The 121,896-nt window shown below is 43.1% G+C and overlaps 2 protein-coding genes across 2 annotated transcripts in view; both read right to left on the bottom strand.

The window, feature by feature from the left end:
- Positions 1 to 11,550: 11,550 nt before the first annotated feature.
- On the bottom strand, positions 11,551 to 57,261 carry LMNB1 (lamin B1). Its single transcript, XM_016217694.2, has 11 exons — positions 56,513 to 57,261; positions 37,431 to 37,587; positions 36,746 to 36,871; positions 33,931 to 34,101; positions 32,181 to 32,306; positions 26,756 to 26,976; positions 25,710 to 25,935; positions 23,470 to 23,574; positions 20,202 to 20,321; positions 15,163 to 15,270; positions 11,551 to 12,364 (listed from the first exon to the last, which is right to left on the bottom strand). Exons 1-11 carry the CDS (start codon positions 56,869 to 56,871, stop codon positions 12,323 to 12,325), a joined length of 1,761 nt encoding a protein of 586 aa, XP_016073180.2. The 5' UTR covers positions 56,872 to 57,261; the 3' UTR covers positions 11,551 to 12,322.
- Positions 57,262 to 119,168: 61,907 nt separating this feature from the next.
- SPMIP10 (sperm microtubule inner protein 10) overlaps positions 119,169 to 121,896 on the bottom strand; it is a 3,847-nt gene continuing 1,119 nt past the window's right edge. The window contains exon 3 of the mRNA XM_016217759.2: positions 119,169 to 119,378. Within this exon, the coding sequence (XP_016073245.1) occupies positions 119,169 to 119,378 (210 nt within the window). The remainder of the gene's footprint in view (positions 119,379 to 121,896) is intronic.

Raw genomic sequence — 121,896 nt, 5'->3', positions numbered from 1 at the left:
AACGGTTAGTAAACCTGCTTGGTCCCAGGTGAGAACAAGAAGTCAGACTCAAGCAAGGTCTGTGAAGACAAAGGGATTTTCAGACATGCACCCTCTTTGAGGGGTTCTGAGTGGGGTTTATTTTGTTTAATGCACTTGGTGAGGTTGCAGTGCCGTTGGCCACGCCCATGTGCAAGCCCTGGGTCCCCTCTGTGCACATCTCTTGCAGGCTCATCGCTGTCATGCGAAGTCTTCAGAAACTGGGCACACCTGGATGTGGTCTCTAAATCCCGGTTTCCTGCTCAAAAAGAACCAGGTCCCTTGGAGAAGGGTCCGACTCTAGGTCAGGAACAGGAAATGGATAAGATGAATCTGGAGCACCTTGTCACACCAGAAAGCGAGGGAAGCCACTGCGGCGGTGCCCAGAGGACACAGGATACAACGCTCATAGGCTCCCACCAGCCTAAGTGGAACTATACGGGCACCAAAAAGAACAATGACTGCACTGGGTTGTTATACATCATCTATGTTAAAATTCATGAGTTTCTAATGATCCTTAAGAAAACACACAACAACTCACCAGCCGCCTTGGGGGTTTGCTAAAGAACCAAATCATTATTCTGATAACTGCTTTAAAAAGAGTATCTTGTGTGCACTGTACCTTGAGGTATAATTGATGAAGAGAAGTTCTTCAGAGAGGAAGTGCGCATGTAGAAATAATGTAGAATCTAAATGAAATAATCCACCTGCCAAATGATCATTTAAAGATGCTGAAACCTCCCTGGCTGCTGTGGCTAAGTCGGTCGCGAGTCGTCCGGTGCTTTGGTTCTGGGTCAGGGCACGTGCCCGGGTTGCAGGCTCGATCCCCAGTAGGGGCCTCCCGGGAAGCACCCGGTCAATGTTTCTTTATCACATTAATATTTCTCTCTCTCTCTCCCCCTCTCCTTTCCTCTGTCTCTCAAATCAATAAAAATATATTTAAGATGCTAAAACCATGAGTTGATGGGGAACTTTGTAATGGAGGAATAAGACCCTCCACACCTAAGCCCACAGAGCAACCTTAACTCAACAAAAAAGGACACTACTGACGCCGCGTCCCTCTTGACACGATGCCACAGGAAGCACAGAGACACCCACGAGATGTTCTCGCCACAAAACAGAACCGAACCTGAACCTGAACCTGACCAAGCACCGCTGTCGAATTGTCAGTTTAGAGGCACCAGTGGGATAAAGAAACTGTTCAGTGACACCAACAGCAGGCTCCTCTGACCCTCTCTGCCGGATACTCCACTTAGAGGACCTAAAACCCTATGACCTGCCCTAGCTGGCCGCTCAGTGGTTAGAGCACCAGCCCTCGGATCCCAGGCCGGGCATGTGCAGGAGGCAGCCGACCAATGTGTCTCTCACACGGATGTTTCTCTCTGGCTCTGTCTCCCTTACACTCTCTCTGAAAAGCAAGGGAAAAACTGTCCTCGGGTAAGGGTTAAAAAGAAAAAAAACAAAAAAACCTATGAACTAATGTAACATGTGGGCGTTGTTTGGATCCTGACTCAGAAAAAACAAATGTAAAAAAAAAAAAATCATGAGACTATCAGAGAAGTTTGAACACTGGCCAACTGGCCTCAGAGCATCCAATTAAAAACCCAGGGCCTGCTGAGGCTGGAGGGCGCCTGTGAGGCTGCCACCAAGCAGACAGTCCCACTCCCGAGGGGAGGCAACCAGCCCACTGCCCTGGGAACAGGAGAAACGGCCACACCCTCCCCAGGCCCTGGCTTCTTCTCTACCGCGAGGGAGGGGGCACTGGCACGCGCTTGGCTTTGATCTGGAGGTGCTGGCCTGCGGTTCAGCGGTGACAGGAATGGTTTTCATCAGCTTGTAATCAGTGTTCTCTGCACGAGTCACGAGGTCAAGTCCAGGAGGCTCTCAGACGGCCGGGGTAGCTGCACGTGGGCGGCAGGTTTGCCCTCAGCAAGGAGACGTCCCCAGCCCCGGACCATGGCCGCCGAGCGCCCCTGGCAGGCAGGCACAGGGGCCAGCGTGCGGGCGCATCCTGCGTGACCCATCCCAAGATGGGACAAGGAGGGTGGGCCCCACAGCATAACAGAGACGTGCCACCCCAAGGACGCAAAAAGGAGAAAGCTTTGTGAATCACACCCCGTGTGGTCCAAAATGAACTAAAGCATCCAGGCAGGGGACCAAATCTAGGGTCATCCCAATTTAAGAAGTTATTCTGAACCGGAAAATACACCCCCACATCCACATCCACACGCACGTGTGCAGGCGTGCACACTACAGAACTCCACACGTGCATGCACACACACACACACACACACACACACACACACACGGCCTGAGAACCTGCCACAAGCCAACGCTTTTTGTGGCCAATATCAGTGTGTCTCAAGGTGGAGTCCCCGAGACCCCTCTGCCCCTTCCTTCCCCTCCACACCCCTGCCGACAGCTCCGCTCAGGGCGGGTGCCTGGAACAGGGTTGCTGGCGGAGGGAAAACAAGCAGCAGGTGCGAGAAGCAGCCGCAGACCCGGGGCGGATTCAGCGAAGACGCGGCCGCCCGCCCCGCCGGGGTCGGGGGACTGGAGAGCAGAGGACACATCTGTCTCCGCGCCTTCCCCGTGGCTCTTCTGAATATAGCAGAGGTCACGAGCCCCCAGATGGGGACGATTTGCCATATGATACAAATCAATTAATGGGTAGCACATATGTTCGCTTTCCTGCGTCTCTCGTCTCTCCTCGGAGCTGAACGAGCCCCTTCAAACGGCAACCTTCTGGAATCCTGTCAGTCTCCTGGTTCCCCCAGAGACAGCATCAGTGAGCATTAACTTGTTTCCTCATGATAACCATCCAAGGTCGCTCACGTCAGGCCAGCCTTTGAGTCTGCTGAAGAGAACACACTGAAACACCAGCCGCTTGAGGATGCAAGGTGCCCTGCGGCACCCACCGAAGGCCTGGTCGCGCCGCTATAGCTTAGGGTATGTGTGCCAAGGATGACAAAAGCACCCCAACCGCCTTCCTTTACTTCATAATCCAGTGTTTGCCAACCTTCTATCGCTCGCTTTGGGAAAGAGCTGCCAAACCCACAGTTACTTCTTCCAGCAGCCTGGGGGGAAGAAGGGGAGTCTCCCCAGTTGGGTTGCATGTTGCTTTGGTATGCTAGAGACCTTCAATCCCCTTTCCCAGCTGAAGGCTTGAATCATTACTTATTTCAATGAAAACCTGAAACCAACCTACAACATCATCGCAGTTCCAGGATCAAGCACAGAGCATTCAGAGTTTGTGCAGAGCCCAAGGGTGGGAGGACAGCGCCGACCCAGCTGCGTGCAGGCCCCGCGCACCGAGAAGCTGTGGGAAGAGAAGGGTGGCCAACTGGCACGGGAAGAAAGATTTTCTCAGTGTATGGGTGTCAGCGGAAAACTCAGAAGCGATTGCCAAACCTGTTCCAGAAATCCTCTGTTTCCTGTTCGCACCCTGAGCACATGGGGCTCCTCAACGGTTCCTGTCATCTTTTTTGCTTTTAAACAACAGGGGGGGTGAAGGAAGCAACGTGGCCAACCTGCCACAAGTATTGACAGAGTTCACAAATGCCTCCTTCCTGCCAGAAAAAGAGAGAGATCCAGCAGGGACATTGCACCTCCACATGGTGGAGACAAGCCGCTGGCTAAAGCATTTAGATGACTTGGAACAAATCAGTACATTAGAGACTACTGAGGCTCGGAGAGCCAACATTTGTCAAACTGGAAAAGTCCCAGGGCACGTTCCAAAGCATCTGACTGGGAAATAGTCAGCCTCACTCCTAGAATATTCAATTTGCAAAGGAAAAAATGCAGATCTTGCTGTTCATCAAACTGAGTATTGCTTCGACATGTCTCTAGCCGGATGTAGGGTGGGAATGGGGGTGCATTATGAGCCCCTTTTAGGTCTGGGTTTCTCTTTGGGCAGCTTTAGACCCAGAAACTCCAAATTTCCAGGCGCTTCCAGGTTCCAGCCCAAGTCCCATCAGGTACAGCAGGCAGAGGCGTGTCTCAGAGAACCAAGGGAGGACCCTGAATTCCACTAGCTGGCTGGTTGAAGAACTTGGAGACCTAACTATGCTCCCCTTCCACAGAAGCACTTTGACTGACCTGCACCCTTGAGTTGAGTGCCTTTAAACTTCAGGTGCAGGACCCCTGGAGAGACCAGGAAACAGCCCAGGCTGCAGGTCCTGCCGTCACCCACCTAGACCCCTCCTGGAATCTGATCGCTCTGGGCCCTCTTCCCCACCACCTGTCTCCACCTGCCCAAGGACCCCTGGCTGGAGTTTGGATGACTGATCCAGGGCTAGCGCAAAGCGGCCTTAGCACCACCTGCTGTATCCCTTCCTAATACAGGGCAAGGTATGGTCACGGTTTTCAATAAACTCGGGTAATCCTCATAGGAAGTCAAAGAATTTGAAGACAGTGACGCACTTGTGATTGTGGGAGTTGGTGTAGCTGAGTTCTTCCCGGGAGAGAAGAGTCACCTTTGAAACAGCCTCCGACCAGGCAAGTCTTCCCTAAGGGCCGTTTCCCGTGAGAGCAGCTACCCCGAGGCCCAGGCTGCTGTGCGTGGAGCCTCCTTCCAGCAGCGCCCTGTATTCGTGTGGTTGACTGATGCCCACCCTGAGCTGTGAGCTCCATCAGGGCAGGACAAGATTCCCTTTTAGTCTTTTTATGTTTTATTGCCAGTGCCTAGTACACAGCATGGCGCTTAGCGAGCGCTTAAAAACGTCTGTTGAGTTGATATTTATTTACGACATGAGTAAATGTGGTACATCCAGTATCCTCAGTAGCTTCCCTTGTTTAGCCACTTAATTGACCAGGAGAAATATTAACTCTGAGCAACACCGATTTCACTTGCAGACTCACATACACTGATGGCAACGGACACCCCTTATGTTTCGTCATGAGTCTCACCCTACCTCCCAATTCCCCGAATCAAAAGCTGCGAAGTGATCATCAGTTTTAAATTCCTATTGACTCAGACCTACTGTGCTGGTATAATCCCTCCCCATGGCTCAGTTCATCCTCCCATCGTCTCTCTGTAATGGGACTCTTAGTCTCAAGGTACAGAGAAGGAAGCTGAAGCAGGAATGTTCGCTTTGTCAGGGTCACACCTCTAAGTGACAGCATCTCAGTGTCACTACCTGCTGCTCGTACCAGGGCCTCCGTTCACAGAGCAAGTTCAGAGCAAAATCAATACTGCTCCTCACCTGGTTGCCTCCTGCCTGTGGGGGAGGCCCGTCCACGTGGGGAAGTACACGTTTGGGACATGACCCCTGACTACATGGAGCGTGCTTTGAAGAATGCTTAATTCCCCATCATTAAAAAAAAAATTTTTTTTTACCTCCTTTCTGATCGGAGCTGAATCACCAGTTCCAGCGCCTGTGATTCACAGCCCTCCCTCCTGCCCACCGGGATAACCGGGGGGACTTGCACAACCTCTGGGTCATTTCAACAATTCCCAGGTTTGTTGCGAACACGCTGCTTCCCTGAGGCCCAACCTGCTTTCAACTACTTGCCAGGTCCTCCGCCGCCTCAGTTTAGCTTACCTAATGGTGACTGTCCCCCACAGGAGACTTAAATCAGGCTTCGCTTCCTCCCCAGGTCGGGGAAAGTGCGTCGGAGCCGCAGCCAGCTCGGGAAGGGCCCGGGGCTGCTGCCCCCGCAGGCTGAGCTCGCAGAGCGCGGTGCGGGGGAGGGAGGCCGAGCCAGAGCCCAAGATCCCTGTCCGCTCCCGACCCGGCCTCCTCTGTAAGGGCCGAGAGGTACAAACCGGCTAAACCTCCGAAAGCATTCTCTAAACTGCACCAGGCAAACGAAACTGTACATTTGCCATTAATTTGAAGAACATTAGAAAGAACCGGGATTTAAAATAGGGATTTGGGGATTATCTGACAGTTAGAATTGTTCCCGTTCATCTTGACAATGAATGAACACCGTTCTCGCTTGTAAAGGACATAAATTATTTTCCGAGAGCTGCCTGGGATGGTAGAGTAGGCGTAGCTGTCCAGGATACAGACCTGTGTGATCAGACTGAGTTCCCAGAAACACGGCTGGGCCTCTGACCCTAGTATTTATTCCTGGTGCCTTGCTAGGCAGTGCCTGGCAAAACCAAAACCTCTGTGAATGGTTGAAGGAACGACTGGGTGAATAAACGGCGTAACCTCTGGGCAAGTGGTCCCATCTGGGCACACGGTGTGGCTCTGAGGTAAGGTGACCATCCCCGAGCACAGGGCCCGGCTTTGTGAACAGTCGGCGCACAATCCTTTCCCTCTCTCCCTCCTTCCTCTTTCTGGATCTTACGTTGCTTTTCTTTCTTCCTCCATGAGAACGAAGCTGTTCCACGGGTAAGAAAGAGCCCAGCACGTGACCCATGTGCTCCCCGCCGAGCGCCAGAGCAGCGCTGCCTTCCAGCCCCTGCCCGCCAGCCCCCTGGCCGGTTCCCAGAAGCCCCCGGGGACACGGCACAACTTCAGGCTCCTAGAGGGATGTCTGGTGTGCGGTCACCCTGAGTCACCCAGAGTATCCCCGTCAGGTGCCCAAACCCTTCCTTCTGCACAAGAGGACCCTCCCAGACTTGCAGGCAGAAGCCCTGCTTTTCCTGGGGACCCTGTGTCTGCACCTCAGAGTCCAGTCTGAGGTTATGGTTATGACACAGAATGACGAGAACTGTGCGCCAGGCACTCAGTGAATGTTCTCAGCTCTTGTTTTCTCCAAGGTTCAGATTTCCTAACAATTGTTCTCTTATCAGGACAAAAACTTCAGAAAAATGACCTAACCAGGCAACTGGGAAAATGGATCATGGAAAACTTTGGCCCCAGAAAGAGTCTGGGTTCAGTCCCTTGTTGACACCCTTTGGAAGGCAGCATAACAAGAGCGGGGAGCTGGCAGCAGAGAGGGAGGCTGGGTCTCGATCCCAGGCTTCGGAACAGAATGCACCAGCGCCGGGCTCGCAGGCAAAGAGCAGTGCCTGTAGGGGGCGGTGGGAGCTGGGAGGCGCCCTGGCGCGGAGGTAACGTGGAGGGAGAGCCTCATCCAAGTGACTCAGCGGGTGAGCGTCGACCTAGGATCCAGGAGATCGGGGTTCGATTCCCGGTCAGGGCACATGCCTGGGTTTCGGGCTTGATCCCCAGTCGGGGGGGGGGGAGGGGGGGAGGAGGAGCGTGCGGGAGGCAGCCGATCAATGACTCTCTCATTATTGATGTTTCTATCTCTCGCCCTCTCCCTTCCTGAACTCTGTGAAATCAATAAAAACATACAAAAAAGATTTTTAAAAAAGAATGGAGAAGGAGAAGGAAAAAAGGGGAACAAGTGACTGGGGCTCACAGTTGGGGACACTAGGTAATATGAACCACGAGGCTGGAAAGACGGTGTCTGCCAGAGGTGAGACCTACTCAGCACGCTGAGAGACGTTCCTCTGGTGTGGTCACACGGTGGACACTTGAGCACCTGTGGCTAAACTCAAGTCACGGGGCCCCGGACTACGTGGAAGGGATCGTGGAAATACCCGAGTGTATTCAACAGACCAAACTGGACAGTTTGAAAAGAATTATCCAGATTGAGTCAGCAAACACTGAAACTAAGTACTATGAAGGTACCTGCATGCGATTACAATTGTATGGGAGGTCTGTCCCCAAAGCTGGATCCAAGGAGGAATTTAGAAGGCTGGCAGATGCCACTGTGGCAGCGGATTCGGGTGCACAAGCGGGTCATGAAAGAAGGCTTGAGGCAAGTGAGGACTCTTTTTTTTTTTTTAGTATGTCTTTACTGATTTCAGAGAGAAGAAGGGAGAGGGAGAGAGACAAACATCAATGATGAGAGAGACTGATCGGCTGTGTCCTGCACACCCCCGACTGGGGATCAAGCCTGCAACCGGGCATGTGCCCTGACCATGTGATCCGTGATCTCCTGGATCATAGGTCGATGCTCAACCGCTGAGCCATGCCGGCCGGCCAGGACTGTCTTGTTTTAAATTAAAGAAATCAACACCAATATTTAAGAAAATGGCATACAAAATACAGAGAAATCTTCAGGATCCACAGACTGGGGCCCTTTGGAAGTAATACCCAGCCGAAGGAAGTCTAAAACCCACCAGGATGGAGCAAGAGCTGCATTGCTCTGAGAGCACACTGGGCTGGCATGTAAACGGAGAATTCCAGTTCAGACTGGTGGAGGAAGCACTCACTAATAAATCTGGGTGAATATGTTTTATTGTTATAAAGTAATTAAGGTCCTGAACAGGCTGTCTCCTTAAATTGAAAGGTGCATTTTGTCTCTGGAGAAATGTCAGCAGAAAACAGGATTTACTGTGCTGTTAGAAGTGAGGGGAAAACGCATCCCTGGGGAAGTGAGGGGCAGGAGGTAGGAAGCGATTTCACACGCTGCGTCCGATGCAGGTCTGCAGGACAGACGGGCGAGTCCCCTCCTGTTACTCTCTGCCCTCACTGACCCTCCAGAACGGCCAAGGAGCATCCGCTCCCAGCATTGTTCCCATTGGTTCTTCCTCCCACTCAACACTGTTCATGGGAAGCTTCCTCTCCAACAACCTGAAATATGACTTCTGTGAGTTTTGTATGTATTTTGCCTAAATATTTTTTCTCATTCCCATCAATTTGGCTCTGAATGTCCCTTTAATAAGTCAGGCACAGGCAGAAACACAGAATCCTAAAAACTGCCTCCTTGGCTGCCTGTTTTATTTGGGGGAAGTAGGGGAGAGAAAAAGTCACTCCCTATTTCAGAATTCGGGGTCCTGCCAAGTAAATGTCTTGGAAATACTAGAACCTTATTTCAGGGGTTCTCACATTCTCCCCTGGTGGTACCTCCCCAAATTCCTACCCATGCTGCTGCTACTTCATGTATGTGCTAGAACTAAAGAGAAGAGAGCTGCGTTTTGTCTAGAAGCCAATGACCTGGAAGCGTAGGTTACTTAAGGTTCTTTCCAGTGTCTCATTTTGTTTTTAACATGTATGTGGGCCAGGAAAAGAAGAGGCATTGAAATAAGTTCCTTTGTAGATTTAGGATTTGAAGAAAGGGATGGTGGGTAAGAGATTGAAACACAAGGAACATGACTCAGAATAATCACATCTCTTTACAAATACGTACAGCGGCACCTCGGTTTTCTAATGTGACCCGTTCCGGAAGCCCGTTCGAGTTCTGAAACGTTCAAAAACAAAAACCGAGGGATCCACAGCCCACAGCTGGGCCTCAGGGTCTTGCCCTCAGCAGAAGCCACGTGGCCTGTTCGACTTCTGAGGCGTGTTCAAAAACCAAAGCATTTCCTTCCAGGTTTACGGCGTTCATAAACCGAAATGTTCGTCAACGGAGATGTTCGGAAACCGAGGTGCCACTGTATTTATATATGCTGGTGGACTCGATCGACACGGAGAACCCTTCCCTCCTTCCACTATAGAACTGGTAAAATATAACTAAATTTTTGCTGTAAGATAGAGCCAAGCTTAAGAGCAAGAGAAGTGTCCATAAAGGAACACAAGAAACCAAACTCAAAGTCTGAAATGTAAGTGCCAGGGCCTGGGAAGCGGGGCATAGGAATGTGGTGTTGAGTCCAGGTGAAGGACAGGACCTGGACCAGGGGCTGCTGCATAAATAAAGCACAGACCTTGACATGCTCCCTGCACCCCGCACCACCAACTTGCACCCCGCACCCCCAGCACGCAGCCAGCCTGCCCAGGGCCACAGCGAACATCAGCTGGGACTTAGGGTCTCATGGACCTTTCACGGGAAAAACAGAGAATATCCATGCACAGTGTACAGTGTCATAGTGGATTTTACTATCACAAGGTGAGAAAACGACAGAAAAGGCCCGAACCACTACAGTCACTGGGAGCTGCCTGGAAACCCTCAAATTCCTCCGTAGCAACACCAGGAACCCTGGGACATGGTGCACTCCCAAAATAAACCACCCTTGGGGGGGGGGGAGTACAGTCAGTAGACACAGTGAACAGAAAAATGAGCATCCCTAAGTCCTCAAGAAAAAAGCTAATTAGACTATAAAATAAATACAGTGATTCTTAACAGATAGAAACTATAATGAAAAAATGAGTAGAAAAAGGAGCAGGCAAGTGTGAAGAATGAAAGGCAACTTCAGAAGTGAACAGAATAGCCCATGAAATCCGAGACCCGAGGGGCGCGGCAGGCTGGTTACAGGGCCCAGGGCAGAACCGGGAGATAAAGCCAAAGCGGTTACTGGAGTCCAGCACAGAGGAATCTAAAGCACGAAGGAGGGCGGATTCAACAGTCCTCTCAGAAATCCCAGAGGGAGGAACAGCGAAAGGAGATAGGTGATAGTGAACAAAATAAGAACGTCCAGGATTATTTTAGTGGAAAAAACGGAGCGCTAAACAAGGGGAATAAAATTAAATCTGAGTAAAAGTAGTGGTGAAACAATAATAATTGAAGACGAAATGCAAATTGGGGGGGAAGGCGGCTCATGCTTGTTATAAAATAGTTCAATAATCCAGAAGTGCAGTTTTATACGCTGTGTGCTTAACCTCCACTGACAAGGAGGCACATGTAATTCGCGGAGGCAGCGCGAGCTCCGACCCTCCCTCTGCTCTGTGGGAGACCGCGGGTGAGCTTTTTTCCAGACACATCCATTTAGTCTCAAGTCCGTCCGTCTGAATTGACTCAACAATCCACTGCCCACACATCCAGGGGCACGGAACAGTCCTGGATCTTCACTTGAAACGTCACTGTTGTATTTACTACTCTCTGGTATCACAACGGCCAATTTTTCTTAATTCTGAGCTAATTAAAGTGTTGATTTCTATAACCTAACTTATCCAGCAACCAAGTACCTAGAGAGTGAATTTTGATGGCAAGAACCCCATCTTGTGGCAAAATTTTTCATGACCAAGTCTGGCCACACATGGCATTGGCATTCCCACTCTGAAGATAAATCTGTGTTGAGAAGTTATCGTTTTATCTGCTTCACAGACGGAATTTCTAACCCAGCATTTATCTTGTGTCTGTGGCAGCACCCGAGGATGCAGTAAATCTGCAGAGCACAGTGACTCTGGGAGCCGGTGAGTTATTTTCAAGTGAAAGCTGGTGGTCTGTGTGCAGCTTACCGCAGGAGTATTTTAAGAGAAAAGCAAACACTGACTCTGGGGTAGTTCCTGAAATGTTATCATCTGTTAGGTAGGGTTCAGGTATTCCACTCTCTACAAGATGAACTCCCTTAGCTAAAGCAATCAAAGGACAAAAATTCCCCAAACCCAGACCAAATGACACCCCAATTACCACCACACCTAACAAAGGTACCCCCGCAACACATGCCAACCTGTATTTCATATCATTCATACCTTGCCCCTCTAAAAGGTGGCTTTTAATCAGTATCTTTCCCCTATTTTAAAAGAGAGTAAAACCAGGTTCTAGAAATATAATATTCTCTATTTCCCTTTAAAAGGAATGTCTTCCTTAATGACTTCTCCCAATGCCCAACCCACATTTCCATTTTGAAAAGTCTTATTGTTAATAAGCTAAAAAGCACAAAGCACTGAGCACAAGTTAAAAAAGACAGTGGGTTAATATTAAAACAGCTTTTTATTTGTTAATGTCACATAAGAAATTTAAGCAAGTTACACTATCTTAAAAAAAACACGACTAACGCATTTTAAGAGAAACCCTTCCCTCCCCCCGTCCCCCCCTCCCCGCCCCCGAGAATTAAGAATCTACGTGAAGTAACCATAAAACAAAGTTTTGTGGAATCCTTCATCCAGAGTGCTTACATGATTCGGTTAATATTGCCATCTTACAAAATTTCTCTTTTCTATTAAAAAAAACTGTAGCCATGATTGTTTATTACAAAAAAATTCAGTACAAAATTTCGACATATTGAAAAACACTTCCCCCCCTCACAGCACCGTCATATGTAGCAGAGCATGATCAAGAGCAGATTGCTGATCTGGATGGAGCAATCTTCAGATTACGCCCAGACACAGTGGTTTACTGACCCCCCCTCCTCTCCTCATAAGAACTTAAAAAAATAAAACCACCAAAAAAAAAAAAACCCACACATACAAAAAATGTCAAAAAATTTGAGGGAACCTTTCCAAACAGTACAGTTAGTTCAGTGTCAATAATTCACATCTTGCAACAAAGTGTATGGATATGATTTCTTTTACAAAACTTTCAGTGTCAAAAAAGGAAATTAAGGCCATCATTTCGCAGCTTAAAAATTCACATAAAGGAAATATAAAAATATTCTGTGCTTCTGAGAAGGCTCTGCACTGCATGTAGGTAAGGATTACCATACTTCTTTATTTCGAGGAAGACAGTCGGCTTGAAAAGTTCACATAATTGCACAGCTTCTATTGGATGCTCTCGGTGCTCCCTGATGAGGAAAACAGAAGGAGATACTAGTACTAAGAAAGTGGATCATGGTATTTTAAATGAGAGGAACTACAAACCTGTATTGTCTACTTCAGATGGATCCTCATGATTTCTCAGTTACCCTTTTTATCCAGCTCTCAGGACTTCGTCCCCAGAAAACTCCAACAAATCCCAGGACAGTGATTCTCAACTCCAGCTACACTAAGGAGCTTTAAAACAAAATAATTCTGATCTAGGTCCCTATATCAATTAAATGAGAATCTATTTATATAAAATTTTAAAGCTCCTACATTAATTCTAATACGCAACCCAAGTTGAAAACCACTGTTCACTAATCTCCTTTTATAACTTAGGAAAGATTGGTGGACTCCATTCTGAACAACCACATCAGAGACTAGAATATGCTGGCTGGATCCTCAGTGGGTTCATCGTCAAATGTGAGGGTCACCAAAAAACTTTTACTTTTCATCAACTCGAAAGGCCACTGGATTCGCTCTCCACTGTGAAGTCAAACTAGCTGATCTTCCCTTCCATATTCTCTTTTTTAACCTTCCTATCTTTATGTTCTCTGATCACAAAAGCTAAAAACCTCACACATCTTTGTTGTTCTTCTCTCACCCTCAAGTTCATCCACTAAGCCTTAATAGGTCTGCATTTAAATAGTCTCTTGGTGCCCTGGCCAGGTAGCTCAGTTGGTTAGAGCATCCTCATAATACACCAAGGTTGTGGGTTTGATGCCCTGTCGGGGCACATACAGGAATCAACCAATGAGTGCATGAATACGTGGGAAAACAAATGATGACTCTCATCCCTTCTTTCCCTCTCTCTAAAATCAACAAATTTTTTTTAAAAAGTCCCTTGGTGCCCGGCCGGGCGTGGCTCAGCGGTTGAGCATCGACCTAGGATCCAGGCGATCGGGGTTCGATTCCCGGTCAGAGCACATGCCCGGGTTGCAGGCTGCAGCTGGTCAATGACTCTCTCATCATTGATGTTTCTATCTCTCTCTCTCCCTCTCTCTTCCTCTCTCTGAAATCAATAAAGATATATTTAAAAAAATAAAAAATAAATAAAAAGTCCCTTGGTGTGTCTGCAATCCCCCTTCTAGAGTCAATCCCTCTGATATTGTTTCAGTTTCTCTTCTGCTCCAAAGTGTGCACCAGCTACTTGCCTGGGCATTCCATACTATGTCGATTTAACACCCACCCTCCAGCTCGACTCTCTCTCACACACGCCCCACAGTACAACTGGATGCACACATGTGCTTAAGTCCTGACATACCCCCTATGATCAACTAAAGATCATCACAAATTCTTTGCCACCCCTCCCGTAAGTAGAGTGGAGACTATTTCCCGTCACCTGGAGCTGGCCTTACAACTACTCTCACTGGGAGAAGGTGGCAGAGGGACACCATGCCGGTTCTGGGCCGAGCCTTTAAGAGGTCTAGTGCTCTCTGTTTTCACCCTCCTGGAAGCCAGCTGTCACACTGTAGATCTTGAGATGAACTACCGAACGATGAGAAGCCACATAGAAAGAGACGTGGAGGACATTCCAGCCCTGCCAAGCTCCCAGCTGAATGCAACTGCATGATTAACTTCAGTCTCCATCATGCAGAGCAAAATAATCACCCTGCTGAGCCCAGCCAACCCCAGAATCATAGGAAGTAAGAAATCATTGTTCTATGCCACTGAGTTTTGGGGTGGTTTGTTAGTGTAACAACAAATAATTCAAACGCCCTCATAACACCATGGGCTGCTCCTCGTACCCAAACAATTGCCCATCCTTTAAAATAATGGACGAGCATATTTCCCAGAGATTTCCACTACTCCAGCGGCCCAGAGAGCGCTCTCCAGTGTCTGACCTACTATGGCTCACACTCTGAGCCACTGGCCTGGCACCTTCAGATATCTGACATTGTTACTTTACTTCAGTCATTAGAACACTTCTCATTAAGGGCAGGAAATGGATCCTGTGCTTGTTTCTTAGTGAAGTCAAGTCTAAAGTATCTGTTCTTACATATTCCCTGAAATGTATGAAGTATCCAAGCCAAAAATTCATTCTACCTTGCATGGTTCTCAACCATGGGTACTAAACACATAAGACAATGTTCATTTAGAGTAGGATTGGGACTGATAAAGCAAAACGAACAGACTTATAAACCTGGAGACAAAGTCTTATAAGGATAGCAGTTTTGATAAATGATTAGACTTAAACAGCTTACGAATATAAACTGAAGGCTTGTTAGTTATTAATAATTCCAACTTAATTAATTAAAATAAAATTTGGAGTTTCTTTACTTTAAGGGCTCTCAAAAGCCCAAGCATCAGCTAAAACCTATCTTGCAATTAGATGATTAGGAACTTAACAGAGTAACAATTTTGTTTCCTACCAAAGTTGAATGTTGCTCTTTGTTATTTTTTTAAGTTTACATGCAGATGCTTACTCTAATTTAGTGATGTAAACTTCTCAATCTCAGGACCCTTAAGTAAGTAATTTTGAGCATGTTTTCTAATTACATATACTCACTTATATGTGTTATACCATGTCCTACAATAACATATTCAGTACATTAAAAAACAAAACAAAACTGAAATTGGAAATGAGAAAATGCTTTAAAAAGGCGTGCCAATGTTTTCTTGCAGCACCTTACCATACTACCTTAAATATCTCCTTGGGAAAAACACACCCCACTCACAGAACCCCAGGCTGGCTGATCAGTCAAGGCAAAACCCAAACTCGACCTGGGTTTGGTTTTCATGTAATTCTTGATGATGAAATTTAACACAAATATACTGAACGTACCTGCTGGTGGAAAAGCTCCTCCTCGACAGCAACTTCAGCTGCTTCTTCCTCCTCCTCTTCCACTTCGGGGAGGGTTGTTTTAAAGACCGTGCTTCTCTGAGCAACCTCCTAAGAACAGGAGCAGTTTGATTTTAAGTTAAAACCACACTTAGGGGAGGGGAGTCTTTTCTTTGCTTAAGTTTAAGAAACAGAATTCCTACATTAGGGACTTTCTTTTAAGTAGTTCATCCTGAACAGGAATTTTTGCATAATTAACAGCGGTTCTTAGATCTTCAGTCCTTCCTGCAGGGGAGTAGGTGTCCAATTTGAAATGCCTGCTGAGAGGTTTCCACTGCTTTTTATCCCGTTCTGTTACTAAGAATTTTGCAAATGATTTGGCACACTAAATTCTTCTAGCACTCCATGTGACCGAAAGTAAAGCTCTCGCTTGGCTCCCAGCAAAGAGAAGGTGCTATACAAATGCTGAATAAAATGAAGATGGAGCCATGGCTGGTGTGGCTCAGTTGGCTGGGTGTCATCCCACACACCCAAAAGTTGCCAGTTCGATTCCTGGGGAGGGTACGGCCCAGGTTGCAGGCTCAATCCCCAGTAGGGGGCACGCAGGAGGCAGCCAACAGATGTTTCGCTCTCATATCAATATTTCTCTCTCCCTCTCTAAAAACCAATTTTAAAAATCCTTTCTTAAAAAAAAGAAGTTGGAGGCCAGCCGTTGTGATCTCACGGACCATGGTAGCAACAGGCCCTCTTACGAGTGAGAAGGACAAGTTCCTTTCATTCCTTCAGCAACTGGCTCCTTTCAAATGAAATGGAATCAAGACCAAAGAGCAATGTTTACTAATAACACACTAGTGAAGTTCCAACATATTCCACACATAAAACAGACCTCCTGTCACTCACTAGTGGTAGGACGGGAAATAACCATTATTTCCATTTTCTACCGAGAGGCTCTCAAATATGGACAACTTTCCCAAATGCAGCAGTGTTTTTGTTTAAGCTCAAGGCCAACCTGATGAACAGCAGCAGGTGAGTGAGTGTCCTAGAGTGCTACAGAGCATCTAATTTCACTCTGTACATGTCCTAAGGTCAGTCAAGAAAGAAAACTCCTTTATAGGAAGAGGAAGGCGCTAACGTAATGTCAGTGAATGCTTATCTGAAATTTCACACAGACCAGCTAGTTTAAAATGGCAGTGGAAGAAAACCAAAAGTGTCATAGGAATGAGACAACTTTAAATATGTCCAAGGATACACTGTGAGTGAAGTAAGGCAGGACAGTAGTATTTTGTGGGAATTTTGCAATGCCAGGTAAGATGGACCATTTTGAGTCTCCCCATTAGTCGGAAACTTCAATTCTGTGAGATCGGTCTATGTCTACACATACAAATAGCCATTACACAAGTACCTGCCTGCTTTAGCAAAATTAGCACTAATAAAGCAGCACGTGAGTCATTAGATTACAATTCTTTGAACTAAGATACTGATTGGGAGACGGTGGCATACAAAACAGAAAAGATTCTCAAAAAGCTTTCAAAGTGCCTAGCTTTCCTCAATTCATCTTAAAGTAAAAGGAAAAACTTCAAAATCTGTTACAGATTCCTCACATTCTAGCTTCAGGCAGCCTGTGCCAGTTTAGACGTCCCATATGGAAACATTGGCTCTTAAAGCTCATGATGTAACAGGACTACTGGCTTCAAACTAGAGGCCAAATGGGAAACTTAGAAAACAGCAACTTGCCCCAACTCCATTAATAATGAATTCAACATAACTACTTTTCATGTAAACCTGCAGTTAAGCACTTTTCATTTGACAACATTTAAAAGCCAATTACTCTAATACAGAAAGCCTGTATGGAAAATGAATGAGCTAACTACTGTCTAAAAATTTAGACAGAAAAATAATAGAAGAAATTTAGAACAAAACGTTGTTAGGTTTAGGCCCAGGAAATTGTTATTACCCAAGGTGCTAATAGATAAATGTCTTTACCACTCAGCAAGATACCCAAACCTGTAAGTGTCCTGAAAGGCACACACAAATGGTCTCTATATAAGATGCATTGTGAGTCTACCCGGTAAGGCCTTGGGCACATCAAGGCAACCCATCCGTTCAGCGGCGCACCAGGCCACCTAGAACCTGCTAACGTGCTCACCTATTCACACCTCTGTGATCCATAAGGGCATGTTGGTGGCCTGAAATCACCACGGTGGGAGTAGATATACCACAGAAATCAGCAAATGCTACAACTCAGGGCATTTTTTTGTTCATGGAGGAGCCAATTGTTAAACTATGATATCTCTGTATATCTAAATAATCATTTGCATATACAAGTTTCAGTTATGCCTATACTCTGCAAGGTATAGAGAGACTGCTTTACTTTATATTTCCCTCATAAAAAACACACTTTCATTTATCATGTCTTTATTTTTTAATTAGGTCTACAATTTTTCTTTTTTTAATGTTTTTATTTATTTGAGAGAGAGAAAGAGGAAGAGGGAGAGAGAGAAGGCAACATCAATGATGAGAGAGAGTCATTGACCAGCTGCCTCCTGCACACCCCCTGCTGAGGGTCAAGTCCACAACCCGGGCATGTGCTCTGACAGGGAATCAAACCAGTGACCTCTTGGTTCATGGGTCAGTGCTTAACCACTGAACCACACCAGCCAGGCTTTATCATGTTTTTAATCATCTAACATCCCCTCCCTCATTTCTCAGTAAGAGCCCCAGCTCTACGTGGATACCCATCTCTCCCATGGAGAGGTGACGCATGTGTCACAAGGAGCTGAGTGTGACTTAGCTGTGCAACAGGGAAGCAGGCTCGAGTTTTAACTGTCCTCCTGACTCCAGAGCTGGTTTAGAGGTGGGCATGTGACCCAAGCGGGCACATTAAGACTGAAGCCCAGGACAGAGACCTCACAGGGCAGACACTCCCACACAAAGCCAGCCTGATAGCCAGCAGTGATCCTTACTCCACCAGGGAGACAACTGAGGAAGCAGACAACAGAAGGATCCTTGGGAACACTGAGTGAGCCAATGGGTCAAGTCTACTATTTCTAGAGTTTTGGTTTTGTGAACCCACATATTCCCATTATTTTAAAGCTAGATTAATTGGGTTTTCTGACATTTTCAATGACCGGACAAGATGAAAATATACATAGAAAATGAAACTGACTTGAGCCAATTACCTTCAACCTTACAGAAAAGTGATCTTTATGGTGCTAATTACAGATTGTTGCAAATATGGTCTGGAACCTACTAATAAACATAGTTTTATAGATTTAATAAATAGGTGCCCAAAGTACTCGTCTGATGACCACAGAAATCACTTAATAGAGCCCAGCAAGCAGGAAGCAAGAGTTTGTTCACAGAACAGATAAGCCAACCATCTGAGAATCAGTGTTCTAATTATGAAGGGAAACCGGAGCTTCAGTTAGCTTTATGGAAATGTCACCGATGATACTACCCTGAGATACATCCCATGTTATGGTATCTACTTTGTTCATGTCATTGCATCTATTGTGTGGGTTTCTGAACCTGCTGCATCCTGAATATCCTCCTATTAAGATGACGTCTAACCTGGAACACATTTTCAGAGAATGCTATGGATGGCGACCAGATTCCACAGCTCACAAAAGCCTATTTCATCTGCCTTATAACAGCGCTTTCAATCTGAGCCAATCACCGCTTATATGATATTCTGAAAGAGATGTGTGCTCTGCCAATTTCAGTTATTGGGGAAACTACCAGCACAGGAGCTACAATAATTCTAGCACGTACATGGCAGCACCTGCGACAGCTGGGAAGGATTCCAAAGTGCTGAAAGGCAGCGAGCAGGGGTTTCCGTGCAGAGGACGGGAGGAAGACCTGGCACCTTGAAGCCTGTGAATTACTGAGGGCACTTGTAAACTCTTCTGCCCTGAGGACTCAGCAAGTATTCAGAGGTGAATTCTCCAGATGCACCCAAAAATCTCACATAACTATACTGAGGTGTACAGAGAAAAAGAGACACTGCTTCACTCACAGCCTCAGCCTGAAACAAGGGGCCTCCTCAGTTCTCAGTGGATTCCTGGCATAGAGCTGTCTGATCATCAGCACGTTTACAGTGAGAGAGGATGCGAGGAGGGCCAGGCACAGGGCTTCTCATGCAAATCTCCCAGGCGCCATAATGAGTGCTGTTAATTACTTTATTTCTCTGAACTTAAGTGAAGGTCCACATTTGATTTATATAAAAACTTACCCAATAAGTTCTTGCCGAATGCCTATCATGTGCCAGGCACACAGCCAGGAAAAGTCAGAATAGGTCCTTGCCCTCAATGTATCCACTACTCTAGTAAGAGGGGCTCACCTGGCCAGGACTGCGCAGGTACAAGGCCTGCACCTGGCCTCCAGGGGAGAGGAGCCCCTCAGGGAACACTGCGATTTGACCTGAGACCTCCTTCCTCCAGACACTTTCATCTCTCAGTGTGTGTGTAAGGCAGGGTACCAGGCAACTTTACTTGACAGCTCTGGATGGGGAAGGTGCTTTGACAAGAATTCTAGGACTGACATGTTGAAAACATACACATCAAGCAGATCTCCAAACTCCACAGTCTTCAAGTTCAGTTTCACACACACTCTGAGAGCCAGTGACGAGGTTAATAACATAAGCATTCACTAGAGGCCAGATGTTGTTTCCAGCACCTCCCAAGGATAGTCTCATTTGTATTACTCTCATTAAATTAATGTCGTCTCATTTATAGTGTCTTATCTCCATTTTACAGAAAACTAAGAGAGGTGAAGGAAGCTGCCCAAAGGCACAAAACCAGTGTGCCATGGAGACAGACCCTCGACCCAGACTGACTCTGGAGCCTGTGCTATCACCAGTGCTCTATGACACTCACATTTCATCCCCAAATCTGAAGTTAGCTTCTCCTTGAATTACGCAGCAGTCTTAGTCTGATTTAAGCAATCAGTCACTTTTCAATTTGATTTTTGCAAAGAAATCACACTTGTATGATCAACATTCAGCTGAAACTGACATCACTGTGGTACTGATAAAAGGGCCATACCTCTCCCTGAGAATTTTTCAGTATAACCTTCACGTCTTCGCCAGTGCCCCAGGAGTTCTGGTTCTTCCAGATGAGGTCAGTGGGAGGACTGGCTGTGACACCAGCATTTGCAGCCCATATCTGGAAATAAAAAAGGACATTGTTCTACTCAGAACCCAGCTATCCACGTCCCGATGACAGCAACATGATGAGCACTGAATACCCTGTGGGGCTGATTCTACATCTCCGAGCTGTGCCTGAGCTTCAGACCTGCTACACTAACTCGCTGTGTTAAGGAGGACCCACAGAGCTTATCTAGGCTGCAGCTTCCTCATCTGATAAGTGAAAATGATGACATAGGACTCTGAAGTAAAGCTCCTTACATTCACACCCTAGTTCCTCTACATGTCAGGCAACCTTGAGAAAGTTACCTTACTTTTGTCATCCATAAAATGGAACAGAAACGGTACCTCTAATATGTGAGGTTTTCATCAAGAACAAGTGATTGCCCACACAGAGTGGCTGGCTCTCTCAGTGAGCATGAGCTCTCATTGTTAGCATTCTATCAGTCCTATGGGTTTTATGGGACATCCTTCACATTAAGGGATGACCCCCTCCAACAGTACCTATTCTCCAGCTGCTTAGACCAGGAACTGAGGAGATAACTTCTCTCAAAGCTTCTGAGCTCTCATTGTTAGCATTCTATCAGTCCTATGGGTTTTATGGGCCATCCTTCATGTTAAGGGATGACCCCCTCCCACAGTACCTATTCTCCAGCTGCCTAGAGCAGGAACTGAGGAGATAACTTCTCTCAAACCTTCTGCAGCAGACGGCCCATCAAGAATACTCATGGAAATTTATATGTCTCCAACCAGGAACAGTGTCACAATACCACAGAGTACATGACACTGAACTTGGAAAAGAATACATGAGATAAATCACTCATTATTTGATGGATAATATGACTGCTATTGAAATAGGAAAAATAAAGAAAATAATTATATTTTCCTTCTCATCAGCATGGAAATTCTGCCATATTTTTAATGTATTTATTGGCAGAAGAGTATGGGTAAAGTGCAGAAAACTTTTAGAGTAGAAAAGGTAGGTTTGAATCCTGGACAACTCACTACACCTCTGTGAACCTCAATGTCCTCAACTGTAGGGATACGACTGCCAGTCCTGATCTTTCTGAAAGATCACATGAAAACAGAGAAGTTCTCTGCTGCAAAAATTGTTTTACAATATAAACAGCTATCTGATGGCAAAAGGAGACTGGAGATGGCACAGGCAGGTATACTTTTAAATGGGGGAAAAAAAATCTATGAATTACTGACTAGGAGAGCCCTTCCTCTTTAGATGCTCACTTGAAGCTTCCAGATGTCCCATCAGCATTATCAATGGAAAGGGCCAGGGGACACTTATTGGAAGAAAACTTAAAAAAGGACCTGGATCTGGGCCGACTCTGAGATTATGTGGAACAACAGTGTTTTCCTAATTGCAAGCAATACTTTTCACTAGTCCACGTGGGATCACATAGTTGGTTTAGTGTTAATAAGTAATCTTACTGGGTAATTTAACCTCAAATTCATGTCCTAGAGCCGAGCTATTCAACATGGCAGCCATATGTGGCTGTGAACACTTGAAATGTGGCTGGTCCAGACTGAGATATGCCATAAGGACATTGGTAAGTTGAAAGACTCAGTTAAAAAAAAAGTAAAATATCTGACATAATTTTTATATTGACCACATGTTGAAATGATAATATTTTGGATATAGTGGGTTAATTAAAATGTAGTGCTAAAGTTAATTTCAATCTTTCTTTACTTTTTTTAATGTGGCTACAAGAAAATTCAAAATTACCTATGTAGTTCTCTTATTTCTAGAGTTTAAATCTCAACTTTGTTTTTGCCTTGTACAATTTTATAGAACAACCACTTATCACTACCACGTTCCAAAGAACTTCTTCACACATTTAATGCTACCAACTAGAGAAAAAACGTACTAAGTATTTTATATGGCAACTGAGCTCTTCACTAGCCCTATAGAATATATATCTATTTAGTCCCTGTGAAACTAAATGCAATTGGAAAAATGTGATGATTGGCATAATGGATTCACATTACTTTAAAGAGATACATAGCACTCAAATCTGAATCTTCTGCATTAAAATGTTAGATACTTTCCACTACATTATGCAGCTTCCACAAGATATATAATAAGACTGAGCAATTTCCTCTCACTATAGTAATTACTAAGGAGAAGAAAGGATATTTGTTCCCATTTTCACCCATTATTATAAAATTAGCATCTGATATTTTCACAATGTGGCATCAAACTCTACAAATACACTTTTTAAAAGAGAAGTTCTAACCTCTTGAACCTTTGACCATAGACACTAAATAAGGTTTATGTTAAAATTTAAAACATGTTCAATATTTTTTTAAAAGAATTGATCAAAAGGGTCATCTCTACATTCTTTAGGGATGAAATAGTGACTTCCTAAAGATCTCTATCAAAGTTAGCATGTGTTAATGCTTGCCAAATCTACCTACTAAGAAAGAGCAAAGGAGCCTTGTGGTTGATCAGTGGACCATACTTCTCCAAAAAGTGAGCAAATGATATTTAGTAACTAGTGAAGATGCCATGTTTCAGAACACAGCAACAGAGAACCACTTAGAACTCTGAATCAGAATGGCACAGGGCCCATCTTTCTAAATCTAGAACAGTCGATACTATGTAAAAACCACATGTAACTCTTGCTAAAATACTATGTTTAAAGGAAAGACACTTTCCAATAGTGCCTATCACCTAATGACTTCTATTGAGAATGTAAGCAGGTCCCTATCCCAACACTAGAGATGATGACTAAGGGTGAGTAGGGCCCGGACACCAAAACACTATCCAGATTCTGATGCTCATCCGAGACTAACAGCTGTGACTTTAAGGCAGACTCTAGCATTAGTAGATTATCTTCCTAAGTGTTCTTTATGCCAAGCAGTATCTTCTGAATTACCTTGGGCTACAATTATCAGTCAAGAGACAGCTGTTTTATATCTACTAGTATAGACAAAATAAAAAGATTTCATAGGTCAATTCTTTTACTTTTAATAGACAATTGCCACTCTCAATAACACAGAACTTTTTAAATCTTTAATAGAATGTATGATTTGCTACTAATGTCAAAGACGTTTTAATGCCCATTTCTAAAATGCTTCTCTAAGCCAAAATTTTCCTTGAATTATTTTAACTGTTAAGACAATGAAGTTAAATGATGACTAAATGCACTTACTGTAACAGTCTGACCCGCCTTCAGCACATATCTTGAGGTATATTTGTAACTGACTGATGTGTCTCCAATTTTCCTGATCATCTCCCAGCCTCCCATTGGTTGATCCTAATCACAGAACAAAAAAAATAAGGTCACTTCAAATACACAGAGTTACGGAGTAATCAAACAAATTAGTCCATAGGCAGTTAATCTAGCTTTATGGCCGACTTCCCATGATTCATATTTTCCTATTATATAAAGAAAATATAGCACCCTGGTTGATGTGGCTCAGTTGGTCAGGGCATTGTCTCGTACATGGAAAGGTGACAGGTTCGATTACTGGTCAGGGCGCATTACCCAGGTTGTGGGTTGGATCCCTGGTCGGGGCACGTTCAGGAGGCAACCGATCAATGTTTCTCTCACATCAATGTCTGTCTGTCTGTCTGTCTGTCTCTCTCCTGCCACTCCCCCGCCCCTTCTACTCTCTAAAATTAAAAAAGAAAAAAGAAAATATGGCTTCATCATTCAGCAAAACAGTGACTTTGACAATGCTGCAGTTTGAGTTATTAAGGTACTTAATTTTAAAAAGGACTACACTGGAAGGAAGGGGGTACGAACCAAATTAAATGGTCATATTCACTGCTACATCAGGTGGGTCTTTTAAATGTACAATAGATCTGCCGTAATTATAATTAGAAACATCTAATACTGATTAATTTAAGCTTTTAAAATATAGACACATAGCTTAGAAAGAGAAGGAAGAAAACCTGTCTCTCTTCTGCACCTGTACCACTTCTGCCCACATTTAACTCTCTTACCTAAAGCTTAAGGGGCTTGCCAGGCTGGTGTGGCTCCACGGTTGAGCATCAACCTAGGATCCAGGAGATCTCGGTTTGATTCCTGGTCAGGACACATGCCCGGATTGCAGGCTTGATCCCCAGTCCGCCGTGCAGGAGGCAGCCGATCAATGACTCTCTCATCATTGATGTTTCTCTCTCTCTCCCTCTCCCTTCCTCTCTCTGAAATCAATAAAGACAATTTAAAAAAAATTTTTTTTTTTAAAAAGCATAAGGGGCTCAAAAAGGGTCAGTGATGCAAGGAGCCAACTGCTAGCTATCAACTCCAGGCCCCAAGCCGCCCAGACCTGCCTGACACCCGAGGGCAGGTATAGGACGTGCCTTAGCAGCTAGCTGCACCAATTTACAGCCATCTCTAATTCAAAGACAAGACTAAGCCAGGCTGACAGCCGGCCTCAGATCAGCTCCAAAAGGGGCTGCTATGCCTTTTGAAAAATAGCCAAACTGCAGCCGCGGAGCAGTAGAGGCTGCTGCTCCTGAGCATTTAAATCGTGACGACGAGGAAGGCTGAGGACCTCTTCCCTTTAGTACCGGCACTGCTAGTCTCCTCTGCCCACCCAAATGACTTCTCCATACACACGCGGGACAGCCGTAAGGGCGCTGGCGAGAAGCGCAGTGTTTTCACAAACTCTGCCTCAGGGAGGCCGGTGCCCCGCGCCCGAGGCCTGCCTTCCCCCAGCATCACCGCGCACTCGCCGCCGGCTCACGGGGCCCAGTCAGGAGGGGCCTTCGCTACTCGAAACCCAGCTGAAACTCCGGAATCCCCCAGGAATATTTTATGTTTACTTCTTTTTATATATATATCTTTACTGATTTCAGAGAGAGAGAGAGAAACATCAGTGATGAGAGTCGTGGATGGCCGCCTCCTGCACGCATGCGCCCTGACCGGGACTCGAACCCCCAGCGCCTGGATCCTAGGCGGGCGCTCAACCGCGGAGCCCGCGGGCCGGGCTGTCTGCTTGTCAACAATCATTTCAAGGCCGGGCTTCATACCACTCTCGATGCGAATTAAATCACTAGCCTTCGGGGAGAAGAGCGCTCCCCGCGAGTCTGGCTCCTGTTTCCTTCCCTCCGTGAACTGAGCGGCTGTGGAAGCTTCCCCACTTACACCCCACGGCACGTTCCTCAGAAATCCCGCCAGGGCGGGAGGAACAGTAACTCATCCTCAGGAAGCCACTGCCACCCACGACCCGGGGGGGGGGGGGGCTGGCTGTGTGTAAAGCCGGGCTAAGGAGGGCGCCCTGCCGCCACTGAAGGCACCGGCTCCTCTCCCCTCGGTCCCCACGCTCCTCCCGCCGCCTTTGAGCCATCCCCGCCCCCAGCCCAGCGCGGGTCAATGCCCGAGCAGTCCTGACACTCGCCAGGCGCCCGCCCCAGCGCCCCGCGGGGAGCGCGCTGCCCTGCCTGCTCCGAGGAGTTCCTCAAGCGGATGAACTTCCCGTCCACGTCGATCTCCTCGATGCAGACGCTGCCGGTGGCCGAGGCCGAGTGGGAGATGCTCACGCTGCTGCTCGCCTCCGACTCCTCCACGTCCACTCTCTTCCGCTTCCCTCGCGCGGTGCGCACACTGCGGCTTGAGGAGGCCCGGGAGACGGTGACACGGGAAGACGGGCTGGGGGACAGCTTCAGCCTGCGGGGGGCAGGGCGCGGGTGAGCCGGCGGGGAGGCGGACGCGCCCTGCCCACCAGGGACAGACGCACGCCGTGGACAGCGAGCCTGTGCCGGCGACGACGCGCCTGCGCGGCCACGCGACCGCAGGCGCCGGTGCACTGAGGCGGCTCCCCTGCGCTAGCCCCGCCCCCCCCAGTCCTCTTAAAGGTGCGCGGGGCGATTCGAAGGTTTCCCCGGAAGAGACTGTTGCCCTCTAACCTCACGTGGGAGGTTTGCGAAACCGGAGGGCGTCGCCCATGGGCCGCCCCCTCCGCGGACGCGGTTGTATTTCCGCGCCTTTCTTAGTCTTGTCATGCCCGGATTTTCTTTTGGACAGAATTACAGCCACAATGTACGTAAACACTGAAACTGAATGGCTTTTTATTCTCAATCCCATTACTTTTCCTTTGGAACTTTCTTTTGAGAAATAAATAGGTGTTAAAAGGATTTATACACTAACCGGGTTTGAAAATATAAGTATAAAGTCTCAGCAAATCTGGTATTTTACAACTTGTATTATCAAACTATCTCAAAGACTCCGTCCTGACAGAGTTCAGCATTTATTGTAACAACCACAGCAATAATAATAATAATAAATAATAATAATAATAATAATAATAAAAGGCTGCGGGAGCGAGTTCTTGTCGCTGAGGTAGAAATATGGTCGATTACTACCTACACCTCAGCCTGGGCCTTAACGGAAATGGCAGGAAGACTGTTTAACGTCGCCCTCCTTGTTTGAAGTGTCAGCCAATCCTGTCAGTTTCCTTTAAGCGGAAGCGGCGGCCACGCCCACTCACCGCTCCTCCTCGCCCTCCAGCAGCTTCCGGTAGGCGCTGATCTCCATGTCCAGCGCCAGCTTCACGTCCAGGAGCTGCTCGTAGTCGTTGAGCTGCTGCTGCATCTGGTCGCGGATCTCCGCCATCTCTCTCTCTTTGTCGGACAGCAGGCGCCGCGAGTTGTCCCTTTCCTTTGCGAGCAAGTCCTCCAGCTCCTGGATCCGCTCCAGGCACGCCCTAGACTTCGGACCGAAGGGGACACGGTTACTGCCCCGCGGCGTCCCCGCGGGAGCGGCCGCCGCTCCGGACCCCGGCCGCTTCCTGGGCCAGCGCGGGCAGAACCCGCGGGAACGTCTAACAGTGGAATTCGAGGGCGGCTTTGCCGGTAAGACATGAAAACCAAAATGGAGCCTGCAGGAAAGCCTTGGCTTATAAAATCCTTTTTAAAAAAAAGATAATCCCCGTCAAATGTGTCGTAAGTGGACATACAGTTTTTCTGTATTTGGCCCCAATAAAACAGAATTCTAAACTGGGGTTTTCATGAAAGTCAAGTCTGGCTCCCCTATATAAGCCTTTTGTAGCTCAGAAGTATAAATTAACAGGAGTAAAGAACTAAAAAGATAAACTCATTGGCAAAAGGAGAGCAGGGACGGGTGCGCCTCGGAGAACTGCTGGAGCTGTTGGGGAACTACAAGGGGAGTCTGGGGATCCCCTCAGGACCGCAGGGCTCTGCCATGCTCACTCAGCTCCGAGGGCGACACGACACAGTGCGGTCTGTAAAATATTATTATAGATATGGGAACTTTACATTTGATATTTAAAAAATGAGAAATTGCACATCCTGTACCAGAAAGTTCATCATAGAAACCTTGTGGCTCACTAGGTAATTATTCCTCTGTATTTCTCCAAGACGGAATTCATCTCCATAGCCTCAGAAAGTGACAAAGCTAATCAACTCAGAAAGACTGATGGGACAGCGGAGGCCCTTGGGACCGCAAACAGCTGCATCAGAACAGGAGAGAAGAGGCACCCACTGCAGAAACGAAGTCTGGGAGGCTAGAGATAAAATGGAGCGCGACACTGTGCACATTTATTTCTTACAGGTAATATATTTTGAAACTGCTTTACACATACACTGGGGCTGAACAAATAAGTAAACAGGAAAATAAAAACCAGGTTTCTTACTCTCAGAGAGAAATAAGCAAGAAAGGAAGTCTAAAATAAACCCGAGGTACAGGGTACGAGTCAGAGACATCAGTATGAACGTGTGTTTAGTTTAATATAAATACAAGTAGACAAATAAGTGTGCAAACACGGGTTAGCATGCACACATGCATTATCTAGCTCTGTCTGCAAGACAGCCAAGAAGCAGGGACACCCCAGTGCCAACAAGCCCACTGAGAGCCATGTCCATATACTATTCTCCAGCGGGAACCGGGGCTCCTGGGGAAAATGGCTGGCTCTGGAGTGGGGCATGGGAAGATACAAGATGAGCATGGAGCCCCCAAGAGTACCAGGAAGTAAAGAAGTCTCCGGAGTGGGGGACATGGAGCCCACCTCCAGAACTCCTATGGGCCAAGCTGCAACAATCTCAGCAGTAAAATAATGGAGTGCTGGATTATCACCCAAAGTACAAAATAAACACCCATGAGTCCATACTGATGTGAACAAATAAGTGAATAAATAAAGGTATAAAGGGGAGAAGAAATACACCTCTGTCTACTGAAGAGTTCCAGTTAATACGTATGGACAGTCCGCCTCAGGATGTGGGGCTGAATCCCTGCCCTTCGCCCCTGACAGCTGGGCCTGGTGACCTGCTTCTCAAGAACAGCGTGGGAGGGAAAGAGTAGCAGTTGGCCAGTGGAGAAACCTGGTAAACCCCACCTTACCCAACTGTGAATGTTAACATCACCAGTGATAAACGTGGATGCCACGCAGTCCCTGATGTGATGCAACAAGAAGGGGAACTAAACTCATAACCCCAGTCTAACCAGGAGGAAAGCACCTGATAAACCCAGACTGGGGACAGTCTACAAGATACCTGCTAGTACTCCTCAAAACTGGCACGCTTGTGAAAAACAAGGGAAGCCTAAGAAACTGTCCAGACCAGAGGAGACTAGGGAGATGGGGTTCCCTAGAGCAGAAAAATGACAGTCATAGAAGACTTCCAGCTACTGTCAGTGTCCTAGTTCTGACCATGGAACAAAATGCTAACAATGGGGGAAACGGGGGGAGGGAGAAGGGGAAACTGGCATCTTTCCAACTTTTGGGTAAGTCTAGAATTACTCCAAAATTTTAAAAAGTTGTTTAAAAAATAATCAATTACAATTCAGAGTAGCACCTGACATTCTATATCAGAAACAGGCCTTCATCGTAGGAGCGATTCCAAACACGATCCCTGCCTCTGAGAACTTGCACTTAAATGCATTTACAAAGAACATGCTGTAAACTGAGAAATCCATTTCTTTCTCCTCAGAGTTCTTACATTTTCTTTCCTCCAAAAGAAAAAATATATAAGTTCAAAATGTCTCTTCTTCAATCAGTCTCTTCACCTTATGCCCCACGTAGGAGGGAGACAATGGGCACCAAGGTGGACTCTAAAGGAGTTGATGAAAGACATAAAGTACCCAAGGTTTAGAGAGAGAACCTGAGCCTAGATTTGCAAACCCCAAAATGTCCCTATTTGTCTCCCATGGATGCTACAGGGTTCATTAAGGGGTAAAAAATCAAAATGGGGGCATGGAAAGGTTTTAAAGTTACTCCAAATAATTTTGTAGTGTAAATAGAAATATTTAAATTACATTTTAAATAGCTGCACTGCATCTGTTATGTAGTGAAATACACAGAATGCGACATGAGAAACAGACCTAGAGTCTTCCTCCCAGTTCCGCCCAAAACTACTTATGAGTCTGCTGGCACTCACTAAACCAGCATCCACATTTGAAAAATGAAGGAGTCTAACTAGATTATCTGTAAGATAAATCTAACTCTAAACTTTTATGAGTGACCTCTATTGGCCTTATTTTTTTTTTTATAGTGTGTAACAATTTATTGTACTAGTTTATTATGCTCTAGTTGCAGTTTCCAGAGTCTGGGTGTTAGAAAAACAAAAATTAGACCTGCTTTCAAAGTGCCACTGGAGATTGCTGCATATAAAGAGACTCTGACAACCAATTAGTTTGGCCTAAGTAAAAAGTCTAGATAGAAATGATAGAAATGCTGTAAGCAATATATAAAATTCCAAAACAGAATGCTGCTACCACCTAATACTTAAAAATATTTTCTAAAGTCAGCATTTTAAAGCTATGTCAATTTTAAATGAAATTTAAGAATTTCGCTAACACGAGTCCTATAACCAAGAGGAAATTCTGTGGCCTAAGAGGCAGTGTGATGAAACTGATATGACTCAACAACAATACTATAAAGATACACAACCGGAAAATATTAAGAGAGATGGCTTTTTTTCTTTTTGATGATCTTCCTAAGGCTAAGATTTACCCAACTAATGAGATATTCCCCAAAATATATTATTTACCATAAAATCTGATACCAGTAACGAATAAAGGAGCCCTACTCCCCTCCCCACCCCCCAACAGAGAAATTTAAAACTATTCTGCTGTTTTAAAGGAAGTGCTCCTCTCCTATTTCCTAAGGAGTGAGCTCCAAGAAACCCCTGGGCCCTGCAAACATCATTTAAAATCTACTAAACTGAAGTTAACAAAAACTTGCAAGGATGGGAACATAACTAACTGACATACAGGAGCCAGTCAGAAGACATGGTTCCCAAGTTTCCCACTCTAGTGGATCAAACAGCAGCAGCAGCAAAAAAAAAAAAAAAAAAAAAAAGCAGGGCAATGTAAAGTTGAAAGAGGGGGCACAACTGGAATATAATTTATTAAATGGAGAAAAAGTAGTATATGTCAACTCAGAGTGAGAACAGAGAGGCCTATCTCTGAAAAGGTACCTGTTAAGATGCTATAATGGAAAAAAGATTATCTGCTAAATTCCTAAAAGAAAAACTTTAAAGAGAGTGTGAGGTGTAAATTGAAGAACGGGGAACTAGGAGAGAAACCCATTGATCAGTCTGCGGTCTCTGGGTGGGTCATTAAGCCTACCTAGGTCTGTGGTTGGGCTGAGCGAACTCAAAGGTCCTTCCAGACTTGCTGTTACATGAAAATGTCAAAATACTACCAGAACAGAATAGGTCTAAAATCATGTTTATATTTACATTGTGAGTAATAAAGTAGACATATAGGCACTGTAGGAGCTTCAATTTTAATTATTTTTTTAAGGTTACCTTATTTTATGTAAGTCACTGTATGCTTTGTTTTCTAAAGTCCTGCAATAAATGTTTTCAGTTTCATAATCAGAAAAAAATCTTACTAAAAATAAAATAATAAAAAGAAAAAGAAAAAAAAAGTTTAATCAAGAATAAGATTGCCCAGCCGGCGTGGCTCAGTGGTTGAGTGTCGACCCACGAACTAGGAGTTCATAGTTCAATTCCCGGTCAGGGCACATGCTCGGGTTTTGGGCTCAATCCCCAGTAGGGGGCAGGTAGGAGGCTGATCAATGACTCTCTCTCATCATTGATGTTTCTATCTCTCTCTTCTTTCCTCTCTCTGAAATCAATAAACACATACTTTAAAAAAATGCTAAGAAGTCAAACAAAATTGTAAAAAATACTAATAATCAGATAAAGTTTAGTTTTATATGGAAAATTTAAAACACTAAAATTTCCTCCCTTAAGCTGAGGTTACTTTCTAAATGGTTAAGGTGAGCAGTAGACTATTAAAGCACTCTGGGTACCATGTGGCTGTCTATGTACTTTGTGTCCACACCACTACCCTCAGACAGAAACAGATTTCCAGCAGTTCCATTGCCTGCTTAAGCTGCACCCAGAGTACATCATCAACACAGCCAGCCATGAGGTCATTTGTCACTAGGTGCACTAATGAATGAATGTCACTAAATTCTTAATACACACATAAATGCTGTTTCCCAAGATCCTGATTAAGTAGTCCCTGGACTGAGAGAGCTTGTCCAGAAACAAAAGCATTTACTGCCCATAAAAAATTTTTGCATGTTTTCCTTCATTGCGGCTTCCAAATGTGATGAAAAAGGAGTGTGCTGGGCAGAGCACTGTGTGGAGATGAGGCTGCTGGGAGGGTCAGAAAACCTGGGTCCTGGGGTAAGGCCAGGGAATAAACCAGCAGCTTGCTTCCTGGAGGGCAACTCCCTTGGCTCTGGGTAATCTAAGAATAGTCTTCTGCTCAGGGGACATTTAGCAATGTAAAAGGGAAAACCTGGGGAGCACTGTGAAACCTGAGTGCAGACAAACTCCCCCCTCTGAAAAGTGCATCAGGCAGAGCAAAGCCAGGCAGACTACCACGGTGGAGGTGGCTTTCAAGTTCAACTTTGATCCCTCTTGGGGAAGGTGCTTACTTACTTCTTTCTGTAGATTAGAAAGCTGAGATGAAAGGCTCTCAATTCGCATTCGACTTTCCATCAGTTCTTCCCTGGCACTGTTGACAGAAGACGTATTCATCTCTGACGAAAGCCTGGCATTCTCGAGCTAAAAGAAGCAGCAAAGCAGTCAGTCTTATCTAGTGAGTTAGAACAAACAAAGGAGGAAGCATGATTCATCTCCCGGCATTTCATCTCAAACCTAAGCCCTGCTGGTAACTGGCTGACGAAACAGGAAGAGCATCATGAAGTTGGCTGACATGGGAAAAATTACCATGAATGTTTCAGTGTACAAGCTTTAATAATGCTAATATATACCCCTCACCCAAAGCTTATTACCTCAATATCTCATCCACTATATCACGAATGTCTCAGATAATACTGCTAATGAGGAGACTGGGCAGTAGCAATTTAACCTTGGTGATATCTGTAGGAAAACAAACATCACATATCCCTAACCCACCAAAATAATACAGAATATAAAGGAAATAGGCAGAAAACACTAATTGATAAATTATTTGAAAACAGATAGAAACACTTCCTTTCAGAAGCAAAAAAACAGCTCCTCAGGCAGATTCAATATCCTGTTCCTTCAAATACCCATAACATTATGTTCTGCGTGTCTTGAGCACATTTTTATGTATGTAGTCTCTTCCCTGGCTCCCTTTAAGGCCACAGTCTCTCGGACAGACGGATCCTTACTCTGGCTCCTCCACTGCCCAGCACAATGTCCGGCACTGAACAAGTGTTGGACAACTGAATATGGGGTTTAAAAGACCTCTCCCTTCCACCAACCAATTGCTGCATCATAAAATGGATTAAAAGCAACACGAACAGTTTAAGCCCATGCAATAGAAATTATTTTCAATATCTTCATGACCCTAATTTTCTAAATCTCCCACTAATAATTTTTAATCAATTCATGTAACATTTACTACATTGGAGTAAAATCACTTACTAACAAAGATTTTATGGATTTTTGCATGGTCTGCTAATACAAGTGGGAAGTTTCTATAATATTTTTCTTTTTTTTTAAACATTTTTATTTTTTAATGTATCTTTATTGATTTATTAAATAAAGGAAGGGAGAGGGACAGAGAAAAACATCAATGATGAGAGTCACTGATCGGCTGCCTCTGGCACTCCCCCTACTAGGGATTGAGCCCGCATCCCGGGCGTGTGCCCTGACCAGGAATCAAACCTCGATCTCCTGGATCATAGGTTGATGCTCAACCACTAAGCCACACTGGCCAGGCTCTATAATATTTTTTAAATGAATAGTAGTGACAGCAGAAGAATTATTAAACTTGTTCTTTGTTCAAAAAAGCCCCGTGTGGTGGTCACAACTTGTGCACAATGATGCATGGAGGTCAGAACTCCATGCAGTCCAGCGTTCGTTTACAATTACGTGGGTGTGCAGGACAGCATGATTAGTACTTGTTACTGGAAGAAAACTATTTTCAAATGGCTTGGTTTTTACTACTGACATGCCATGAATGAGCAATGGAACAAAAAGATGAACCCTCATCTCAGATAAAATTAGAATAACCCTACTTTCTTTGAATAATTTCTAGTGACATTTACTTTATAGACAATGGGTATTCTTTAAAAATCCACTTTCTATATTCATGGAGACCACAGGGATACATTTAAGAAACTAGAACAGACCAAGCGTCAGGGGATTTTGAGGTCATGGTTCAGAGTTCAAACCCGTCCTCAGGAGAGGCTCTTGCCTTGGCATGGTAGGTCTGCTCCAGCTCCTCCTTGTACAGCTTCACTTGGGCGTCGTGCTGCTCTCGCATCTCATGAAGGGCCTGAGCCAGCTTGTACTCGTACTCAATCTGACGCCCGGAATCCACCTCTACCAAGCGAGTTTCATGCTTCCTTCTCGTCTCGTTAATCTCCTGGGGGGGGGGGGGATGATATAAAACTCAGTTGCTTACCACGGCTGCATTGGAACAAGAATGAGTGACATCAGAGCCCTCTGAAGTTTTACATACCAACCTCCTCACGTCTGTCCCAGGGAAGGAACATGAATATACTTCTTTGCCTTCATTTTCAAATGAGAAGGTTTTTGGGATGGAACTAATATCAGAAATGGTAGCATCTCAAGCCCTGGGAATTTTATGTTTCTTTTCAGCAGCATAGCTATTCCTCTTAAGGCAAGGAAAGGCATGGGAGACTTACTAAAGTACCATGCAATCATGAATAACTATGTACACTGAATAGTAATTGTTTTTCTAAATTGTGATATTGATCCTGAGGACACCTCTGAGAAAAGTCCACGTGAAAAGTTCACCTTGTCAAGACAACTTCATCTAGAAGATTTGCGCATAAAAACTCTTTTCTTAGACATACTAGGATGCAATAGTAGGTAGAACAAGCTACTTTACATGACATTGTAAGAGCTGCTGCTAAGGTATCAATATCAATTGATATAGAATCTTACTAACAATTATTACTTTACTATCTTGAGTACATATGACAATTCACTATTTTTTTTTTAATATATCTTTATTGATTTCAGGGGGAGGAAAGGAGAGGGAGAGAGAGAGATAGAAACATCAATGATGAGAGAGTCATTGATCGAGCCAGCAACCCGGGCATGTGCCCTGACCGGGAATTGAACCCTGATTGCCTGGATCCAAGTTCAACGCTCAACCGCTGAGCCATGCCCGGCTGGGGACAATTCACTATTAAAGAATAGAAACATAAGCATAATCCTTTGCTCTATGTTTTAAGGAACTGTCCAAAACTACAATGGCTAGGAACACAAGCCCAAGAATAAAATTTCCATTTCCAGCTCTGAAAATACAACAGCTCTGTCTTAATGACAATAATTAAAGAGGCCACAAGGGGGGGATATAACCCACTGAAGTTCTTGTTTCTGTATCATCTTACTGCAAGTGTTTCTCTATGCCTTTCCTCATCTTTCTTTTAACAGTTCTTTGCAGAGGAAAATGCATTGGACAGAATCAGAAAACCAGGTTCAAATTGCAGTTCTGCTATTAACCTGCCAGGGCTCACATCTATTTAATGAAGTGAAAAATATGCAAATGAAAGGTTTAGCTCAGCAAATGTTAAGCATAATTTTGCCCTTTGTCTACCTCCCTTCCTGGTTTTATCCCTCTTTTCTTGCCCCTTTAACTGATCCTAATAAGGAACTTAGGTATATTTATTGAATAGAATTATATCTTACATGTAAAAAAATAAAATAAGACAAAAACTAAAGAGATGCTACTCAGTGGTGTAAAGATCCAGGGTTCCAAACACAGCATCAGAACTAAGTAGTGGTAAATCACAAACAATTGTAACAAAACAAAACAAAAATGTTGTCAACTTAATGTAAATATGTCTCCATTTATAAAGCAAAACTGTAGTCAACAATTACATGGTTTACAAGGAGCTTTCACACACAATATTCCTTTTGATCCTCACCATCCTTAAAGAAAAATTACCAGGTATTGGTATTTTTTTTTAAATAAAAAATCGACTCAAGAGCTGTCCAGAGTCTGACTGCTTGGGAGTGCACCTCACCCCAACAATTCCCATTTTTTTAATACTATATCATTATAAAAATGGTCAGATTGCTAATATTTTTTTCCACTTAAAAAACATTTAACGTATACAATGCATTCCTATTTTCAAATCACTGATAGTCACTGTTTTCAAAATTATATTACTTCTAAAAACATTTAAGTAGTAACTGCATGTTCACTCTGGGGTTAATTCCAACTCTCTACAATTTGGAGGAAATATACATTCCCCGTTCTCCAATTTTATTACTTCTTTTTTGGCAACACTTGCTGCCTTCAACCTCCAAGGCTTGACCACAGAAGTTAAGGCTTGTAAATGATACTTTAAAAGATACACATATAACTATAAATGCTATGGGTAGCCAGCCTTCAAAAGGCTCCCAATGGCTGTGCCTCCTGGTAGTCACACTGTGTGTGATAGTTGGCGTGTGTGAAGGAGAGGGAAGGTGTATCACTTCTGGGATTAGCTCACACAAGATTATGAGTCCTCCGTCTTGCTCTCCCTCTCTCCTTCATCACCCCTCTTGGGAGAAGCCATACCGTGAGCAGCGCTCTGGGGAAGCCCTTGCTGAACTAACAGCTCCTACCAACAGCCTGTGAATGAGCTCGGAAGCAGTTCCTCCAGCCAAGGTTGAAGCCTGACTGTAACCTCATGAGAGACCCTGAAACATAACAGCTCTCAGAATCCTGACCTTCAGAAACTGTGAGATAATGAAGGTCTGTGGTTTTAAGATGCTAAGTTTTGGCGTAATTTGTTAGGCAGCAGTACATAACTAATACAAATGCTGAAACAGGTTGACAGGAATTAACCGCTGTGACTAAGCCTTTATAAATTGCATGACATAATCATACCTGTTTACTATAACAGCTGGAATTCTTATGTGCAGCCTTTTAGCATCAGTACCTTGAAAAGTTTACCTACAAAATTTCTCCCATTTTTTATATATACAGTTATAACAAAGCCTTTTGGGATCCCTACATTCCTTGAAAAAGTAAAATTATACATAGTTACCTCCTCATACATGCTTTTACGAAACTCCAAATCCTCAGTAAGGCTCTGACAGCGATTCTCCAAATCCACTTTAAGTAAAGTTTCATCAGCTAACTGTTTTTTGGCAGCAGTCAAGGAGGCTTCCAACTAATATAAGGAAAAAGAATTGATGAAAATTATACAGCAATCATTCAGTAATGAATTTAATCGATACCTATGGATTGAATCCAATCAAGTATTGCACCTTCTCTATATTTACAAACATATGAGAGCCCCTCATTGTAACCTTCACCCTTAACTGTATGTTCAACTGCTGGCCCCACCCACAGAGTGCCACACCGAAACACTCTCAGATTTGGCAACTAGCAACGGGGAATAAATATTTCAAAACTCAAGCGAAAGACGTGAGCCCCACTTTCATGTTTTCCTGGGGCAGCTTCTCCTTTCCTACCTCACATTCTGTTACAATAACGAAACGGGCTTTGAAAGCAAGAGACAGAGGAGCATAAGCACGGCACAGGGAGATGAGCATGATCCAGACACAGCGGCTGAAGAGTGAAGGTGCTCTCGTGTTATCTACCTCGACACTATCAGATAAGCCATAAAATAAAGTAATACCCTTTTAAAATAAAAACAACAATGAAACAAACTTACAGATGGGGCGACTACCCTGCCAAATACAGGTCAAGAGCAGAGCTAACCTTACCTGGGCAATCTGATCCTTCAGATCCTCCAGTTCTCCCTCTAAACTTTTCTTGTCACCAAGTGCAGTGGCCAGAGCCGCATCTTTAGAATTCAGGGCTGCTTCATATTCTCGAAGCTTCATCTGGGCTCCATTAAGGTCAGATTCTTTCTTAGCATAACTGCAAGACATTTGAAAAAGCGCAAGACGTCAATTCTACCCCTGACTGGAGGCCTTCTCCCTCCCTGCTTAGGGGGAAGCAGAGGAGGCAGTTTATCTAAAAGCTGCCGTAACCCACTAAAATCAGAGAAGCAATTCTGGAGCATTACATCTAGAGTTCTGGGCGGGTAACAGCTTTCTCTTTCAGTGATTCCCTTCCAGGATTACTAATGGGTCCAGGCCATGAAGTCCATGGGACTAATGTACCAGACTCCTGCTTGTCTCTGAGAGAACACATGTACTACAGAGAGGAACTACACGTTTCAGTAAGAAGAATTTTTTTAACATACTTTAAATCTATTAGTCAAATCACAGTTCAGTTCTTCTTGTATAAAGATGCAGTAAGGGGAAAAAAATCAAAACGAGCATTTCTTCTAACTTCTCATTGGCTATAGCGCCTGCCTGTGTTAACACACCATTGCCGTCAAACACACAGGGGGGGCCGCATTGGGCTTATTGAGGAGACAGCTTGCGGCCCAGTATGGAGGCAAAGTCAGTCATGGTTTTGGGTTCTATCCCTACAGTCTCACCACTGAGTTCCCCAACTATACCTTATCGGTTTTTCATTGTTACAATATTGTGTGGATTCTACCCAATGATATGCTAGTAAATGTTTAATAATCAACCCTTGGGGGAAAAAAATGTCAGCATGTATGAGACACAGATGCAGGCATGTAAGTTTATTACAATAGTCTCACATTTTTTTTAAAAATGACTATTACTTTTAAATACAATGAATATTATAAATCAAGATGAACAGGAGGCATAAGTCAAGATATAAAATGAGATTAAACAAGTAAAAATAGTTATTTTAAAAAGCAATTTTGTAACTTATCATATAGAAACTCCTTTGATAAAGAACTGTCCCCAAGCTTGCAAGCACTTCCCATTCCTTACATAAGAGGTGATTTTTAAGACTTCCCTAACTGTAAATTAGGGCCTCTCTGATATTCTGAAGAAAAATTAATTATTTCCATTTATATTATTAACTACCCAAAAATGAGGTCCAAATTCAGGTGTGTGTTTTTTTCTTAAATATCACTTTTTACTAATTGGAGTGCTATATTATAAAATTAAGGTTCTTTTGAATATATTTTGTCAAATAATTACATCTTAAAGAACAGTATTTTTTTTTTAATATATCTTTATTGATTTCACAGAGAGGAAGGGAGAGGGAGAGAAACAGATAGAAGCATCAATGATGAGAGAGTCATCATTGATCAACTGCCTCCTGCACACTCCCAAATGGGGAAAAAGCCCACAACCTGGGCATGTGCCCTGGCTAGGAATCGCACCACAATCTCCTGGATCCTAGGTCGATGCTCAACCACCGATCCATGCCTGGCTGGGCAACAGTATTCTTTTTTAATCCAAATAATTCTATTAATTAGTGACACCGGAAAAGCCTTAATATAAAAATTCTCAATATCTGTTCTTAATTAAAACTGCAATTGTAGAGGAGTATTTCTACTGATGTTTGAGAATGGGCTAAATGAAAAATTTTTAATTAATAGAAATTTAAAAATTCTAACATTAAAATAAAATGAATAAATCTATCCAAAGGATAAGCAAATATAATTTAAAGAGAAGATTTAATAGTATTCATTTCTTACTCATTTGGGTAGCATAAAACAACTATGCATAAATATGCAGCATTCATATCACATTTTTCTTAAATCATGTATTTTTAACAACCACGAGATGGCAGCCTTTCACTGAAAACTTGTTTAAGGGGCTGTTTTAAAAAAAAAATCCCATACAGTAATTAACTTATAACCAAAAAAAAAAATGCCTATTTCTGACAAGTGCTGGGTTATAAGGCTGGGGACTCTGCAGAACAGAATCAATGCTTGTGGAGGCGCTATTATTTTTTCCCACTATATAAATGACCAGAGCCAGGTAGAGATACATATTATAATACATATGATTCTTTTAAATTTTTATATATTATACAATATTTACAAAAGCTAGACTCAAAATGACTTACAATTACCAAAAATTCTACTGCACCACTGTCTAATATTTAGATCTCAGATCATAATGTGGTGCTTTTCAATTTAATGTCTCGTGGCAGGGGAGTGAACCTGCGCTTCACAGAAACCAAACGGCCCACCAAGGATACTGAATAACACACATACACACACACATACACACACAAAATCACACCAACTTCACAGGCTACTGTACTGTGTGTTTGACTTCACTGATTTAATGGATATAATACATGTACATGTTTACAAATTCAGAATGTAAACCACAAGTGAAAGATACCATACAACATCTTGTGGAGTATAGGAAATAGGAGAAGCCAAAAATTAAGACAGTGCACCTAAATGACTAGAATATGGCAGTTTCTTCAACGAAAATCATGACCAGGTAAGACAAGGACTGGTGAACTAAAAGGGACAAGTAGGATAAGCTATTAATGTGTGGTACCCTGAGCCACCCAATGCTACCAGTTGAAATTTGATGTCAAGTTCTTAGTTACTTACATCACTGTTATTTTGTAAAAAATATACATTGCTCTATTACAGATTCTTTCTTAAAGCTGTAACTTTGTCATTACTGAACAAACTATGAAGATACAAATCAGAATTGGAGATGTGCTTATAATTGCAAATGAATGCTAACCTTATATGTCCTGGCTCAAGGTGGAAGGGGAGGAGAGCTGGGTACTATGGCTGCATCTTGCACATGCTTATGTTACACTTACACAAATCCGTACTTGTGCATGTACTTAGCTACCTCAGGAGACTGAGAACTCTTTGAGCGCCAGTCATGACTTAATCCTTTACTTTCTACATAGACCATGTGTAAATAATGACTGTTTTCGTCACTGTTAAAGAAACTTTCCAGACAGACTCCCCAAAACCCCACTCTGCCTTTTTGTTGTTATTAATCGTCACCTGAGGATATTTTTTCCATTGCTTTTTCAGAGAGAGTAGAAGTGAGGGGGAGAGAAACATCAATGTGAGAGGGACACATCAACCAGTTCCCTCCCCCACGAGCTCCAGCTGGGGCAGGGAGCAAGCTGGCAACCCAGGTACATGCCCTTGACTGGGAATAGAACCAGTGACCCTTTGGTGTGCAGGCGACACTCTAACCACTGAACCATGCCAGCCAGGGCTCTGCTTTTCTCTGCAATGTAAAATATCATGTCTTTTCCTAAAAATAAATAACTGTGACACTTTTATAATCTCAAAAAGTTGCTTTCCTAAATGTCCTCCCAATCGTCTACCAATTTCCTAGGCTAGTTGGATAATGAAAAAAATTCTTAAGATTACACTCAAGTCTTCATCGGGTCAGAAGCCATGCAACAGTAAGTTTTATGTGCCATATAAGCTGCCAATACCAAGACCGTGTAGCAAGTTAACATCTTGAACGTGATCTTGTCGTAGTTTTCTAACCATATTACTATTTTTCATTCATCAAATGTGCTGCAGGAAGTCCTGAGCTAATTATCAGCACGTGGTCAAAGTGCAGAAACCTGCAGAACTGACATCCTAAACCACACACAGGAATCAGATGCAGCTCTCACCTAAGAAGAGTAACATGTGACAACGCCCGGGAACAAAGAGCAACTTAGACAGGAATCCGGGGGTTGCTGGGCACTTCTCTTTGACTGTGTCTCATAACTGGATTTGTTCAGTGTGACTGACCTGCCTAAAGTATTCCTACTTCCAGATCTAGGAGACCTTCCTGTGTTTTCATTTAAATTTACCATGCCAATCTAAAAATATGCACACTGAATATAAGTCAAAAAACTTACCCATTTACTGTAGATGTTTACAGAAGAACCAAAACTCCAACTGCAGCCAGGGAGTTTTATAAAATGTGGTTGATATTCTATCCTAATTAAGAATTTCCTCCCTTAATAAACAAAATTAGCTTTCATTTCAAGTAAGTTTGAATTTTACCAGTCATAACAAGCAACTAACACCCTGCTGATAACATTTCCTTCATCAGTTTATATCACAAATGCTCAGCTGAATGAAATGCCAGTAGCACAGCCACAAGAGAAATCCCTGAGATCCCTGAGTTCGATCTAAAACACCCACAGCGCACCTGTGAGCAAAGAATGTGTATTCTTTTCAGGACAGGATCTATATGCTTGGGTTTGGTTTCCCTCTTTTACATACAAGTGCTATAATTTTCACTATTTTCTCAAATGCTTCTGTCCTTGTTCTTTGATTTTCATATACAGAAATATAGGTACACAGAGTTACATTAGGCAATTCGATCTAGGAGACCTACATTATAGATGACCTCTTAGTTGATGAAATAATTACATACCTAGAAAAAGCTATATAAAGTTAGTTTCTGGCTATTAAAGGTCATTTCCATAAAATTTGCCAAAGATTATGGTACTGCATATATAAAAAAGTGGACAAGGGCAAGAATTTGTGTTCAATAAGTGCTTGTTCAATGAATAAAATCTGTTGGAGATACGTGTGCTATCTGGGTATGTGCCCTGAAGGGGAATGGAACCTGCCACCTTTCTGTGAACAGGGCGGCACTCCAACTGACTGAGCCACAACAGCCAGAGTGCAAACAAGGATTTTTAAGTCCCTCAAAACAGACCCACTCTACATGGAGAGCCAGGCCAATTAGGTCCAGCTGTTTGAGCTCTGTTTTAATTTACCTTACGGTTCTTCTGAACAGCTGTCTGATGGCAGCTGACAACTCAACACTAGTGCAGTTATTCCAGTGACTATCAGATCACCCAGCTTCCGAGGCTGTCTTCATACTCTGAGTTCAGAATCAGCATGCTCTTTATCTAGCCATGGTCCAGACTTTCAGGGGAAAAATAAGCTTTATCTGGAACTTTATTGAGATAAAGGTTATTGATATGCCCACAGAAAAACTTCCTGTCCTAAAATAATCTATTATTCCATAGTAATAGACTCAAACTGCATATTAAATGTGCTCACTCTTAAGATTCATTCATCAACTTTACTACTGTCTTCAAATTATTTTCCCTTCCAAAGGGAGAAGGGATGTGATCCGTGCATATTTTTACTGAGGAAAATGAATTTCTCTGCAATTAAAATGATATAATTTAATACCCAAAAATCTCCAGAAAGTCATTAGACCACAATTCAGATTATTATGCTAAGTGAAATAAGCCAGTCAGAGAAAGATAAATATCACACGATCTCACTTATTTGTGGAATCTAATGAACAAAATAAACTGACCAACAAAATAGGTCCAGAGGCATGGAAACATGGAACAGACTGACAGATACAAGAGGGATGACACAAAAAGAGATTAACCAAAGAACTTACACTCACATATGCATAGCCCATGGACACAGACAATAGTGTGGTGAAGGCCTCGGTCAGGTAGGGGCTGGGTAGAGGAGGCAAGGGAGAGGAAATGTGGGATAGCTATAATGTCAACAATAAAAATATATGTCTTAAAAAAAATTAAAAAATTATTTTTAAAAGTGTCTCCTGTCATAAGCAAAAAGACTATGATATTTTGCAAATTCAAAATCTGCAATGTATACTTTCTGGTGGCAATGAAATTCTGCTGCACATTCAATAAACTGAGCCATCAACAAATTAGCAACAACCCAATTAGAAATTAACAAACCCCAATTGAAACCATTAATATTAGGAAAAATACTAAATAAGGCTGAAACTGGCGCTGGCCAGTGTGGCTCGTTGGTTGGAGCATCATCCCGTGCAGTAAAGGGTCGCGAGTTCCATTCCTGGTCAGGGCACATACCTGGGTTGCGGGTTCTTTCCCTGGACTGGGCACATATGGGAGGCAACAGATCAATGTTTCTCTCTCACATTGATGTTTGTTTCTCTCTCTTTCTCTCTCTCTCTAATCAATGAAAGAATATCCTCCAGTGAGGATTAAAAAAAGAAGACTGAAACTGGACCACAGAACCATTTCTTTGAACAAAAAGATTGAATTATCTAAACAGGCACACTTACAGCTTAAGTCCTAATAAAAATGACTTATTCTCCACCAAAAAAACTGCTAGAAAAGATGAATTTGGTAAAGTCACAGGACACAAAAATCAATACACAAAAATCTGTGGCATTTCTATACACTAATAATGAACTATCAAAAATAAATTAAGACAAAAATCCTATTTACAATTGTATCAAAGAATAAAACACCTCTGAATAACCAAGGAGGTGAAAGACCTGTGCACTGAAAACTGTAAGACACTGATAAAAAAATTGAAGACACAAATAAATGAAAAGATATTCCATGCTCATGGGTTGAAAGAATATTATTAAAATGTTCATACTACCCAAAGCAATCTACAGATTCAGTGAAATGCTTATCAAAATTCCAATGGTGTATTTCACAGACCTAGAACAAATAATCCTGAAATTTATATAATACTACAAAAAAGTCCCAAATAGCCAAAGCAATCTTGAGAAAGAAGAACAAAGCTGGAGGTATCAGGCTCTGATTTCAAACTATACTGCAAAGCTGTAGTAATCAAAACAGTATGGTATTGGAACAAAAAAAATACACAGACCAATTAAACAGAATTGAGAGCCCAGAAATAATCCACACAAATATGGGTGCAAATTAGGTCTTCTAATTAATGCATCTATAAGTATATAAAAGAGAGTGTCTTGGGGCCACCTTCTTTGTCCTTGCACAATTTTTCTACTAACAAGCAAGGTCCTTAAAACCTGTCCTATGTCTATACCACACATTACAGTAACTTTGCAGTAAGCTTTAAAATCAGGAATTGAGCCCTCCCTCCAATCTTGTTCTTTGTCAAGATTGTTTTGGGCCCAGTCGGGTGTGGCTCAGTGGTTGAGCGTCGACCTAGGATCCAGGCAATTGGGGTTCGATTCCCGGTCAGGGCACATACCCAGGTTGCAGGCTCAATCCCCAGTGGGAGGCATGCAGGAGGCAGCCGATCAATGACTCTCTCATCATTGATGTTTCTATCTCTCTCTCTCCCTCTCCTTTCCTCTCTATGAAATCAATAAAGATATATTTAAAAAAAGAAAAAGATTGTTTTGGCTATTCTGAGTATCAAGCATGTAAAGTCCATGTGTACTTTAAAGTCAGCCTGTCAATTTGTGCAAAAAAAAAGTAGCTGTGATGTTAATAGAGATTGCATTCAATCTGTAGGTCAACTGAGGGAGAATTACCGTCTTAATATTAAGTCTTTCAATCCATAAACATGGAATGTCTTTCCACTTATATAGAGTTTCTTTCATTTCTTCCAACAATGTTTTGTAGTTTTTAGCGTACAAGTCTTGCACTTCCTCTGTTGAATTTATTCTTAAGCATTTCATTCTCTTTGAGTCTATTTAACATGGAGTTTTCTTAATTTCATTTTTGGACTGTTCAATGCTAGTGTACAGAAATACAATTGAGTTTTGTACATTGCTCTTGTATCCTGTAACCTTGCTGAACTTGTTTATTAGCTCTGCAGATTTTTTTTTTAAAGGATTTCCTATTCATGAGATTGTCATCTGCAAATAGGCATAGTTTTACTTCTCCCTTTCCAATCTAAATGCCTTTTATTTCTTTTTCTTGCTTAAGTGCCATGGGTCAAACCTCCAGTACAATGTTGAATACAAGTGGTGAGCATTCTTGTCTCATTCCTGATCTTAGGGAGAAAACAGTCTTTACCATTAAGTATGACGTTAGCTACAGGTTTTCCATAGATAACCCTTCATCAGGTTGAGAAGCTCCCTTTCAATGCATAGCCCAGGGACACAGACAGTAGTGTGGGAAAGGCCCGGGGCGGGGCAGATGCAGGGTGGAGGGGATCAGTGGGGAGAGGGAACATCTGTAATACTTTCAACAATAAAGACAAGTATTAAAACATAATACATTTTAAAAGTTCCCTTTTATTGATTATTATTATGAAAAAGTGGTGCACTTTGTCAAATGCTTTTTCTGCATCTATTGGGATGATTATAGGATTTTTGCACTTCATTCTATTAATATGGTGAATTACATTGTTGACTTTCCCAGACTAAACCAATCTTGCATTCCCAGGACAAATCCCACTTGGTAATGGCACATAATACCTTTACATATTGGTGGGTTTGGTTTGCTAGCATTTTACTGGGAATTTTTTGAACCTCTATCATACAGGATATGTGTCTGTGCAGTTTTTCTGAAACTGTCCATTCTCCAGTTTGCTGGGTGACGTGAGGCAGTTGTTCATACAGCAGCCATGACAGTTTTCTGGTCCTGAACTGCAGCTATGCACTGTTTCTATAGTTCCAGTCATGGCCCCAGACGTCAAAACTCCAAAAGAAGGTCAATTCTAGTATTCTAGGCATTGCTCCTGCTCTTCCAGCTCTTCTCCTATTTTTCTCTAAGCACCTACATCCCATATGGTTTTCCTTTCCGCTTAAAATATCTAGTGTCCTTATCTATTTCCCGCACTACCCGAGTGCCCTTACTAGTGTTTTTACCTCCATTCTTATTTCCCCCTACAGAATAGCCAGACTGATGTCACTCTTACGCCTAAAATTATTGAGGCTCTTCATTACATAAAAGCCAACCCTACCCCACTATATATTATTTATTTATATCAACATCTATGGCTCTAGTTCCGTGACCTATTTGCCATTCTGGACAACACCCTCTCCTAATATTTTCCTTTAGATGTCAACTCCTACTTACCTCCCAGCACTCAGCTCAGGTATCACTACCTCTTCAACTCCCCCGGGATGTCTTTGAAACCTTTGCAAGCCTCCTAGTCTGCCTTAGGTGGTAGTCTCTCTGTCTCTCCATAGCGCTCTGTGGTTACTGCTACCATAGCACTTATTACATTGTGTTAGTGTATCACATTTAAAGTATACTGTAGCACTTGCTTTCTATCTTCTACACTAGACTGTAAGCAACTTGATAACAGGGACTGAGCATCCCCTCTCTCTATTTCCAGCATCTGATTCAAGGCCTGGCACATAGTACCTGTTCCACAAATGTGTGCTTAATAAAAATGAAAAGAATATTCTGTCATGACTACTAAAGATTTACTTAGATATTTTAATTTCTTTTAAAATTATTGGTAAAGCATAAAGCAGGAAAGTAGCTTTTTAAGAAAGAAGGAAAAAAGAGGTCTCTTTCAGTAATTCATCTTCACCCTTTCCTAATTAGCAAATGAAGCACTCAGTATTTCAAACGGTGGTTTCAATTACTACACTGTCCTGACACCCAAAATTACAACCCTAGGAGCCATGAACTATCAAATTTTAAAAATACGTATCTAGTACCATTTCCAAAAGTTGCACCCAAACAGACTTGAAAATTAACTGTCCTATGTAAGACTTCAAGTCCCAAGAACAGATGACAGTACTCCATGGGCCTGCTTCATGAGGGTTGGTAATAGAAATAATGCCTGCAAACCAGCGCCGATGTAAGGATTAAAAGAGGCAATATATATAAAAGCCTTACCACAATGCCAAAAGACAGAGCTAGAATCTATTCTAACTTCACCATTTATCTATCTGCTAATCCTATGCAAAAGACTTAACTACCTTAAGCCTCAAGTTTCCTCACTCATCAACAGGTTCATCATAAGGCTTAAAAGAATGTCTGTAAAGCATCTAGCATTGTGCCTGGCAAGCACAATTAAGCACAAAATAAATGTTGACTTCTTGTCCTGCATCTTACACAAGTATTTCAACCTCTCTAGGTTTCAATTCCTGTATTTACAAAATGAATTGGTTAGATCACATGATACAAGACCCCTCTAGCAGTAAAAATGCTGTAATTCTATTTATGGTCACTAAATCCAAATGCAGTGAAGGCCAAAAATTAAATTTAAAAAGGCCCAAGTAAATATATTAGCTAAGGAAAACCTCAGTTGTCATGAAGGCCTACACCAAAAATATTGGCAGAAATCTAAGATTATAATCTGAACGTTGATCTTTTTACTCCTTTATGCTAGCTAGCAACATGAGCATAATAAAAATGATCAATAACCAAAAAAACTCTTCAGAAATTAAAATTAAATTCCTCCAAATAGGAAATGGACACTCATCTGCAACTAGTGGCACCAAAAATTGGCAAAATTGTAATTACTTTATCCAGTGGTTAACATTTAACCAGTAAATTAGTTAACATTTAACCATTAAGTTAACCAGAAGAAAGACTCTAATATTGTCAGCGAGAGAAGATGTTCACAGCCCTCTACGGCCTCTGAGAAATCGGGTAGATAGTTACTGCCAAGCCTTGGTCACAGCAAACTTCAGTGGCCAATAAAGGTTATCGAGGAAATCTTCAAAATGTGTTCAATAATGGTATAGCACATTTACTGACATGCAAAATGTTCATAAAACAGTGATGCATGAGTGTAGGTTACATATCAATACTTATCACCAACCCATTTTTTAATGTGGATATGAAGACAAAAACTTCAGAGCTTACATTTTGGGAAGGTAGAACTAAGGGAGATTTTTATTTTCTTCTTGGTGTTTATCTGTGTTTTCTAGTTTTTCATAAAGAACATAAAATTTTTATATAATAAAAGAAGTTAATTTTCAAAAATTCCCCAAATATAACAGCCCAAAACCAATCCCCTTATCACAGTTATACTGCAGGGCAGGGGTGGGGGGGGTGTTAAAGCTGATGAGCAAACTTCCTCAGAACTCTGGACTGGGAACTCCCAGTTTAGACTGGGTCCCATCACCCAATCAGTACCTAATGCTCATTCTCACTATTTGTGCATGAAATAGACCTACACTGATGATATCAAAGTCTAAAGATCTCTGGGACATACCAGAGGTGACGTCATCTGGACAAATGAAAGAACAAACATGACAGACTGCGACTCAGCAGTATATTTTTATAGTGCTTTTTTTCACTTTGCATTTTTACTTCCTTGAATCTGGGTACACCAAAGGATTACCTACCTAGTCTAACCCCCTGAGTCAGTGATTTTCAACCAGTATGCTGCAAGAATTTTTAAAACATGCAGTACCTGACTATTCAGTCAGGGACACTGACCTCTTTTCCCTTAGACTGTCAAATAATAAAAATGACAACAGCCATCGGTGTGAGTGAATCAAAATTACACTTTTTTTTTTTTGTCAGATTGGCAAAAAATATATTCTTGGTGTCCCATAGAATCTTAGTAATCAGTTTATGTGCCAAGATGAGAAAGGCTGAAATGGCTGCCCTAGGTTAAATAAACAACTCCAAAAGATACCCTGCTCTAGCAAGCATCCTTTGAAAGCATGGGAAGGAAGTGTCACGATAGTTTAAGTACTTAGGACCTGCTTCCTAGGCTTTAGCACCAGTTCTAGGTGTTTCATCCTTCATGTTCTTTCCTGGAAAATTAAAGTATATTTAACATGAAGCTTTATACCTCTTATATAAAGGCCAGGGTGTCACTGTCAACTTGCTTCTACCAGGGCAAAATTCAGGACATAAAAATGAAAGACCAAGCAATACAGGGGATAAAGGTGTGTGTTTTTCAATTAATCATCTTACATACAAGGAAAGCTCCCTACAGCAGATTAGCATTTACTATTTTAGGTTTGAAAACTAAAACACATGAATGTAAAATAACCCTGCAGCCCTGGCCAGTGTGGCTCAGTTGGTTGGACGTTGTCCTGTGCACTGAAAGGTTGCTGGTTCAATTCCCAGTCAGGGCACATGCCCCTGTTTCGGGCTCAGTCCCGGGGGGGGGAGGGGGGGTGCAGAAGGCAGTCAGTTGATGTCCTACTCTCACATAGATGCTTCTTTCTCTCCTTTCCTCTCTATAAAATCAATTTTTAAAAATCCTGCAGGTATTGTTTATCCTATATGCTCTTCCTAAATTTCGTTCTATCAATGACCAAAATACATAGAAAGCCAACAGAATAAATATATATCAAGTCCCAATGTATAGTAAATCCCCACCCCACTCTCCACTGAGAAATAAAAAATTAGTTTATCGTAACAACATTTCAGTATGCTTCCTAATTTGTTCAAGTTGCTAATTTGGAGAAAATTTATTCATTATTATGGGACAAATAAATGACTGGCTAGAAAAAGGTCTAAGTTTTTCATTCTTCCTAAGATTCAGGAAACTATTGCTTACTCCTACCCCAATTATGCAGCTGAAGAAATGAAGGCTCGGAGTTCAGCACCCATCCCAAGTCACCAAAAACAGGAAGCCACAACTTCAGGCAGTGCTCTTGCTTGAAACTACCCTGTGCCAGGCTATCATGATGGGCACTGTCCCAATCATACTTGCTAGTAGCAAGTGAGCATCTGTATGCATTTTTTTAATGAAAACACACAAATCCAAATTTCCCATTAGTTTCCATATCAGTTTCCTTACTAATTAACAAAGTAAAATCAAAGGAATGCTGTTCCCCCCCCCCCAAAAAAAATACACTATGTATGCTTAACCCTTCAACCTCAAACCCATCCTGCTCAAATCAGTGATGTTTGTGGATGGAGGTAGGAAGTCTATAAGTCTTCAGGCCCACAGGTACCATGAAAAAAACACAATCAACATTATACTTTATTCAGTCTGGAGAGAGAAAACCTTTTATTTTCATAAGATAAATTATATTTAAAACAGCATCAATTGTTTTTTTTAAAAGGTATGAAGTTATGCTTTATTAACAAAGTTTGTGTACAATATCTCAGATTATTTTGAAAACATTGGCTTTAAAGCCTAACATCTATAAGGCATTAAACTGTGTTTCTTGGGACATCCTTTTTTAACTTTTTTTTAAAACATATGTCTTTATTGATTTCAGAGAGGGAGGGAAAGAGGCAGAAACATGAATGATATGAGAGAATCATTGATGGCTGCCTCCTGCACGCCCCCTACTGGGGATCGAGCCAGAAAGCAGGACAGCCGCCCCCCCCCCCCCCCCAAATCAAACCATGACCTCCTGGTTCATGGGCCAACCTCCACCGCTGAGCCACGCCGACCAAGCCTTTTTAAATGTTTCTTAATGAGGGAACTGTGAGTGGCTCAGCACCCCAAAGGGTCCTAGGGCAGTCATCAGGTTAGATACACACCAGAGAAACCCCATCACCACCTTCCTCATTCATTCTTAACTTTCAAAAAGAGAAACTTAGTTAACTCTGCAGCTTTTCAAGCTTTCATGTCTACCATACACCAAAGGAGGAATAAAAGAAAACTTCTGGAATCTGATGAGTCAAGTGAACTTAACAGGAAGCAGTCAATCTAAGACACAAAATGAAAGAAAAAAAAAAACACCACAAGATAAAAAAAAAAAGGAAAAATAATAAAACACAAATTGACAATCTCTTACATGAGCTTTTAGAGTTCTAAAACTTAAATTTTTCATTCATTCATTTGGTGACAAAACCAGACCTGAATGGATGGGAGTCTATTTTTAGAGGTCTTTCTCCACTTGCTGTGACTATTAATATCTTGCCCAGCAGAAATATCTGTTTCATGATGATGTGCTACCCTAGACCTCACTGGGGGTGTCATCTACAGTGTGTGCATCATATGACCTTATTAAAACTGGAATTGCTTTGACTTCCAAAACACATCTAGCGGCAAGGGTTTTACATAAAAGATTACGGACCCTTATCACTGAAGGAAAAAAAAATGTATGCATCCACAAAATTAGTTTCTCAAAGACTGTCACAATTTTCTTGTATTTACGTTTCCTGCATATTTAGTTAACACTGAAATTCTGAAACACTTTTTGTTCAAAGTGTTGACTGATAGCATTTATCAGCATTCTTGGAAATTATTCACCCAAAAAGCTTCCAATGAAATATAATTATACTTGGACTGAATTGGAGCAGCTGTATCTTAGATCAGAGATCTGTTTTCATATGGATCTAAAGACCACTTTCAGTGGAGGCTGTTGTCAAATTCTCTCAAGCAAGACCAAGTGTCTCTATGAATTCTTCTGTCTTTGAGATATGTTGTGTACTGAGCAACCAAAAAAGGAGTAAGTAATTTTGTAATCTACAATTCTCAAGACTGTTTAATGATAGACTAATTACAAAAACTCTGGCTCCAAATAAAAAATTAAGTACAGAAAATTACTTTTAAGCAAATAAAAGACTTAAATGGATCCAAACAGAAATAATACATTTCTTTCTTTTCATCATACAAATTATACTTCAATTATTGCTCAAAATTAACTGATTTCCAAGATGATGGCTTACTATTACCCAGATATTAGCCTCCCCACTAGACCCTAATTAAAAAGCAGCAAAGTATATGACATAAAATAAATCCACAGCACCAAAGTGAATAGGAAAGGAATCATTAGCTGACATTTCAACAAATTTCTAGAAAAAATGCAGATAATAAGGAACTACAGATAGTGAGGAAGATTTAAAATAGAGGGATTAACTCACAGAACAGCTTTGCACGTGGCCCTGCTCAGCACCCCTTAGCTTAACTGCAGGCTCTCCAACAAACTGGCCAACAGCACATCCTATTCATATAGAGAGATCCTAGTTTGTTCTCCTACTCAGAAAAAGCAGAGGCGTTACCTGAACAATAACAGCAGTAATACTCAACCATTACCTAGTGCTTCATTTGTAAATGTAGACAACCAAGGATCAAAATCAGTAGCAAGAAGAAAAACATGTCAAACAAAAATAAGTGACCAGGGAGGAAAGAGATAATCCAATTCACAGAAGAGAAATTTAAAAAGAAAACCTTAAATATTATCCTCAGAGTAAAGAAAATAATGCATCCTGAAAATAGAAACACACTGAATAAAATATCTGTACAAAAAGATTTCTTAGAATTAAAAGTATGACTCATGCCTTTAAAATGTCACTATTGTGATGGAGAAAATAGTCAAGGTAATTTCACAGAATGAAAAAAAAAAGAAAAAAGAAAACAAGAGACCAAATAGCTCAACATTCCAACTAGAGAGAACAAAGAAAGTGGAGCAAAGAAAAGGTATGGAATAAAGTAAGTTTCCCAGAGCTAAATAAACATCCTGCTTTAAACTAAAAGGACCCACACTTATAACAGCTAGAATTATTGACAAAATAGCCATATCTAGAGCTATCACCATGTAATTTCAGAAAACCAAGATAAAAGAATTCCAAAAGCTTCCAGAGACAAAAAAACACACCCAGTTACCAAAAGAAAATAACTGTGACTGGCATTAGACAAACAGTAACAATACTGGATGCTAAAAAATGGAACAATATAATTTCCAAATTCTGAGGAAAAAGTGTTAAACCAGAATTCTATACCTAGCCTAACTATCATCCAAGCATGCGACAGTTATTTTCAAACACACAGGAGTCACATAGTTTACCTCCTGCCATCTTTTCTGAATAAATTACTTAAGGATGTTCTCCAACAAAATGAAGAAACCAAGAAAAGGAAATATGTGACCCAAGAAGCTGGATCTAAATCTAGTGAATTCCGAGGATATCAGCTGCACATCTTAAGAGCAGAGTTCCTGGGAAGAAAGTAGACTTACGTAACAGATACTATGATTACATACCATTAGAGGTTTTTAAGATATACTGAAGGAAAGTATTTCTTTAGTCAACAAAAAATAGTCTTTTGTCCCTAAAAGACTATTTAGGGACAAAATTATACAAGGAACATCAAGAGTTGAAATATGAAACAAAGTAAAATGGGGCATGTTTTAAGCAATGATGGCATGTTAGAAAAAAATACAGTAGCCCACCTTATCCACAGCTTCACTTTCTAAGGTTTCAGTTACCCAGTCAACCACAATCTAAAAAAATTAAATGGAAAATTCCAGACATAAATATTTTGGGTTTTTAAATATATTTTTATTGATTTTTAGAGAGAGGAAGGCAGAGGGTGCACAGGATGACAACCAATGGAGCCACTGGTCAGGGCCAGAAATAAGTTTTAAATTGCAAGCCATTCTGAGTAAATGTGATGAAATCTCACACTTCCTGCTCCACCGCACCTGGGATATAAATCATCCCTTTGTCCAGGGTTTCCACGCTATATACAGTACCTATCTGTTAGTAGCTTAGCCCTCTCAGTTATCAGATCAACTGCAAAGTATCGCGGTGCATGTGTTCATGTAACCCTTATATACTTAATGGCCCCAAAATGCAAGAGTAGTGATGCTGGCAATTCAGATGTCAAAGAGAAGCTGTAAAGTGCTTACCTTAAGTGAAAAGGTGGAAGTTCTTGACTTAATAAAGAAAAAAAATCTTATTTTGAGGTTGCTAACCTCTACAATAAGAACAAACCTTTCATCTGTGAAACTGTGAAGGAAAAAGAAACCTGTGCTAGTTTTGATGCCTAACCTCAAATTGCAAAAGTTGCAGACATAGTGTGTAATCAATTAAGATGGGAAAGCCATTAAAATTTATGTGTGGAACACAGAAAACCTTCTGATTGATGGCAACATGTTGCACAAGAATGAACTGAGCCTATATGAAGACTTCAGTAAGCCCTACCTTATAAGGGTGGACTACTTTACATCTAATCCTGACAATAGGAATATATGTACAGATTTAAGAAAACTATACTCCCAGGACACTACTCAGCATCTCAGATTATTTTCAGTTGTCAACCCCTCAGACCTTTCTTAACCACACATTTGCTTTACCCTGCTTTATTTTTATTCCCCTAGCATCCGTTAATATCCAACATTAAATCACAACATTTCATTTATTCTAATACACACATTCTTCACACTTTAATCCCATTGAAACCAGCATGCATCTCACAATCTATACACAGCATTTTACTACAGTCAGTCAGGTGGCAGTCTTGTCACTGGGTGAAAAACCTTCAATGGATACCCTCTGGAAAGATTTTTTAAAAAGCACCAGCATCAAAATGCCTCAGATTAAATGAAATACAGCATTTATTTGTTTGCTGGGTATCTCCCCTACTGCACTCTGCACTCTCAGAAACTTAAGGGTAGTAACTTTTTTTTTTTTTTTGTAATCTTTGTATCCTCCACACACAGAACAGTGTCTGGCATGTAACTGACACTTAATCAGTGCTACATTTTAACATCTCTGAAACTAGGATGGGTCCAACAGGGTAGTTCCTACATAATTGGCCCTGATGTGTGTTTTCTTCTTCTTAGTAGTACACTTAACAGTGGTGAATCATACAAACAATGGCATCTAAGATTTGAAGAAATTCAGTAACAAAAAATTTGGAAGATGGAAACAGTAGTGTGAATGCATGGACTCATTTCAAAACATGACTCCAAAGGTTTGTAAATCCAAGAAACAGAAATACAAGCTCATGATTTTTTAAAAGATTTTATTGATTTTTAAACAGAGAGGAAGGGAGAGACAGAGAGAAAAACATTGATGTGAGAGTAAAACATTGATGGGCTGCCTCCTGCACACCCCCTACCTGGGATGGAGCCTGGAAACTCATGCATGTTCCCCTGACCCGGGAATCCAACCGGCAACCCTTCAGTGCAGAAATGATGTACAACCAACTGAGCCACACAGGCCAGGGCAGCTTATGATTATTTTTTGAGTTATGGAACTAAATACTTAAATAAAAACAAAAAGGGCTAAACGTAATTGTCTCCTGGAGACTATTTTAGTTTTTCACTATAAACCAGTCTGTATTTTTAAAATATATTTCATTTTTACCAAGTGTGCATACCTTTTTTATGAACCGTTTTTATGAGTACTTAATAAGAGGGGAAAGTACAGACTCATACATCCAAAATCAGAAACTGAGACAGGGTCATTCACACGGATACAGATAGAATGACATCCAGGAGCAGAGTCAAAGTCAAAATCGATTTTCATTTGGCAAAATTTCAATTGGCAACAGGGGATGGAGATCGTGAATTCTGGATTCAATTTATCAAATCTCTAAAGACTGACATCAACACTAACTTGCCTAATGATGAGAATTATGCCATTTGCTCATCAGAAAGTCAAGGTTGGACCAGCAAAGGCTTGCAAGTTTACCCTTGTACACTGGAACAAAAGTCAGGCCCTTGGAAGGAAAAATTACCTCCCCCTCGCCATAACACTCCACATTTACACAACATCCTTTCGCCTGCCCTGGCCTGTCATCACAATGACAGATGCGGGCAATGAGCATGGTCTCTTTCCATTACCAGAAAGACCGACCATTATTATGGGGGTGCAAAAGCTGGGGAAGGGATTGCAACCTGGGGCGGTATGAGGTTCACGGATCAGAAAACGGTGGCCACGACAGGCAAAAACCCAGCTTGTGAGTCCCGTGCAAAGAAGCACCCCAGGGCCCCGCTTGTCTCCGCAGAAAGGGCATCTTTCCCCGGTGAAAGCTAAGGAGCTCGAAAACCCTACTGGCCCTGGGCGGGCAGACGCGCGCAGTTCAGACCCCGCCCCTCCCTCCTCGCTCAAGGCAGGCGCAGAAAGATCGCAAAATGTCACAGGGCCAAGACTAAGCGCGCCAAGGCGGGACCCACCCCCGGGAGACCGGGACATTTAAGGCAGGTCCCTCCCCTTCCTCCTTCCTCCGCCCGGCGCAAAACTCATTCATTCTTGAAGCGGGCGGCAAGTCCCCGCGGGCTGGCCATCTCCGCACCGCGAACCCACCAGACGCTTTGTCTCGCGCCAGGCCGGAGCCCGGGGCGCGCATTCCAGCGCGCGCCCGCGCGCCACCTCCCCGCACCTGGGGCCCGCCGGGCCTCGCCGTGGGACAGCCTTTCTCTCTCCCAGGGTCTGGGCCCGAAGCCCGGCGCTCCTGCAGCCCTGGGCGGGCACCTCCCCCGGCCCCGCTGGGAATCCAGGCTCAGGAAATGTACATGCAGTCCCACCAAGCCCCCTCCGCAGCCCCCGCGCGCACTAAGAAACACTAGATTCTCTCTCCTTCCGAGACCGAGACCCTGCCCCAGACGAAGGGCGTGGGCGCGCTGGCCCTCGCTCTCCCCCTCCGGGGTTCTCGAGGCCGCCGCGGGCTGCGCCCCCGGCCCCCGGCGCGCGCTAACGCGGCGCCCAAGTGAGCACTCACTTGAGGAGCAGCTGGTCGTGCTCGGCCTTGAACTTGCCCAGCTCTATCTGCAGCTTGGCGCGCTCGCGGGCGGTGTCGTCCAGCGCGCGGCGCGCATCCGCCAGCTCGGTCTCGTAGAGCGCCTTCAGGCCGGTGAGCTCTCGGCCGCGCACCTCCTCCCGCTCGGTCACCTGCAGCTGCAGCGCGCTGTTCTCCGTCTCCAGGCTGCGCACCTTGTCGATGTACACCGCCAGCCGATCGTTGAGCTCGCGCAGCTCCTCCTTCTCCTGCAGCCGCGACAGCCGCGTGGGGCTCAGCGGCGTGGCGGGGCCGCCAGCGCGGCTGCCGGTCCGCGGCGGCACGGGGGTCGCTGTCGCCATGGCGGGCGGCGAGGGCGATCGGCGGGGCGAGCGGAGCGGGGAGGCCGCGGGCGGCACGGGGACACGCAGCAGGCTGAAGAGAGCGAAGCCGGGACCGAAGGCGCAAACCCGCGACCCGGGATCGTGGGAGCGGGGTTACAGCACAAAGGGCAAAGGGGGAGGACTACGAATCAGTCGTAAAATGCCCTTTGTAAGAAAACACGGGCGCGCGCACACACACACACAAACACACGCACGCACTAAGGAAGCTGCGGGGCGAGGGGGATCGGGAGGGCAGAGCAGGGTCCGCGCGCCGCCGCCGCCGCCGCCGAGTCTCCCGCCCGCAGCACTTTGTTTCCTCTCGGGCTGGGCGGAGGGGCGGGCAGCAGGCGAGCGGCTGGGGGCGGAGGTGGCGCGGGCCGGAGCGCGGCAGCCCCAACATGGCGGGCGCGCGCGGGGCCGCCACGTGACCGTCGCGGGCCAATGGGACGCGGGCGGAGGCGCTCCTGCGGATCGGGGGCCGGGCCTGTAAATTCAAAATCGGGGCCTGGGGCAGCCGTTCGCTGGGCGCGCGGCGCTGGGCGTGGTGGAGGAAGGGCTGTGGCGGCGGGGAGTGGCGCCGGGGACCGCCCGACGGCCGCCCGGGGCCCCGCTCTGGAGGGGCCGGCCCGCGGGTGGCGGGAAAGAGCGCGCCGCCCGGAGGTTTCCGGGGCGGGTCCGCGCCGCCGCCCACGCCCGGCGGTTCAGGGAAATTCAAATGTAAACGTCCTTTACGGCTACTCGCGAACCTGGAAGAGGCCCGGGCGGCCCGGGGCGGCGAGGGCTCGGCAGCGGCCGGCGGCCCGCGGCTGTGGGGCCGCGTGGGGGGCGCTGGCGTCTGAGACGCCAAACCCACTGCGGGCCGGTGCCGAGTGGAAGCTTTTATCTTTCCCTCGGGTGGGAAACAGTGTATCAAAGTGCCCCCTTCCTGTCAAACTGACGCGCTCGAGCCCCGAAGCGGACGGACGCGCAGGAACCGGGAGCCCGGACGCTCAGTCCCGTGCCGGCAGCGCGGGGGGGCGCCCCGGCCGTTGATTCCTCAGCGGTTCAGGGGTTTATAAAATGAGGGCCGCCTCGCGAGCGGCGCGCTGAGCACGGGGCTGAGGAACCAGCACACGCTGTTGTCATGCTTCTCCAAAAGCCGATGTATCCAAATCTCAACCTGTGAAAATTTAAGTAGAAATGACTTAGCTTTAAGAGGGGAATCCTCTAGAGAAAAGAAGAAATATATATATTAAAGAAAAAAAGGAATAAAAGGGGGAGAGGGAGTCCCCCGAAATGTAATTGCCAACTCGCTCGAATAGAAGGGTCATGAATTCCTTGGAAAAGCTGGGAGCCCGGCGGGCGTGGCTCAGGGCTGGGCGCCCCCTGGGATCCAGGAGATCGCCGTGCGATCCGGCCAGCGGCGGGGATCCCGCCAGGGGCGGGCACGTGCGGGGCTGCGGGCTCGGTCCCGGTCGGGCCTGCGGGAGGCCGCCGCTTCTCGCATCGCTGTCGTTTCTCTCTCTCTCTCTCCCCCCCTTCCTCTCTCTGAAATCAATAAAGATATATTAAAAAAAGGAAACGTTTTGAACTTTATGGCTGACGTTTATTGGAACTTACTGTGTGCCCTGCACTGGGCTTTTCGTGGATCATCCGGCCACGCAGCCGGTCTGTGGTGTGGGAACTGGATTGTTTCCATCTAAAAATTCATCTTCTATTGTGTTTTGTTTTTTATTTTTATTGAATTTACTGGGGTGACATTGGTGAACAAAATTATACAGGTGTCAGGAGCACACTTTTATAACACATCATCTGTATGTTGTATTGTGTAGTCACCACCCTGAGTCACTGCTTTTTCCATCCCCATTTACCCCCTTTACCCGCCTCCGCCAGTCCCCAACCCCCCTTTCCCTCTGGCCGTCACCACACTGTTGTCTGTGCCAAGGAGTTTTTGTTTTTTGTTTTTTTTACTTAACCCCTTCACCTTTTTCACCCAGTCGCCCAGCGCCCCTCCCCTCTGGCAGCTGCCGGTCTGTTCCGTGTCTCCAGCCTCTGTTGCTATTTTGTTGCTACTTTATTTTGTTCATTAGATTCCACATATAAGTGAAATCACATGGTACTTGTCATTCCCTGACGGGCTTATTTCACTTAACGGACTACTCTCCAGGTCCATCCATGCCGCTGCAAAAGGCAAGATTTCCTTCTTTCACAGCCGAGTAGCATCCCACTGTGTACATGTAGCACTGCTTTTTACCCGCTCACCTACTGGGCTGCGTCCAGATCTTAGCTATTGCAGGTAGTGCTGCAATGCACACAGGGGTGTGTATGTTGTTTCGAATTAGTGTTTCTTTCGGGTTTCTTTGGATGAGTACCCAGAAGAGGAATCACTGGGTCATAAGGCAGCTCCATTTTTAATTTTTTTGAGGAAACTCCATACTGTTTTCCACAGTGGCTGCCCCAGTCTGCATTCCCACCAGCACTGCCCGAGGGCTCCCTTTTCTCCACACCCTCGCCAGCACTTGTTCGTTGACTTATTGATGGTAGCCGTGCTGTCGGGTATGAGGTGATAGCTCAATGTAGTTTTAAGTCGACGTTGAGCTTCTTTTCATATATCTATTGGCCATCTGTATGTCTTCTATGGAGAAGTGTCTATTCAGGTCCTTTGCCTGATTTTTAATTGGATAGTTTGTAGTTTTGGTGTTAATTTTTTAAGTTCTTTATAAATTTTGGATATTAACCCCTCACAAAAATTCATCCATTTCATCTAATCCCTGGAGTGTACACCTGAAACTAATATAATAATGTATGTCAGCTGTAACTGAAAAATAAAAAGTGATTTAATTTCCAAAAAAAAAAAAAAGAAAGAAATCTGCATCCTTAAAAAAAAAAAAAAAATCATCCATTTTATAGATGAATTTCTTTAAGGCTGCCCAGCAGGGACAGGACTACATTTGAACCCAGGCAGTTTCAATTGGCTCCAGAGCCTCACCCTTAAATATAACCTAGAAGGCCACTCACAGCCCATTAGGAAGGCATTTGTAGGGTAATTACATGTTAGTTACTTTAATAATGGCAGAAATGAAGGCTAGGATGTTCTTCAAATATTAATCAAGTGACAGACATAAGAATTAGTGAAGGGCACCAGGCCTGTATCGTCCTCCGCGAATTTCTGGGCACTGTGTGAGTAATGATACTCTCCTTATTAATGGTTCTATTTCCTGTCCTGTTGTCTCAAATACAGTAGACCCTTGAACAATCTGAGTTTGAACTGCCCGGGTTTACTTAAACATTTTTTGTTTTTTTAATCAGTCTGTAGTGGGCCCTCCTATTCCTGGGTTTCACATTCGCGGATTCAACCAACTGCTGATAGAAAACAGTATTACCTTTTGGAAGTTGAGAATCAGCATTTGCGAATTCTCAGACGTGGAGGTCAGACTCAAATAATACCCGGCTTTTCATTTCGAACTGTGCGGGGTGGGCACTCCTAACCCTAGGGTCGCCTGTACCTCCCTCCCTAAGCTCTTGAGAGTTAGGAGTTGAAAAGCCTCTGTTTTGAAGTTGGTGTTAGGTGTTGGAAAGTAAGGATTCAGATCATTTTAATAACTTTAAAGGGTCTGGAAAATCCAAATTACTGAAGAAGAAATAAGGCCTAAAAAAGATGGGTGCTGGGACCAAGGTGATGGAATCAGGATTCTGTGTAAATCCCCTTGTTGAGGTCCCGTCTGCTGCACTGGTTTGGTTTTCACGCCGCACTCCTTTTCACTGCAGACTTTAAAAAGATAGTTGGAAATTTTCTTTTTAAATTATTTTGTCCATTTTTGAAATTGTAACACTGTATGTGAAGTGATTTCAGGCATAATCTCTATTGCTCTCAACTCCGTGAAGCTTCTCTTAACAGAATCCCTCAGTCTCAGACTCTTTCTGGAGACTCAGAATATACCCTAGTATCTGAAAAAATACATTGGAGTCAGACAATTGATGATTTGCTATTGATAGCTGTTTCCTCCTGGGAAAATGGGAGGTGACTCCTACCCTGCAGGGGTTTTTTAAAGATAAAATAAAATCTATAATATGTTAGAAATGTAATGATCCTGTGTCCTCAATCAAAAGGGGGGTGGGGGATGGAAAATCTCTTAACCTTAGAATTAGGAGATTGTGCAAACGTTTGGTCAGGTACTTTTCTAAATGTACACATCCCTTATTCCCTCAGCTTTGTATCGGCAGGAAGGCCTGCTTCTTTCCTGTCCTTTCATATTCTGTTTGTCCATCCCTCTTCATTTAAATAATTCCTGAAATCCCATCACTGCCAATGAATTGGGAGAGAAATAACAAATACTAGTAAGTTTGCTTCTGCATTTACAAGGACAATTGTGATTTCAAATATTCTGCCTTGTTTTCCCTATCAGCCTTCACTGACTTGTTAGGGCACGTGCTCTGATTATTGGTTAGGCCACATACACCCCCACCAAGTCTCAGCTTGCCTGCCATCACTCCCCTCTTCAGCACTCCTCCCACAGCGTATGGCTACCTTACTACACAGAACTTATTTGACATTTGCCCTACTTTCCATATATCATTTGCATCCGGGACAGAAAAATACAGGATACCTGTAAGATCTAGGCATAAAGGGGCCCAGGCTAGGATGGGGCACAGATGCAGAGACAGGTGAAGGGAAGACTGAAAGCTCGCAGTAACCCACGTTTGACTCAGGAGGGGTGACAGCTGGCAGAGAGCCGAATATACAATCCTAACAAACGGGACAGCTAGGGCTGCAGCACAAAGTGTAGGAAAATATTATAAGTGGTATCTCTTCAATATAAATGAAGAAATAAATTAATACATGGTCTGCTAGGCCAGATTTCTTTTATTTATTTTTTTAATTCTCACCCAAGGATATTTTTTCCATTGCTTTTCAGAGAGAGTAGAAGGGAGGCGGGGAGAGAGAGAGAAACATCGATGTGAGGGAGACACATGGGTCGGTTGCCTCCCACAGGCACCCCAACCAGGGCCAGGAACTGAGTCTGCAACTGAGGTGCATGCCCTCGGCCGAAATCGGACCTGGGACCCTTTAGTCCACAGGCCGACATTCTAACCACTGAGCCAAACTGACCAGAGCTAGGCCAGATTTCTAATACACTTTACAAAGTTAATACTTTTTCTAATTATCATAAAAGGGTAAGAACAAATCATGTTTCAGAGGTTTGAGTGACTATCCAGAATCTCTTCCAACTTTGGGGGGGTTTTTTTTGTTGTTATTTTTTAAATATACTTTTATTGATTTCAGAGAGGAGAGGGAGAGAGAAATAGAAACATCAATGATGAGAGAGTCATTGATCGGCTGCCTCCTGCATGCCCTGTACGGAGGATCAAGCCCACAACCCAGGCATGTGCCTTGACCAGGAATCGAACCTCAATCCCCTGGATCATAGGTTGATGCTCAACCACTGAGCCACACCAGCCGGGCTCGACTCTGGTTTTTATTTTTGTATTTTGAAAAGAGCTTAAGAGTTTTGAAGGTGTATTTATCATCTTCAGTAGGATTGTTCTCTTAGCATAGCTTCACAAAGTTTATATACTGCTCAAAATTGTTTTCCAGATTGCAGGATAAAATCTGGATATTTGGCAATAGTATCATTAGTGGAGGTTTTTGGTTTGTTTGTTATTGTTTTTCATGTCTTTTTCTTTTGTTGGTGTGGTAATTTTAACTCAGTACACCTTCTTGATAGCTTATGCTTTAGTCAAAAAGAGAAACCAATTTGCACTCTAACATTTTAGTTTTGTTATGCTAAAATATGATCATAACACTACACAACTTTTCTTAAACAGTCTTTAAACCATTCTTAAACTAGCATTTATGCATCTGATTTATAATCTTTTTTGTCGTTATTCATCTTACAAAGGTAGGCCCCTTCACCCTAGATTCTGCATCTTTGCCTTTAGAATGGTAAAAATAACAATAAAAACTGGTGTCAAAGTTTAAGGCTTACACACAATTCAGCTGTTTCTGCTCTGATTGGAACTGACCCCACTCAAAGAGTTAAGTGCTGTCCTTTCTCATTACCAGGCTTTAGTCAGCCACTTCATTTATCTTGGCGTATGGTTTATCCCTACCCAATAACACTTTAATGTATTCATTCAATTCTTAGACTGCAGAGGTGAGATTTTAATTGCCTAAAATAGCTTCCCTACCAGCCTTCCTCTCTCATTTTCCCTGAAATTTTTCCATAAGCCTTAGTCTCTTGGGTCAGTCTACAAAATTAAAGGCACCATTTCCAAACCCCACAGCTGAGTTCAAAACAGCAGATGAAAAAGGTAAATACAATATTTGCATAGTTTTGCTTAGATGATATGGTAAAAAAGGCAATCTGGCTGAATCAGTCCCATCCAGCCCATCTTTCCATCTCTATCACCCCAACTCTGATAAAAGCCTCCTATCTGGGGAAGGAGAGTTTGAAGCCAGATGCACCGTGGGAGTCATGCTTCTTTGTCCACCCCTGGGTGAGTTGAGAGCAGGGGTCGAGGGTCCAAGAGTAGAGATGGTTTGTCCCCCAACAAAGTCCCCTGTTTTCTTTCACCTTGGTGCAGCAGAGCAGACGCCAAAAGAAGCCTTCTCCAGAACCCTGGTCGTGAGCAGGTTCAAAAACTGGCATGGACTGTGAGGAGCTGAGTGGAGAACAGACTAGCCTGTGATGGTTAGTTTTATGTGTCAATTTAGCTGGGCCAAGGTGCCCAGGTACATGCTCAAACATTATCTGGATGTTTCTGTAAGAATGTTTTGGATGAGATTAACATTTAAATATGTGGACTTTGTGTAAAGCACATTAGACTCCATGATATAGGTAAGCCTTACTTTTCAGTTGAAGACTTGAATAGAACAAAAGACTGACAACCCACCCCCCACCCCGAGCAAGGTGAGTTCTAACAGCAGACAGCCTTCAGACTTGACCTGCAGCAGGCTTCTGTGTCCCCAGCCTACCAGCCTGCCCCGCAGATTTTGGACATGCCAGCTTCTGTAGTCACATGAGCCAATTCCTTTAACAACAAAAAAATTTCTCTCTCTATATATATGTACACATCCTATTGGATCTGTTTCTCTGGAGCACCCTGACTAATGCACCTTTCCTGTGCCCATAGGAAGGATATGGAGGGGCCAAGGGAAGCCAGCTGATTTAAATTAGTGGAAGGGACAGAGAAACTGCAGACTGACCTGGGCGAACTGGACACTTGAGACTTGGTGGAACTATAGACACTCAGCAGAAGCATGGAGAACAGACATGCCAGAGGCCACCGTAGGTGGAAACCGTAATAAGGCCATCTAGAGACGGCCAGCACAGAATGGAGACAGAACAAAACCAAGAAGCGGATGGCTCTCCCTGCAGTGGTCAAGAACCTCCTTGGACTTAGAATCACCCCAGGTAGAACAGGAAGGGTGAAGAATCTGGGTATTAAACTTGAATGTGATTGCAATATGAACTTAAACTGGTCCATGCCACTGAGCAATTACAATCCCATCACCAAAATGTCCTCCATCTCTTCACACTACTTTTCTCTACCAATGGGTTTTATTTCAATATAGGCTGTGTCTCCACAGGTGGAAAACCTGGCGTCCTGCTTTGACCTCAAGCCTAAATTCTCTTTTTTCACAATATAACCAATCTCAGGAAAACGTTTGCCTGTTTGGGTCACCCGGCCAGCCCTGAACCAATTCCTGTGTCCAGGGCTAGGATGTACTCTGGCCAGGGCTAAGCCCAAATGTACCCTTTGATAGGCAGGGGTGGGGGAGAGTCAGGAATCAAGGTGCCCTCACCAAACTACATGGGATGGGATTCCATCAGCACTGAGGAGTGTGTCCCAAAATGTGATGAAGTGGTGCTTGACAAAAGCACCATGTACCTACCTCATGGAAGGAGAGTAAGAGAAGCAACCTAAATAGTTCTTTTTGGCCTAAAATTCTCCAGAGATATGCATATTTTTTAAAATGTTAAAATACACACCCTTAAATGTTTAGGATACCTAAAAAGTCCTAGTCATTGCTCACTCAGTAATCCATGCATTTATTCATCCTACATTTGTGGGCGACTTACTACATGCAGAGCAAGGATAATTGAGGTACATGATCCCTGCTTTGAGGGGATCAACCATCCAGTTGTGGACAAGCAAACATACATCTAAATAAATGCTGCCTCAAAGTGCCAGGTACTGAAAAGGAGGCAGGACAAGGTAGTCCACACCAAGGACCAGACAGGCCTGGGCATCAGGCACAGGAAAACCATTTGCACACAGACGATCTCTGAGCTGGGCTTCAGAGAATGTCAGCCTCCAGGGTCTGGCAAATGGATCCAGTACTTTATCAAGACCTGTAAGTGGCAACCCAGAGCCCCCAGGGAGAATTAGAGAGAAACCCCAGATGGAATCCCTAATCTCCTTGCGGTGTGCCTTTCATCTCAAACCGCACTGCATAGGGCGTGCTTTAAACTAGGAATTAGTAAGGTGATCAGGGAAACCAATCTTAACTGTAGGCCTGGCTTACATTAGTTAGGAAAAATGAAAAATTGAGGAAATTATCATTGAAACAAGTAAATTACTTAAGCTGAGTCATAAAATAACAGTTATGCCTTCCCTAAAGCAAAACAAAAATAGAAAACCAATTAACCCGGAAATTTTATTGAGTAACTCCTGTGTGCAAGACACTGTACTGTGTGCTATGAAATAAAGTTTTTAAAATACAAAATGTGATTTGTTCCTTCAAGAACTGTATGTGCAGAAATGAAATGTAGATGTGAATAAATAGGCTAAGCAACCATGCCATGAATGACAAAGGCCCAAAGGAGTGACATTGATGAAAAGTGTCAAAACAGGGGCTGCTAAAATTTAGAGAATGAAGAAAGCCCTTCAAGTCAGGATGACATAAGAGGATATCATGGACAAAGAGGAGTTGGACTGGACATTGAAATAGAGGAAAATTTATTTCAGTAAGTGAGTGGGATTACAAAAAAATTAGCTTTACACACAAGTTTCTCAGGAATAGAACTATTTCATAAAGTAACATGGCTCTATATTTTGTGTGAAATATTTGTATTTGTGTATGTTGACTATGAATATTAGAAACTGGGCAAGAATTTGGACACCGACATGCTTGGAATATAATGCTACCAAAAATATTCTGTTAAAGTCTCTGAAAAGAGATGACATTGAAAAGTAATTATAGACCTCTCTGACTTGCATATATATATTGAGTAAAGGAGCAACTGAAACTTTCATATATTTCTGATAGGAGTATAAAATGGTACAACCACTTCAGAAAATTGCTTGACAGTTCTTTATAAAGTTAAAAATGTACCTACCCTGTAGCCCAGCAGTGCTACCCCCAAGACAAATGTCTAAAAGACTTGTACAAGAAGTTTATGGTGGCTTTATTTGTAATAGCCCAAACTGGAGCGAATCCAAATGCCCATCAACAGGAGAAGAGACAGATAGATCATGGTATAAGGACTATTTATCAATTAAAAAGAGTGAGCCTCAGATACATGCAGTAACATGGATGAATCTCACAAATATTATTTTGAACAACATAGAAAGTTTTATATGAATACATATTTGGGCACAAACTATTCCATTGATCAGATTCAATACTGATCTCTAGTAATCCAGGGACCTAAATTCTTTTAATAATATAACTTTCTGCCCGGCCGGGCATGGCTCAGCCGCTGAGCATCGACCTAGGATCCGGGAGATCACAGTTCGATTCCTGGTCAGGGCACATGCCCGGGCTGTGGGCTCTATCCCCAGGAGGGGGCGGTTAGGGGGCAGCTGATCAATGACTCTCTCATCACTGATGTTTTCACCTCTCTCTCCCTCTCTCTCTCTGAAATCAATAAAGATATATTTAAAATAATAATAATAATATAACTTTCTAAGCAACTGAAGATACAGTACTAATTTAATTCAATAAGAGTACTGAAGTAATTTTCAAGGGGAATGGGGATGCGGAAGAAGGGAAGAAAAAGGGAGTTATAATCTGGGGTAGCAAAAAAAAAGTATCTATTGTTTTAATAATAGATATTAAAAGTTATTAATCTTCTTGGCCAGACAGGCTTCGTAAAAGCTGTGGTTCTCAACTGGGGGGTGGTTGTGGGGAAGGGGAACAGAAAGCTCCCTGTTCCTAAGGGGCTTTCTCAGATTTGGGGGCCAGATGAGATTTTTATGTTTATCAAAAGAGGTCAGGGAATGAAGTCATGAGGCACTGCTGTGGAGAACATAGAGTACATAAGGCACAAAGCTCCTGCCCTTGGTCTCACCGGGGCTCTTAAGTTACATCCAGAACCGTATAATCCTGTATCCTATTACATACCAGAAGTAACTAGGTCAGACAACCCGCCATGACTGCAGAAAAGTTCTGTCACTCACTGTGACATTGACTTGAATAAATCACCCTGTGGTGACTTGAATCAACTTCTGCACAAGGTTTACAGAAACCTGATGTCATTTTAAAAAAAAAAACAAAAAAAACTGGTTTCATTTCTCTAATTTTAATTTCTCAGTTTTTTCATTTACTATACACTTCCTTTAAGGGATTTAAGTTGAGTCGATCTCAAAGTGAGGGATGGAGAAGCGAGTTGTCATAGGGAAAAGGGAAGTCACAGCATTTTTATTTTAAAAAGTAAAGTGAATCCTAAAATGTCTGCTTCACCCAAAGAACTCTAGTAGGTATGAGTCAAAAGATATTCTTAAAACTTCTCAAAACAATTATTTTAAAACTGTGTAAGAATTCCATTTGGAAAACTTATTTTCTATTACTCTTGTCTGAAAATAAGAGTCTGATCTCTAATGTTTATTTTAGTGACTACCTACTGATAAAATAGTACCAAATATAGTAAGTGGCAACATATAATGTAAGACTCGTTCTCCTTAAATACCAACAGCCTACTTCAGCTTTAGGTTTACTATGTCATCTCAAATGCTTCCAGCAAACTTGGTCATGATTGTTGATGAAGAGATTGGAGAAAATCATTCAGTTGATGAAAAATGCATATTTAAAGAATTGAGTGTGGCATGCTAAGCAATGAGAAGGAGAACCATAGTTGTTGCACCTGCCCCAAATGGAATCTAGTTAACATTGGGCATGTTAGATCTCAAAGATATTCATACAATAGAATAAATATCAAATACGAGAATGAGACACATGTATCACATATTAGCAAGCACAAGATGAATGTGAAGACTGGAAATTCAGTAGAAGACAATCACAGGATTGCATTATAGGATCAGAATTAACACTCTGTTCTGGATCCACAGCAAGACACTCTTTCACTTCCCATTTGTCTTTGAAAGCTCCAAAACTGAAGCAGTTGAAGACCTGGGTGCCAGATCTCTTTCTGCCATTAGGGCTGGTGGCAAGAAAGAAGGTGGAGAATGCTGTAGAGATAGAATGGGTTGGTTTGACCAATCACTGGACAAATCAAACACTACTTGGGGGACCCATGGAGATATTGGGGTTCAAGTAGAGTAAAGGCAGGAGGGTGCAGGCCTTATAATCAGGCATACCCCAGTGTGAATCCTGCTCAGTCACTCACTATGTGACCCCCTAGCAATGTACTTAACATCTGGGAACCTTCATTTCCTCATCTGCAGAAGGCAGAGGACCTTGTAGGGACGTTGAAAGGGCTGAATACATTAATGTATGTAAAATGGTATCTGGCACATGGTGCCCAGTAAATATTTCTTTCCCTTCCTCTACAAAGATAGATGTTAGAATCTTTACTTCCCAATTTTGAAAGCTATTTAAATTAGCATATAAAGCATTACAGTAGTAAACCCGGGGCCTGTTAAAATGCTGCATTTTCAAATGTTAACTGTTTTGCTTTGTCATGCTCACTGATGTTTATGTTGGCACAAAGTGGATAATAACTATACAGGTGTTGAGTAGCACATGTAGTGACTGACTCACTCTACCTGGATTCCATTCAACAGGCTTTCAGTGAACATCACCATGGCAGCTGAAGAGAAATTACAGAAGGATGCAGATAGTCCCCACCCCACAGAAACTGGGACTGTGCAAGGAAAGGCCCATCTGAGTAGCCCTGACATGCGTCCTGCTGAATATTTTTACATCTATCTGCAAGCCAACCGCTCCCCAAACACAAGATGCTATAGCTGTTGAGTTTAGACTTCATAGCCAGTTTTATCATTTTACCAATTAGTTTTCAGATATCCAAACACAATTTGATTAGTTTGGATTGATTTTTGTAATAGAAAGAACAAATCACCTTCAGCTGGCATTGTCAAAATATGAATGGGCATCTAGGTTTTGCAAAAAATAGAAGGAGCCCTGGCTGGTATGGCTCAGTTGGTTGGAGCACCGTCCCATGCACCAAAGGGTTGCAGGTTCGATTCCTGGTCAGGGCGCATACCTAGGTTGCAGGTTCAGTCCCCAGTCGGGGTGTGTACTGGAGGCAACCAATCAATGTCTCTCTCTCTCTGTCTCTCTCTCTGTCTCTCAAAAGGAAAAAAAAAGGTAGGAGATAAGATCTATTTTTCTTAGATACGTATAGCATTTAAATCTAGATTTTCCCGTCCGGCAGGGCATGGCTCAGCGGTTGAGCATCGACCTAGGATCCAGGCGATCGGGGTTCGAGTCCCGGTTAAAGCACATGCCCGGGTTGCGGGCTCGATCAATGACTCTCTCATCATTGATGTTTCTATCTCTCTCCCCACCCTTTCCTCTCTCTGAAATCAATAAAGATACGTTTTAAAAATAAATAAATCTAGATTTTCCCTTTGTATGTCTTTCACCACTTCCACATTTTGAGGAGAAAAGAAAAAAAAAAAATGCATGTTTCTGAATGACCACAAGACCAACCACTATTGCCTGCTGGACAGAAAAGGGGTGTTTTTAAGGGGGCAGCCACTTGCTTGTCACTGGCTCTTGGGGAAGCAAGAAAAGCTAATTAGCACCCCACGCTCCCCCTCACCCGCACCCCCTCCATGCCTGCACCATCTGGCTGGCCTCCCCTCCCTCTTACGCCGCCTCTGTCTGCGTCCTCCAGCTTGGGGCGGTCGGCGAGGTTTGCCTGTCCTAGGAAGAGACAAGAACAGGCTTCAGCGGCACCCTGAGCGGTGAATTTCTAAAACTTGAAAGGAAATTACATGTTACCACCCCCTCCCACCACCGATGTTCTCTTTCACTGATGCCTGTTATCTTACTTCAAATATCTCTTCTTCCCTGTCCGGGAACATTGGTAGGCCTGGAATCCAATCTGTTTTATAGTTGACAGTTGTCTAATGATAGGCAAGTGCCTAATTCCTACACGGAGTCTCTCTCACCTATCTCATGAGGGTTTCTGGGGGGCAGAAATGGGATACAAAATCATTAAGTAAATCTAATCTATTTCACCATAAAGCCACAGGAAATGGTGAGCTGGTACGTTTAACGTGAAGCAGCAGTGACAGCCCGAATGCCATTACTCGGGGAAAATATGTCAGATAAATAGGGCATCAGTGAGGCGGGCTAAGATTTTGAGACTTCACAGAATAACAGGGTGAACCTTCTATTGAACAAATACAGACAAGCTATTAACATATAAGAAATATGATTCTCCTGTTTACCTGAGAAATAATACAATCTGAATAAACTGTTTCACCAACGAAAATCCCTGTTAGCCTTGGATTTGGTTACAAAAATAAGTATTTTCCCCCCTGTACTTCATTATTGTTCTGCCTTATTTTTTCTCTTTTTCCACCTTGCAGTAATACAAGCTACATACCTTTTTAAAGAAAATTTAACGAGGCCAGTTTAAAGGAAGAAAGGCAATAGAAAAAACTTTGCAAATTGCAACACTGTTAAATTGGCTCAGAATAAGAATCTGATTAGACTCTTGGAGAGAGCTGTAGTTATGCTTACTATGAAAAGACTTGCTCCATAATATATTTCAAATACAAGAATGTAAACTTGAAAAATAAAAAGAAATACTGTAGTTCTTATATCAGAATTTCTACCTCACTAAAAGAATTTGCTAAAAGAGGTTGCCCAAGTGTATCTTTTTATTTTAGTAACAGAAACAAAAAGAGGCCAACAAACCAGTCGCAGTCTTTTTCTAAGTTGGATAAAATTAAGCTGTGACTCGGATGTGTACAGAACACCAGATGCTCTTTACCTGTAGGGGACATCTGTAACTTCTTTTGGCTGCTCACCCTCTGAACTGTCTTCCTGTGTTTGGGGCATTCCTCACCATTTGAGTCTTAGCAAGAGACAGGGTCTACCTCCCACTTTAGATGCAAAAAAAAAAAAAAAAAAAAGTCATATTGTTTTGTAGGCCTAGGTTTGGCCGATCAGACGCACCAGCCCCAGAATTTGACCCAAAGCAATGGAATAAAGGCAACTCCCTTCTGGTGCTACATCCAAAGATCATGGGGACAGGGCACCATCCTACATGCAGTGTTGGGGGGGGGGGACACCTACAGAGTCTGCTCTCCCTTGGCAGCAAGAATGACCTTCCCAGACAAGTTCTGGCAGCCTCCTTTCACCTAGGACTTCTAGCTTTCCCAGGTCTCTGTGAGCTAACTAATATGTGTTCAGCACATCCCTTTCCCTCTTAAGTCAGAATCAGCATCTGTTGCTTACAGCCAAGAACCCTAAGGAACACAGCCTCTGGAATAGTGACTTAGAATTTAAAGAAGAGGAACCAGGGAATGGAGTATAGTTTTTCTTATAAGCTGTATACTGCTCATAAAAGACATAGTGGAAGATAAGATCATTAGAGAAAACATATGGGTGTAATTTTTCTTAATGTAAATCAGGGAGATGTGTCCAGAAGGATATATGCAGAAAGGCCAGTTTCAGTGATAGTCTAGAAACAGTGAAGGGAAACCTTATCCCTTTATCTAGGTCCAGGCCTAGATGACTTAACAACTTAAAAATGCAGGAGTCCAAAATTGCTGTACATTTTGCAATAACATAAAACAAAATAACATACATCAAACACATGAAAATGATTGCCTGTGGGAGTTGGAAATAGGAGTAGGGAGTGGAGATAAAAGGGAGTAGTTGAATCATCTCTTGTGCAAAATGCAGGGCTTATATCTGAGGCCTTGCCTTTGGTCAACATGCCTTGTGCAAAGTGCAGGGCTTATATCTGAGGCATCGCCTCTAGCCCACACGCCTGTGTCATTTCCTCTGCCTCTGAGATCTCCAGAAGAGAAACTCCAGCTGCCCATCCCTTGGGCTTGGAGAGGAGCAGAGTAGAACAGAGCCTGCTGTTAATGATGGGATCCACCACGAGGCTGTTGCTCCCAGCTCAGGTACAAATAGGCAGCAGGGAATTGTAAGAACACCTGGAGTCGGGAACTGTGGGCAGACGATGAAGATATTAAACACCCTCTTTTACAGGCAGAATTCTTTTAGTCTAAGCCTAATTGTAGCATAGCAATATTCTAAGCGTTTTGTTTGGAGTGATGGAAAAGTCTGGAAATAGATCATGGCGATGGGATACAACATCATGAATGTAATTAGTGGCACTGACTTAATTGTAGACTTAAAATGGTGAAGATGGCAAATTTTGTTATATATATTTTACCATGATTTAAAAATATTAATACTGTAATATACCAAAAACCATTGAACTGTATGTGTTTAATGGATGAGTTATATTGTATGTGAACTATATCTCAACAAAGCTGTTAAAAAATCATCCTAAGCTTTAAGGATCTTTACTTTCACATTTGGCATCTGGTGTTAAACATTGCAGCCTCTTGGGAACCGAGAAATGATTCCTCCTGTCTGATGGGTAACTAGCCACTTCCCTTTCACAGCACATTAGACCCGTATATCCGGGACAATTAGAAACACAAACGTCCCAAGGTTTGGAATACATCAGAGGTTATCTAAAAAGAATGGAAGGGCCCAGCCGGGCGTGGCTCAGCGGTTGAGCATTGACCTAGGACCCAGGAGGTCACAGTTCGATTCCGGGTCAGGGCACATGCCCAGGTTTTGGGCTCAGTCCCCAGTAGAGGGCGTGCAGAAGGCAGCCGATCAATAATTCTCATCATTGATGTTTCCATCTCTCCCTCTCTCTTCCTCTCTCTGAAATCAATAAAAAAGAAGGAAAAGGAGAGGAAAGGAGAGAAAAGAATGGGAGGGAAGGAATAACAAGAATCTAGCAGAGATGGACACCTTCGCCCAGAAATTTGCAGCGCTGCCAGAGAAAAGTTAAGAATTATCAAGTGAAAATGAAAACCACACTTGGCTGAAATAATAAGGTTCAGGCCCACTCAGTGTAAAATGGTGCGTGAAGTGCCCAGTACCGAATTGACTGCAGCTGCCTGCCAAGTATCCTAGTGTAGAGTACAGCTTCTCCATTTCTAGAAATGAAGGTTCCTGTGTTTGTCCTGGACATTCCTACCTCCATGCTATTAATCATGCTGTTCCCTACACCTGGAACGTCCTTTCCACTTATCAGCATATGTCCAAATCCTACCAGTCACTCGAGGTTCAGCCAAAATAGCATTTTCTCCCTTTCATCGCGTCCAGCTGAGAATCTCCTTCAAGACAAATCAAACTGACTTTGAAATGATGACTGCAGGCACCGTTCTTGGACATTTCTGGTCAGGGGGGGTGGGGGGTGGAGATCAGTGTCCTGCATGACTCTCATCGCTGGCAAGGGTAAGACCAGCAAAGCAGTACTGAGGGAAAAATACTCTCCCTGCTGCTCCCTAGCATTCTTATACGGTGTGAGTCTTTCTACAAGTTTAGACTTCCTAGATCACCTAGTGATCTTTCATTGCCAAAGAAGGCATTTCTTTATAATTATTCATATAATGTACCTGGCGATTTTAACATCTTCATTCAAAGTAATGGCCTATTTTTACAAATCATTCTTCTGTAATTATTATGGGAAGAACATTTTTTTAAAATATATTTTTATTGATTTCAGAGAGAGGAAGGGAGAGGGGGAGAAAAATAGAAACATCAATGATGAGAGAGTCATTGATCAGCTGCCTCCTACACGACCCCCACTGGGGATCGAGCTTGCAACCCCGGGCATGTGCCCTCACCGGGAATCGAACCGCAGTCTCCTGGATCCTAGGTTGATGCTGAACCGCTGAGCCGTGCCAGCAGGGCTGGGATGAACATCTTGAACACATATTTTTCTCTCTCCTGGTTTGATATTTAACTTTTGTTGAATTGCTATTAACTGTTGCTTTTGGTGGCTTTCAAAAAATATTCGCTTTGCCTAGAACAGTTGCTTCTCAATCTTTTAAAAGTCACACACATAGAAAATGATATTTTTTTATTTAGGGGTACAAAAATAAAGCCTGAGTCAATCATATTCCCAATATTTCTGCACAGGGCCACAGGGTATTTATTATTTATGTATCCATTTATTCATTCATCCACCCATTCATCTATCCATTCCCTTTTTCTTATTATGGTAAAATTAGTATACAACATTACATATTTTTCAGGTGTGCTACATTGTAATTCAGTATTTGTACACACTATGTAGTGATCACCACCGTAAGCCTAGTTACCATCCATCACCATACTATGATCCTCTTTACCCATGTAATCCTCACCAACCCCCTTCTCCTCTGGTAACCACCAGTATCCATGAGTGTGTGAGTTTGTTTTGGTTTTTAGACTCCACATATAAGCCATATCATACAGTATTTGTCTTTCTCCATCTGACTCATTTCACTTAGCACAATACCCTCAAGGCCCATCCATGTTGTTGCAAATGGCAAGATTTGCTTGTTTTTGTGACTGAATAGTATCCCATTGTATATATGTAGCACCTCCTCTTTATCCATCTGTCCATCGATGAGCACTTGGGTTGTTTTCATATCTCAGCTATTGTGAATGATGCTGCAATGAACATAGGGGAGCACGAATCTTTTTGAGTTAGTGTTTTCCTATTCTTTGGATAAATACCCAAAAGTGGGATAGCTGGATCATACGGTAGTTATATTCTTAATTTTTTTAGGAATCTCCATGCTGTTTTCTAGTAAGCCCTTGTGGAAGATACCATAAGAACAAAGGGCAGAAGCAAGGCCTGCAGGAGAAATCACCTGCCTCCTTGGGGAACCGGGGAGTCTTAGGTGCAGAGCTCCACATTCCACGACTGGGCTCCCCCGCGAATGCTGCAGGTTCGACAACCCGAGCACAGGTCCCTTTCTCCTGCTTTGTTACCCTGGGTTTCTGGGAATTCAGTCTGGCAGTTGAGATACAAAATAGTAAAATTTATTTAGAAAAGTCTGATGATCTAAGAATCCTGGAGTTTGCTTTGTTAGATTGTTTTTGTTTGGAGGTTCCCCTCAGAGGTGTAAATTGAGTGGCTAATGTGTTTTCACAGTCTGTGGGCTGAAGTTGACAGAGGAGTAAAATAGGCACCTTTTCCATTCCTAAATAATGGAAAGAAGGAAAATAGGCCCCAAGAGTTTGTTTGTTTTTAAAAGAACTATTAAAAATCCCAGTTGATGGGATGATAAGGACATCAATATTTCAACAGATGACATTGTCATTTATTCATATGAAATGCAAGTGTGTGTTGCAGTCAAGTGAGATTTTCCAGGATTCTAATGTACATACTAAGTTCTAAAAGGGAGAAACATTTGCTTATATGCTTCTCTAGAAATGAAGCTAATTTATTAAGTGGGCAGGAAGCTAATCTGTGCGTGCTTGGCCTGCATTTCATAGTTTCTGACAATACCAGAGACTGAGGGTGGGAGGGGCTGACATAATCCACTTCCCGTTAACGCAGTGTTGGAATCTGAGGTCACTGCAGCGGGTGTGCTAAGTTGGTCTGTGATTTCTAGGAAGGCAATTCCACCTGTCTTTTCCACCTCAGGACTTGAATTAGGTGTTTTAGGTCCAATATGTCATATAGCCATGGGCAGTAGACCTAGGATATTTGTGTGAGACAAAGAAGTGGGACTTCAAACAAGGACAGGCTATGAAAATAGGACTCCAACAGCTATATTTACAGGTATGTAAAGTAAGCATTGTTAATTATGGTGTCCCATCTGTATATTTAGGAAGATTGCAGATAGCATACTGTTTGGATGTGAAGGACAGTAACATCAAAATATATAAATGTATGTGCATGTGTCTATATACATATGCACATTTAAGACTAGAAGCCAATTAATATCTATGGCATAGAGCAATAATGATACATTTTTGGACCTTTTAAAAAATTTTAATTCTATTTTAAAAACTGAGTAAGATCTTTCTCCTTGATGATATGTTCACAGTAATTGCAAGTTGTTTACCTCCCATTTGTGCCATTTTGTATGGAGATGCCAGACTCATCCTGTATTTTCCATTGGTCTGACTCATGTCGCTGCATTGGCTTTAATTAATTTTTTAAAGGTTTTGAAAATAGAATATTAAGAAAGAACACATGCCCGGCCGGGCTTGGCTCAGCAGTTGAGCGTCGACCTGGGATCCAGGCGATCAGGGTTCGATTCTCGGTCAGGGCACATGCCTGGGTTGTGGGCTCGATCACTGACTCTCTCATCATTGATGTTTCTGTCTCTCTCTCTCTCCCTTTCCTTTCCTCTCTCTGGAATCAATAAAGATATATTTTAAGAAAGAAAGAAAGAAAGAAAGAAAGAAAGAAAGAAAGAAAGAAAGAAAGAAAGAAAGAAAGAAAGAAAGAAAGAAAGAAAGAAAGAAAGAAAGAAAGAAAGAAAGAAAGAAAGAACACATTATTCAATGTTTATCACCCTACTATGGAAAATAAACAAGTTTACCTTTAATTGAAATATGTGGGTATAGTGTTAAAGGAAACCTGTCATGGAAAGTGGACTGCCTCCCCTTCCCTCTAAGCACTTCCCACTCTGCCCAGATGAGTGGATTGTTCCAGGTCTTGTTTCTGCTCTGTGGTTCTACCCTCTCATCGTGGCTGGCTGTCTGGAGCTGAACCCTGAGCAAAGAGGGGACAGTTATCTTCTCTTTCCTGGGAAGTACCCATTTTGACATATAAGTGTCTAAGGTGACAAGCCCTCTAAGGAGAAAATCTTTGGTTTCGCCCTCTCCAGGCCTGGTGCCACCTCCCCCTGCATTCTTCAGGGGGAGTCTTAAGTCAAACTGTAGAGCCTGAACAAGGTACATAAAAAGACCACTCAGAAAACCTCAGGGCTTTGTGCTTGGTACCAGATGAGTAAGCCCAAAAGCCAGCCCTCGCAGGGGAACCATGGTGGGCTAGGGATTTCTGGGAAGGCCTCCAGTGAGAGGTGAAACCCATGGGGACTGCAAAGACAGGGCCAAGCCAACCACTCCCACCCGCCCTCAGGGCTTCCTAAAGAGTCACCCCTCTACTCTTTTCAGTTTCGTGATGAGTCAAACCAAAATCGTCATCAAAGCTGCTAGGGTTTTTTTCCCTATTCTTTTTGCCAGTCTTCTCCCATGGGTGCCTCCCCGCCTTGATTTTTTTGGCTTAAAGTCTCTTTGGTTTTGATCACTTGTAACCAGAGAAAACTCAATTTAACATAACACAACACACATGTTTAATATGATCTTATTTCAGTGCTAACATGGAATAAGTCTGCTTTGTGGCAAAGTGAAGATCACATTGTCATCTTCCACCTAACACTGTCCTTTCTGAAGAACTCCAGACAGTCACGGCTGACGTGTTCAGAATTATTTGAAGGTAAGTTACAGTAGTGTGTTAGAAAATGATTTAAGGAATGAGTGGGAAAATGTGGGGTTTGTTAACTTAAATACCAACTTTTTTTTTTCTTTCAGTAAAAATATGTCTGGTAGGCTTCCTTGCAGAACCCCAGCATCATACCAAAGACTAAGTGTGAACTGTCACCAAAAGCCATTCAATTCCTAATCACCAAATGAGAGTCTTCTTTTTCAGTCAGCAAGAACATTCATACCCACTAGCACAAACACACAAATGTTCTTGCTGACCTACTCAGGGTGTATAAAAGTCCCAAGTCATTATATGACAGTGAGGTTTCAAAAAACTTTAAACAGCAGGAAATAGAGCAGAAACCTTACCAACACAATCAGAAGCCGGTAGCAGCCACAAAATATGTAGTATCCTGTTCTGCCACATTCATTGGGCTGGATTATATTGTCTCAGAAACCCGGTTAACTGGAAGAACTTAATGGGTGCATATTGTGTAGTGTGGGGGCGGGCACATAATTAGACCTCTAGTCTCTAAGTCTTCTCAAATTCAGATGAAAGCAACAATTTTGGTTTTGTCTAACATTCAGGGTGTGCTTCCAATTAAACTAAAATCATAGTGAGCACCTCAGTTTTCTCCTTCAAGATCTCTATCATGAAAACTAATTGTATGGCTCTGCCTCTCCTGTCCCCCCCCCCCCATGTCTTCCGGAAGTGGTAATATCTTGCTCTACCTGAAAATCTCCATCCAGGGCCCAGGTAGGCATCACAGAATTTGTCTGATCTCCTTTGTGCCCCAAAAGAAATGGCCCAAAACTGGAGGCAGTGTTGGGTACGATTAGATGTGGTGACTTAGAGTTTCAATCTGTCACGGACTTGGACATCCTTTCATTGACTCCTACCCCCCTCACACCAAATAATTAAGGTTCTTCATCAATCAAGTAATTGTTTATAACAGAAATATTAAAAGAATTCTTAGGCCTACCTTTTTGTGGAGATGTCTCATAAGACTACACCTTCCACGGTCTAAATGAGAATTTCAAACATCTCCCAGGGAATCCTGGTTAAGGTCAGTGAGTGAGTCTTATCATCAGCCCAGACCTGCAATTCTCACCACACTGTGAGTCCTTGAGTTCCAGAACCTTGTCCAATTCATCGTTGCATCCCTAGCACCGACCATCACGCCTACAGTTAGGAAGCTTAATAAATATTTGTCAAACAAGCATAACTTATGAGGGGAAACCATGGTGGGCTGGGGATTTCGGGGAAGGCCCCCAGTGAGAGGTGGAGCCCACTGGGACGGCAAACACAGGACCAAGTCAGCCACTGCCACCCACCCTCAGGGCTTCCTAAAGAGTCACCACCATGCTCTTTCTGGTTTGATGAGTCAAACCAAAATTATCATCAAAGCTGCTAGGCTTTTTCCCCTGTTCTTTTTGTACCTAAAGCATTACAGTGAAAATGAAAAGACAACGAAACCTCTGCAGTAAAACCGTGCACCGAAGGAGTGACTTATTTATTGTCTCTGGCAAGTGTCCACCGAAAGGTTTTAACTGGCATCTCCCTCGGGGAGTTTGTGTGGGAGGTGGGGGTGGAGGAGGACTGGCCTCTCTCCTTCACAAGCTCTCCCTCCTCCTGCCTCAGAAAATAATCCTTTACCTGGAGGTTAAGTGGGACCTGGTCTAAAGGAACCTCACGTGTGAAATTTTAATTGTTTTAAAGTAGAAAACATGAAACAACAATCTAGTACCGCAAATGCCAGTGGATTGTACACTTTAAGATGGTTAATAGTTAAGTTCATGTTACCTGAATTTAACCTCAATTTTTTTAAAAAATGAGTGAAGGAACCTTAATTTGCCGTCTGTTGAAATCTTTCCGAGGTCATGAAATCTGTCCATCCTGCTTTAAAGGGTGTCTGTAAAGGGTGGACCAGACCAAAAGGAAGTTAGCGCTGTGAGGAAGCCCTGGGACCCGAGTTTCAGCCCCAGCTCTGCTTCAGCTTTAACCTCTCTACCCCTCCCTTTCTTTCATAAAATTCCAGAACTGCAATATCTGGTCACCTAGATAGTAAATTGATTTAAAGGCAAGAAGCATTCACATCTTTCTTGTTATCTTTCCAACGAGCTTCTTTTACATTTCATTGTCCGGCAGGCCTAGGCCCCAAGTGAAAGAGCAACAGGATAACACACTCCGAGATACTATAATAAATGGAACCCAGTCCTGCTCCCTGGGAGCTGCTGTCTGCTGGTGACTAACGAACCCTCTGCAAGAGGACAAGTCACAGCCCAGCTCAGGAAGTGGTGCAGCAGCGACAGGGGCTGAGCGCTGAAGGCGCTGGCAGGGAGGAGGCCCTGAGGCTGGAGCCGGCTGCGCTGGGAGCCTGGGCACAGGCTGGGCCGGGCAGACGGGACGGGGGCGCTGGGGGGGGGGGGGGCACTGGGGTCGGGGGGGGGGGCTCTGGGGTCAGGGGAGCAGCGCCTTTCCACCTTTCTTCCTCCCACCTGCTGGGTGAGCAGCTAGGACTTGGTGGTTGAGACCCGTAGCTCCCCACAAGGTTCTTCTTAATCACAGAGAGAGAAATAGTTACCTTATGTTAGAGAAAACTGGCAGACACCTTCTCACCCAGGGATCAAAGTTAAAATCAGGAGTTAGATATCAAATTGGCATCGCCGTGCTTCTTGAGACCAAGAATTCTGTGGAATTCCTGCCAGAAGTACCTAATCTGATTAGAATCATAAGGAAACACCAGGCAAACCCAAACTGAATGACACCCTATAAAATAAATGACTAGGACTCTTCTAAAATAACGTCATGAAAGACCAAAAAAAAAAAAAAAGGCTTCTTTCATGTAGCATAATGTTTTCAAGATTCATCCATGTTGTAATTATCTATCAGCACTCCATTCCTTTTCATTACTAACTGGTCATCTACTATATGGACATGTCACATTTCATCTCTTCATTGGGTGATGGACAGGTGGGGTTTTTGGTATTAAGAACATTCATGCACACATTGTTGGGTGGTCATGTTTCGGTTTTCTTGGCTGTATATTTAGGAGTGAAATTGCTGGGACACATAGTACATTCGTTTGTTAGCCAAGGCTGCCATAACAAAATACCACAGACTGGGGGGCTTAAACAACAGAAATTAATTTTCTCACAGCTCTGAAAGCTAGAAGTCCAAAATCAAGGTGTCGGTTTGGTTTCTTCTGCTTTCTCCAAATGCACTACAAGCAGAAAACTATCGTTTCTCTTGCTGAAATTGTTTACTTTGATGACAAAACTTCTGGGGCCTTATGTCAAAAAAATTGGGTGAAAGGAAAATTGGGGTGTGCGCATGGACACCTTTCTTCCACATTTGGTTAATAATACTTGAAAACTTCTTTTCAGAATATTTATGCCATTGGTGCTTTATAAGAACCTGGTGAACTAAAAAAATTAAAGAAATTCAGAGGTTGAAAGAATTTTAAGGTAATTTTATCTATATGTATGAAATGTCTTTTGGAATAACTTTTAGCTCTTTTTGACACAATAGAAGCTATTTTGAAGAAATGGACATTTATTTTGTTATTTTTGTGTTAAAGAGTGTGATTTTTAAAAGGTAAGGTCTCACAGAGAGCCTGAAAGAGTTAATTAGAAACAACTAAGGGGAGAGGTGGGCTATCCCAAAAGAGCTGGGGAGGCTGCCTGCTGCCCACTAGGGAGTGGCTGGTCTCTGACCCTGCTGGTTTTTGGGTCAGGCTGGGAGCTAGAGCATTGTTCACCCCCAGCTGTGGTGTATGGATCCAATCTGTCCAAGAGAGCTCCACCCAGGGATGTGTGTCTACAATGAATTGTCAGCCGAGCAAGTGGCCTGAGGCAGGTGTCTGGGAGTGAGATGCCCAGAAGATAAGAAGGTCCCATAGGGCTGAGAAACAGGAAACTTCTGGTGCAGCTTCAGGGGCTTTAGTAATTGCCTGAAGCTGAGCTTTGCATTCTTCAATAGAATGCTGCTTGGTCAGGCTGGATGCTTTGGGATGTTTCAAAGTAGAACACACAGGAGGACTAAGTCTGAAAGAAGATTGAGGTCGATGTCACTAAACATAGGATATAGTTGAACAGAGGCAGGTGGCTCTGACAAACCAAAAAAAAATTAGATTTGATTATTTGGGAGAGCTGATTGAGTCAGTAACTTCTAATTCATTTTTAAAATAGAGTTCATGTAGGTTTAAAACTCCTGAACTCAGCTTGACAGCTGCTGTACAGGCTCACGTCTGTGAGGATATCTAATATTTGTACTTAAAATATAAATTTTTGTCTTTAAAAATCTTCTAACTCTTCTTTGTCCTCATCCTTGGCATTATGCGACTTTCTTAAGGTTTTTAAAGGGAATTGGCTTCTGTTTCGTAACAGTACATATCTGTAAGAAGAGGTATTATTTTGTTTTCTTAGTTTATATTCCCAAGGGTTTCATGAAATGGGAGTGCCTGATACATTATTCAAAAGGCACCCATGATCACTGGCCAATGTATAGTGAAAGAAGGCAAACAGCATCTTTAAGGCATGCCAGAACCTCCCAGGTATGTGTCACACACTGTATTTTGACAAATTGGAACCTGTATATTTCCATGAGAAACAGTGTGATTCTATTTACTTCTCAATTGCTTAAGGTAAAATTGTCTCCTCCCAAAACTCAAACAAAAATCCTATCTGCAAAAACAGATCTACAGGATTGCCTTTATTTCTGTAACAAAAGACAGATGTTGTCAGAGAACTATATAAATTTGGTTGTGTTGCTATGGCATTTAGCCATTTGTATAATCTGCTTGAGTCAAGAAATAGGACCAGCTCTGCAAATACTGAGGGTCTATGATATCCAATTAAAGAATATTGGTTAAGTTTCATATTTCCAAGCATTTGGAATCCTAGTTACTTAATCAAATTCACTTAGTGTCAGAACCGTGGGATATTTAAAGGAATTCCCCAAAGGGAACAGAACAACAAAAGCAGATTATTTAAGGTATTAATTTAGTGACAGTATCAATCCATCAAAATTCTTCAAAAAAACTGATTTAAAACATGAGACATATTCTTTTTTGTTCCATCAATATCCAGAATGCCCAGAAAGGATGAGCAAACAACAGCCGGAATACACAAAAGTTGCACTTTTATGGATTTTTTTCAAAGGGTCTATTCCTTAAAGTACTATGTAGTTATATTTTGTTTTTAATTTTTTTAAAAATTGATTTTAGAGAGAGAGGAAGGGGGAGAGAGAAAGAAACATTGATTTGTTGTTCCACTTATTTATGCATTCGCAGGGCTCGAACCCACAACCTTGGTGTATTGGGACAATGCTCTAGCCAAACGAGCCACCCAGCCAGGGCCTATGCACTTTTAGACTCAGGTAGCCAAAGGATACTTATATTTAAATTTGCTTTTAGGAAAAAAAAAAAAGATGAATCTTCCAAAAGGCCTAATTATTTTCTTCTTAATAAGGCCAATATTCAAAAATATCAGAAACACAGAGAAAACCACAACAACTTGTGAAGGGCATCTTTCCAGTGCAGGACTCCAACCGGAACAAACAGGTCTGTTTCTCTGAGCCAACTTTTTCCTGAAATTTCTGTTCCACTGGGGATGGTATCTCAGCAGCGTAATGTGCTCAGCACCGTTCAGGCTGAATCTCACCAGCCATGAGCGTTTCAGAAACACGCATCTAAGCCAGCCTTGGCTAGGAGCCCACTCGTACAGTGAGCCGCTGGGACAGCTGAGAGGGTGACGCCGGGTCAGAGATCAGCAGTGCCGCCTGAAAGTGCCCCGCTCACCTACCACCTGGCAGGCCTGGGCGTGGGCTGCGTGGCACAGGTGCGCCGGCCGTGCCTGCCTGAGGCTGAAAGGCCCCGCGCTCCAGCCTCTGTTGCTGTAACCACACTCGCCCCGGTACTTAGCGTTTGCCAGAGTGAGTCAGTTTCCTAAATGTATACATGGAGTCTGGATTTAACTGCTGAGATAAAATCGCAGTGTTTTTTAAATTATAATTTTAAGTTTCTCCTGGGTTTTATTTCATTCATTCAATAAATATTTATTGAGCGCTTGCTATGTGTTAGAGTTTTCCTTATGGTTGAGCCAAACAGAGGACAGAGAGCTGCCAAGGTCTGCCCTGTTCGGTTTCCTTCCAAGTGAACAAACTCCCAGAGGAGTCGACAGTGTGGAATTGATGTTGTCTGTGGCAGCTGCCAGCTGTGGGGAAACAAGAGTGTCACAGCTTACTGGTGACAGATGGAAGTAATGGCTTGGGTTCCAAAAAAAAAAAAAAAGCTAGTTTATGGACCAACAACATAAAAAAGCCAAATAACTTTAGCTGGTTACACATGTTTACGGTGTGATGTATAAAAGCATAACTTAGATAAGCCCTTTGCTGTGGCCAGAATACTGTTGGATTTGGAAATTAGAATATCGCGATGATGAAATAGTTTAGAACCCTCTGTGTACTCCCTTCCTCTGGTGCAGTAGGCAGCGTGCTTCCTGTTTTAGTGACGGAAACCCAATTCAAAATAGTCCGAGAGCTTACTGGCTTGTGTAACTGGTAAATTCAGGGTAGGGCTGGTTTCGGGATGACAGAGCTAGGGTCTCAGATGTGCTCGACGGGTCTCTCTCTCAACTTAGTTTTTAGTTTTATTTATTGATTTGAGAGAAAGAGAGAGAAACATCGATTTGTTGTCCTATTTATTTATGCATTCATTGGTTGATTCTTGAGTGTGCCCTGACCAGAGATGGAACCCACAACCTTGCCATGTCAGGACGATGCTCTGACTCACTGAGCTACCTGGCCAGGGCTCTCGACTTTGTTTTTTCACTGTTCTGGAACTGTCTTCTCCTGTGCAGGCGGGCTTTTTCCACATGGCCCAGGAATTATCAGACAATATCCTCCAGTTAACATCTGCCCTCACCTCCATAATGCAAAAAGCAAAGCACTTTCTTCTCCAACTCTAAATGTAAAAACCCAGGCTTAAAACCTGGGTTATGTGCCCTTGCCTCCTAAAGCCAGTTAAATGGGAGATGAGGAATGTCTGGAATGTTCTGTGCCCACTATAGGGCAGGGTCATGGTTTAGCAGCCCCGCCAAAATCACACAGTTGCTTTGCTGCGGGAGAGGACTCATTCCCCAAAGGGAGAAAACGATGCAAACAGAGCCAAAAGACATTCCTGAAGATTTCAACCCTAAGCTTTAAATCTGCCCTCACCTCTTGGTGCAGCCGTGTTCCGTTGAATGTTTGGCTAATATGTTATGTTTCTGGCTCATTGGTTCTTAAACTTTAACAGGCATCAGAAACATCCGGAGGGCTTGTGAAAACAGATCACGGGGAGCCACACCAGCGTTTCTGATTCAGTAGGTCTCTTCCCAAGTGATGCTGGTGCTGTTGGTCCGAACACCATACTTTGAGAACCCCTAATCTAGGATTTTTTTTTTTTTAATTGTTAAAAAGCTTCTTATCCATCCCTGGCTGGTATGACTCAGTTGGTTGGAGAGGCATCCCGTACACCAAAAGGTGGTGGGTTCGATTTCTGGTCAGGGCACATACCCAGGTTGTGGGTTTGATCCCTGGTCAAGTTGTGCACAATGTTTCTCTCTCACACTGAAGTTTCTTTTTCTCTCTCCCTCTCCCTTCTTCTCTCTCTCTAAAATTAGTAAAAACATATATATTTTTTAATCTTCACCCAAGGATATTTTTTCCATTGCTTTTCAGAGAGAGTAGAAGGGAGAGAGAAACATCAATGTGAGGGACACATTGATTAGTTGCCTCCCTCCTGTGCCCCGACCAAGGTTGGGGATAGAGCCTGCAACCAAGGTAAGTGCCCTTGACTGGAATTGAACCTGAGACCCTTCAGTCCTCGGGCTTACACTCTAACCACTGAGCCAAACTGGCTAGGACAATAAAAACATATTTCTTAAAAAATCTATTAAGGAACTTCTTATCTAAATAAATACCATTCCTGGATATATTTCACAGGTAAAATTTTTCTGATCTTCAAGGAACCTATCCTTCTGGTGCTGATTGACATTGTGGCCTTGGGCAAGTTACTTAACCACTTTGCCATTTTTTTCTTGTGTAAAATGGAAACAATGGTACTTAATTCATATGGTTGTTGCAGAAAGTAAATGATTTCATATATGTAACACACTTAGAAGTATGTATTATGTAATATACAAGTGTACAAGTATTTAAACTGCTCCAGAAAATAGAGGTAAGTCACTCAAAGTATTTTATAATGGAATCAAAATATCAATATCAAATCCTGAAAAAGATTATGCACACCAATCTCACCTATAAATTAACCATGAAAATCATAAGTATGAGCAAAAAGGATCCAGCTATATGGTATAAGATACAACACATCGGCCCGGCCGGACGTGGCTCAGCGGTTGAGCATCGACCTGGGATCCAGGCGATCGGGGTTTGATTCCCTGTCAGGGCACATGCCCGGGTTGCGGGCTGCAGCCGATCAATGACTCTCTCATCATTGATGTTTCTATCTCTCTCTCTCCCTCTCCTTTCCTCTCTCTGAAATCAATAAAGATATATTTTTTAAAAAATTATCTTTAAAAAAAAAAAGATACATCAACCAAGTGGATTTTATTCCCAAAATGGGAAGATGTCCAACTAAGTCTACAAAGACAGTTACTCTAATAATAGGTTTGAAGCAAAAAATCCTATGATCATTTCAAATGCTGAAAGGTGATCAATGTTGACTCCTGGTTCAATTTTTAGTCAAGTCAGAGTAGATGGGTCGTAGACATTTGTCATTTGTTTTCGGCTATCCAGCAGCAGCAGCCTGTTCTGGGGTGTGGAGCTTGTGTGTACCTTAGTGGGACATGGGGTCCCGCTCTCAAAGCTGGGCACTTGCTTTTCCTGCGCTAGAAGCCACACTCCGTGCAGCAACACAAGCCTGGAGCCAGAGACCCTGGCTGGCCCCTGAGGCAGGAGGGGCAATGCGAGGAGGCAGGGGCGAAGGAGGGCTCTGCCGGGGGCGGCAGCGATGGCCGTGCTCGGAATCTGCAGGGACATCTCAACCTCGCTCTTCTGGCGGCATAATTTTGGCTACAGTCGGCCTTCCCAGACCTTTTTTCCCCCTTTTCTTTTTGAAGAGATAAAATTTTATTTTATTTTTACAAGATCAGTATCATTGTGTTCTATAAAGTGGGGGGAAAAGCATTCTAGGCAGAGGGAACCAAATATGTTAGGTTCGTTCCGATGTCGCGAGGGATAAAATTAGTAACAATGGGTACATGATGCAGGAAGCCAAAGAAAATTGGCAACGGGGCAAAGGAGGTTCTTGGCATTTAGGCGGGACCAATGGATTGACACTTGGTAGGAGTGTTGCAGTGAAGACTCAAGTATCAGATGCGTACTGGGACCAGACAAAGTCGTATTTGCAAACCCGAGATTTACTATTGGATGCTTCTCGGTCAAGAAACAAAACTTTAAACTTCAAGGAAACCCCCAATTTCACGATTCCTGCTCTTTCTTCTTACAGGCTGAAGTTTGTATCTTCAGCCTTCTCAGAGCTCCTGTGAAGCATCAAATAGCCTTCCAAAATTTCCTTCCCTTAAATTACCCAAATTCTGTTTGGGATATTGGAAACCAAGAGCTTTGGCTAGTGCAAAGTCAATATCTTCTTGACCTGATATAAAAAGCATAAATCTCAAATCAAATGCTAACATTATATCTGATGGTGAAACACCAAAAACATTTCCATTTCCTCCTGAGTATTGATAGATTTTATTTTATTATTTTCAATTACAGTTGACATTTAATACTATTTTATATTAGTTTCAGGTGTACAGCATAGTGGTCACACATTTATATAATTTACAAAGTGATCCCCTGATAATTCTAGTACCCACCTGGCACCATACATAGTTATTACAATATTATTGACTATATTTCCTATGCTGAATTTTACATCTTTGTCACTATTTTGTAATTACCCATTTGTACTTCTTAATCTTTCCACCTTTTTCACCCAACTCCCCAACTCCCCTGCCACCTGGCCACCCTCGGTCTGCAGAAACATTCCCATTCATGCCAGCCATAAGACAAGTTGATCTCTAGGATCACCTGCCTTAACAGTCTCTAGATTTTTCTTTAGGGAGAGGGTGGCAGGGAACAACTTTCATTTCACCAAACCCTGTGAGCACCAGTGTGGAGTGGGGACTGAGATGACAGGAACATTTCAGGAGAATTAAACACCACCTTTCTCACAGATGCTGCGGGGAGAGGGACGCTGGGCATCCTGCGGGTATTATGTGATAATAACGACATACGGTTGTTTTCTTTGTATAGTGAAAAGGGGGGTAATCCAAAGGCAAGGAGATTTGGAGACATTCTGATTACATCCATGCAAGAGTACACAGGGCAGCATTATTTAGACTCAGGCACCTCTACCTTCAGAACATCCTGAAACTCCATATATCAATTCAGAATTCTCGAATTTACTCTCTACCCCAGTTTGGGGGGCAGGAAGAGCCAGTCCAGCCCCAGCTCTGGGCTCCTCATGGCCCATCCATTTCCTCTTCCCACTCCCAGTTCTATTCTGGCCAGGAGGGAGCTTCTTGCACCCGTGGGAACATCTCGTCCTCCTGTCCGAGCTCCATCCACATTCTTGCCCGCCCCTTGGTACTAGGAGCAAGCACACCAGGGGTGTAGCCCGTTCTTGGGAGGATGGGCAGGGAAAGAGGCCCAGTCAGGCCTTGAAAACGAGCTCCTCAAGGCAACTTGGACAGGCAATCCCAGGGTACCCAGAGCACGCTCAAGGGGAGAATTGGGGCAGGGCATGACTTGTCAGAAGACATCTGGTTCAAGTAAATCCAAAAGAGTTTTTCAAAGATGATCTTAAGATATGCTTCCCCTGTAATTTCAGCAGTCTTGTGATGGGTACAAGGATATCTGAGGACAGATATACTGAAGATAAGTATGAAAAAATGCAAACCTAAAGATGTTAACATAGAAAAAAAGAGAGAACTAGGTAATATAGAAGACTACTCGCTAAATTACTAACGCAGGATTTTAGCACAAAGCCCTCTGTTCATGTATTTCCAGGTTGCACCTGAGAATCTTAGGGTTCCCAGCACCATGGATCTTCTCAAGAGGCACCTGGTTTCTAGCTGGAATTTATTGAATCCTACTTTCTAAACTTGGTCCCTATATGGGTCATTTCATATAATTTTCACAAGTGTCCAGTGAGGCAGATGTTATTATAATCTCCATACTAGGATGAAGAAGCAGAGGCTCTGAGAAGCAGTATGGCTGGGATGGGAACCCAGGCAGACCAGGATCAGAACCCCCACTCCTAACTAACGAGTGGCAATTCCCAGTTGGTTAGTAAATCCAGAATAAGCTTAAAAACTAGTCACTTGGGCCACAGTGGCTCCTGTCATCCTATCGTGTTGGGCCATGATATGGGAATCCTGGCCTTTTCACTGGCAGCCTTCATGAGGATGCATCAGGTCTTTCCTCGTTTTCTGAATCTCTTTCCTGGCAGCCCAGTGTAGTGTAAAGAGAGTAAGCCTTGGGGACATTTAGACAGAACTTAGCTTGTACCCTGGGCCTGGCTTGGGATTGAGTCTACAAAGGCTGTCCCATTGGGAGCCAGGCCCTGTGACTGACCAGAGTGGATACTGTTCCTCCTTCCCTCTGAAATACCTTGCACACTGTGAGAAGGGTCTGTGTTAGTGAGACACAGATTGAGCCACGTTGCTTTGGACGTGTTGAGCAGTGGCATGTGAGGAGAGAATCGCCTTGAGTATCCAGGCCTCAGCTCGAGGTGTGAACCCCCTCCCTCTGGCTGCAGCCCTAGCAGCGTGCTCTTCTACTCTAGAGCAACTGTCTTTAGTTGCTGCTCTCCCTAAGGTGCAAGTGAGGGGGCGGAGGGTGGGCACCTGAGCTTGGGCCCCAGCAGTGAGACACTAGCGAGGAGGACTGCCCCTGGAAATGAGGAGCACCTTGGGAGATTTCTAAACTTATTGGGTGGAGGGGGTGGGGCGTGGGCAGGGGATAGCAATTGAACTTGCTGACAAGCTGAGGAAACATGCAAGTGGGAGGCATTGCCTGCGCCCACCCCCAATTATCATGTGGGATACCTCAGTTACACATTGAAGAGAACTGAGCATTTATGCCATTGCTCTGAAGTCCTGGAATCTCCACTCTGGACATTGGAGATGATTTAAAGATTGTCTCATTAATAACACACCCAGCATTTAAGTCTCTCTGCCAGTTGTCCGGGCTATCCCCGCAGATCTCAAGATTGGGACTCACTCTTTTCTGAAGCACCTCATTCTATGTTTGGAAGCATTAACAAAATGGTATTTTGGAAGTTAAGCCTAAATTTTTTCCATGTCCTGTTTATTTTTTGGTTTAGGCTCTACACCCCGAAGCACTGTGGGCTAAGTCTAATCCATCTGCCACAAAATACCCTTCAAAAATTTCAAGGAAGGCAGCCTAACTGAAATGTCTGTTCTCAAAGCTGAACATGCTCAGGTTAGCTTGTTCAACTGCTCCTTGTGTGACACATCCCAGGGCCCTTCATGTTCCCGACTTCCCTCTATGAGCACTTTGCAGTTGTCTCCTTGTAAAACATGACATCCAGAGTTGAATGCCATCCTTCTTGAGTAGAGAGAGGGGAACACTTTCATATTAGTGTAGACCAAGGTCACAGCAGCCTTTCTTTTTTTTTTTTTTTTTTGGGTGGAAACCTCAGAATGGGTGTATGCTGACTGATATAACTGCTGGCTGTGTTCCCTGAATCATTTTTTCATGAACTATCGCTAAACCTTGCTTTTGCTAAAGGCAGTGTTGTGCTCTTGGGAGACTCAAATGCATGTGGGGATAAGTTCTAGCAACAGAAGGAACAATCTGTCCAATATTGTTAAACCCGTGTCCCCAGATTCAAGGCAATCTAATATTTTCTGTCACAAGTTGTGCATTTTCATAAAAGAATGATTATAACCTACTTTCTAGTCTTTAAGGGTTTAGAAAAAAGGTTAACATGGAATTATGTGTCAGCAACGTTCAGGAAACCTTATAGGATTTTTCTAGCACCAAATCATTGCCCTTTTGTCTCAGTGTAACTTAGATAAGTATATGAAACCTCAGAAATCAGTGTTACACAGCCAAGTGTCAGTGCTAAGATCACAGTGCTGGGAACAGCCGGCGGTCACATATCTGTCCAGCAAAAGAAGTAGGATTTGTCAGGTTCTTACAAGTACATGAGTTTCTAGGTTTTTTTTAAAAAACATACTTAAGCCATTTAAAAAATCTTACAAAGAATTCAGTTGAAGCTAGTTTATTAGTTCAAAACAAATTACTTCATACTTCATCATTCTTTGGAATTGTATGTATTTTAAATCACATTTGGCCTCGAGTTGATCGTAACCTTAGCCAGCGTGCAATGCTTTGCAGAGAAAGGTACGGAATATTTTTGGCCAACTTTGGTGTTGATATACTTGAAATATTTCATTTCTCTAAAAGTGAAAAAAAAGGCAACAAATTTCATTTAAAAACTCATTGAAAAAATACTGAACAATGGACCCAAACCATTGATATTAATATAATCATCCTGCAACAAGCCAAAAGTTTAACTCACCGGTGCGCAGATGGACAGGGTATATCCAGGGCTGGCTGTTCCTCTCCACCTTACCCAGAGCCCAGGGGCCCTGAGTGGAGCTCCTAGAGGTGGAGATTACAGAGTTAGGGAACAGTCTTTGAAATGTGAGCCGAAAAGTAAATGCAGACCCCCTCCCTCCCTCCCTGTCCTTAGGTTCTGCCTCCTCCTGATGGCCCAGCCCAGCAGTGAGCACCGTGGGAGCTGTCTCCCCCCAGCCCTTGCAGTAGGCGATGGCTCTGGCCTCTGTCCGGCCCAGCCTTGCTCAGGTGAGGGCTGTGCAGCCACAGAAACGCCAGCTGAGCACACGGAGCTGGTGTGTGGGGAGGCGGCAAAGCCTCTGTTGGGAATGGGGCCTGTTCCTGACAGACAAGCAGTGTGTGGTATGCTGGCCGCTCTGGGTGTCACAGAGGGCAAGGAGAGTGACCAGGCAAGGACAATTAACACAGTAACCCAGCAGAACAGTGAGCCCTCCTCACTCGCCCAGAGACTGGACGGCCTCTGGGAGCTGACCTGCAGATGACTTTGGGCCTCCTATGCCTCTCTCCACCCACTTCTTCCTGTGCGGTCTCTGCCCCCACTCTCTCCTTCCCTCCCATGGAATCTTAATTTGGTCAGAAGGTCAGATGGGGTGGGTGGGAAGAGGGGGGCAGGAAACTGTAAATGTGTATCTGAAGTTTTCAGTCTTCACACAGACCAGTGGCGTTATAGCTTCAGCGTGCCAATAATGGAACCCGTCCCCTAAAGCAAAGAGTGACTCAGAGCTAGCTCACTGGGAGAGGCCCTCCACGTACCAGTGAAGAATTTCAGTGAGTGCAGGGTCGCGGGAAGGGGTGGAGATTACACGCTTTATCCTTTGGAGTTTTCTACAACCAAATGACTTTCGAGAGAATGGCAATGGAGAGCCTGCAATTCATAATGAACTAAAAAGTATTTATGTGGGTAGTGCCTCTAGGTTCTATACACAAGGAACCTGGGAGAAAGCCTTAAAAATGAAGATAAAAGATGTACAATTCTCAGGGAAATTAATGTTGGCTAAGTGTTAGTAAAGCTCATCACTACCTAATTTTAATTTCTATTAGTAGAATGAAATTGTTCTTTTCAAGGGTCATCAGTGGGCCCATGTTGCCAAATATAATAGTCAATTCCATCCTGTTTCTCTTGGTGGCATTCAACACAGTTGACTGTGCACTCTTATTTCATTTTTATCAAAAATTACCCCCACACAGTGTAAAGAGTAAATAATTCTATAAGGTTTATGACCCAGCTATTCTCCACCCCCTAACCTGGCACCCCACCCATATCCCACTGCCATTTCCCATTTCCCAGAGCAACCCTTTAACTATTTTTGTTCATTCTATTTTTTTTCTGGAGAATCCTTTGTCTCTTTCTTGGGTTGGATCTTTGTTTTCTCACAACCTCTATCTTGGTTTAGTCCCTTAATTAAAACCACATTCTCTGGTGACCTCCTGAGAAAGGGTACATGTACATGAGTAATTCTTTTTTTTCTTTTTAATTGCCGTACGATAGTTTATTGTGTGAATATATCAGTTGTCTTTTATCATTCTATTGTAGATAGGCTTTTGGATTCTTTCCAGTTTGGGACTACTACACATAGTGCTGACACCATGGAAACTCTAGTGCCTGTCTTTTGGAAACTTATGTAAGAATTTTTGCTGGGTATAACTTCCGAGTGAAATTTCCGGTATAGGAGATGCGTATGTTCAGATTTAATAAATACTGCCAAAAAGTCTTCCAAAGTTGTTGGGCTAAGTCACACTCCCAACCAGGCCTGTCTGAGAACCCCAGTTCCTCTACAGCCTTGTCCCGCCTTGGTTTTCTGCCTCATTAATATTCGTCACTTTGTGGGTAGGTAATGGTATCTCTCTAGTTTTAAACTGCATTTCCCTGACTACTAATAAAGTCATACTTCTTTTCAAATGCTTATTGGTTATTTGACTGTCCTGTTTTGTGGATTTATGTCAATCACGTCCCTCTTTTTCTATTGGGATTGTCTACCCTTATTGATTTGTAGGAGTTTTTGTATATTCTAGATAGGGATTGTCGGCCTTGCTCATCTCATGGCACATTAATTACTAAAACTCTGCCAATCTAACAACAACAACAAAAATAGGTGTAATTTTGATTCATTCACACCGGATGGCTATGGTGTTGGCTGTGGTCATTTTTTAATTTGACAATCTAAGGGAAAAGAGGTTAGTGGCCTTGACTAGTCAGGTAGTGCATGTTTTAAAAATCCTGGTGACACATTGTTGAAAATTGCTGTTCTAGATACAAGTTCTTTTATTTTTTATTTTGAGAGTATGGTTATTAAAGCTGGAAACAGTAAGTCCTGGCCAGTGTGACTCAGTTGGGCCTTGTCCTGTGCACCAAAGGATTGCCTATTTGATTCCCAGTCAGGGCACATGCCCAGGTTGCAGGCTCCATCCCCTGTGGGGGACGCTCAAGAAGCAGCTGACCGATGTTTCCCTCTCACATCAATGTTTCTCTCTCTCCCTCCCTCCCTCTCCCTTCCTCACTCTCTTAAAAAAAAAAAAAAAAATTTAAATAAATAAAAATAAAACTGGGACCAGTGAAACAAGGGATTAGGATAGAAGAAGCAACAGGAAAGAACCTAGGAAAGTCAGAGGAAAGAGGGCCTTGGAGACAGGTTCAGGCCGCTGCCCATTGCTGCCCTGGTTGCAAGTCCCATGGGGTCTCAGAGTTCAGGAGTTGCATGCTCAGGGGAAGGAGAGGCGAACGGAAAGCCGCGGGCTGCTCCTGGGAGGGGGAGCATGTGCTAGGTACAAGTTCTTTACCAGATGGATGTATAATGGCTATCTTCTCTTACTCTGTAAATTGCTTTCATCATCTTTTAATGGTATCTTTTGATGAATAGAAGTTTTAAATATTGATATAGTCCATTTTATAATTTTTTACCTTATGGTTAGAGAATTTTATGACCCATTTAATAAATCTTTCCTTCTTCCAAGATCAAGAGGATATTCTCCCATGTCTTTCTCCAAGAGCTTTATTGTTTTATCTTTCATCTGGAATTGCATCTGGAAAAAATTTTCCGCATATATTGAAATGTTTCAATATGGTGAAGTAATCCAATACATTGTCTCATGTTGGCTGGCTCAGCCTTGCATTTCTGGAGTAAACTCAAATTGATTATGAGATATTATCTTTGTTATATGTATAGTGCTGAATTTAATTTGTAAATAGTTTTCTGGGGATTTTTATTACCTTATGTTAATGAATGAGGTAAACTATATTCTCTTATTCTGACACTGCCTTTTAGTATCAAGGTTATACTGGCTTATGAACATGATTTGGGAAGGGTTTATCCTTTTTCTATGTTCTGTGATAAGACTGAAATTACCTTGCCCTGGCTGGTGTCGCTCAGTGGTCAGAGCATAAGCCTGTGCACTGCAGGGTCTTGAGTTCAATTCCCAGACTAGGGCACCTACCTGGGTTGCAGGTTCAATCCCCAGCCTGGTCAGGGCACATGTGGGAGGCAACCAATTGATGTGTCTCTCTCACATCAATGTTTCTCTCTCTCTCTCTCTCTCTCTCTCTCTCTCTCTCTCTCTCTCTCTCTCTCTCTCCCCCCTCCCTCCCTCCCTCCCACCCTCCCTCCCTTCCACTCTCCCTAAAAATCAATGGAAAAAATATTGCAAATTACCTGGTACCTGAATATTTGATAAAACTTGCTTGTAAAATCATTTGGAGCAAGTTGATTAGTTTTTTTGAAGGCTAAGATTTTAAACTATCGACTCAATTTATTTAAATTATAAAACTGGATTTTTTTACTTTGTCTTACTTTGTTTTATTGTCATATTTTATGTAAATTTGTATATTTTGTGAAAGTATTCAAATTTATTAGGATGACATTTTTCCTTTTTATTGATCTCTCCATCTATACTGATTCGTCTGTTTTCATTCATAATATTCTTTATTTGTGTCTTATTTATTTTTTTTGTTTTATCTGTCTAGCAGAGGGTGGTCAAATTTTTGCTCTTTTCAAATAATCATCTTTGGAATTTTTTAATTTAGAAATTTATTAGTTTTTTAAAATATCAAGGTATAACATATGTATTACAGACAGAGGTTGTGTCCTTTTTTTGAGAGTTTTATGTTGTGTTTTGCCACCTAGCTCATATACAAATCCTAAAAATGTTCCATATGCGCTTGAGAAGAATGTGTCTCATTATATGCCCACTTGATTGAACTTATTGTGTGGTTGAAATCTTTTATACCCCTGCTGCTTTTTCTGCTTGAAGGAGCATTTTCTGAGGGAGATATATTAATTCTTCTTGGACAGTGGATGATCCTTTCTCCCCTCATAGTGCTAAAAAATTTTGCTTTATATATTTGATGCAATGTTAATAAAAGTTTAAAATTTGTGTATCTTGTACCTGAAATGAGCCTTTTATTAATACATAGTGATTCTTTTTAGCTCTAATAATGCTTTTTCCTTTATAGTCTATTATATCTGACATTATTGTAGCCCCTTCAGTTTTATATATTATTTGTATTTATTATTTGTATATGTTTTTTCATGTTTGAAATGTATGAAACTTTAAATCATGTTTTTTCATTAGAAAAAAACATTTTTTGTTTTTTAACAATTTTTAACAATTGAGATACAATTTGTGTTTTAACAATTGAGATATAATTCACATACCATAAAGATCACCTACTCAAAGTATACAATTCAGTGGTTCCACAGAGCTGTGCCATCATCACCACAAAGTAATTCTGGAACACTTTCGTTATTCCAAAAAGACTATGCTCCCCATACAGGCCACCCAAAAAAGAAGACTGTAGCCGTCATTCTCACCGTCTTCCACTGATAACCACGATTCTGCTTTCTCTCTATGAATTGGACTACTCTAGGTGTCTCTCCTAAGTGGAATCATACGCTATTTGTCCTTCTGCGTCAGGCTTATATATTTAGAATAATGCTTTCAAGGTTCCTCCGTGTTGTAGCAGTACCAGAACATCACTCCTTTTCATTGACGAATTATATTTTATTGTGTGGATATACCACATTTGTTCATCCATTCAGCAGCTGATGGACATGCGGGTTATTTCCACTCTTTGGCTATCACGCATAATGCTGCTGTGAACATTCCTGTACAAGTTTCGTGTGTACATATGCTTTGCACTTTCTTCTGAGTAGATACCTAGGAGTGGAATTACTGGGTCTCATAGGAAGGAACTGACAAACCGCTTTCTAAATAGTTTGCATCATGGGGCAGGCCCGCCAGCAATAGATGAGGGTTGTAATTTTTCACGTCTCCAATAACACCTTTTATAATGTGTCATTTTTTTATAGCTATTCAAGGGCGTATAGCTTGGGTTGCCATAACAAAGTACCATAGGCTGAATGGCTTCAGTAACAGAGAGATTTCTCATCGTTGGGGAGGCTGGAAGTCAAAGCTCAAGGTGTCAGCCAGCGTGGTTCCTGGGGAGACCCTATTCCTGGTTTGTAGGTGGGCACCATCTCACTGCCCTCGCATGACCTCTGTGTGTGTGAAGACAGAGAACTCTGGTCTCTCTTCCTCTTCTTTAAATACTAATCCTATCGAATTAGGGCCCTGCCCTTATGGCCGCCTTTAACCTCAGTTACTTCCACAAAGGCTCAGTCTCTAAAGACAGTCACATAGGGGGTTGGGGCTTCAACATAAGAATTTGAGGAGAATGTAAACATTCAGGCCATAACATAGGAAATATAAACTAGCATCTCCTGTGGGTTTGATTTGCATTTGCCTAAAACTAATAATGTTGAGCATATTTTCAGGAGTTTATTAGCCATTCATGTGTCTTCTTTGAGGAAATGTCTATTTAAATCCTTTGTCCATTTTAAAATTGATTTTTTTTTGTCTCTTTTTATTATTGGATTGTAAGTCTTTTATATATTCTGGATACAATTCCTTTATCAGATACATGATTTGCAAAAACATGTATTTCCTAACGTAACCATTTTCAATGGCAAAGGTCACAAAAAACACAAACTTCTTCAAATATAAAAATTATCAAAAAAAGCAAAGAAGAGTTATATAATGAAAGAATTAAAAAAAATTTTAAGCCCTGCTGGGCGTGGCTCAGCGGTTGAGCATCGACCTAGGATCCAGGAGATCGGGGTTTGATTCCCGGTCAGGGCACATGCCCGGGTTGTGGGCTTGATCAATGACTCTCTCATCATTGATGTTTCTATCTCTCTCTCTCCCTCTCCTTTCCTCTCTCTGAAATCAATAAAGATATATTTAGAAAAAAATAATAATAAAAAATGAAAAAATTTTTAAAACAGGAAAATATAAAAGAAAATGATAGAAAAAATATCAAATATATCTATCTCATCAAAAAATGAAAATGTGCTTACTTACCTTTTAGAAATAAACAGACTTTCAAATTAGATCACAAGCAAAAACACAAACTTTAGAGTATGTTGAAGAAACATGCCTAGAGCAAATTCACAAAGGTTGGAATAAAAGGATGGGCAAAAAGTAAACTAGGCCGTCCTGGCCAGGTGGCTCTGTTGGCTGGAGCATCGTCCCACGCACCAAAGGGCTGCGGGTTTAATTCCCAAACCTAGGTTGTGGGTTCAATCCCCAGTAGGGGAGAGGGCACTCTGGGGCACACAGTGAGGGGCAGCCAATCCATGTATCTTAGCTGATCATGTTTCTTTCTCACATCGATGTTTCTTTCTCTCTCTAAAAAAAATTTTTTTCCCAGCCGGGCGTGGCTCAGTGGTTGAGCATCGACCTAGGATCCAGGAGATCTCGGTTCGATACCCGGTCAGGACACATGCCCGGGTTGCGGGCTTGATCCCCAGTAGGGGGCATACAGGAGGCAGATGATCAGTGACTCTCATCATTGATGTTTCTATCTCTCTCTCTCCCTCCCTCTTCCTTGTTATCTCTAAAATCAATAAAAACTTTAAAAAAAAGATGTGAGGATATAAGCACATAGATAGCATAATAAGGTAGAGCTGGTCACTGTGTTGCATTTCATTGTGTATAATAAGATGCCATCAATTGTAAAACACTTAACAAAATAAATGCTATCCATTAAACTATGACAATGCCTTAATTGTAGCTCTGAAAAATGCATGAAGAAATCTCACTCTCCTCTGCTTATTATGAAATTTATTTCATCTATTTTGAGGGATTTATTAATTTCTCCTAAATTTTGTTGCTTTGTTTGGTGAACAATATGTATCCTCTTGCATTTATCTCAGGAAAAAAACATGTCACAGAGATTCATCTACTCACAGTCATTGTCCTCTATTGTTTTAAGGTTCTGTAAAATCTTTGGTTATTTTTTGAAAGAAAATGTGGAATTATAGTAATCCTTCCACCAATAATATTTGCTTTCCTAATATCAAATTTATACCTTTCTGCTTTGTTTCCAAGCCTTTCTGTGTACCCAATAACTTTCAGTCAATGCCAAAACACACTATAATTCTTCAACCAAATTCAACATGGAAATGAAACCCAACATGTATAGAGCCAGCAGTGTAAACAGAACTGAGCTGAAGTGTCAATGATACAGAGAGCTGTGACCAAGCTTGTGCATGTCCCAGCAATAACAGCTGCATTATGATTGGCATCGGGCCAAAAATAATTAAAAGATGCCAAAATGGAAAGCTGAATCTCAATCAGGGAGTTTAAAATGTAAAAGAAAAAAATTATACCTTAGATTCAATGAAACATAGCACATTGTGTCTCCTGAAAATAAACAGTGTACCTTCAAGTACCCATTGAAAATTGACCACATGTTGGTCCACACATAAAAAAAAGGAAAGAAAAAAAGAAACACGGACAGATTTGAAACAGTAGAAATAATATAGGCCGTGTTCTTTAATCACAATACAATAAGACTAGACTTATTAACATTATCACAACATAGAGGCCCTTCTACCTCGTGGATCAAGAAGGATGTACTAAAATACTAGGCAGCCATAGCATGTAAAGGTGAGAGTAGTGCACTCAGAGTTAAATTACACTGAAGTTCTCAAATTGTTCAGAAGGAGAGCAAAATCGTTAATTTTTGACTTTGTCAAATAATCTGAATATTTAAATTTTAGGCATTGCCAGTGAGAAAAATAAGGTGCAGCTATACTTTCTAAACTAGTAGAAGGAAAGAGAGCAATAAGGACCAATGTCAAGGACTGCCCCCATGTTTTCTTCTAGGAGATTTATGGTTTCAGGTCTTACTTTCAAGCCTTGAATGCACTTTGAATTGATTTTTGTGAATAGCGTAAGATAAGGGTCCACTTTCATTCTTTTGCACCTGCCTGTCCGGTTTCCCCAGCACCATTTACTGAAGAGACTCTCCTTTCCCCATTCTATATTCTCGGCTCCTCTGTCATAAATTAATTGACCACATACACGTGAGTTTATTTCAGGGCTCTCCGTTCTGTTCCATTGATTGATGTTTCTGTTTTTATGCCAGTACCATGCTGTTTTGACCCCAGTTGGATCGAATTAAGTCTCACTTTAAGTGCCTCGTTCTAACTTAATTGTCTCTGTAGAGGCCCTGTCTCCAAATACAGTCACATTAGGAGGTAGTGGGGATCAGGGCTTCAATATATGAATTTTCAGGGGACATAGTTCAGCCCATAACACAGTTTATAATAAAATATTATGTAATTTTTCAGTATTTCAGTGTGTGAGCCATAGGGCATGGCGACATTATCACAGTGCTTCTCAAACCGCAGCTGTGCATGTGAAGGGCCTGGGGAGCTTGTGAAACATGCCGTAGTTCTGGAGGGGGCTGAGATTCTGCGGTTCCTACAAGCTCCCCGGTGAAGCCGATGCCACAGGCCCTTGGACCACACTTTGAGTAGTAGTGAAACACAAATAGATACGAAGTAGCCAGATCCTTGCAACTATTTATAATCGATAGGATTGGATTTAAGAAAAGTAAGAGGGTCAGAAGATATTCCATATAAGAAAAACAAAAATGAAATAGCAAGAGAACAAATGTGGTTCATATTTGAAGCTGACGAGAGAAGGAAATTTAAATGAAGTAAGGGTAATGTGCCAGGATGACATCCTGTCTTAGCAGAGAAAATGAGTAGGTAAGATATTCCCACAAATGGCCGAGCGAATAGTGTTCCTGTATCCCACCAGGACTGTCAGATCTACAAAACTACAGGTTTGCAAAACACTTCTTCATGCTATTATGCAGTTTCAGCACTACTACAAGTGACATAACGAGATCTCTACCATGTGTCATCAGTGATAACAAAATACAGTGTTTTTTAAAAAGGGAAATTCTTCCACCAGTACTAATAGCTCCCTTTTCAGTTTACTTATTACCGATATTTTTTTTAGAACTATAATCATACCTGGCATAGCAAGAAAGCTCAGAGTTAATAAATTATTCAAAGACTGTGTCTGTAACCCATTTGTGTTTCCTATTCTCCATACCACCTTCTCCTAAATTACAGGGTTTGTGTGTGTGTGTGTGTAACTTCTTATAAAAACAATAACAACAAGGCTTTCATAATTAAAATCTACCAAATTACCACTGATTTACACTGGAACACTGGAAAGTTGTGCAAACCAAGGACAATTCTTTGTCGTGTGAGACATTTCTGCAGACGCAGCATTCCTGGTCCCCGCTTAGTAAACGCTAGAGTCGAATCCTCCAATCATTGGGAGGGATAAAAAGATCCCCACAAATTTCCAGAACACACTTTCGAACGGGGCTGTATCCCTGTTGACCATCACTGTATAGATCAACTAGATTAGACTCAATTTTACATCTTTAAGATTTAACGCAACTTCCAAATGTCTGAATTAAAACCGGGCATTCAGCATACTAAGCAGTAAATGCTTTACGACCGTCTTGTCATGCAAACGTTTCATGCAGAAAGATCAGGCCCCAGAGAAATCTGACATGATAGTCACTTGGGATTTACCACTAAAAAGCTAAAATAGCTGAGTAGCCAGAGAGCTCTGAAAGTTCTTCCCTTTCTAACTGGAAACGCAGGAACAGCAGCCTCTGTTCTTTGTAACCGCTTTCACTCCAGTGTGGGCCTCTTGCATTCTCTTTCTCAGCGGTGTACCTGAGGACACTTTGTTTCTATCCACCCCGTCTACAGGATTTTGTAGCATGTCCTAGGGAAGACAGGGTCATGTTTCCTGTTATAATTTTCATGCTTAGTTACCCTGTCCTGAATGAGGTAACTTAGGGGACCACCTGTCAGAGAATAACTGGAGGGGCACTTCAGAGAAACATATGAAAGCAGTAACTGATGTGGCCAGCTGAACAGCGAGCCCTACAAGAAGGGTATCACCAGGCACTTCTACCACAGCATCTGTGTAAAATTATGTGATGTGTGTATCAGGCCCCAGAATTTGCAAAGCTCCAGCATTGCCAACAAGTTGGTAACCTCTGGCTTATTTGTCCATGACGATGAATTTGACCTAGAGATTAAAATCTAGATGGATTAGTAGCGTCAATAGATTCACTCTTCAGAAACCTTAGTAAATTATGAAAAAGAATATTCTGATAGTAAATTCTTAGATTCACAAGATGTTCTCTCTTTTTTTTACTATATATTTATTTCAGAGAGAGGAAGGGAGACAGATGGAAACATCAATGATGAGAGAGAGTCATTGATCGGCTGCCTCCTGCACGCCCCGCACTGGGGATAGAGCCCACAACCCGGGCATGCTTCAGTTTCTCCAAACATTGCAACAAAAGGGTCACATTTTAATGGTCTAATGCATCTGATTTAAGACATGTATTTGTGCTCTGTAATATGTAAAATAAAACCTGGCGGGAGAGGTCACGACAATGAAAGTGGTTGTCTCTGGAAGCTGGGATTATATATAATCTTTATTTTGTTCTTTATATTTTTCTGTGTGTTTTTCTAAAGCTTTTTCAATATGTATGTTTTACTTTTTAAAAAAATATATGTTTTTATTGATTTCAGAGAGGAAGGAAGAGGGAGAAAGAGATGGAAACGTCAGTGATGAGAGAGAGCCATTGATCGGCTGCCTCCGGCACGCCCCCTTAGTTCATGGGTTGATGCTCAACCGCTGAACCACACCAGCCAGGCCTATGTTTTACTTTTACAATCAGAAATAAAAAGTTATTTTAAAAAGTATAATGTATATAATTACTAGCAGAATGTGAATCAAAGCTTGTGGTTTACATATGTCTCTCTGAATGGAAATAAATGCCACTCCGTACGTAACAAGATACTTGGAGAAAACGCCCACAAACATTACCTGGGAAAATTAAAGTTTTAGATGTTTGGCAAATAAAATATTTGGTAATAAAAGTCATAATGGAGTCTAGAAGCAAAATTTTACCAGTTAAGTTTAAAGCTAATTTCCTTTTCTCTCAAAAGATTTTGTGTCATGAAAGCACTTTATCTCTGCTTAAAAACCTCTTATAATCCTCATGGGAGGATATGTTTAGAGGGAGGCGGGGGGGGGGAGAGGGAGAGAGAGAGAACCATCGATCGGTTGCCTCCCATAAGCAGCCCGACCGGGGATCAAACCTGTAACCTTTTGGTGCACGGGACAGGACAAAGTTCCAATCAACTGAGCCACCAGGCCAGGGCTTGAAAACCTTTTCTAATTCAGTCAGAATAATTTTTTAGAGGCAGTCTGTAGACCCTTTCCCCTCAGTAGCCACATGTTCATTTCCTCACTCCTTTCAGGATTTTGCTCAAATGTGACTTTCTCAGTGGGAACCATTTATGCTCCACGAGGGCAGGGACTTCTTCCTCTTGGTATGTTCACTTCTGTATCCTGAACCCTAGAACAGTGCCTGTCACATGACTATGATAGAATGGACCTTGAGGGACTTTATTTTCTAATTCAGTTCCACAAAAGTGTACTGAAAACTAGCTATGTGAATGGTTTTGCTCTTGGAGCAGTGGAGATTGTGAAATAAAACAAAACCAGACCCTATTCCTATGCAAAAAGTTTCAGAAGAGACTCAGGCATAGTATGGAAAAAGGCACGTATGTAGGAAAGCTGAAGCGTTTCCAGGTAGTTACATCAGAGTTGGATGTGTGAAATGGGTGCTAGGAAATTAAGGCTGGAAAATGTGGATTTGAGCTTAGTTTTCAGAGATGCCAGAGTTAGGTTACACTTCATTGTAGATGCAATCGGAGACCTCTGGGAAGAACTGAGCAGAAATTAATACGACGGGAAAGGAGTTTTAAATGCGTAGCCTACTAGCATGGCCAAGAGGCACTGAGGCTGGACAGGTGCTTTAGCGCCTGAGGCTGCACGGTCAGAGGGCCTGAAGGAAGTGACAGTGGCCTTAGGAAGGGATGGCACGAGAACCCCTGTGTACAGTGAATACACGTAAATTGGCAAATGATTGCCTATAGAAGGCAAGGGGGGCGGGGCAGGCGGTGTTGAGATTTTAACTCCAGGTGATCCTTAAAGCATGTCCTAGACGACGTATCCTGCAACATGTCTTCCAGTGGTTTGTGTCTTTGCATGTAAGGAGACTTGAGATTAGCCCATAGATCCTCGGCAATTATAATATAGTTATGCCAGCTATATTTTAATAAATATATAAATAAATATTATATATGCCAGTAATAGGAGCACAAGGGATAAACAGGCCAAGGCCAGGGTGTCTTGTTCATGGGAGCTGAACCGAGCCAAATGCTCCTAAAGAGGCTGCAGGGGTCATCTGCGGCCACCGCCCTTTGCTGTGCTTTACAGGATGTCATCACTGACCTACGGAATTTGACTGAAATTTGCGTGGCTGGTCAGGAAGGCACCGCCCAACCGCCTAAGCGGAATCCCGCAGCTCCTCCAGCCTCTGAGTCCTGCTCTTCACCTGCGGAAACCTCAGCCCAATGAAAATGCGCACGTTCTTCAACGGGTAAGACAAAGGCAGCCCAGGAAAAGGTCAGAGAAAGCCCCAGATATGTTGCAATACTTTCCTTATCTATGCATGGCCTGGGTTTCTTACACAGACGTCAAGAGATTCGTTAAGTGCCCTGCCAGAACAAAAAAAGAGGGAAGTAAAATCTATGTGATTCAGAGACACAGAATGTCAGGAGACTTTATATTTACCAGAGAAATAGATTTATCTGTAGTAGCTTGTGGCAATTTTTCTTTCTTTCTTTTTTTTTTTTTTTAATCAGTTTGTGCCTTTTAAATGACTTTATTTAGGTTTGTAAAATTTAAAAAATGAAATCTGAAACCAATAAATAATGTTTTATTGGAACATAGCCAGGCCTCTGTTTTTAAAGAAAACAAAACTTCAGTCGGCCTAAAGCTGAAAGTTGGATTGATCCTCAGCCTGGCTGAGAACTGACTGACCTGGTCATGGCCAGGCGCCCTGGAGTGCTTCTTGGCATTGCCAAGCAGCCATCTCCCAGTGGACTCACTTGGCCCCATTTCCCACTCCTCTGAAACAAATCATCACCAATTACTGCCTTAAATGAATGGGATGTTTGAGCTGTTTGACACAACTTGACTATATTTAGAGCCAAAAGCAAAGAACCTAGTGTCTTTGACTCATCTCCAAATTTTGAAGCCCAGTAATAAAAGATACTCTGTGATTAAAGGGTTTATTATAGGTTAAGTTTAGTGCGATATTTAATGCACTGAAGTTCTGTGTTCCCACTCCTTCCAGCCTAGAAAGAGCTGTTGCTGTAAGAGATTTGATTTTAATACAACACAGAGAATCACTAACTACAAGAGCTAGAAAGGTCCTTAGAGGTCATATTGTCGTCTCTCGCATTGCCTTTATTTGCATTTTACAGTTGGTGAAACTGAGGCTAAGAGAGGTAAAGTTATATTTTACCAGACTCTATCGCAGGCAGTAGAGGAGCCAGAGCTAGAATCCAGTTCTCCGGATCCAATGGTTTTGAACTCTACATGCTTACTATGGCATAATTAAGTGGTACTACCTAACAAAATAACCTTTTGTATAATAACTCATTAACAATTCAAGGCTGGGCCTGGCTCAGCGATTGAGCATCGACCTAGGATCCAGGAAATTGAGGTTTGATTCCCGGTCAGGGCACATGCCTGGGTTTCGGGCTCGATCCCCAGTCAGGGGCATGCAGGAGGCAGGGGATCAGTGATGACTGTCTCATCATTGATGTTTCTATCTCTCTCTCCCTTTCTCTGAAATCAATAAAGATATACTTTTTTTAAAAAAGAAGAGTTTTGGAGGAGGGCAGGTGGGTGGAGGGGGAGAGATTAACCAAAGAATGTATATGCATATATGCCCAACCCAAGGACACGGACAATGGAGTGGTGAGGGCCTGGGGAGGGAGGTGGAATGGAGCAGAATGAGTCATTTGGGAGAAAAAGGGACATCTGTAATATTTTAAACAAAAATAAAACCAATTCAAGCATTTTTCAGAAGAAATATACCTGAGAATTTGTATCAGAAAGAACCTTCCAAAGCATTCAGTTCAATTTCCTGGTACGTCAGGAATCCCATTAGAGTTCACAGGTAGAGTGTATTAGAGTAATGCCAACTGCTGGCACAAAACAACCCCCAAACTTTAGTGACTAACACAATCAAAGTCTGTTTCTCACTCGTTTAACAATACAAGTGGCCCTGATGGTGCCAGCCGTCCAGAGGGTGACTCAGGAACCCAGGCTCCATTTAGCTGGTGGCCTCGCCCTCCTAGGATCTCCACGTCCTCTACACGCAGGAGGAAGGTGCAGAAAGAACAAGCAGAAAAGGCTTCTTCTTTTCTAAATTAAAATTCTATTTTTCAATTACAGTTTACATTCAATGTTATTTTGTATTAGTGTTTAGGCAATCATACACTTTACAAAGTGTTACCCGAGGAAGGCTTCTTAACCTTGGTCTTGCCAGCCCACTCGGTCCCGTCCAGTTGCAAGAGGGGCTGGGAAATGCAGTTGTGGCTGGACAGCTGCCTCTGTGCACTGTGGAAGGAGGAGTGAATCCTCCCCGAAGCCAGGCGCTGGGCCTGTACCCCTGCATCACTCATTCACTGGCCCCAGGCTATCCCCGGAGTGGGACGTGCTCCAGCCTCCCTTAGCCAAATGCGGGCCTCAGGAAGAGCAAAGGCGTGAGCCGGCAGCAGCCAACGCTGGCACACCAGCCTGTAACGGGGATTTAGGAGGACACCGACCGCATCTGCCAGAGCCCACCCCGTGTGCCACCACGCCGGGTGTTTCTCATGTTCCTGTCGCTCCACCTGGTCGCAGGTCCTCCGGGATTCCAGCCGGTGCAGCTTCTGGGCTCTATAGAGAGGAGGGCGACTGGGACAAACTACAGCCCTGCCTGCTGCAGGCGGTCCTGCGGTTATGATCAATACATCCTGCCCAGGTGAATTGTCGCTCTTTTCAGCATGAGCGGGGGTCTGATATAGCCTTTCTGCCGCCAAGAAGCTGGCTGGTTTTCTGAGCATTGCTCCTGTGTCTGGTGGCTGGGTGCGCAGCAGCAGCGATAACGAGGTCAGCGCTGAGGAGAGGGGGCCCACGCCACCAGGGCTCCCTGCTCACAAGCCCATCGTGTGGAGGCTGGTGCGGCTGAGGGGGGAAGCTCGCTCGCACCTGCTGGTGACTCTTCCTGTCCCGTGGGTGGTTAGTGCCTCGCCTGCGGTAGATGTTCTCTGGTGGGCATTAGCCGGTGCTTCTTGCCCACTCCGACTGACCCACTACTCACATGCCTCTTCTCCAGGCCTACTTTTTCAGGACTTTGCAGTCTTGCTCCGTCCAGGCACTGACTGCCCATAAACTCATGTCTAACCTTTTTCAGGGACCATTTCCTCCCCACACCAAGTAGATAACCAGGAGTACTGTCTGAAGCTCTACCCACACGGAGAACTTGCTTCCGCCACCATCTTTCAGCCCAACTGGGCTGCAGCCTGTTTTCAGCCTATTTTAGCAAGCCACCTCTGTCAGTTGGTCCTAGGGAAACGTCAAGAAGCTGTAGATATGAGCTGAAGGAGAAGTGTTTATGGAAGAGGAGTGAGGGATATGTCATCCTGAACCACTCTTTTTCTACAGCTTGCTTATGTTTCCGGGGCCTGTGGACCCAGTTTCGGATGTACCACATGTTTCCATCTCACGATGGAATGCTGCTGGTGTACCCAGCCATATGGCTTGGTAGGTCTGACCAAACCCCGCTCATGGTGGGCAGCTCTGTATGTTGGGTTTTATAATCGCTTGATGTCTCACAATCAGATCATCTCTTCCAGGTCACAATAGTGTACCAGAAGCTATTTTTGAATGGTGTATATAGTACTTTAATGCAGGTGCCACTCCCTTGCCCAATAAACTAGGAGTCTGACCAAGTATTTTACACAGCATCCTTTTATTTTAATTTGCATTCTGGAATGTAAAGCTCTTTTTAATTAAATTATAGTTGACATATAATATTATACTAGTTTCAGGCATACAACATAGTGATTTGATTCACACAGCCTCTTTACCAGATACATCTAGTATCCTAGAACGTTTTGGGTCATATGACCCCAGCGGTCCTATGTACTGTTTTCCTATTCATGTTAATGATCAGAGCCACTGAACAAGTTAATGCAGACTCCTCTACCTATGTTTTCACTACAGGTGGAAATCTTAGCAACTGCACCACTACAGCACGTTAAGAACTAAAGCTCTTTTATCCACCACCAATGACAGTGTTCTCACTGCCATCTAGTGGGTGAGTTACCCAATGCCAAAATCTAGGTCTAGTCGGCTTCTAGGACCACTTATGTTCCCTATGAGCAGAGGCCGAGGTGGGAAGTCCTGCTTAAGTGGTCTTAAGGAGAAACCTATTAGGGAGTGAAAAAAGTAGGAGACAGTGGGGATGAAGTTTGGCAAAGATAGGACATCAGGAGAAGTCTAGTCTCAGCTGTAACCCATGGGAAGCCCCGAATCGTGAATTGCACCACAGAAGCTGTCCCACCCAGAGACAAAGAGGCCACCATATGTCTCATCACTTAGTCTTTGCCCACCGCCCTCCCCTGGGCGGAGGACAGGACTTCAGCCATTTCCCCAAGACCACTGCCGGGTGAGTAGGCTCCGGTCAGTCATCCGTAAGAGCAAAGGCCTGAGCCCCGGCAGCCAACGCCCATCCAGGGGTGAACACCCGGCCCGTGAGGGGTGGTATGCCTCCGTAAGATGAAAGTCGATTTTTCAAAAACGAATAATGAGAGTGTCGACGTAAAAACATCCAGGTGGGCAGAGAATTTTTATAGAATTTATTTGAGCCAAAGAGAAGATACACCTGAAAGTAAGATCGCAACAGACTGCGATAAATGCTTTTGAGAAGAACAGTTCGCAGCCTCTCTTATGCATTTGAGCTTAAGGAGGGCACATAAGACTGCATGGAGGTGTGAGAAAGCAGTTCTGGGGTTGGATTACGGGACGGTTAAACTCGAGGGTGGTTGCGAGGGGACCGGATGACAGGTGCTCCCTTGAGGATGGTATTGGAAGGAGGGGTCTACAAGGGGGCATTTCAAAGGTGTATTAACCTAGATGCTCAGAAACAATGGACAGGGCTCCCTTAAGGCAAAGATAAGCCTTTTACTGAAGAAGTTCCAGGCCTGGCGCGTGACCGCTGCCACGACCTGCCCGTTAGGAAGTTATGATCAGCCCCCCCTGCGAGGTTACTTCCCACAGAGCCCACAGAGGGAGGCAGCCGGGTGAAGGTGGGAAGAGCATTCCCCGTAGTTCCGAGATGGGCACGGCTTGGCATGCTCGAAGGCCAGAGGAAGGCCAGAGGGAGTGGAATGTGCCGGCCACGCGGCACGGCCCAGGCCACGGCCAGCTTCTACTCGGACTATCACTTCCTCCAGGCTCTTTTCATCCCAGAGCTGATCAAGATACTTGTTTTCTAAATAAATAAATACCTCTCTCTGGGGATTGCTTCTTTTTGATAACTGGGGAAATGAGAGCTATCGTGTTCATTTGATTTGCAGCGAGGAAATTCGAGTTGGTGACATGATTAGAAATGCTCTTCCTGTGTTCATTAATACGCACCCACGCGTCAGCCCGTAGCCCATTCCGAAAGCTTCCGATCTTAGATTTGAAAATAACAGATCTGAGGTATTCCGCTTTCATGAATTTTTATAAGGTAGCAAAGCAGGCCCAAGCTTGACACTGGGTGCCTTACCCGTTCCTTCCTAATTAGGCCATATTTAAGGAAGCTTGTTGAAAGAGAAAACTGATTAGTTACACTAAATGGCTTTCTTAAAATACTTCGTCACACACACACACACACACAGGCAGCGCTGTAGCCTCTTTCAACTTCCTACACCACACATTGATTTTTTTCTCTCCCTTTGTATTATCACCTTTCTAGTAGAAAGTGTTATGTAACTTTTCTTGGAGCTTAAAAGCACCTTCTCCAGCAGTGCCTTACTGACCTCATTTGTAAAAGTAACTACCAGGTGTAACTGAGCTCGTTTCCATCTCCGTGTGCTCAGCCCTGTCTTGTGTACCTGGTTCACACCAATGTAAACTGTCGTGAGGGAGCCCCCTACTCCCCACTCACACAGCGTTGATCCTAATGGGGTCTTCTCACCAGGATTTAATTCTAAATTAGTGTGCCTATCTCTTAATCTTGAATCCATCCTTTGAACTCTTGCCAGATCAATTTTTCTCAAACACTGTTCTGATCATTAACATAACTCTCCAGAGTAATAATCTATTTCGATCACTAGTTTTGAGATTTAAAGTTCCTTATAAACTGGATCCCGTGCCCTGGCCGGTGTGGCTCAGCTGGGTGGGTGTAATCGCGTGTACCACATGGTTGCCCGTTAGATTCCAGGTCAGGGCACATACAGGTTTTGGGTTACATCCCTGGTCAGGGTGCATTTGGGAGGCAACCAATTGTCTCTCTTTCTCTCTCTCCCCTCCTCTCTAAAATCAATAAAAACATTTTAAAAATTAAAAAAAAAAAAACACTAGATCCCTTTTCTTAAGATTATCTTCTTTTATTTCCCAACAGAAAACTGTTCTGCTCAGGATAGTCACACCATCCTGTAAACACAGAGGCTTTTTCCTCCCTCATTGCCTCTCTTGGTGCTTTCCTCTCCGGTTCTTATCTGCTCACATCCTAACATCATCCGGCTCCCCCTGGAATTCGCCTGACTCCTTTGACTCTCTCAAGCTTCTCTCTCTTCTGAAAGGTAGCATCAGTCAGGGCCTTGTTACCTAGTAATCAGGTAAGATTACGTGCACACGTGATTGCTTGAGAACACTGTAATGCAACTACGATCATTGCCTTCCAATACCAGGGTGGCAGTGGGCCTTGCTGTACTCGCAAAGAATTCTCCTAACTGCCCAGAAAGACCCAAGGATGAACAAGTTTACTATCCCGATCAAAGAAAGAACAGAGTGGTCACAACTCATTGCTGGGTGAGTCAAGCATGTCCTGTGTGACTCCACGGAGAGAGGACTCTTGGAGACTTGTGCCAGCTGTCCCCTGGACTCACCCATGTGCCTGTTCCCTTTACTGATTCAGCCCTGTACCATTTTGTTGTAATAAATCATAGCTATGAATATGGCTATAGGGTGGAGCAAAAGGAGGTTTACAGTTGTTCCTATGGAAAATAATACAATAATTAATAATATAAGAATAAACCCTGTGTTTTGCATACTCACAACTGTAAAAAATTGCCTCACTCCTAGTGAGTTATTGAACCTGGAGGTCAGCCTAAGTGCCAAGTCCATGCTCCCTGAAGCACTTCATTGATGCGATTTAATTTGTCCCAACTGTGTTCCCCTTTATTTTCTCTTTTTCACTTTCAATTTTTTACATATCAGTTAAAATTCCTCTGTGGCTCAGTGAAGAGCTAGGTACTAATGAGTGTTAAGTCCAAAGGGTTTAAGCTCCCCTTTGTTAATAAAATACTCCATTTGAAAATTTGCTAGTTACAGAGGCATTGAAGAATGTTTACCTTTAACCTCTGTAATATCACAATGTCTTTAACAGATAAAGACAAAGTGTCGCGCCCCCCCCCCCCCTTTTATTTAGCCTCACCAGAGGATATTTTTTTCCATTGCTTTTCAGAGAGAGAGGGAGGGAGAAAGAAACATCGATGTGAGAGAGACACATAGATTGGTTGCCTCTGGCAAGCGCCCTGACCAGGGCAGGGGAATGGGGCCCACAACTGATGTAGCTGCCCTTGGCCAGAATTGAACCTGGGACCCTTCAGTCCATGGGCCAAAACTCTAACCATGAAGCAAAATTGGCTAGGACAAAGTTTCCCCTTATTTAAAAAAAAGAGCAGACAAAGAAAACATTTTACAAATATATATATATAGATACTTTTTTTTTTCCCCCTTGAGCAATACAACAGAGACCTCTTCTGGTCAAGAAGCAGAAGCGTTAGGCAGAGGACCAACTTGGGAGAGCTAGGATGGAGTGAACTGGTGAAGGAGAAACTGGAATATGAACTCAGTCTCACTGAAGGGTTGGCTGTGCATTGACTCTGGAGCTCTGACAAGCAGAGCAGAGAAGCGTGCATCCCACACAGGAGCAGCGTGTATAAGAGCAAATGTGTTCCTTCTTTTCTAATAATAAAACGTAGACAATTTATAAAGGTACAAGGATGTAAATAGAAATCATTCATAACTCCACCATCCAGAAATAAAATTGTATGCATTCTGATGCACTGGCTTCTTAGCATTGTTTTCTGGTCATATACATTCTTTTTCACCCATAAAACTGAATATTTCTGACCTTTTCATTTTAAAAGAAAAAAAAAAGCTCTGTTTTCTAATAGCAGACTTCTAAGGGTAAATCATTTACAAACCAGAGAAATTTCAACTAATACCTTATCCTGGTCCCCACATGGCCAGGGCCCCGGTTAATGTGCCGAGATGCACCCAGCATGGTGAGGGGGTGCTGGCTGCATTCCAGCCGTGGCTCACCTTCTTTGCCAGACTTCCCTGTGGGGGTTCACCCACACGCCCGCTCTCACTGGCCCCTCAGCCTGCCAGGAAGCTAATTAACAATGGTCAAATATGATCACCAACAATCTCCATCTATAAAAAATATATGCATTGACATTTTTGACCTTGGAAATCTCAGAGGTTTCACAGTCACTGGGAGTGGTCCACCTGGTTTAAAATGCAGCACAATATTCTCCTCTCTTGTGAGGAAATTCAATCTATGGTGAATGGAGGAGGTGGGCTTTGAAAGGAAGAGACCAAAAAGAGTTTACATTTAGGAGTCTGAAACTAGGCGAGGAGCTATCTGAAAGAGGATTACTTACTTGAAAGTAAGTTGGGTGTCACAGAAACTTAGGGAAAACTAAGTAGAAGTGAAACCAGACGCAGTGGGTCTGGGCTGTCTGTCACTACTTCAGCCAATTAAGCAGAGACAGGGTTGACTCATATATGAGCGTTTATTTCAATAATGCCAGCAGTATGGGAGAGCAGGAGGGTCATCCACATGAAGTCTGCTCTCCCCCCCACACACCCCCACCCCTCCACCCCACCCCCCGCATGAGCCAGCTGCTTACACTGGGTAGAGGGACAAAGATGACAGGAGGAAGTGGGCAAAAGGATTCAGAACGGGGATAATGGTTACAGGTTGCAGGAAATTCGGGCTAGGGGCTGCAAAAGGGTGGGATGCCTCCCGGACTCCTTTGTTCCGACAGTAAGGCTGTTAATCTTTCCATGATGATAGGTGGTTAAGGAGAATGGATTGAGTCCTGAATGTCCCGGAACAACTCTCAGCCAGCTTAGAAGGCGCTTTCTCTAATCAGAACAGAAAAACCAAGGTTAACAGAGCATGATTAATAGTTCTGCCCCTAACAGACAGGCAGATAATTGCTGTGAGGGGGTGATAAGACTGTCACTGAGTCAGACCTCACAAAAGGGTGAATGAGTTATCATTCAAACTTGTGAAGAATTTTTGTGAGTTTATTTGAGCCAAACTGTCGACAACTTCCGGGAAGCCAAAACCTCAAAGGATTGAGCTAATGCTCCAGAGAATGGCAGTTTCGCACTTTGTTTTATACATTACAATCAAGTGTTTTATACATTACAATCAGACGTAAGTGGATTACATGAAATTCACTGGTGATAGATTAGGGAGGTGGGAGAAAGCAAAGTGGGGAAACCTCTGGGATTGGATAAAAAGTAAAATGATAGACACACACTTCTTTTAGGTGGGTGCAGGATAGTTAACAGTCAACAATTAACTCAATAACAATGAGGGGATTTGTGGTCTCCACAGAGTGGTGTCTGTGCTTGGAGGGGTCTGGAAAAAGGAAAATTACTTTGACATTCCAATAGATGCCAAGAGACAATCAACAGGCTCAGTTAAGGTGAAAATTAACCTTTGTTAGGGAAAAATGTTGCCTTAGGATGTGACTACTTAGAGTAGACTACTTTTTTTAGCTAAAAAAGTTTTAATTTTGCCCTGCCGGGCGCGGCTCAGTGGTTGAGCATCGACCTATGACCCAGCAGATCTCTGTTCGATTCTGAGCCAGGGCACATGGCCGGCTTGTGGGCTCGATCCCCAGTTGTGGTCCTGCAGTAGGCAGCTGGTCAATGACTCTCTCATCATTGATGTTTCTATCTCTCTCCATCTCCCTTCCTCTCTCTGAAATCAATAAAGATATATATATATATATATATATATATATATATATATATGTGTATATATTTAAAAGTTTTAATTTTAGACCATCCTTGTGGTTACTTTAGATCTCTGAGCTTGCGAGGCCCTCATGCAGGCCTTCCCTTAGCTTGTCAGTTTTAGCATATGGTCCCTTTTCTTCCACAGTTAACACAACTGGATTCGAACAATATATTCGGGTGTTTTCATGAGGAAAACATTGTTCAGTTCAACTCTTCAGTTTATTCCTGGAGATGCATAAAGACCCTACTCAGATGAGCTTCTGGAGTTTAAGGCGCCTTCCACAGAGAACTTAGCTCTTTATGACGTCCTGCCACATTCCTGTCCCTCCTATCTGTGAAGCTGGGCTTCGAGTGGCACCTTGGATTTTAAATTCTAATTAATTGGTATAAACGCAAAGAAGTATCTTAAATTATAACTTGAAGACCTTGCTGAAAATTATCCCAGGACCAGTAAAATATGCCTTTGTTTTCAATGGAAGAGAAAATAGTGGAGGAGAAATACTTAACAGGAAGAGTCCTGTCCATGGTCACTCTTGAGGAGCAGTGGGGTGTGGACAAAAAGGGGCCACACACATGCTAACCTGACAAGCTCAGGGGAGGCCTGCATGGCTGCCTTGCAAACTCAGAGATGGAAAATAACCACAAAGGATGATCTGAAATTAAAACTTTCTAACTAAAAGCATTTTATGGTGGGTAGTCATGTCCTACGCTAGAATCTTCCCTGACAAAGGTCCACTTTCACCTTAATTGAGCCTGTCTGTTGTCCTTTTGCATCTATGATCACATATCTTTGGAATGTCAGGGTAACTTCCCTTTTTGTTTTTTTCCCCCCTGGACCCTTCAGGGCACAACCAGTGCACCTAGGTAACGATGGCAAATCCTCTCCTTGTTCTTGTTATTGAATTAATTGCTGACTTAAGTATCCTGCACCCATCTCTGTAAAGATGTATCATTTTTTTATCTAATCTCAGAGGCTTCCCTAATCTATCACCAATGGATTTCATGTAACCCACTTACCATTTTCTTTTTTAAAAAAATATGTTTTTATTGATTACAGAAAGAGGAAGGGAGATGGAGAGATAGAAACATCAACGAGAGTCATGGATTGGGTGTCTCCTGCACGCCCCTTACTGGGGGTTGAGCCAGAACCCTAACCCAGGCATGTGCCCTGACTGGGAAATGAACCATAACCTCTAGGTTCATAGATTGATGCTCAACCACTGAGCCACGCTGGCCGGGCTAGCCTAGTATTTCTAAATCTCCTGACTGGACTTTATGTTTTCTAGAGAACTTGGATCTAAAGGACCACTGGATTCCTTAAAACTATTTTTAAAAGCATAAAGCTAGAGTTTCACTTCCAGCATGACAATGTGAGGAGCTGTCTGCAGACTCGCTTCCCTGAAAAATGACTGATAATGTTACGGGAAAGGGGACCTGGCCCTGAACCGGTTGCCTCGTACAGGAAAAGTTTCACAAGAGTCTAGGTGAATTTTAGAGTACATTTGTTAAAGCTGGGGACAGTGAAACAAGAAAGGACTGGGGAAACGAGCCTAGGCTGGGCTGCTTTGGCTCACTAAGTCAGAGAAAAGGGGGCCTTGGGGACAAACTGCTGCTGCCCTTTGCTCCCTGGTTGCAAGCCTCATGGGTGCCTTAGAGTTTAGGAGACCATTCCTGTGGGAAGAAGGGAGGAGAGGGTGGGGGAGGCACGAGCATGCTCCTGAAAAGGAGAGCAGGCACTGGGACCTTCGGTTTGAGGGGTTTTAAAGGCTGAGTGTTTAGGGGAGGTCTTAGGAGAGGATCCATAGGATATTCATCAGCTTTACGCTGATTTACCAAAATGAGGTTTCTTCTCTTAACTTCATCTGTCCTTAGGTGTGGTTGGCAAATGGCACTAATTGTATTTCTGCTGCCTGTCTCGGAGTTGGGTGGTTTAAGCTATTTGCCCTCTGGTCAGGGAGGAGAAGCGCAAACCATTTACTCTTTTTTTTTTTTTTAATTTTTTTTTTTTTTTTTTATGTCTCTTTATTGATTTCAGAGAGGGGAAAGGAGAGGGAGAGAGATAGAAACATCAATGAGAGAGTCATTGATCGAACCCGCAACCCGGGCATGTTCCCTGACCAGGAATGGAACCCCGATCTCCTGGATCCTAGGTTGATGCTCAACCGCTGAGCCACGGCCGGCCTGGCGCAAACCATTTACTCTGAAGTGCCCCTGGTTTAGGGAAGACAGGCTTCATTAGGTGGCTGCAAACCGCTGTTGAACCATCTGTCTCAGTTTCCTTGTTTCTCCTGTCCTGGCTTAGTGGCCTGTCTCAATAACTATAAAGGGACAACCATATCAAGCCTCCGGAAATGGTCAGAGGTGCACACAGCAAATGGAGAAATATTTATTTGAAAAAATTTATTAAAGGTCCTTCCAGCTCACAATGGAAACCCCTACTCCAGGCTGATGCGGCCAACACAGGGCTCCTCTCCCCACAGCTTCCAACTGGAGGGCTCTCTGCCCAGGAGGGACGGGATGTCAGTGGTTCTCATCCTGACCCCAGCTACCTGTTTCTGAGGCTAACTTCCAAGCAAGTGTGGCCAAGAGGTGAGGGCTCCCCCTTCTGGTCAGCCCCGACTTGCGGGATGAAAGCTCTGCCTTGGGCCCAGAGCCCCCGAGAATACTGGGGCCTCCATCACCCTTGCCCCAGATCTTGAGGTGGTGGCTCCAAGCTGGGAGAGACAAGCTGAGCAAACTGGAGGCTACTGTCAGTGACCAGCTTCTCGGGTGGGGGTGTCACTTGGAAAGCAGTATGCCACTGTCCTTCACTAATAAAACACTAATGTTGAAATAAACTTCTAGGCCCAAGATAGAGACACTCCTGCCCGGGTGCCCCATCAGCAAATCAGAACTTAGATAACTTCCATGTTCCTGTAAATGCTTCCCTTGATCAGAAATGCAGAATGTCCAGTTAATCCTCAAATGCAAGCCAACTCTGGGCTCAGGACTTTCTTGTTTCGTATCTTTTATCCTATGAAAGCTTCTTGCCTTCTGCCCCATTTTGCAGTTCTCCAAATAGGGCTGTCCACTTAATGAGGTGTTGAGTAAAGTTTACTTGTTTCCTAGTCTTCTTTAATCATTTTTAACATTCTGTGTATATAGTTTTTACTTTGTTTACCCTTTATTTACTGAGCTTTACATTGATGTTAGATGGGTGTCCATATCTTTTTTTATAATAGTTTCTTCAGTGCTGTGTTCAGCTATGAACACTTGACTGGGTGAAGCATAGCTTAGACCCACTAGGGTGTTTGTTTGTTTTTTAATTGTGGTAAAATATGCATGACATAAAATTTACCATTTTCACCCTGTTTGTCCAGCCATCTATCTCTGGAACATGTCAGACTGTAACTCTGTACCCATGAGACCATAACTACCCGTTTCCTCCCCCCACAGCCCTTGGTGACTACTAGCCTACACTCTCCTAGGAATCTGACGACACCAGGTATCTCACGTAAGCAGAGTCATGATATTTGCCCTTTTGTGTCTGGCTCACTCCCTCAGCTTAATGTCTTCCAGGTTCCTCCGTGTTGTAACATGTATCAGAACTTCTCCACATTTTGTGTCGACTGTTCCATCGCACGCCTATACTGCATTGTTTTTTTATTCATCAGTGGGTGGACATTTGAGTAGTTTCCACCTTTTGGCTATTTGTGAATATGCTGATGTGAACATTGGTGTACATATCTGGTTTTTGGTGTGTGTTTTTATCCTTACGCAAGGATTTTTTTTCCATTTTTCCATCGCTTTTCCAGAGAGAGTAGGAGGGAGAGAGAGAGAGAAAGAAACATCGATGTGAGAGAGACACATCGATTGGTTGCCTCCCACATGTGCCCTGAGCAGGGCTGGGGATCGATCCTGCAACTGAGGTACATGCCCTTGGCTGGAATCGAGCCCAGGGCCCTTCAGTCCGAGGGCTGACGCTCTAACCACTGAGCCAAACCAGCTAGGGCATTTTTTTTTTTCCTTTTAATTCTTTTGGGCATATACCTAGAAGAGGAATTGCTGGGTCATAAGGTAATGTTTACCTTATGTTTATTGTTTGAGAAACCACTATACAGTCTTCCACAGTGCTACACTGTGTTGCACGTGGTCATTTTTGTGTTGTTAAATTATGTGAATCAGTTTGCTATAGGAAATTGATACCTGGGCACACTGAACCAATACAGAAAGCACATCTCTACTAAAATTGTGTGATGTATCATAGAGTTGTCTATCAGACGCTTCTAATTACCATGTTGACTAGTTACCAGTGTCCATAGCCTTGGTGGGTGGGGGTTGTTGGTGGGGTGGGGCAAAAAACAGCATTTTGGGGTTGTCAAAAAGTAGCTAAAATAATTCCACATCCTGCAGCTCTGTTTCAGTCTGGCCCACTTGGCATTGAGTATTGGAGGGGATGAATAATAAAGGTGGGGTGAGGAGGAGAGAAAGGTAGAGGAGTGTGGCGAAGCTGGACAGTAGGATCGGATCAGTCTGCTCCGTTACCAGGTCTGCCTACGGCCAGCCAGTAGTGTGGGGGTTCTTGTCTTTGTGTGACAAGTCCAGGTGACTATAAAGGGGCATGTATTAAAGCCGGGGACAGTAAAATAAGGACGGACTTAGGGTAAAAGCAGCAACAGGGGAGCCTAGGCGGGGCTGCTCTGGCTCACTGGGAAGTCAGGAAAAGGGGGCCTTGGAGACAGGTTCAGGGGGTTAGCCCGGGACGAGCCGCCACTGCCCCTCCCTCCCCCTGGTTGCAAGTCTCCTGGGGACCCTTGGAGTTTAGGAGATGAGTGCCTGTGGGGCAAGGGCAGGACGATGGTGCGGGTTTGCTTCACAGTGAGTCCTTTGTCTTGAGGCTTTTATCTCCTTCTTCTGGCAGGAATCTTAGGGGGGGTTTCAGGGGAGGGTTCCAGCAGAATATTCATCAGTTTTCCAGGTGCGCTGCTTTAGGGTCAGTGCCAGGCCGTGGGTCATCGGTCATTGCAGCTGGTCCTGGGGTCACCCACCTGGTTTTGCTGCTTTTCTGGGCCTGGAGCTGAAATACAGCTATGGCCTAGATGTTATCTCTAGGGAGGTGACCTTCTGTATCTGGCTGTAAATTGCTCAGCAAGTTTGTTCAGCTATCTGCCTGGTTCCCTGTTCCACTTGTCCTGGCTTACTGGTCTGTCTCATTTCTTAGCTATTTGGTATGGAATGAATTTCAATGAGACAGTTTTTCCTGCTCCCCTACTTCATCTCACATGTTCGGAGCCTATTTCCATTCTGAAGCTTTTATAATGCATAAACTATGCAGCTGACTTATGGCCTTTAAACCGAACCTATAGGTGACATGTAAATGTATGACACACTTAAACATTTATGAGAGAGAGAGAGGGTGAAACACTTCATCGCTTTATTCTTCTTTCATCAAACCAGCCGCCTCCTGAAGCCGTGGGAAATCACTGTGCTTTGGTATCTGGAGAGAGGTGAATGCAGAGGCATATCTGCAATTTTTATCTCTGGAGGGCCTTTCTTCAAGACAGCTTTCCGATCTTCCCCATGGCAAAGCCTTTCACTGTGTTCCAGAAACAGAGAGTCTTCTAGAGGCCCAGCGTGGATCCCGCACATTTCTGCATGCTAAGAGGGGAAAAACCTGCTGTACATGACCCCGAACGGGACTTTATTGGATTAAGATGGAAGTTGCCCAACTCTCCCTGCCGAGAAGGAAGGTCTAGTGGACAGGGCAACATCCCTTTTCCAAAGGCAGTGCTCTCTGGCCCGTGTCTTCCAACCACCAGGAAAGCAGAGTACACTGCGGACTATAAAATACAGAAACCTGGAGTCAGCTTGTTGAACTTCAACTTCACCCCTTATGTGACCGTGTGCCAGTCACTTACCCTGTGAGACTCCTTTTTCTCAAATAAAATAGAAACTATTAAAGGATTCTTTGAGTTTTCAATAAAATATTACATATGAGGGGGAAAACTTTTGCCAACTACTAAGTGTATTATAAATAGATATAAAGCATGTTGCTTCTACAGTCACTGAAGCTGGAAAAATAACAGCTACTTGAGGTTATTGTCCTAAGTACATATTTCTGATTCTTTTTTTTTTAAGATTTTTTATTGATTTTTTTAGAGAGAAAGGGAGAGGGAGAGAGAGAAACATCGATGAAAGAGCAACATTGAGCCCCCAACCTTTCGGTGCACCAGACAATGTCCAGCCAACTGAGCCACACCAGCCAGGGCTATTTCTGATTCTTCAATACTGATGAATAGCATTTTGGCCTGGTCTTGGGATGCAGCCCCATCTCTGCTATGCTGTGTTTTTATATTGTTAAGTACTTATGTCATCTCCCACAGGAAAAAAAGGGTGAAAGTAAACAGAAGGAAGGAAAGCACAGCTAGCACTTGCTCAGTGTAGAGTCACTTCATTTAATTCTCATTTAAATTTTTTTTTAACATGTCTGATTTCAGAGGGAGGAAGGGAAAGGGAGAGAGAGACAGAAACATCAACGATGAGAGAGAGTCATTGATTAACTGCCTCCTGCACGCCCCCTACTGGGGATTGAGCCCGCAACCCAGGCATGTGCCCTGACTGGGAATCGAACCACGATCTCCTGGATCATAGGCCGATGCTCAACCGCTGAGCCACACTGGCTGGGCTCTCATTTAATTTTAACTTTTATTCTGTAAGGTCGAATGTTCTGTACACCAGTCACTAATTACATTTAAAAAATTGTTAGAAACATTGTCAACTAAGTTGTAAAAGTGAAATAGTTATAAAAAATTATGCCAAATTATGAAGAGTAAGTTCAAGAATAAGAAATGTTTTGATGCGTTCAAAACAGTTTTTTTAAAAAATATATCTTTATTGATTTCAGAGAGAGGAAAGGAGAGGGAGAGAGAGAGAAACATCAATGATGAGAGAGTCATTGATTGACTGCCTCGAGCATACCCGCTACTGGGGATGGAGCCTGCAACTTGGGCATGTGCCCTGACCAGAATTGAACTGTGATCTCCTGGTTCATAGGTCGACATGCAACCACTGAGCCACGCCTGCTGAGTTGTAGAAAGTCTTAATAACCACATAACTTTGATGTCTGTTATTTGAGTCTTGATTTCCTTAGTTTTATCTTTGTTATTAAAATATCACATAAAATACATATAAAACAATCATCTCAAGGCAAATGGTAGCTTTATTTGTTACATTGTATGTGTGCATTTTATAAGAAAATAATTGAGCCATATTTTTAGGATATTTTTTATATCATGTAATGGTCACATATATATATATATATATATATATATATATATATATATGTATTTTGTAATGTCATCTCTGGGCAAAGTATATTCTTAATCAACATTAATTATTTATCTATTAGAAATTTGCAAATTAGTGATATACTTTTTCCAGGAATCCTGACTTGGAATCTCCTCTTGTAGTCTGATTATTATAATATATTCTATTCTCCTTTAAAGAAACAACTTACCTTTTCACAAGTGAATGGTCCATCTGAATTTGGAAAATGTTGTGAAACTACTGACTGAATAGGAGAATGGAATGGGCAACAAGTCTTATCTGTAAATCTAGCCAAACTGTTCCCATAGCTCTCAACCTAAATATGCAGTACAACTTTAAAAATACATGCTCTGTGCTGAAGCTTTAATGGGCCCTACTTCTGATAGCTTCTTAACAACTGCAAGTGACACTGTGTGGAGAAAAGGGTAGACAAAGAGTTCTGAAATATCTCGGTGTATCTACTTTTAGGATTTCAATTGGGTTATTTACCTAGATACTGATATTTAACTTTTGCTTGCAAGTTTATGTGTAAGTGCATCAAGTATTTTTGTCTGAGAATAGAATGAATGGTATTTGCCAGGACCTGGGAGGAGCTTAGAAATGAGGAGATATAGGCCAAAGGGTACAAACTTTCAGTTATAAGAAGAGTAAGTTCTGAGGATCTAATGTTCAGCGTGGTGACTACAATTAGTAACACAGCATTGTGTACTTGAAAGCTGCTAAAAGTAGATCTTTCGCATTCTCACCAAATGAAAACAAGAGTTAGCTCTGTGTGGTGATGGGTGTTAATTACATGATCTTGGTAATCATTCCACAATGTGTATCAAATCCCCACATTGTGCACTTTATT

This window comes from Miniopterus natalensis, chromosome 3 (assembly GCF_054644295.1).
Source record: "Miniopterus natalensis isolate mMinNat1 chromosome 3, mMinNat1.hap1, whole genome shotgun sequence".
NCBI classification, from domain to species: Eukaryota; Metazoa; Chordata; class Mammalia; order Chiroptera; family Miniopteridae; genus Miniopterus; species Miniopterus natalensis.
The sequence above is the reverse complement of the archived record's forward strand: the minus strand, read 5'-3'. Positions and strand labels throughout refer to the sequence as shown.

Bases quoted from the DNA above. Each gene is read 5' to 3' on its own strand.
- LMNB1 (XM_016217694.2), bottom strand. From the start codon at position 56,871: ATGGCGACAGCGACCCCCGTGCCGCCGCGGACCGGCAGCCGCGCTGGC. The intron at 34,102-36,745 runs GTAACTATGTAT...CCCCCCCCCCAG, and splicing joins GTAAAAGCATGTATGAGGAG to GAGATTAACGAGACGAGAAG. The intron at 12,365-15,162 runs GTACGTTCAGTA...TTTCCTCATCAG, and splicing joins AGGAGCTTTTCCACCAGCAG to GGAGCACCGAGAGCATCCAA.